The following is a 144,179-nucleotide window of genomic DNA, read 5'->3' as shown; positions in this document are numbered from 1 at the left end:
ACTAAAAACAGTAGAGGAGAGGTGTGGTTGATGATAAGCTTGGTGATGAGTCAAAAGCTTGAATGCTCTAAAAATATCGGGGCTCTTTCTTGTGCTCTTTCTCACGCAAAAACTTGTTAAAAGCTTTGAAATTATGCGGTGATTATGACTTCAGGGATCCAAAAAAACTTTGTAAAAATACTATAGTTGTACGTATTAGAAATGCCCCTCCATCTACACTTTATATTGGTGCTGCATGACTACATCTGATTGGTGAAATAGCCTGACGCAACTTGCTGCAAACGACGCGTATATAAGGTGCCGTAACCAGAAAGAAGTCAAAATGAAGTGCACCAAATGGTAGCGGCCATGCCTCATCTAAGTTTGCAAATTTCCTTAACAAGTATTCACTTGGGGCTGTGACACCTTACATGTAAACAGTGCTATGGTTGACACTTTGGTAAACAGAAAAGCGGGACCTTTGCGAACGTGAGTCGCTCACTTCCCATGCTACGCACTTCTTAGGGTTTTGTTATAAGGGAACTGCCACGCTTTTTTTTCTTTCACATGCACATTGCATGCGGTGATGTCACAAATCTCTCAGTGTGTGCAGCGTTGAGTACCAACAGTGATTTTTGTTTTTGCGAAGCGGTCATAAATGTCGAAACAATTTATTTTTGCTATTTTACTGCATTATGTTATGTATAATACTCTAACAACAATATGAGAACAGCAGTGACATTGATGAGTAGTTTCTCATTTGAGTTTGAGTAGTTTCTTCATTACTTTATATTAACTGCATACCGAAGGCGCTCTAATTTCTAAAAGCCTGTCCCAATGTTCAACGGGCTTTAAACAACTTTGCGTATTCAGGCTCTTAATAAAAAGGGCAATGGCAGTGTTCAATCTTCTCGAAAATGTTCACTGGAGTGTCATATATGGGCACGACATCAAATTATCAGCAGCATCAGCGCCTACGTTGAATCATTTCATAATGCAAACCAATCGTAAGTGATCACATATAAGCCCATACTTGAAACATCTTAAGACCACCTTGAGAAAAATACAGCTGAGTATTTCCAAAGCCCAGGTGAATTATTTAAACGAAGCCAAACATAATGCCCTAAAAATGTCCTGCAGACCAGTGAACAATATATTTAGGCTCAAGGGACTATGAAGAATTTGCATAAAACCTTCCCTTTTTTTATACAAGCGGGATGATACCTTTCCTTAATTTCAGCACTATTGCCCTTTTCGACATCCCTATACATCTGTATTACTAAATGAAGTGACATGCAGCTGTGTGGCTACTAGTATCCGCTCCCAAATAGGCCTTACGAGAATATCGCGCTGAATTGCTATACAGTTGAAGCGAGGCAAAGGTATATCGTTGGCTACCTTAGTGGTGGTGCAGTTGAAAATTTTTCTTCGCTTAAAAGAAAAACTAATCTTTCTAAATTTTCTGTTTATTTTACCAACAAAGCATACTACACAACGCTATAAAACCCACATTTTTACATTAAATGCTTCACTTCATAAATAAAGCTGCAATATTAGTCACAATGCTATCTTTTCTACTTTTGTCACAATATGTCACTTTTCGCACGTCATTCGCTTAAGAAGTACTTCAGTCATTAAATATAGGAATCTATAAAAGACATGGTGTGAACATAGTACTCGGGATAAAATCAGTGATTTTTTTATTAAAAGCGCTATACAAGCAGCATATTGCTATTTTTCGTAAAGGCAAAAAAAACGTTATAAAGAGCTAAAACAAAAAATGAATAATCAATAGTAGGAAAGAATGACCCATGCCTTCAGATTGAGGAAAAAGTGTTTCCCAGTCATGGCTCACAAATTAAATATTATACCAATCACTTATTTCTACTCAGTTTCCCTTTTGGTACCTAAATCTATCTCTCTCTTTCTGAGTGTGTGTTTAAATGGCCGTGATGGTGAAGGGGCCGTAAGCGTCGTAGACAGTAAATGGTGGTGGTACCCTACCATTAACGGTTGCCAAAACTGATGGATGAGAAGAACAAAAAAAGCTAGAAAAGAAGTGAAGGAGCGAGAGGGCAGTGTTTTTCCTAAACAAGGAGGGCTCTTAAAAGATTACGTAATTCGGTCGTAATCATCGCGAGAACTCGGATGAGCACAGTCCTTTACTTTTGAAGTCCTGTAAAGTAAGGTATAGTTGTTAGAAGATATTTAAGTTCTCAACAACTTTCATTAAGAATTATTCAGCCGAAATGTGCACCACTGCAAGCTGTAATCACGGGTGGGTGGAAAATGCGTTATCAGTAAAAGCAAGAACCTTTTTAATACAGAAGAAGCGGCAGATATGAACTAACGGAAAGCCGCTTAGAGGCGCTATCAACGCGATAGCATCAACGAAAACCACCACTATTTAAGAATGTTGACGGCGTTCCAAAATTTGTGCGGTAGGCGTGGCTCTGGCAGCGAGAGCAGTTGGGAACAGCATTAACCATGCCTACTGTTATGTCCGGAGTTGTCGTCCGAAAGAAGAACGGTACCCTACGCCTTTTCGGAGACTACCGGAGCACTGTCAACCTGGCGACAAAAGCATCTTCCTACCCACTGCCGACACCGGAAGAGGTTTTTAGCAAGCTTCGTGGTGGAAAAATCTTCAGCACCTTGGACTTGACACAAGCCTACCAGCAGCTGAAGGTGAGCGAATCAACGTCTGAACTGCTCACAATAAACACTATTAAGGGTCTTTAAAAGTTAAAAGGCTGCCATTCGGAATATCTGCAGCGCCAGCAATCTTCCAGAAATTTACGGAGTCTACACTTAGCGGGATCACAGGTGTTTGCGTCTACTTCGACGATGTTATTGTCGGTGGTGCCTCCAATGAAGAGCACACAGATCGCTTGGAGCTCATTTTTGAAAGGCTAGCGAATGCTAATTTGCGCATCAGTAAAGAAAAATGTGTTTTTGCGGTGCCTGAAGTGATGTTTCTTGGACATCAAATTGACGCGCAGGGTATTCATCCCACTGAAGACAAAGTGCGTGCAATCACCGAAGCACGAGCGCCTACTAACAAGCAAAAACTGCAGTCGTTTTTGGGGCTATTGACGTTCTACGACCGGTTCTTAGAACATCGAGCTACAGTGGCCAACGATCTATATCAGCTCCTGCAGAAAGAAGTTCCATAGACTTGGTCGTCACGCCACCAACAGTCATTTGTTGCCCTTAAGCAACTACTTCGCAAGTCTACTGTTCTACGCACTACGACGAAAGGAGACCCCTACTGCTAGCCTGTGACGCATCACCATACGGAGTGGGAGCAGTCCTCTCCCAAGTTGACGACCAGGGACGGGAAGCCCCGATCGCTTTTGCTTCGCGCACCCTATCGCAGGCAGAGAAGAATAATTCCCAGCTAGATAAAGAGGGACTTGCCATCGTGTACGCAGCAGATCACTTTCGACAGTACATTACCGGCAGGAAAGTGACTTTCATAACAGATTACCGGCCCCTATTGGGTATTATGGGTCCCCAGAAGCCAATGCCACAGACATTGTCGCCGCGAATGACACGACGGTGCATCAAGATGTCGGCGTACGATTACGAACTCGTACATCGCACGGGGAAGAAACACCAGAACGCCGACGCACTAAGCCGCCTGCCGCTAGACACCACAATCGATGAACCACCCCCGCCGGGTGATATACTCATGTTTGAGGCGCTGCCGAACCCTCCGCTAACAGCTGACACGGTAGCAGCATCAATGCAGGAGTGCACTGTCTTGAAGGAAGTCTACGCAGCTATACAAGAAGGCAACGTGCAGAAGCTAAAGGGTGAACACTTCAAGGCTTACCGCAAGCGAGCTGCGGAGTTGAGCACTCATCGCGGTTGCGTTTTCTTGGGATCAAGAGTTGTTATTCCAGCAGCACTTCGCGAACAGGCCATGTCGCTTGTCCACGCAGGTCATCGAGGCATTGTTGCCATGAAAAAGTGCGCCAGAAGTTATATGTGGTGGCCTGGTATCGACCATGATATAGAATTAACAGTTCACTATTGCCAGCCTTACCAATGCAACCACAGAAGCCCGCCAAGAGCCCCTATTCCTGAATGGGAAAGACCAGACACGCCTTGGCACACCCCGCACATTGATTTTGCTGGACCTATCGAAGGGTGTTCGTTCCTGGTGGTTGTAGACGCATACACCAAGTGGCTGGAGTTAAAACAAATGGCTACAACGACATCGGCAGCACTTATCGACACTCTGCGGTCGTTGTTTGCAACGTTCGGCCTCCGCCTCCATCCGAATAGAAATAAACTTGTTTTTAACCGTTCGAGGCTGTCTGAGCTTTTTGGACTACCGCGACCAACGCGTACGTCTATGAGCGACAACAACCACGGACATAACACCTACTTTGGGGCATCGGTACACCTTGGTCAATTTTCCCGACAAGCTGGATCTTTTCTTTGTATCGTGCCTAGACACCGTTTGCACTGCGACGCTTAATTAAAAGCAAGATATTACGAGCGATACGATCAAAAGCGCTTGGCACGCCCACATTAACCACTATTATCACTATACGAAAACTAGAGCAGTGATGGAGATAACGCACTATAGGGGGATCACGCAGTGCTGCCAAACCGGATGTGCTGGCCGGTCAATGATGATGACTGGACGGTGAACACTATACTGTTTCTAATGCTTGAAACATGCGCTCCACTGTTTTCGCGTTTCATTTGATGCCGATAGTACATGAATATACTAGGGTGCAGATATGACATTTTTGCCTGGTTGCTGCTAAATGTATTCGGAACATATATACGCAAGGAAGTGGCTCTCTTGATTGCTCTACGCCAGATGGCGTTAGCCGCATTAACAGAGGATGCTTTCGCGCTGCGTAACATCGGCGAACCATGGTTGGCGCTAACTGCGGTTAAACGTGGGCAACCGTGGTAGGTCGTAATCGCGCTTGCTTTGCCTGTGTAACATGAGCATAAGTGAGCATCACAATAAGGTTCGCGAGGAAACAGATGGGCACCTCGCACATAACTATCGAAATTGCGGGTGCGAACTTTTTTTCAATACCACCTTGGTGTTATATTGGAACTTGGACTTTAAATCTAAACAACATGTTGAGGCCGGTGAGATGAAAACGAGTGATTTAATTGTGGTTAGGTGCTCTTTCGATTTACTTGACAAGAAAGGAACTGCACATTTTGGAGTGTGCGCATGAGATAGTCACTTGTGGCGCACCTTGACACTTTCAGACGCTATTTGCGTGATGTCTAACTATGTATTCACCTAGATCCGGGCCGGCGCGTATGCTTTGGACACGTGTTGGCGCGAATAAGCATAGTGGTACCATGGTCTTCTTCGATTGATCTTTTTTTGTTTTCATGCTTTTTTTCTACAGGCTGCACCTATATATTCGATGTCGCCAATTAATAAAATTTCAGTCGAAAGTAGCATATTTTCTGTGTCCTTCGCACGTCTTTCGTTCGTGCCTTTAGCGATTCAATGAGTTATAGATAACTGCGAGTGGCGTAGGAGTACAGCGAATACTTCTAGTGGCATTATACTACAGCCAATATAATTTACCTTTCCAACTGATCGACTTTTGCGATGCAAAATTTTACATCATATAACTTAAGCTCACTGGCAAGAGCGCGAAAAAATGCTGAACAAAAGCATCGAGTGTCATGCTGCGGCGAGTGCACCAGCTAGTTGGAGAGTTTGTCAGGGGTTAATGTTTTCTGAAGCACCAATTATCGCCACATGCGTGAAGAGTGAAGTACGTTTGATTTACATGATTAAAGACACAGCGCAAACAACGGCAGGAAGAAAGGAAGAGACAGGACAGAGCGCTGACTTACAACTGATCTTTATTAGGAAATGCGAACAAATATATATCATGGCAGGCAAAAAACACGTGTCCACCACAATATCAAAAAATTTCGCACAAGCGTCACCATCACCATATCGCTACTGTCTCACCGCACACGTGTTCATCCTACAGATAAGAAGTCCATCTCTTTTTGAGAGAGGGTTACAGATGCCCTACTTACACATTGATCTTTCAGACGTGCAATTTCAGCCGCTTCCATTATCTCCCTAGTTTTTCTTTCTTTGTGCCTGGCTAGGATTTTAGTGTCGCGAAACTGCGGTGTGCACCCACAATCCCTACAATGGATGCCAAGGTGGCCGCTAATAGTATTTTTCACGTTGTACTCGTGCTCCTTCAATCTTGTGTTTACGCACCTTCCTGTTTGGCCCACGTATATCCTTCCACAGGACAGCGGGATCGAATAAACTACATTTTCCGCGCAAAGTATGTAGCTAAATTTATGATTTACTGCGCAGAGCTGCGGCCCTCTTGCGGGTTTATTCACTTGCGCACATATGGACAACAGCTTTATCGGCGCAGAGAACAGCACTCTGACGTTGGCATGCTTCCCTATCTTTTTCAAATTGTGTGCGATCCCATGCATATACGGCACAACGGTACACTTTTTATTTCTGTTGCACTCCGATAACGATTGCCGGCCCTGGGTATGCTTTAGCTTTTTTAAAATAGATTCTGCGACAGAAATTAACAGATGTGATGGATAAGCTGCTGCCTTAAGGCGTTCAAGTTGTTTACTGAAGCTCTCTGAAATTAAGTGGCGACAAGACTTCTTTAGGGCATTAGTAAAGCACGTAGTGGCAATAGACCTCTTTACCAATTTAGAATGGCAGGAATCAAAAGGTAGCAATGGTTTACTGGCTCGTGGCTCATACTCCCAGCAAATGTGATCTGTTTCAAATTTAAGCTTTAGATCAAGAAACCTAATGACCTGCCCCACTGGTATTCCAGCCACTGGTATTCCTGCCCCACTGGTATTCCGAGCCAGTAAACCATTGCTACCTTTTGATTCCTGCCATTCTAAATTGGTAAAGAGGTCTATTGCCACTACGTGCTTTACTAATGCCCTAAAGAAGTCTTGTCGCCACTTAATTTCAGAGAGCTTCAGTAAACAACTTGAACGCCTTAAGGCAGCAGCTTATCCATCACATCTGTTAATTTCTGTCGCAGAATCTATTTTAAAAAAGCTAAAGCATACCCAGGGCCGGCAATCGTTATCGGAGTGCAACAGAAATAAAAAGTGTACCGTTGTGCCGTATATGCATGGGATCGCACACAATTTGAAAAAGATAGGGAAGCATGCCAACGTCAGAGTGCTGTTCTCTGCGGCGATAAAGCTGTTGTCCATATGTGCGCAAGTGAATAAACCCGCAAGAGGGCCGCAGCTCTGCGCAGTAAATCATAAATTTAGCTACATACTTTGCGCGGAAAATGTAGTTTATTCGATCCCGCTGTCCTGTGGAAGGATATACGTGGGCCAAACAGGAAGGTGCGTAAACACAAGATTGAAGGAGCACGAGTACAACGTGAAAAATACTATTAGCGGCCACCTTGGCATCCATTGTAGGGATTGTGGGTGCACACCGCAGTTTCGCGACACTAAAATCCTAGCCAGGCACAAAGAAAGAAAAACTAGGGAGATAATGGAAGCGGCTGAAATTGCACGTCTGAAAGATCAATGTGTAAGTAGGGCATCTGTAACCCTCTCTCAAAAAGAGATGGACTTCTTATCTGTAGGATGAACACGTGTGCGGTGAGACAGTAGCGATATGGTGATGGTGACGCTTGTGCGAAATTTTTTGATATTGTGGTGGACACGTGTTTTTTGCCTGCCATGATATATATTTGTTCGCATTTCCTAATAAAGATCAGTTGTAAGTCAGCGCTCTGTCCTGTCTCTTCCTTTCTTCCTGCCGTTGTTTGCGCTGTGTCTTTAATCATGTATTTGAACCAACTCGCCCAAGCTTTAACCTTAGCAAGTTTCATTTCTAGTACACAGGGCTCTTTTAACTGTTCCTATGTGGATCCTTACATCCTCATCACCCTCTTCGCCGTCTCTGTCTGCCGAGCACGTACCCTGTCGTTTTATCTAAAGAAGAAGTGGCTGCCGCCAGAAGTTTTGGTGCTTTTTGGTGGCTTCTTTCCATCGCAAGGACATGGAACAAGAATGTGCAAAATTATACGTGCAGAGTGGAATAGGCAGGCAAGGTTTTACAAGGATTGCTTGTTCCTGCGCCTTCATGGCCCAAATATACAACCTCGACCAATTAGAAAATGGAGAGAATTCAGGAGCCTGGCGGATTCAACAGCTGAGTTTATGTGGATGCAAACTTTAGCTGAACTTCGTGCTTCTGAACCTAAGTTTACAAGGGCAAACGTCGACGGTGTCAAGACCCTCGGGGATGTGTCTCTTCCGGACGGCATTCGCAAAGTTCTGAACAAAGGACCGAAGTTCGCCATACAACCTGTAAAGACTGCGCCTGAACTGCTAACCTTGGTGAGACAAGTGTCTGAACTGGCTCCAGAGGCGGACGCTGACAGGTGCGTGTCTGAAGGTGTTGATGTATTGGTGAAGTGCGGTCAGAGGGAGAATGACTTTCGAGTTCGGCAGACGGTGTCCTTCTTGAGAACTAACGCTTTGGCTGTGTTACCGTCCGATAATGAAGGGGGCTTCCTAGTTTTAAAAGAGTGCACGTTTATATCAAAAGCTGAGGTAGCGATATCTTCAGCTTTCACCTTAAAGGAAAATGTTTCCCTTCAGCAGGTTAGGTCAAAAGCCAAGAAGCTATGTAAAAAACTAAATCTTGAGAGCTTGGTGAAATCGATTGACAAAAGCAAAGGTGGGAGCTTGCATATGTTTTTCACTGCAAAAACCCATAAAGTGGACATGCCATTAAGGGTAATAGTATCGGAAAGTGGTACGTGGCAGAAATGCTTGTCTTCGTTTCTGCAAGAAAAGTTAAGGAAATTGGAAGTAAATGACCCCTTTATTGTGCGAAATTCGGACGATGTGATTGCGTTTTTAGATACCTGTAACGACAAAAGCTACATGGCATGCTCATTGGATGTAAAGGACCTTTACTATTCTTTGCCTCATAGTCAACTTATGCTGTGTATTGAAGAGTGTATAGATAAGCATGGTGCAACCGCCTTTCAGAACGACACAGGGTTAGCGGTTGGCAGTTTTTTAGAGCTTTTAACCATGTACCTTAATTCGACTTTTACAACTTGGAATGACAGGGTTTACATCCAGACAAATGGGGTCTGCATTGGATCTAGCATAGCTCCGATATTAAGTGATCTTTTCCTAGCGCATCTAGATAGGCAAGTGCACGACCACATGAATGTTTTAAGGCTGACCAAGGTCTTCCGCTACGTAGATGATTTCTTAGTTATTTTTCAGACGGACGAATCAGGCCTACAACCACTAATGTTAGAAGTGCTAAATGAATTTCGAAAGCATTTCCAGCCACTTGTTTTGACGCATGAATTACCAGTGGGGCAGGTCATTAGGTTTCTTGATCTAAAGCTTAAATTTGAAACAGATCACATTTGCTGGGAGTATGAGCCACGAGCCAGTAAACCATTGCTACCTTTTGATTCCTGCCATTCTAAATTGGTAAAGAGGTCTATTGCCACTACGTGCTTTACTAATGCCCTAAAGAAGTCTTGTCGCCACTTAATTTCAGAGAGCTTCAGTAAACAACTTGAACGCCTTAAGGCAGCAGCTTATCCATCACATCTGTTAATTTCTGTCGCAGAATCTATTTTAAAAAAGCTAAAGCATACCCAGGGCCGGCAATCGTTATCGGAGTGCAACAGAAATAAAAAGTGTACCGTTGTGCCGTATATGCATGGGATCGCACACAATTTGAAAAAGATAGGGAAGCATGCCAACGTCAGAGTGCTGTTCTCTGCGCCGATAAAGCTGTTGTCCATATGTGCGCAAGTGAATAAACCCGCAAGAGGGCCGCAGCTCTGCGCAGTAAATCATAAATTTAGCTACATACTTTGCGCGGAAAATGTAGTTTATTCGATCCCGCTGTCCTGTGGAAGGATATACGTGGGCCAAACAGGAAGGTGCGTAAACACAAGATTGAAGGAGCACGAGTACAACGTGAAAAATACTATTAGCGGCCACCTTGGCATCCATTGTAGGGATTGTGGGTGCACACCGCAGTTTCGCGACACTAAAATCCTAGCCAGGCACAAAGAAAGAAAAACTAGGGAGATAATGGAAGCGGCTGAAATTGCACGTCTGAAAGATCAATGTGTAAGTAGGGCATCTGTAACCCTCTCTCAAAAAGAGATGGACTTCTTATCTGTAGGATGAACACGTGTGCGGTGAGACAGTAGCGATATGGTGATGGTGACGCTTGTGCGAAATTTTTTGATATTGTGGTGGACACGTGTTTTTTGCCTGCCATGATATATATTTGTTCGCATTTCCTAATAAAGATCAGTTGTAAGTCAGCGCTCTGTCCTGTCTCTTCCTTTCTTCCTGCCGTTGTTTGCGCTGTGTCTTTAATCATGTATTTGAACCAACTCGCCCAAGCTTTAACCTTAGCACGTTTGATTTGTTAAATGCGAAGCATTTCTTAGCGAACTTCGGCGACTTTGAGAGTATCTATCTAGCCGCTTCCGTTTGGGTGCTCTCATGCTCACCTTCTTCACTTGGCGTAAACCAAAGTTAGCTGAGAGGGTAAGGTGGCCTGACGAATATGACGCACTGGTCAGGACATGAATAATGTCACAATCCCATCGCGTACATCGTCAAACACTTCCAGCAAGACAGTAACACATACTACTGGTGGGTATGTGTCGCTGGTATGCGGATATGTGCCACAGGCGATTGACTCTTAGTATCTACCCAGTATCTACCCAACACGCATTGCAATTTTTACACGCGAGCGTTAAGAAGTACCCGACATCGGTAGCATTAACCCGACGAACGCAAAGAATAAACGTCAGTGTTAAGCAATACCTGACATAGGTAGCGTTTAGTCCTCGACAAATGCACATAATAAATGTCAGGGTTACAGCAAGAATTCAACCCAAGCATTCTGCTAGCAGCGAAGCATCCTACCACAAAGCTTCATCAGGTCTCGGAACTACTTTTCAAATAGACGCTAATCTTCGTAAAACATGAATAGTGGTTGCAGTGCTGCCTACCTAACTTTATAAACTTTACATATGTTCACCTTTATACAGCCCTCCCTTCGGGTTAATGTCATATGTGGCTAGGGGCCAAGCGCTGAAGTTTATTTATGTAGCATTGTTCAGGGCCAGCATCTTCCCGAGCATCAGCGCTTCATGTCAGCTTCTGGTGTTGCTAACACTGATGTTATAGTTGACATCATTGCGCAAGTGCGAAACACTGGTTATATAAACATCTTTAACTCTTCAATATATGTCGGTGCGTGCAACATTTGTGAATATATTTAGCGTCATTTCATGACGTGTCGCTCAATATAAAAAGTGGCAACACGGTCACCTTCCCTCCGCATGCTTCGCATAACGTCGATTCTCATGTACGTGGGATATGCCAAATTTATTCTTCATACTACCCGCCACAGCGAGTACTCTAGTGGTTATAGTGCTCGAATGCTGACTTGCAGGTCATGAGATCCGAACCCGGCCGTGGCGGTCACATTTCTGATGGAGTTGCGTGCAGCGAAATCATCGTCATTGTTCGTCTTGAACTGATGTATGTTGTGCAACCAAGTGCGCCTCACGATGACAATCAGTATGTCTGAATCACAGTGAAAAAGAACAAACTCATGTCTACTCTCATGGGCGTTTATATATCGCCGTCGAATAATCTTGATATCAGGAGATTAGCGGATATTTTGAGAGTGTGTCCTGCACCGTCGGTCATCATAGGTGATTTCAATGCGCACCATCACGCATGGGGAAGTATGCGGACAAATGCAAGAGGACGCAGGTTAGCAAACATCGCCTACAACTATGGCCTTACTCTACTGAACGACGGTAGCCCCACTTTTTCTGCAGAGGTTGCATACAGTAGCTGGATCGACCTTGCTTTTGTCTCCGATTCCCTCGCGACATACGTCAAGTGGTTTCCAGATGTTTAGACACGAGGAAATGATCCCATTCCAATCTACGTTAACATCAAACGCTTGTCTAGTTGTTGTCTATGGTCGACCATTCGAGGAGTCCAGTGGACGAACTTCAAATTTGACATAGAAGATGCTTGCAGCGATGACTTACAAGCTGGCTTAGAGCAAGCAATTAATAGCACACTGCAACGCACCACTAACACGGTGATAATATCTTGCGCACGAATTGACTTTGACGTGGAGTTGGAGTGACTCCGAACACTTCGAAGCCGGGCGGAGCGTCGGTATGGGCGCACAAAATCAATTCACGATCTTAGGGCAGCCAGGAGGATGCAAAAGAAGATTCGGCGTCGCATAGATAGATTAGCGTCAGATTGATGGACAACGTTTTGCCAGTCACTAGACTCTCGCAAGCCACTCTCACACTTTTGTGAAACGGTGCAAGGTCTGCGTCACCCTACGGAACTGCGTTTCCCATTCAAAGCGCTCGCGCTATTTCAAGAGAGGCAGGACATCAATGTCGCAGAAGATTTCTGTGCGCAGATCACCAACCAAGCCACTCATCCAGATTATCCAGTGAGAGGTGACATTACCCGTTTCCGTGATTATCCCATGGACCTCCCTTTTACATTAGAGGAGCTCGAGGCGGCACTAGCTCTCTGCAGGCGTTCAACTTCTCCGGGCCCAGATGGTATTCCGTACCGAGCATGGTGCAACCTTGGGGAAGGTGCAAGGAGAGAACTGTTGAGCCTTTACAACATCTCGTGGCAAGATGGCGATGTTCCTGTCGACTGAAAAGTAAGCCGCTTCTTACCCATCTTGAAGCAGGGGAAATCCACACTCGAACTTGCCTCATACCACCCAATAGCTCTGGCCAGCTGCGTAGGCAAGATAACAGAACGGATGATACTACGCCGCCTGGAGTAGTATCTTGAATACTGCAAGAATTATCCGAATTCCATGTCTGGTTTCCGATGCGACCGCTCTTCCATTGACAGTGTCGTTGATCTAGTTTAGTACGTTCAGCACGAAAGATCTTGTAAATGACTATTTACAACTTTGTTTCTTGATGTGAAAGGCACGCATGATAATGCACTACATGAAGACATTTTGGGTGCTCTTGTGGTGGTTGGCCTTGGTGGTCGAATCTTTCGGTGGATTTCGATTTACCTGGCAGCAAGGTCAATTGTGTTAACAGAAGATGGCCCAATTACGCGACGCTATACTTACAGCGGTGTTCCTCACGGCAGAGTTCTTAGCCCGACAATATTCAATCTTGCACTAATTGGCCTAGCTGAATACCTGCAAAGTACCATTAAAATCTCAATATACGCAGACGACATATGTATCTAGACTTCGGCAGTCACACGTCCTCACATACGTTCCCGGCTTCAAAGAGCAGCAACTATGATTACTACCTACTTGTTAAAACAAGGTCTCAGCAAATTACCAGAAAAATTCACGCTGGCGGCCTTCACTCGCAAAGCAATGACCCCTTACGTCATCTTAATCTGCGAACGACCCATTTCGTACGCCAGAACCTACCGGTTTATGGCCATGAATATTTACTTATTTATTTTTAATTTATTTATTTAACAATACTGTAGGTCTTCTTCAGAACCATACAAAAAGCGGGCATACATCATCACAGGTAACCAAGTTCAGGAACAAAGTTGAATAAATACAATTTTTTCAGGGACGATACGCACAACAGCGAAACACTTACAATAGCGGAAACAACAATACTACATTGGTGCTCTTCCCATACACAAGAAGACCAGAAAAAAAGAAAAATAATAATAAAAACCACGTACTACGCATGAAAAACAATATACGTGTACAATGATTACGATGCTCCACTGCAAAACACGTTTTTCGTTATCGCAACAACAACAGCAGCAAAATGTAACTATACTGGCTCAGTTAACTGCTCCACAAAAGAACAAAATTCATCAATATTTGTATTATTAACAGATTCACCTAGTAGCGCGTTCCAATCGGTGACAGTGCGAGGGAAACGGAATATTTAAGTACATTTCTGTGGGCACTGAAGGGACGTATACATTTATCATGGTTCGTCCTACTAGAACGGCGGCCAGGCGGATGAATATAGTTGTCTTTACAGATTTTAAGGTGACCGTGAAAAAGGAGATAAAAAAACTTCATGGAAGCAACATGACGCCTGCTAGAGAGAGTTGCTAGGTGCACTTGATGACACATATGCGTTGCACTGTCGCGCCAGGAGTAGTTTGAGTATATAAACCTCAGCGCCCTGTTCTGCGGTTTTTCAAGTTTTTCGCGAAGATAGTTTTGATGAGGGTCCCACACTATACTTCCGTATTCTAGAATGGACCTGACCAGGGTTTCGTAGGTGGCTAGTTTAACTGCTGAAGGTGCTTTGCTCAAATTTCTACACAGAAATTCGAGTTGTTTAAATGCCTTGGCACTTGTGTTGGTAAGGTGGTGTTCCTATTTTAAATCTTGCGAGAATGTGACATCCAAATATTGTACTTTGTCAACTTTGCTAATATTGGAACCAATAAGATTGTACACAAATGACAAAGGTCATTTTTTTTTCTTGGTTAGACTTATAAACGCAGTTTTAGACACACTTATTTCCATTTCCCACATCTCACACCATTGGGAAATGTTTTTTAAAGAAGAATTGAATTTTAAATGGTCATCAATACCGCATATTGTAGTGTAATTGACGCAGTCATCTGCGAAAAGTCGCAATGTTACACCTGGTTCCGCACAAGAAGATATATCATTAACGTAAACAAGAAATAATGTTGGCCCTAAAACAGACCTCTGGGGTACACCGGAAAAAAATACTGAGGCAGTCAGTCTCGTTGTTTAAAGTTACATACTGGGAGCGATTAGTTCAGTAGGCCGAAATCCACGTAATTCCTTTGCTATTTGTCCCAAGAGATTCAAGCTGGCAAATAGTTTGGAATGAGGCACACGGTCGAAGGCATTCGCAAAGTCTAGGAATATTGCATCAGCCTGAAGTTTGGAGTCATTTATGCCAGCAAAGTCATGTGCTATTTCTTCAAGTTGCGTTACCGTGGAGAGACCCCTACGGAATCCGTGTTGCTTCGGGTACAGCATATTGTTAGATTCTAAGTAATTTACAATGGCTTTGTTGAGGATGTGCTCCATTAATTTACAACAGTAGGTCGTCAACGATATGGGTCCATTCGTGTCCACCAGAAGTCTGTTACCATTTTTAAGGATCGGAATTATTCTTGCGCGTAGGCAGTCTCTCGGAAGTGCGCCAGTTTTCAGTGAAAACCTAAATATCCTAAACAAAAAAGGAGCAAGCTGTTCTGCATAACGCCTAAGAAACGCATTTGAAATTTTATCTGACCCCGGTGATTTCTTAACATCAAGTTGTAAAAGCAGGTTCAAGATACCTTGTTCGGCTATCTCGATTTCCGGCATGGCCGAGTCACGTTCAAAAAGCGGCCCTTGGACTGGGCATGCTTGGGTGAATACCGATTGGAAAAAGGAATGGAACAAGTTAACTATTGTGTGCGTATTTTCAGTAACGATTCCGTTGATTTCCATCTTACGGATTGGACTGTCCGGCTTAGCTAAGTAACGTAAAATTTTCTCGGTTGCGTTGTCATAAAGTTGGTTAGGGTGTGTGAAAAAAAAAATAGGTCTTCGCTTCGCGCAACAGGCTTTTAAAGTTTTGGTAGCACTGACTTATTACAGCTGGATCGCATTTATGCTTCCGCATTCTTTTCAGCTTCCGTTTAATAAGAATTATTTCTCGCGTTATCCAAGGAGTCATTCGTTTTGTCCTCTTACGTATCGTAGGAGTGTAGGTTTCATCACAGTAAAAAATTGCTATTTTGAATTTTAACCACAAGTTGTCAACATCATCGGAAATTTCAGTGTCAAAATCGCCTAACTGCATTTCTAGGTAATATATAATACTTTCATCCGCAGCTCTAGAGTAATCTTTGATAAATATATGTGAATTTTCATTGTCACTTTCTGCCGGGCTAAGATTGTGGAATTCAATAAGAACCATTTTATGGTCGGAGATTCCATCTTGCACCATAAATTGAGCATTATTTGAGCTAGAAATCAAAGCAAGATCTAAGATGTTGGAAGCAAGCCCTTGAATGCGTGTCGCTTGCGTTACGCATTAATATAATGAGAAAGTTAGCATATAGTATCCAGAAGTTGCTCGCAGCTATTCGCCTCTCTATTACTGGCGGTTAGGTTTTCCCAGTCTATTCCTGCCAAGTTGAAGTCGCCAACAAGTACTAGCTTCGTCCGATCGTGCATTTTCGCAAAGAGATAGTTGTGCAGTTCCGTAAGATAAGATTCAGGTGCCCCAGGTCATCTGTATATTCCACCTATTAGTAGAGGTGTGGTTTGAAATGTTACAGTGCACCACAGACTCTCGTGGTTTGGTATACCACGTTCTTCCTGGAGCGCTAAATCATCTTTTGAAGCAATAGCCACTCCACCTCCGCGGCTATCATGGTCCTTGCGAAGTAGCCTATAGCCTTCTGAAATTATTTCTGGATCATGAATACTGGGATGAAGCCACGTGTCGGTATTCACTAAAACATCAGGCGCAAAAGCCAGCAAGATCTCCTCTAGTTTGTCCGTTTTGTTCACTACTTCTGGCATTGAAACACAACAAAGAAAACGACGGCATGCTTGCTTGGCTTCATGTACTTGAACTATTGCCTTCGCGGCCAGCAGTTTGGGAACGCGCCGGCTGCAGTGGTATCCTCTTTCTCACGTGCCTATCCCAAACGTAGAGCGTGTCATGTATTTTCAGCTTATCGAATAGAAGCACAACCTTATCACCGCAGTCTCAGTTAGAATTTGAGGACTTCCCTAAATTCCTGCGTGTTTCACGGACTGCAAGTGAAAAATCCTCGGGAACTGATATGTTCGTACCTTTTTAACTTTGAAGAGTTGCGCAGTATTGCCATCTTTTCACCAAAGTCATAAAGCCGCAGTATGATGGGACGATCCTGATCAGTTAATTTTTTCCAACACGATGAACGCGCTCCACAGTCTCCATTTAAACTTTCAGTAGATGGCGGAAGATTTCAATTTCGACATATTTCCTCAAAGATTCGGGGCCTTCATCGTTATTTTCTGGTATGCCGTATATCACGATATTGTTACGGCGGCTTCTGTTTTCTAAGTCGTCTATTTTACTGCACAATTGTGCGACTTGCTTCTCAACCGCATTATCAGTTGCTTAACACTTTTCAACTTTTTCCTTACAGTCGTTGAGCGATGCTAGTGTATTCTCAATGAGAGACAAGCGCTTTTGAACGCCCTGTATTGCGGTCTGAAGTTCAGTGTTGGAAGCCTTAATTTCTGTGACGGCATCTAAAATCTTCTGGAGTACATGAAAATCAGGACCAGCCTATACGTCGGCATTAGGACCTTGGTTTTCATGTACGTCACCACTCAGAATTAGCAGTAACATAACTATACGAGACGCATCCATGCAACATGACCACAAACAGCCGGCCGCTCGGCAACGCCACAAGGCATGCGCAGCTAGTTCTGAAACACTTCGTGAAATGATTTTTTTCACCAACCTGTGCATAGATGAGCACGAAATTTAGCATCGTGCGCCTGACGGTGCCACCGAGCCCACTGAAGCCTGGGCGTAGGCGTTGCCCTATTTTATGCCGTTCCTCATGGGTTGCTGGGGTTGCTGGGTTACCGAAACTTCTATCAAGATGGGCCACGTGACGCGACGTCGAGTCAAACCGGGGAAGCGATATGGCTGTAGCAGGGGCCAGGCCAACTTGATACGGTGCTGTCGATGTCACAGATGCAATGGGTCCCAAAGGCGCCGGAAATGAGGCATTGTCGCGCAAACCCAGTCCCAGGAACACCTGTGCATAGAAGAGCACGAAATTTAGCATCGTGCGCCTGGCGGTGCCACCGAGCCCACTGAAGCCTGGGCGTAGGCATCATTATTGATAGCGACCTCTGTTGGAGTCCGCATTTGGCCTATAAGAAGCGCCTGACGGCTATTTCGCAATTGTTCAAGTTCATGGCAGGAAAGACGGGGGGGGGGGGGGGGTGTCAGTAGACGCAATAATGGAACTCTACAGAGCCCTGTTTCTCGGTTTCCTGAGATATAGCTTGCCCGTGCTTAGTAATACCTGCAAGACCAATGTTCGTGTTCTACCGGCAGTACAAGCCCAAGCGATGAGAGTGTGCCTTCGTCTGCCCCTATGTACGTCAACAGAGGCAACAATTGCAGTTGCTGGTGACTTTTCAATACAAACGCACATTGCTGTAGAAGTTCTGAGAACGCACAGCAGACACTTCGCACGTGCTCCCTGTCATCACCTTGCACTGTTGCCTTCAGAGAGGCGCCAAGCATCGTTGACTAAAATGATTGTGAAGTGCAACGAGAAACTTCCCTCGGGCTTCACTCCTGCATCAAAACCATCGATACCCCCTTGGTGTCTTATTCGATCCACAGTGCATCTTAGTGTACCAGGAATCCGGAGGAAATCTGAGCTTTCATCACCCGTGCTGAAACAACAGTCTCTTCTTCTTTTGCGCGAGTAATATTCAGAGAGTATACATTTATACACCGTAAGCTCCACGAACCGCCAGTGTTCGTCAGGTGCAGTAGTTGTCCAAGCAAGAGGGGTTACCATCAGCTCTAGGACTGACCATTCCACGGCATCTACAGCAGCGGAACTAGCTGCTTTGCGCGCTGCACTTTGTGTGGTAAATCGGGAACCACCGCAACACTGGTCGATTTTCAGCGACTCTATGGCTGCCCTACAATTTGTGCTCTCAGCACTGCGTCGCGGGCCGTACGAACAGCTTGTTTTTGAAATCCGATGCCTTCTCCACACTTCACTCGAGAAAGGGCATCATGTGACCTTTCAGTGGCTGCCAAGTCACTGCGGCGTCATAGGGAAGGAACAAGCCGATACCGCCGTGCGGGCAGCTCTTGAAGAAACACGAAAAGAAGCCATACCACTTTCGCGGACTGATGGAGCCAGTAATCTTCGACGACTTGCGCGTGAAATGACGTTTTCTCTATGGTGCTTACTAAACAACGACACAAATCGTCAACACCACCTGTCCTCTGATGGCTCTCCGCACGCCCACTGGGCTCGACAGAAGAGAAGTCACTCTTTATCGCTTATGGCTAAGAGTGGCATTTACAAAATCTTATTCCATTGTCATAGGAAGGCCGACAATGCTTTCTGCGGTGCATCTCAATGCGAAGAGACGCTACACACAATCATGTGCGACTGTCCGTTGTATGACATCCAGAGACAGTTGAAGGCAAGTTCGAATCGGCATCCTTCTTCGACGAAGGACAACACGCGTGTTTAGCTGCGTTCCTGCGTACCGAATTCCACTGCCGAATTTCGCCACCTGACCAGGTGGCTCAAGTGAGTACCAGACGAGATTAGGTAAACGTCTTACAATAAAAGTGTGGACAACCTAAATTTTGATTGTTACTGTGAGAAGAGGTCATCGGTTTGTGCATACCAGCGTTTACCCCCACGTTGGTAGGACGAATCAAACATTGGCCGTGTATGTCACTTTTCTGTAGGCATTCTCCGCCTTTTGTAACTTATGCGGACCTGTATACGCTGTAGGAAGTGTTCCCGCACGGAGAAGTTCGCGCATGTGTCTTCTTTCTTTGTACGTTATCAGCGTACATGCGATGCGGTGAAAGTAATATTAGCGAGTGTTTCAGCACTGTTTAGGTAAATATCAGGGGCATCGTGTGCAGCCGACAACGAGACACCGCATTGCACCTATCGCACGTTCACCCACAATGGACTGAAATTCTCACGCCCAACCAAAGAAACGCTGGCCAAACGCACAAGATCGCTTGAATTATCTTGTGTACAGCTCACACTGGTACTTCCTGGGTAATTGTACACTGTCTATCAATTGTGGCACATACCCGCATTCCTGTGGCACATACCCGTCCACAGGTAAGTTCCACTGATGAGCGTTTGACGACGACACACGGGATTGGGAAATTATTTAGGTCATGACCAGCGAGCCGTATACATCAAATCATCTTTCCCTCTTATAATAATTAAGGGAGGGGCTAAGAGAGAACCCAGACGTTGGTGACTAGATTATTTATTTATTTAAGGCTACTTTCCAGACCCATGGAGCAATTGAGTAAGTGCAGCATCACAAAAAAAACCCACAGAAAGCTAATACCTGAGCGAAAAAGAGTATACTACAATAGCACGCTGACAATGTGAAGTAAGAGATATAACTTAGTGTCAAAGAATACTAAAGATACTGAAGAAAATAAAGAGTAAACAGCATAACTTTGTAAAAAAGGATCGGTGTAATAGTCACGCGGAACACACACACACACTTAAAACGCATCAAGCATAAGCACACACAAAAGCATCAACGCGTGATGTACTGAAGACTGTCAAACAGTACCAAAATATGAAAAAAAAACAGCAACAATACTGAGAAACACCCAGCAAAAAAGCAAAAAAAAAAGAATTTCATGGGAGCACAGCGCTTGCACTAGAGGAAGAAGAAGAACTGATTCCGCATTACGTTAGATAATGAATGTCAATGCAAAGATAATGATTGTGAATGAATTGATGGTGAGAATTGTACAGAAATTTGTCTTCATTTATTTTTCTTACAGTGTTTTTAGCAAGTGAATTTTATAATCAAATAGCTCGGGGTAAGGCTGATAAAATAGATGTCTCTGTTTCTATAAATGCAATTATAACCGAGGTAATTGTGAAGACGTCGAGATGTTCAAGATGCGCGTACCAACTGCAAGTTTGATGGTTTCATTTGATCAAGATGCCTCTCAAACAGATATGTTTATACGAGAGACAGACAGACAGACAGACAGACAGACAGACAGAACAATGGACGGATGGACGGATGGATAGACGGACAGACAGAGAGACAGTCAGACAGACAGACAGACAGACAGACAGACAGACAGACAGACAGACAGACGGAAGGACGCATGGATGGACGGATGGGCGGACAGGTGGACAGATGGACGGACGGATAGATAGATAGATAGATAGATAGATAGATAGATAGATAGATAGATAGATAGGTTAGAAGTGCATGCAATACGCAACGAAATGCGAACACATAAAATAGAGGATATGTGGGACTGCCAGTATCGTGGGATTGCTGGGTGTACTGGCTACTCAGTAGCAAAGAGACAACAAACCTTATAAAGACGCGTACCTAGGATATCCATGCTTGCTATTTCTATGCTGCCAGGTCAACAGGCGGTCTATGTTCAATTCTATACTCGGCCATGAAGAGGACATACAAATAATCTCTTCTCGACGCAATTAGTGATGCTATGAACAGAACGCAAGCTACTACGAGAAGCATAATACAGCCGCGATCAACAAGTAGTTTGTAATTTGGCAGACTGGAGAGTCCGTTAGTGCAGAACATCAACCCGACAGATTGCCAGCCTTTTCACAAAATTCCTAAGGATGTGCGTGCTTCACTAAAAATGACAGGAACAAGCGGTCCTGCTTTGTCCAATTGAGAGGCCTTCTCTCGCTGTAGCTGCGAGTGCCCACTCAAACGTTGTTTTTAGATTGAACATGGCACTCGGCGTCTTAATGTGCGCCAGATAAGCGTAGGAAAAGGCTGAAAACGTTCACTGAGTAACGGTAACAGCCGGCACAACGAACCTCACTACTCGCATTGCTCTTTGTCTGCTCTTTACCTACATAGCACTAATACATCGCGCGGGGCAGCAGTTGTTTTGTCTGCCGCTTGTGTACACCGAACCAAAATGTGCCCGCATTCTTGCGCTTACGGTGTAAATGCGACTTATACTCGCTGGACACAACTTAAAGACCATGCCTGGAAAGACTTTGCAGCATTTCTTTCTATGTATTACCCCACTTTCAAAGGATTGGCGAAGATTAATTGTGAATTTTCCTGATAGACTGCCGTTATAGGAGATGAAGATCAATTCACGGCACTTACGTACTACAGTTGACACATGTTTAGGCACTGTATTATCTTAGTTGATTGATATATGAGGTTGAACGTCCCAAAACAATCTTATGATTATGAGAGATGCCGTAGTGGAGGGCTCCGAAAATTTCGACCACCTGGGGTTTTTTAACGTGTGCCCAAATCTGAGCACACGGGCCTCCAACATTTTCGCCTCCATCGGAAATGCAGCCGCCGCAGCCGGGATTCGATACCACGACCTGCGGGTTAGCAGCCGAGTAACTTAGCCCCTAGGCCACCGCGGAGGGGCTATTATCTTCGTTGAGCTTTGACTGAGCTTGACTTGAGACGTAGGAATAAAAATGCAGTTACTGCGTCAGCTTCGTCGACAAGGAATAACCAGGCTGACTAGCATAGGCTGCTTGAACGTGGGTACGGAAGTAAATCTGGCAGGCTCCGTGACTTGTAGGATGCGATTTGATGAAAAGCAGTCAGCGAGTAGCTGGATATACTTAAGCAATCTACGTAGTTGTTCTGCATATCCAAGAGCTGCGTTTTGCAATAGTGTGTACCAGCATCACTTAGGTGGCAAGGATAACTTACATTCAACGTGAGCATCCGTTTTATAGAAATCAATTGCACGCTAAGGTGCGATGGCGTGCATTTAAAAGTGAAGCTTGTTGACGTATTTCTCAAGGGTCCATTCCTTCATTGAGTCCACTTCCTTTTAGTGCCGTGTTCGTAAATGTGTCGTGATACCAACCTAATTAACTTATTAGGTTTGTGCTTCTATTGTATTGTTTTATTTTAATGAGTAACCTAAAAACAATAAAACTTTTGTAGTATATCACCTGCATAGCAGGCATAGTGCCTTTTTTCGGTTATCCCTCCAATTCAAGGTTTTTATTCTCTATTTTTTCATTTTTTCCACGTAGTCAAGGATATAATATTTTGCATACAACCAAGCATGAAAATGTTCACATTTCTGGGAAAGAGCTTTTGAAATTAATCGCGTTACTAGCTAATACTACGAAAAAGTCAAGAGCTCTTTATGAAAAAGCAGCCCATAGAACGTGTACAAAAAATGTAAACCGAGGGCAGTCAATGCATAGACAACCGACAAAGAAAATCTTCTAAAATATGACAATATGCTCGAGGAGCTAAGCACGCGATCCCAAGTCAGCCTAGGTAGTCTACAATCGTCTTCGAAACGCAATGTGGAGAAATTGCTGAAGGTGAACTTACTAACGTAAAGAAAGTCCTCAAAGCTGCGCGTTGCGGAATTGCCTAAACTTTTGTTGGAAGGCTGAATCGCGCGATGGACAAACAGCCAGACCTAGCGAAGTTTCTGCATTCAGGTATATCTAGAATGACTATCGTCTTTAAAAATGAAGGCTGCCCCCGTCAACATTCTCTTGAAATTCTTGAGACACGGCACTCCGAATGTGGAGCTGCCGTATTTTTAAAACTCATTGGCCTTAAGTGTATGAAGGCATTGCAATTGTGTAATTCTGTGGCATTTTGTTCGGTGCGTCTGGATGCACACAAGCTTCTGGTCAGTGCACATAGTGCATGTCCTCTACCACTCACCGTTGTCCAGATTTAGCCAATGGTGGCGTTGGTGCATACAGTAAATAATGCGATCACCGAGCAAGCTTTTTATTGTCTTCTTTCTTTATGATGTTTTCGTTTGTATCGTTACAACATTGTCAACACTATTGTATTGACTAATATGTTTCGTCTTGTCACTGCTGCTGTACAAAGGACCTGAGCCTAGTCAAGCTCTGAGCTGCCGCTTTTCTATCTGAACCCCTATTTTCGCAATAACATTGCTTCGTAATGGACTTTCGACTATTCTAAAATGAAATGTTCATTTGGATCTAGTTTTCCGCTTTTTCCTTCGTCCAAATTATTTCCTAACTTCAGCAATTCTGCTGTTTTTATTTTTTGTTTGCACGTCGCAGTAATACCGTGGAGTTCCAGGGAGTATGTTTTGATAAAATAAAATTTGAAGCCTCAGATTTTCTTAACAAATAAAGGACCCACAGTTAGTGGGCCGCAGTTACGCAGTTTCTTTTCTGCAAGTTACAAGAAAACGTAAACGTGGGAGTGGGTTGGGGGTAGGTAGCTGCTCTGGCAATAGGGCATCTGACTCAGAGAAGCCCACAGCTAGGTTGAGGAAGCTTCGAGCATATACGTGGTGACCCGACTGGGCGGGGACTCAGATCAGTTTAATTTGGTGTGGCTTGTCTCGCAGGAAGACCATGTGAAGGGGCCGCAGGTTGGTAAGCGAGACAATGCCTCAGGCGAAGTTAGAGATCGCTGGATTGGAATCGCCGAGCACTACAGAGGCTTCGGTAGTCGTGGCAGTTAAGGCGATGGCAACCTCCTCCACCCCAATGTGACTGGTTGTGTGGACGGTGATGGCTGTGACACTCGATTTCGTGGTCACGCACAAGGAGGGCGAGATGGCGACGATGGCGAATGCCTCGTCGGGTGTGGTGGAACCAGCGCATTCACAGAAACGACGGATGGATGGGTGTTGTATTTGTTACAAACCACGGCCACGAGCTTTAATGGGGGGCGTATGCTTGCGATGAAGCATGCACCTGGGTAGCGGATAGTCGTAAATGTCCACAAGAGGGGCATGCGGTAGTGGGAAATGGTTATGTGGAACACAGAAAAGTTAGTGCTGACGAGAGTATACCTTCCAAGACATCTGCACAACCTGGAATTTTTTCGGAGGCGTGATTGCACTATTTGTTGTTTATAGCACGAAGCTCTAATAGTGTACAGCGGTAGAAAATTTTGTATATTTCGAAGCAACGCTAGCGTGCGGTATTGGGAAAGGGTTGCGTGGATAACAAACATATGTGTGCTGACAAGAGCAGGTATCTTTCAAGACATCTGCACAACCCCAATTTTTATGGGGGGGGGGGGTCGGAATCGCACTACTGGTTAGTCATAGCACGAAGCTCTGCTAGTTTACTGCGGTGGAGAAATTTGTATATTTTGAAGTAACGCTGTCTGTGAGGCAGCCTGTTTGAGCGATTATCGTTACAAAGGTGCAATCAGGACAAAACCCATCTTACAACAACACACGGTGTCAAAAGCAATAAATGGGTATATCTTCTGAATTAACTGCTTTTTTTTGGATATTCCTGTGATAGGAAGAAATCATGTCTTTAAAAGTCCTGGCGCACCGAATATTACGCTGTAGTTAAAATGTATGTTTGGAATATGAGCATCGGCATAGCTGAAAAAAAGTAATTCAGTTTGAATTAATGAAACAACTTTATTTCGACATCCAGCTTGTTGCTGGCGCGGGCTACACCACTCACATGGAGGATAGAAGAGCCTCTCTCTCAATAGACTCCCTGGCCTGCTGGATGGCGCAGGTTTGGTCTTCTAAATTTCAGCTGAGCAGCATTGTACGCCATCACTCTCGGAGAGGTTGTGGGGAGTCTGTTTGCGTCTTGCGACCGCTCCAGATAAAGTGCCTTAGGGAGGCCACTTCTACTTTACTGGATTTACATATAGGCTCTGGGTAAATTGCTGGAAACGTTCTGTGTAGCTGAGTAGGTCTGGGAAAAGAATAAGTTTGTAATTTGTACCAGTCTGTCGCCGTTTTTGATTTAATTTTGCGTGAGGTGGAGGATGGAGAGAAAATCCGCCTCAAGTTACGATGATACTTGGTGTGTTCTGCATAGCTGGAGATTCTGTATATTATTATCCGATCACTTTCCGCAGCACTCTCCCGATAGGGGAACTCCTTGGGCTGGGTGGTAGGTTAAATGTTTCGACAGCGCATGGAGCGTTTCGTTTGAGTTGTGTAGATGATGGTGTTCGTCTGTTCCGGGAACCGAAATAGATGTATACGGTCCTCCGAACTAATGAGTTTCTGGATTTTCGCTAGAATATATAGGGCATTTAGTGATATGCGTCCTCACGTCAAATTCCTAATCGTAACCTGTGAGTCACTCAGAATTAAGCTAGTTTTGTGGAAGTGAGAGCAATGGCGATGGCCACCTCGTAAGCTTCCTCAATTTGTGTCGTAAAGACAGTGCAAGCGTTAACGCAGGGTTCAGTAACGTCTACAGCCACTGCAACGTCCGCTCGCTTCTTGGAGTGCAGGCTCCCTTCTACAAACAGACTTTACTCTAGTGTCATGTGTCTTGAGCAGTGCTTTATCTCAGTGGTGTCTGAGTTCTGCATTCGAGGTGTGGTTCACGTTAAGTGTGAAGCAATTTTTAGCGAACTTCGGCGAGATTCAGCGTATCTATCTATCTATCTATCTATCTATCTATCTATCTATCTATCTATCTATCTATCTATCTATCTATCTATCTATGTATCTATCTATCTATCTATCTATCTATCTATCTATCTATCTATCTATCTATCTATCTATCTATCTATCTATCTGTCTGTCTGTCTGTCTGTCTGTCTGTCTGTCTGTCTGTCTAGCCACCCATGACATTTAGCTCTACTGGCTGTCTTGATAATGGTATCAAAACCAAATTTATTATGATATAACATGACTGTATGGCGAGCATAATTAACTCCTAACAAGATAGCCAATATTTGTATGACACGAATGTCATGAATTACATGTTAAGGTTTTGTCTTTTGCGTTGGTTTCATTCTCATGACATCTTGCAAAGTGAGTATGGTATTACATGACTGCACAGCGAACATGAGTGACATACCCTAACCTAAAAATCAGGACATGCATATCATGATTTTCTTTTTATGACTAGTCATGACTACGCACTACGTTTGCGGTGCGCTCATGATCGTTTCGCCAGCTTAACGTATCCCAAATTCGGTATTACGAGACGTGAGTGGATGACAAAGATAGATGACTGGTGCCAACATGATGGTCATTAGATGCTCGTCATGTGAGAGAGTGACTACATGCCACGCTCCTGATATGCTCGTGGCAATTTCACTAGCTTCACGTATACAAAATTTGGTGATACATGGTATCAATATATGAAAAATGCATATGGCTGGGCAAACATTTTAACCATGACACGCATATCACAAAAAAGCATGACGACATGCTACGCTATTAGTACACTCGCAGCCGTTTTGCTAGCTCTACCTTTACCAAATTTAATATCAGGTGATGGACAACAAAATGAAATGGCACGTCAAAAAATATTAGTAATGATATGTATGTCATGTAAACATGACTACATCCTATGCTCATAGCGTGCTAGCGGCCGTTTTGCTAGCTCCACATATACAAAATTCAGTATTCGGTACGTGACATGACTGAACGAAGGTAAATGACATGTCCAAACATGATAATCTAGACGTACGTGTCTTGCGGAACATGATTACGTGCTACGCTCATAACGTGCTTGGGGCCATGTCGCTAGATCCACATATATGAGATTTGTCATCACGTTACATGAATACACGACGACTGTAAATGACACGCCTAAAAGGAATAATCACGATATGCGTGTCATTTGAAACATGACTATATGCTGCGCTCATAGCGTGCTCGCGGCGGTTTTACTAGCTCCACATATACGAAGTTTGGTATTACGTGACGTGAACAGACGACGAAGGTAACTGACGCATTCAATCATGATAACCACAGCATGGAATTCATGCACGGCATAATTTACGTCCACCTCATAACGTTGTATCATTTTAAAGGGACATATCAACCTTGCTCATTCGTGCTTCGCATGTCATCGATTTCCACAGTACGTGGGATGTGCCATTTGTTTCTTGGCAGCAGGTTTATCTGAGTTTTGGAGCGGATGTAGGTGGGAATTTCACAATGCTCGCCGTGCTGAACGTGGTATGTGATACCAAATTTCGCTAATTTGTTTCTTCCCGCTTTGTTGCTGACAGCCTTTCTAAATACGAGACGCGCTGGGCTCGGCAATCTCTTCTTGCGTTTTGTGAACGCCTAGTTTCAGGAGTAGTTCCGTACTTGAATATTTTGCATTGCATAAGGCTTGTATTTACACTTTTCTAATCGGGACGTTATTGTTGTTTCCGTGGTATACCGATTGCGGACAGCCGCTACGTATGGAACTTGGCTAATTACAAAAGTCTGTGTTAGGCGCATGAGGCTGCCCTTGCCCTTGACTCGGTATCCGTTTCCAACCCTGTGCACGAACCTCATAGCGTTGGCGAACTTAGTTTGTAGCTTTTGGACGGTTTTTTCATTGGTATAAATAATCAATACAAAAACTCGTGTAAGCGTCAAAAACGTTATGCCACGTTGCTCCCCAGGCGTTGTAATCATAGTGAGACCCGGCGTCCTGTCCCTTTGGGCACTCGTACCAATGCACGTGTGTGCACTGGGCTCGGTGAATAAAGTTCAGTTCTCGTTCTGTAAGCTATGCCCTAGATATGAGTATAGGTTTACTATCAACCGTTCTGCCAACTACTTGCGTACGATTTCGGCGGCATGCTTCTAACCCCAGCCTTCAAGGTGTCTCTCCTACGTGGCTAAGGCTTCTTGAAGCCTCTGCTCCATGTAGCCGTCACTAGCACCGGCTGTTCAGATGGTAATATTATCTCCATAGATGGAGTGGTGAAGTCCTGAAATGTTATCAAACTCCTTCGGTAGACCTATCATTAGCAAACTAAAAAGCATCGGCGAAATCACGGAGGCCTGTGGCATTCTGGTGCTGCCGAACACGTACAGGTCTTATTCAAGGTCATTTATGGTGACCATCATATTGCTGGTTGACAGGTAGTTTTTGACATAGTTCTACGCTATCTCACCCTTGTCTAGACTACACAATCGAGCTAGAATAGCCCTATGTGCAGGGTTATGAAAGGCTTTTTAGAGATCCAGTCCAAGAATAGCCTGAGTCCAGCATTGTGCCTGAGTACTTACCTCCATCCTCTAGGTAGTCGTTTACTGAGAAAGGTGTGCTTCATTATGTTTCCCACGCACGACATGGTCGAGATTGGCCTGAGGTTTGTTTTATTGGTTGGTTTGCCTGATTTACAAATTTGGATTACTGCGGCGTCTTTCCATGACGCGGGTATTTCACTGCTAATCCAGAGCTCGTTTATATGCTCGGTTAAGAATTTTGTGGAGTCCTCGTCTAGGTTTTCGAGCATGTGGTTTGTAACACTATCCGGCCCCGGTGCCAATTTCGAATGTGGGCAACACCACTCATATCTCCGCCATGGTGAGTTTGTGGTCTAGTGTTGTGGTCTAGGCGTCTCCCGAGTAATCTTGGTCTCACACAGGTGAGGCCTGTGCAACGTATAGAGCCTTTAGATCCTTGATCAACAGCTCCATGTTTCTCTTGTGATTGTGCGTTATTTCCGTTGTGTGCCTCTGTTGAATTTTGGCTTTTGACGGGTCTAAAGGAAACTGAAGTCGCTTCCAGGTTCCAGAAGCTCCAAGCTGCCTGCCCATGTCTCCACACATCTTTTCATTATTGCTCGTTTAGTTGCCTTGAATAGGCCTCAATGTGCCTGTTACTTGCGAGATCTCTTTTTGTAACCCTCTTTGGAATCTCTGCTTCCTACATGTCGCTTTAAGTTATTCTTTCGCCTGTTATAGGTGCACAAGCTTACTGTCTAGCCTGTCAATGGGATGGTCCGCCTGCACTTTCTGCGTGGCCTGGCGAGCGTTCCTTAGTACATTTTCATACCAGCTATATATATCCAATGTGGGTGGGGAAGACGACTTTGGTCTTATCTCTCTGAGTGTGTCTCAGTCAACAAGTCGTTTTTTTCAAGTTGATGACCGAGTTTCGCTGTTCGCGTGCGGTATGGTCATCAAGAGCACTGTATGGTTCGTACCCAGGTCGTCAAAAAAATTATGCCGCGTTGCTCCCAAGGAGCTTTTAGTCATAGTGAGACCCGGCGTCATGTCCCTTTGGGCACTCGTACATATGCACATGTGTGCACCAGGCTCAGTGATTAACGTTCAGTTCTCGTTTTGTGAGCTATGCCTAGATATTTTCTCTAGGGGGTGTGAAGCCGTAGGTAGCTCAAGCTTCGTGTGGCACATTGTGGTCTCCGCCCACTAAACATGGAGCGTATCCTGCACACACAACCGCTTTGTTGAACAGATTATTTTTGTCACTAATTTGACGAGTTGCTACAATAATTTTGGTATAAAAATACTTCTCACCCGTGAACTTAGAGGGATGAATTCTGTCCTTAGGTGATTGTGTTCTGCAGCAAAGTCATGCGTTTTCACTGTTAGTTCTCTGCTAACTAGTGTCGGGAAAATTCTTTCAATTTCGCCCCATCCGGTGCCTATGAATTGGTGACCTGCCAGTTTGGCAAGGCCATGCATTTTCTGGAGCAAAAGAATGTCCGGTTTACTGCTGTGCCTAATATATTGTTGGAGAAGGTAAGTTTTGGTCCCGTATCCTCTACACTTCCGTTGCCAGATTTTTAATACTTCAAGTGACGTTTGACGGAGGGATAAAACTAGTTTATCACAGAATAGCAATCGGTGTGGCCGCGGTTGGAGTTTTGAGGAGTGCAGTTGTTGTGGCTGCAAAATGGCTTCTGCAGGTACGATAGGTGGTGTTGTCTTTGTGCTATTTTTACGTCGTTCCATTGTTTCGATTCCGGTAACGAGTGCTATAATATCCCTGGAGGCATTCCTCGTAGCCTCGGCTAATGATTGGATCCTGGCTAGTATTTCTTCTACCTTTCTCTAGATAGTATATAACCTTTGCTGTTCGGTGAGATCCTGCCAGGAGACTTGCGATTGCATGATCTTTTAACTTTTGGTCCTCCATTTTAGCGTGAGGTGGGGTCGTTACCTCCATGCAATTCTCACCTATTGAAGTTCGCTATTTGTTACCGTGGTAGGAGTGTACCATTTGAGTTTCTGGTTCTACACTCTCACGAAAGTTTTTCAACTTTGGCATCCAACCGTGCTATCATCTCTCTCATTTGGGTATTTTCTGCTTTGAGCTTACCGAGTTTCTTGTTAGTGTGTTGAACTGCCTTCCCCTTCTCAGGTGGTCGTGACGTGCGTACTTTGTCTGCCCAGGTCACCATGTATGGTAAATCCTAAGGCTATGATCCAAACTAAAACCGCGACTTAGCAAGGGTGGCGCTTCTAGAGGGGAAACCCGTCCCTCATCGTCCCCTTGATCTCGACCTCGAGCGGAATTTTTTTCTTGCTGGAGGAGTCGCCTGTGTCTGGTTTTCTTGTATCTCTGTGCACTGTATTTGCTTCACGACGAAAGGCTGATTATACTTGGTTTTGCAGTTTGTCTGCGGTGGCGTGATCGTTGCCGCGAATCCGGCTTTTGAGTTTGCACGTGTGGTCTCTGTGTGGATTGAAGACACTGCGACCAGGGAACAGTCTATCCGTCGGGTACGAGCGCACATCGCTCCTGCGACCGATCTTGTTACACTGTGTGAATAGAGCACACAGCGTGTGATGACCCCGGCGTAGCACACGGTAATCGGCAACCTGTTTCCGCTCAAGAGCACTTTAACAGTCGTGGTGTTTCCCAGCCTATTTGCAGTGAAGACCATGGGGTTTCTAGCCGTAACAAGATATGATATAATATTCGCTGGCGTTTCCTTCAGATAAATCCCTCTGAAAACTTCCTCAGATGTATCCGCAGGCGCTGTCTCGTACGCAGCCACTTAGTGTACCTTGCCTCTGGTAATAAGGGTTGCAGCGCGAGCACGAATGTGCTAGAAGAAACAGACGAAAGTCGAGGCACGGAAAGCAAAGAGGACAACAGGAGCGCTGTGCCTTTCCGTGCCTCGACTTTCGTCGGTTTCTTCTAGCACATTCGTGCTCGCGCTGCAGCCCTCATTACAATAAATTCAAACCAACTAGCCCAAATAGCCATTCTTCTTCTTGCCTCTGGTGTTGATCTGCTCGTTTTATCTGTACTAGTCAGCCCGATCAGGATCAGGAATGCTCACCACTAAGATGTCCTGAATCTTGTTGGGATAGGTGACGTCGTACTGTCTGTCCTCGAACGATATGCCAGCTGCTTCGTAGATGCAACTGCTGATTTCTGTTGGGCTGATCTGAGCTACCCATAGTCCTCTTCTGAGTCTAAACACCCCTTACAGTCATCAGCAGGTAGCCAAGCAGCCTGTTTCTCTTCTCGATTCGGCCGAGCAGTATATCATGAGTTTTGGTTTGCGTCTTGCCCGTTATCCACGCTTTAGCGTTGGTGCCATCTCCTTTGCCATCAACATCGCATTCCTTGTATTCGCCTCGACTGCGTCGCCTTTTGACAGTGCGCCATTCCTTTTTAACTGCCGATTCATCATGCATTTCGTAATTTTCTTCTTTTAAATTCCTATTGTTCGCCTCGACGTCATCGCAAGGCGCTCCTACTGCCGGCGAGACCAGCTCCATAGAGTCTAGTGCCGCCTTGTGCATTGAGAAGCCCGTTCGCGCCTCTTCGTGCTGCACCACGAGCAAGAAAGAGGCCATAAAATAGTGAAAAAAGGTCGACTCATCTGAATGTTGGTATGCACTGATTCCTGGTAATGAGGTGGTTTTGTTGAGATTCAATTTATGTGGTTGCGTGGTGATTGTCGCTGCCAACGCATTCGTAGACGCAGGAGCCCACTTGAAGTGCGTCCGTACCTTTCGGCTACCACAGGGTCTCTCTAAATCCGTGTGTGCATTCGTATAGGTCCACTGCTACATTTGTATACCGCAACTTTTCGATGCGGCAGCGTTGAAGAACTCGTTTTGCGAAAATTCCTGCGTTGGAATTGGCGTCGTCGGCGTTGTGAGCAAAAAATAATCTTATGCGTTACCGCCAGATTGAGAATAATGCAAACAAAAGAATTGAAAAAATTTCCCGATCAGAATGGGCACCGACCAGGGTTGTTTGAGTCCCAGTGGTGATCGAAGCTGGCATATGCATGGCAAGCGGATGTTCTGCCACACGGCCACACGTCTGCAGTGATCTAGCTTGAATATTTTACGACCACGCGCGTACTGCATACATGCTTCACCATGCTACAAAAATATTGCAGTAATAATGCGTAGTACAAGCGTTCATTGCCAGGGCGTGTCATAACGTGAAATTATCATAATGGCTTAATGATTTTAAGCTGCTAAACTACTACAATAGGCACTCACGCCGCTGCACATATACCCTTAACGCCACAAACATGGGCGCATAGCTTGGAAGAAGTGTTTCATGCACTGATTGAAGTACGCACTAGGAACAACATATCGCGATAGCGCTGAACTCTTAAAGGCGAAGATTTGAGGTTCCCTATTTTTCGCAAATAATTTTAAAGTTATCTTGCCACAATACCCTGTTAAAGCAACGTAAATGTTTCGGTATCCTATCTTAAGCTTCAACACGTGCATTTCAATTTCTGTATTCTGGAGCCCTTTTCCAAGTACCTTGGCCCATCCCCTGATGTGTTACCAGCACAGCAGCGCAGAGACCAAAGAATTTTGTTTGCGGCAGACAGCAGACTTCACATTGCACACCATGACATAAACGTGCCATGGAGAACGCGATTCATTCACAAACATATTTGATCCGTTTTTTTAAAGCTGCAATGGACAAAAATGGTGCAAGAGGCATGAAACATTTACTACTCCATTGAAGAAGGTTTTTTTATTTTTTTATTGCATCCGTGAAGGTTCTGGAATATTCAGCGCTAGCAAATGATATTATTGACTGAATAATTGCTGAATGCAGTCAGCAAGCTATTCGACAACGTCCTCGCATTTAACGTGATGCTATACACGCCGCTATATATTACGGAGCATTTTCCCGGGTACCTCGGCCTATCGCTTGCAGTGTGACCAGCACAGCATCGCCGGGGCAGATGAACACTGTTTGCTGCAGGCAACGAACTGCACTCTGCAACCCAAGAAATAAATACGTCATGCAGGACGCTAGTCATAGACAAAAATATTGAGTGCGTTTTTTTAGTTGCATAGGACAAAAATGATGCAATAAGTATGAAACATTAGTACTCATTTGAAGAAGGTTTTTTTATTTTTTAGTTCATACTTTAAAGACTGAGAATCTGCAGCGCCAGAAAAACTTATCATCGGGCAAAGTAAAGCCGAATTTAGCCAGCAACTTCTTCGACAACGTCTTCGTAAGTCGCGTGAGGGGATACGTGCCGTCAAGAGGAAAGAAACCCAGTTCCGTACATGTTCCCAAAGAGTCGAAATCCACATCATAGGCAGCCAGAACAAAGTTTAGGTCAAAGTTAGACTGCTTTGCAACACATGCCTGAAAAAGAAAGAAAAAGCATGTCTTGTGTCACAAAAACGGGAAAAAGACTTAGAAAAACATTCAAAAAGGAATAAAGAGAACATTGACATGTTCGAAGATTGCGTTGAGCTCTACTCCGAAGCCTAAACTCGCTTGCAACGAAGCGGAAAGCGTAACAACGTATTGTAGAGAGTGTCTATTGCAATATCCTTTACTGGGTAAATTCCACAAGCATTTCACGTTGATACTCACGGTACCTTATTGCAGTAAAACAGATGCCGCGCGGGAATACTCACAAGAAAATATTCAGAAGCTACAAGACCCTAAAATGAACACTTTGTTCATGGGTCGTTCTGTGTTCTTCTGCGTGATGCTGTGCTAAAAGTGCTCGTGTTGTTCGGCTGCGAAGCTCCTTACATGAAGCCCATACAGTCCCAGTGGAGATAAATGCAGAAAGTAAAGACGGCGCACCAGTCTGAGCGCTGGACTGTTGCGCTTGTTTTTCAACTCAGATGATAGCTCAGGCAAATTTGCTTGCGTCCACGTTGTGTGAGGGTGCTGCTACAATAGGACAAAGAGAAGTTCGTGGAACCACAGACAACGAGAAACCCATGTGGCCTATTGGGTTCGTGCTGGGGAAAAATCTCCAAGAAGGAGGCTGGCGCCCACAGCAGAAGCGCGGGTGACAGCAAAAGCGGAACCTTGAGAAGTTGAACAGTCACCCTAAAGTCTCACTTAGGCTAGCGGGCCGCAGCGACGCAGTTTTCGGCCGCATGGTACGGGAAAACATGTGATTGTGGGAGGTGGTTTGGTGTAGGCAGGTGCTCCGGCACTGGTGCGTCCGACTCAAAAAAGCCCTCAGCTAGGTTGGGGAAGCCTTGAGCATAGCATCTCACAGGAAGCTTAAGCAAAGGAGCCGCAGGGTGGTAAGCGAGACAAGGCCTCTCGCGAAACTCCAGATCAAGTGATGAGAACCGCTGAGCACTACTGAGGCTTCGGTACACGTAGAAGTTAGGGCGACGGCAACCTCCTCTACCTCAATGTAGCAGGTTATGTGGACAGTGATGGCTATCACACTCGGCTTCGCGGGCAGCCGCAAGGAGGGCAACGTGATGATGATGCCAAATGCGCTGCCGGGCGAGGTGTAACTAGCCGCGTAGACAAAAATGGCGGATGGGTGGTAATATTTCTTACGAATTAAGGCCACAAGCCTTGACGTTGGCCGTGTGCAAGCCCGGTAGCCTGTACCTGGGTAGCGGATTTACGTAAACAACTGCCACAGGGGCGTGCGGTAGTGAAAATTTGTTCGGTCAATAACAGAGGTGTTATTGTGGTCAATGGAGGACCAATCGACAAACGAAAAAGGCGTTGTCATGAGAGCTGCCATCAGCTTCAACCAAACCGCGCCTTTGTATACCTCTAGGTGAAGAGGCGTTTAGTTGACGCGTTGGAGGATATCCTAAGGGCAGTCTTGTGTGACCAATGGGTATGAGCACGTCGATCATGTCTCGTTCAGATTTTAGATAAGCCTAGGCAAGCTGGAGATGAAACTTCAAATAACTGAAGCGTCAATTTGGCTGAGCAGATCGCGATCACGCATGCCCGCTTACCACGCTCCAACGCAAGCTAACAAGCTAGTCCGCTCAACCCAAACTGAAAGCTCGTCGATGGTGTACGTTCCAACGATTGCATTGGTAGACCAACCCCAACTCATGGAGATGCGAGACGATGGGAACGGGTTCGAGCTGGAGAAGGCCACAAAAGGGGGGTGAGGTTTCTTGTGGCGGGCCCTTTGGTCGATGAAGAGAACGACTGATTATGCCACCGAGCCGGAGACACTGGCCGCCTTCACATGGGGCACACTGGGAGGTCTGCTCAATGGTGCTGTCGCAACCTCACGTGACCAAAAAAGTAGTTATCCGGAAACACAGCTTGTTTTAGACTAGAGATGCTTTCTACCATTTTGGAAAACCAGTAGAGAATGGGTTTCCAAACAAAGAAATTAACAATACTGCACCTTAGGATGCATCACCACAGCCGAGAGAGTATGATGAAGGATCGCCGACAATGAGCTCGGTGGTATCTTCTGTAAGAATGAAGAGACCATATTTTAGGAGTTGAGCCCGGGAATGAGGCCCGCCAGTTAAGTGAGAATAGCCGAATGAGAGCCCTGAAGAAAGGGCTTATGAGATCGTGACTCTGGAGAGCCTTCGCGTCTGAGAAATTGAATGAGTTGTGGTGGTCTTGCATTATGAGGCTAGGGCAGAAAGCGAGCACAGTGTAGGGAAGGAGGCTCATGGTGTCTATGTGAGTTTGCAAGCAAGCAAGAACGACGTGTTGCTTAAGCGTTACGCCGGGGACGAAGTGACGAAGCACTGTCTGCTTGTGTTGTGGTGAAGTTGATAGCAGGTGAAATCACATGCAGGTAAGCGTAGCTTTGGTCACAGCGGCGCGGCGTAATGCCACGTGGTGGTGCTTCCGGTCGCGGAAGCTCGCTGACTGCTACAAATCATCCCATAATTATTTGGTAGACGCTTCCAGTCTCTCCACAGCGTACTTCATTTCAATGGGCAGTCAGGAGACGCACTGCGGTGAAGAGGTGGGGTTCGAAGTCACACTGTAGCTAGGCTTGAGTAGGCTTACCTCAGCACTTGGCACTGTTAAGAATTCTGAAGTCTTTCATTAGCCACCGCCTAAATTGTTAAGCATGAAATCGGTGCCAAAATAGCTTGAAATATTCACTACAGCTCTGCCCACTCCTGAGAAAATAGTCGGGGTATGGCCTCCAGAATCAGCCTGAAAGCTAAAGGTTTCCGTAGTCAAGGTGAGGTGCGGTGACAGTAAGAAACACCTCCTACTGCCCCATAGGGGTCAATAGAAGCGCCGAAGGCCATCCTTAAGAGTTCCCAGTGGAAAATAGAGTGCCAGCCCAGGCTTTGTGCGTTGCAGTTCCTGCGAATGAATGTGTGTACAGTGGGTATTCCTTTGGAAAATATTTTGGTAGTGGTGCATTGCTGGACATTCACTGCGGGAATATTTCAACGCTGGCTGAATGAGGCATCATTTTTCGAAGAAAAATAACAGTGAATTGAAAGCTCGTTCTTGCATATTCTATATAGTGGATCTGTATAGCAGCATTCAGTGCAAAGTTGCCTGGCTGTTTCAATACCTCGCCTCTTTCACAAGGCCGTCAATGTACAACATAGCAAGCGCCGTATGATTAACCATATTCCATATTTTAACTTTTGTAGAGCTCGGTACACGCAATTGCAGTATGTGGTGTTTGCCAAGATAGCTGTGCGAAACTCGCTTGCGAAAATATTTATGACGAGCAAAAGTATCTCCTAGAAAAAAACAAGAGGTTAGTCTACCTGGTTTAGTGTTAGAACAAGACCGATGCATTGACTCGGATAACAGAAAACGTTCGTGATTATTGGTGTCCGTTTTATGTATCTTCACCTTTGCCCCCTTTGTACACCTATTGTTTTAATGGTAAATCTGAATTTGCTACCTTTCATATTTCCTCAGAACAAGAGCCAAAAAAGCACTTCACAAAATTTTGGTGCGCACGTGTTGGTTCGCCAGGTAAATGCACATGTTGAGCGACTGCACACGGGCAGGAGAAACAACTTCACACCTACAATGCGGAATCTGAGGACTTGCGTAGTGTGCTGTTGGCGTGTTTGTGAAATTCCAAACTAATTGCGTAATAATAATAATGCCTAATTGTCGATACCTTCTGCCCATGTACACATCACGCAACCTGTGTGCTCGCAATAATGGAAATGACGTGAATATAATTACCTAGAATCCGAATTGCGTGAAGACAATATCTCTCTTGCACATATGTAGTTGATAAAAACTTGGAGCATTCATTAGTATACGATAGAGTAAAGTAGGAAGAACCCTTACGGAAACGCCATACATGGCCCATATAAAAGTTACATGTGGCCACATATAAGCATATGTGGCAGCATATGCGGCCACATATAAGCATATATGGCAGAATATGTGGACACATATAAGCATATATGGCAGCATATGTGGCCACATTTAAGCACATATGGCAGCATATGTGGCCACATATAAGCATAGATGGATGTATATCTGGTGGAGACAGTTCATGTATGAGGTTATATACGGCCATATATGACGCGGTTGGCCCATATAAGGAGTCAAATTGGGCCAAATAAGGCACAGCCACACCATATATAACATATCAAGTGGATCCTTATATGTTGAAGTGCTCCCTTATTTGGGATGAACTACGTATGTATTTAGCACCGTGATCACACTATTATGCGGATTGTAATATATAACAATTTGTACACAAAGCTGGCCTGCTTATTTTTTATAACAATAGGGGTAATAATTATATTTGTTGTTTCTGCCATGCAAAAAAAACGAAATTTCAGGACAGCTTTGTGTACGTGATAGTTGCGACTCAGTTGAATGCATAAATGCATGCATTTGTGTAATTTAACTTGTACATTTTACATGGCATTTAGGTTTGAAACAATAAGTTGCAATTAATACGACGTAAATAATGTATAAAAGTGCAGACATGTCTTACGAAGAAGGAATCGTGTAAAGTCACAAAACGTATTGAAGCTTCCGAACCTCGCTATTATTATAGAGCAATCCTATATAGTACTATGTAAACACAAAATGCATGCAACTTATATTGTTCACATTAATGCATTGTTTAAAGTGGCACCAAGAAATAGTAATTTTAATGCACTTTCAGCTTCCACATCGGTGGACAAAATTTCTGATTATTTGAAAGTTTTGATGGGTATGTGCTCCCATCATATAAAAGATTTCAATTAATCCTGTTGAGCCCTCATCTGCGATTGCATTCAGCAGCCATTTACTATAATTGCATGTGCAGTGCAATGTTTAAGGGAGTATTTTCAAAAACAAAAAAGAACTTACGTGAATGCAACTTGCAGGCACTATTATGATTACATTCAAGATGGAAGTTGTACTAATTTATTGCAAAAATACATCTTGCGTTTCCTTTGGCTACGTATAATGTTCCTGGCTGTGCACATAGTAAATTTATCGAAAATTTTATGATTGCACTAGTGAACAATTAATTTGGTGTAATGTTTGCAAGCGTGAAATAAATCTCACGTTATAGACATGTACGTTAGGAAAGGTGCAACTGACTCACACGTGATACATAATTAATGGACCATATAATGAAATGCTGAAGCTTTATAGCAACATTTAACGTAGGCTGCCGAATTCACAAAACTTCTAATTTGTGTAGGTGTGTCATTACTTGGTCGAGGTCACTAATGCGCACGTGCCATCATCAGGATTAGCCAAAATATTGCCTTGCGACTACAAGTAGTATGACACATTTTTTGCGGGCTGGCGTGATACCTAAGCCAAACTCTACATTATGTAAACAGCCCCTTGCTGTGCAGGCGCGTAACGATTCAAACAGCTTGCGAACATATATTTTCAACACCAACACGATAGTGCACTTAATTATAAGATATGTATGCCGGCTGGTACATACCCACCAAACTGCGCAATTGCACACTCGCGTATAGAGATTCATGGGCACCCGGACACTAGCATTTCATTCAATGTGGCCAGATATTTTCGGCCATGTCAGAATGATATGAGTGTATTATTATTATTATTATTATTATTATTATTATTATTATTATTATTATTATTGTTGTTGTTGTTGTTGTTGTTGTATCTCGCAAAACATCCAACGTTTCAATTCCATATGCTGTCAATACTGTGTCGTTATGTAAGTTTTATGAGATCAGTTATCTTGGTGTTCTTTTTGATAGCATGCTGAATTTTTTATACTTGCAGTAAATGTGCTGCCATGCGAGGCCTTCATTCTCTTCCTGTTGGCTCAACATCTCTCGAGAATCTGGTTATCCTACAGCCTTCTACAAATTGTACACCGCGATATGTCGTGCTCAACTTGAGTACATATGCATATCTGATTTGGAAAGGCCTTGCTAAATAAAGCAGTAGCGCCACTGAGTGAGTCCAGAAAAATTTCATAAGCATTTTCCCCCATCGTTTCACTAGAATCCTTTCAACACTGCTGGAATATTATATTTGCCATCAGTTAACGGCCGGCAAAATTGCGCTGAGCTGTTATTTCTTTACAAGCTAGTTCAGGGTGAGATATTCTGCCCTTCTCGGTTGTAATCATTTTCAAACTTTGCGTACGTTATCGAGAGAAAATCGACCGTTGGTTGTACGTTCCAGCTTCTTTCAACACTCTATCCTTTACAGAATACCGAGTCTCTCTAAAGTCAACTTTCTTGATTCGTTATGTTTTTCATAGTCTACAGTCATTTTTTGTCAGTGAGGGCTGCCCTGTCCTAACGTAGGTTTGCAAATGCACAGATTCTTCCCTTTTTCGTCTTTCAGGAAGCCTTCGGCACGGTTATGTGTATTCCACATTATTTTGCAGTCCCATTTCATGAATATCTACTCTTTTATTTGTTGTTCTCTTTGTGCGTTGATTTTTTCGACTGCTCATTTTTGCTCTTTTCATTGATTTGCTTTTCTGTGGACAGTCTGTAATGTATTGTTAATTTTTTTTATTTTCGCGCGTGCCGGCACGAAAAACCCAGTTGTTGTTCTTGGATACGTTAAAAATGATTGATTGATTATTGGTGTAATGAATAATATTATTATCATTATAAATCCTTGCATAATAAGATGAAATTGTGGCTGAAACGCGTCTTCGTAGCCAGCGTACACGACGCAGTGATTTCAGCTCCACCATGGAATGCCTGTCTCAAAGGTCCTGCACGTGCAGCTTTTGTGGCCCGCGGGAGGAAGTTGAAGTCCATTGTCCGAAAAAACTCGACTGCCTGCAAGGTTGCAAGGGGTGCGCACAGTAAAAAAAATACAAAAAGGGCGCCTGTCGGATGAGTGGAAAATTCGGAGAAAGTTGTTCGAAGGAGCGCACGTAGGCACCGTGCAGCCCTGCCGTGGCTTACACCAGTCTGTCGACAGAGCAGGAAAGAGAGTGCCGCGGCCCATTTCATGTAACGACGAAGAAAATAGTTTACACAAACATTCAGTCGTATGGTAATAACATTGCGTCAATAATAGTTAAAAAATGAAACGTCGTTCGCCTAAAAGCTCAGGAAAATTTAGTTCTAGTTAAAAGTGCGTAAACCATTGATCTCAAGGAGTAATGTAATGTTTATTGTGATGTTCATTGTCAAGCCTGCATGCACTGTATTCATCCGCGCCATTGTTGCTTTTTTGCTCGCCGGAGTCATGGGTGTCATGCTGATCGAGTTTGTTACTTTTCATTTCTTTTGCTCTTATTTCGTGTTCAACTACTGCTCCAATTTACACAAGATAATCGCGCATCTCTCAGGAATCTACTTCTCTGTACGTGGCGAAATTGTGGACAAACGTTGAAGTGTTTTTACGTGCGAGTGCGTCTATACGCTGCTGGATTGGCGATCGTCAACTTTTCGTGCGAGAAAAAAATGGATACCCATGCTTGCGGGCAAGCGTTCCTTCAAAACTTCTTCCTAAAGCAGTACGAATGGACGTGGTGGCTTTAAGGTGTGAATAGGTTATCAGGATTAACAGGCTCCTTGAAAGACAAGTCTTGGTTAAATGTTAAGGTAAGTTCATCATTTTCATTACCTTCGCACGTTGTTCATAAATATTATGATAACTCGAAATAATAGCACATTGCTTGCTTGCTGAGTAAATAACTTCATGCTAATCGTGGTTACGTCATTAGGCCGTTTTGTTTAAACGATACGAAAACACTTTCTTTTTTTTTCACTTGATCCAGACAGTGCTCTATTTATTCAAAAATTCCACGCCAGGAAAATGTTGGTTTCGTGCCATCCTACTTTTCATAAACGTATTGATGTAAATATACTTGTGTTGTATTTTTCTCATTTTAACGCTTGAGGAAAAACCAAGAATAAATTACAACTTGCGCAATTACAAATAAAAAAGAGTTGCATATCTCCAACTCCAAGTGTGTCATGAGATTTATGAGCCCACGTTTGAATTTGTCTGGCGTTTGAATTTATCTTTCTTCGTCTACGTTCCACTTGTTTTTATATTTACGTGTGTTTTGATAAGGACACGAAGTTAAAATTTTGTTGCTAGTTTGATTCTTCAAAACAGGGTGCTATGTCACGGATATAAATGGAAAAACTTAAGAATAGCCCGTAATTTTGTTTCCACCATCTACAATCAGGGTGATATAAGTGTAAATTTGACTGGAATGCGTACATCACAGGCGACATTATCGTTACTGATGTCGCAACATCGCGTGGTTATCTTGAGGAACTGCGCATACCCGCATACAAAGTTACCCAAAATAATGTGATGTCACGTTTTAATCCGTGAGCACTGTAGATAGTTTTACGCAAGCCGACAAATTAACTGGTTTGATGCATTAGGGCTTGCTACTGTGTGAAAAAAACTGGGGGACCGTTAAGCTCCGTTTTTCAAAGTTGAACGTAATAGCAGTATCGATCCTGTTTCTTGTGCGTAATTCAATCACTTAGTGTGTACTCTTTATTGCATGATGCTACTTGAACAATTTTAATTGTGGAATAGTACTGTGTAATTGAGAAGGTTGAAAGTGTCTCAATGAAGGTTTCGCACACGGCTGCATTTTGTGTAAAAAAGGGGTAACATAGTTTAAAGAACGAAAAATATTATGTAATTACTAAGTTGCGCAAAAAAATTGAATTACAAAAGGAAGACACCTAGACGCATCACACACTGACAACTGAAACATTGTTGGAAAAAACAGACATACGTATATATGCAATTACGAGAACACGTGCAGTGAAAGAAAAGGATTAGCAGACAGATTGTATAAATGATGCGCTTCCAGGAAAGCTACCTCAGTAGCAAGCAACATAAGAGAGAGATTCGTCACACGTGAATCCCCACCTTTGTTTATGAAATACGCCTCTATGATTTCCCGCGCTATACCGTGTCACTGAATCTAGCTTTACCTACCGTATTTCAAACAAGGGCGCGCAGCCACACTCTCTACAATATGATGATTGGTTAGAGAATGGTTGTTCCTTTAGAGAATCTTTGTGATCTACAATTATATAAATGAATTCTAAATAATACTTCCCACACGACAGCGCAGTGCCTTCCACCACACGATGTCCACACTGTGAAAGAAAATGATGAGATGTCTCCTCATCTAATCATTTTTTTTCCACCTCACGTGTTCTCGTAACCGCATACATATGTCTGTTTTCTCCAATAAAGTTTCAGTTGTCAGTGTGCGCTGTGTCCAGGTGTCTTCCTTTCGCACTTCAAATTTTTTCGCGCAACTAAGTTAAGATGAAGTACCAACTCGCCCAGCAGAACGTGCTTTTCAATATAATGTGTGTAAAATGTTTTAAAACTTTATGCATCCACTACGCAGTCGTGAGGGAATACGTGCAGTAACGTGTGTGCCTTTTGTAATGGTTGGCTGTCTTTAGACCGCGAAGTCACGTTGGTAATAACGTGTTGTGATGCCCGATGACGATGCACGCTTGTATCATGCAATATAGCTGCGATAATAAATGTTGTGTTGTGAAACCTGTATGCAGGATACATTTATTTGTTAAGCATGACAGTTATTTTTCTTGCATTTACAACAAGAGGAAGTTATTCATGCTTTATTTCCACGCAGATGCATAGCTGTGTTGTAGAGCACTTGCATGTCATGCAAATTGCCTGCATGATTTCCATCATCACTCAAACCCGAAAATTTATAATATATGTTTTATTTGCATTCTCCCAATTTTCGATCATTGACAAGACGATTTTTCACGGAGAGCCACCGATGCCTACGCCGGAATTTCTGCAGAATAATCTCTTTACCACTGTTACGTTAACGATGCATTATTGGCAGAATGCAAAGTGGATTACGTTTACAAAGTGCATTTTTATTTAGTGTCCCGTTGGCAAGAAGTATTGCTAAATGCCTCCGTTCACACGCGCGCAGAGACCTATAGACACCACTTTTAGCAGTCGTTCTATAGGGCATTATCCGCAATACTTGTACATAACAAGCTTGCATACCAATCCCTTTTGACCGAACTCCTTAGAAGTTGATTATCAACTCATTTAAGTTATTAAATGCACACGCAGTTCATACGGTCAACAGTAAGTCAATCTTTCGTTTTGACTGACTATGGCCGCTCCAATGACACGCGAGAAAAGTTTTAAACAAACACACTGTGAAAAATATCTTTATGAAACTCAAATTGGGTTCTTTTATGCTATTTATTTTTGTCAAGTCGGAATCAATAACGCGGAATATTTACTTCCACCGTACTATGTCTCAGACCGTGTTGACCATAGGTTCAAGATAAGAAAAATCGCATGCAAGACTGACGTGTTTCAAAATGATTTTTTACCAAAAAATTACAAGATGGATTCCACTGCCTTCCAGCATTGCTTCTAAACTCTCAAATGTTTGTTTTATTTCATGTTAGAATTAGTGCGTTGCATTTTTGGGGTGTGTCACATTTTTCGATTTATGTATGAAATTCTCTTGCAGATTGTGATTCAAGTGACTATGATTATTTGTTTGGCTGACTATGTATTTTTTGTATTTTACTTTTTGTAAATGCTGCCCCCCAGTAATGCCAATTAGTGCTGTGGGTAATGAAATAAATGGATAAATAAAAAGTGTCAATAAGTAAGCAATAAATTTAAGCACAAAAAGTGTATCTCTTCAGGAAAAGTGGACAACAGTGACATGTGCCCGCCACAAACTTTAAATATGAAGCCAAGTTACATTTTTAGCAATTACTTATTGAGAATAACTCGAGATATAATGAGGATAACTTAATTAAACAAGAATGTTCAGGAGGTATGTACTGCCTTTATTTTGGAGATGATGGTGACTGCATGCAGACCTTTCAACAAACAGCTATATTTCTAGCTGAAGAGTGATTTGAGCAGCTATATTTTTTGCCTTCGACACAAGCTGAACTAATATAGATTAATCATCTGAACAGCTTTATATAAAGGTATCTATATATGGCTATATATGAAAGCATCCATACAAGACCTTATATGGATGCTTTTATATATAGCCATATATGGCCATATACAGCAACACCCGTATATGGGTATATAAGGCCCATATATGGCTATATCAGGAATAGGGCATATCAGGTTATATAGGGCCCATATATGGGGATTCCATATAAGGCCAGATATGCCCAATTCCTGATGTAGCCATATATGGGGATTTTTATATAAGTCCTTATATAAGATTTTTGTAAGGGAAATTACGAGCACTTGTACATTGTTTTTACGTTGATGCGGCCACGGCGCAACGTTCTTGGCGCAGCTCGTCCAAGTATACCGCCACTAAGACTACAGACTCCCTACATTCGTGTCTAGTAAACAAAAACATACATTCAAATAGAGGTTACGCCGATTAAAACACCACAGGTATGACAATGAAGTGTAGATACTAATGTGAATTTTGATTAAATTCGTGTGTAATCTTCCACGCAGAAGTCTTTCTGATACAGTCTAAGCGAAATTGTGCTATCACATTTAAATTCAAAAGCACGCATATTGAATACACACAACACAATATGATATTCGCTTTCATTGGTTTTCTCATGAAACGCGGTCCAGCCCTGTGCAAAACAAGGCAATGTAATATGGTTAATATTATTGCGCTTGACACGAACCCATATGTGCCTGAGGTACGATTATTGCAAACTGTCGTTCATCTTTTTATGATTACGACGACACATTTGTTCACGGTAAAACATTAGGTGCTATGACGTATATAATTTGGAAAATGAAAATGAGCTCGTTTTTTAAGCACTCGCACAAGTATGACTACAAAGTGTGGATACTATTGCGTATTTTGATCATTTTCATGTGTAATCTTCCACGCAGAAGTCTTTGTTATGCGGTCTCAGCGAGACAGTGCTATCACATATGAATTTATTGAAATGAAATAAGCTCGTACTTTTTAAACGCGAAAACTCATGTATTCAATAGAGTCGACAAGGAATATTTGCTTTCATTTGTGTTTTATCGTGGAATGGAAGCGACCGCCAGATGAACACGGAGTGCAGACACGCATGTTGCATCGGCTCCGCAGGTTTCGAGTGATTCACAGCGTTAAATCTAAGTATTGGCGGACGCCTATTGGCAGAGAAGGAAGTGGACGTTCCAAGAAACCCCGTAATACCGCTTTCAAGTAGGTGGCTGGTTAATTTTCGGCACATCGATCACTTTTGTTAACGCCGCCAAACGCACGACACCGTTGTCTCCTGCTGCTGTGCGAAATGCACTTGGCCTGGCCCACCGACGATGGCGACTTGAGTCCCTCTAAGGCGACGTCTTCTCGGGTGATTGCCACAGTATGGCTACGATGAGCGTGAACGACGAGGATACCACGCAACAAGAGTATGAGAGTGAAGCCCACCGAGTGAAGCCCACCGCGCGTTGTAAACACGAGAGGAGGATCCAACTAATAAACTACAATGCATGAAGCCAAGGACCAACCAATGCACTTCTCAAGCGAGAACGTGGTCAGTAATAGGTGGAGGAAGAGGCAGAGAGCAAGAGAAATTGTGGCTACGAGCAGGATGCCCGTCTGCCAAAAGAAGAGTACAAGATAAGTGTGCGCCCACGTGACAGCTTCAAGGTCACTGACTACGGGATCAATTGTCTAGAATGCTGCATCGCCAACGTCGCCGAAATACCCAGGAAGCAATCGGAAGGAGACGCGGTGTGTGCCGGCTATAAACAGAGCATTCGAGTGATTAGCACGCCATCGAAGGAGCGCACTGAAAAATACAGAAATATCACTTAACTGCAGATTGCGGACAAGGAATGCGAAGCCAACGTGTACGAGTCAGCTCCGGAAGATCTAAGAGGTGATCCGATGAGTAACGCAGGACGTGTCTCCAAGAGAGATAGTGGAAAGTTTAGTAATTCTGAGAAATACGACAGTCCCTATGGCCAAGAAGATGGGAAGCACCACGAACGTCATCGTGCTTTTTTATGGGCATCGCGTTTTATGTTATGTGAGATACGGAAGAGCACTGGCCAAGTGCTCACTGTACCGCAAGAAAATAGATTTGTGCTACCAATGTGGACGCCTTGGTCACGGAGATAACATCTTCCCGAGGCCGAATCGCAGATTATGCAGAAAATGTGAGGCTGAGAACTCACCGCAAGATAACGGGTGTGAAGTGAAGTGTCAGCTGTGCGGCAAAGACAACCCGACAGCGCATCGCTATTGCAAATTCAGATACAAAGTACCATACCTGGTGAAACGACGCTGTTGGGAACGAGCTCCACGAGAGGAAGAAGAAGCGATGTGCTACGAGACGGAAGCGAAGTCACTGCACAGGCAAGGATTGGACGACTCGAGTCAACGTTCGGAACATCGGACGCGGGACTCATCTGGACCGGAAGCCTTCGCCAAGCTTCAAGCACAAGACAAAAGCCGCTCTACGTCCACTACCACCACATCTAAGTCGAGATCCAGATCGAGGTCCAGACCCAGGGCCAGCATTACCACGTCTCTCCCAGAACAGGGTAAAGGAGGATTCAAAGCCCAAAAGGAGCGATCGGCGTACATGGAACCGCGGTATTTTTCCAGGTGAACTTGGCTGGTGTGGCTTCCGGGGTGCGCGTGGAGGCAGAGGCTGCTCTTCGAAGTAGGGTAAAGGCACGAGAACAAATGGGTGCAGATCATGCAGAGAAATGTTACATTTATGAATGACACTAGAAATTTAGGGAAGAAAATGACCTTCTGAAAAGCGGGGGGGAGGGGGGGTTATACGCAACGATTAAACCTTAAAAGTTATAACAGAGAAAAAAGGCACAGCAATGAATGATGAGGTTATAGCCCTCTTTCCCATTAAACGTAAACTTGAATACGTTGCGTTTAAAAGCGGGGCAAAGAAACCAAAAGCAGTGACGACGCCACAAGAAGAACGGGAAAAATTCGCGGACAAGTTGAAAGCCAAAATAGAACATATTTAAAAGCAAACTGCAAACTAAGCTCGAACAACAAGAAGTTAGATTTGAGGTAAACATAGAGGCAGAAATCAAGGCATATTGTAGAAAGTGCAGCAAATGTTGGCGCAAGCTAGCAATATGGAGATCGTAGACAAGTGACAGAGGCCCAGGGAAGACATCTTTTAGACCGTAGGCTAGGACCTCGGTGCCTACAGAGGGGTCGGAGAGCCTGTAAACACCACCATAGACAGACAAAATAGCTAAACGGTTTGGCAATTGATTGTTGAGGATATAATTTCAAACGATACATTTTGCAGCAACACGTTTAAGACACCATCACCTCGGATGTTCTGTTGCTGCATGAAACTCACTGGTGGGCCAATTTCTAGGGATACAAGTCATTCGGCAGTGCCAATGGGAAGACATAACAACGTTGGTTATGCGAAATCACGCGGTGGTGCAACACGACATGAAAATTAAGGCAATAAATCACATTCTCCTCAAATTCATACTCATGCGGAAAACTGAGGTCAGTTTTTCACAATAAATATTTACAGAAGTTCTAAATGCAGACAACACTAATTCTGCACGTTGTTTTCCAAAATTCTTGCTATAACGGGCAACCGAGGGGTAGTGATTAGAGGCAATTCTTACGCCCGCAAGGTGCATTGGGACACAGGATCGAAACTCGGAAAGGCAGGAACTTGCGGTTGGACGCGAAGGAGGAGGGCCAGACGCTTTCGACCAATCCATCGATTTCTACGAGTACAGATACTAGCATTTGCGTGGATATCACGCCAAATTTGACGTTTGCCTAAAACATACTCGACACGCAGTGGCCCAACACGCTACGTGACTTGGGACACGATCATTTATACTTAAAATAATGGTGAAGGCAGGTACACGGAAGAAAAAAGGCAGAAAACTTAGACTTGTCGACTGGGACAAGTTCAGGAACATGAGAGAAGAGCCCGACGAAATGATACAGAGTATTCAGGAAAAGACCGAAAAGTGAAAAGGACACGTGGAGGCAGCTACGCAAACGTTGCCACCAGAAGCGCAGTTAGAGTCTGTAGATAATGAGCTTCTCCACAAGTGGATAGCTAAGAAAGTGTTACAATGGAGGTTGAAAAAAATTGGCAGATCCCACGTATAGTGAGAATCGATGATATGCGAAGAATAAAGGAGAAATGTTGATATGTCACTTTAAAGTCAGCACAACGTTAAGAGGTGGATTTAAATGATGCCGTACATGAGTTCCGTGATGATAGTCAGGTTTGGATGTTTCGTTTACTTCGTCATCTATTCACGTCACGTGATATCAAATGTAGTACAGGTGGAGCCAGCGAAACGAACGCGAGCACGCTATAAACGTGGTATGCTGACATGTTCTTACATAACACGCGTGCCAGAACTATGATGTTTACACCAGTCATACATTTCGTCATCTATTGATGTCACGTAACACCATATTTGGTTTATGTGGAGCTAGCGAACCGGCCGCGAGCGTATCATGAAGTGCCCAATATACTCCTACGTAGCGTCGACGTACGCACCCGCTGGGCACAGCGACGCTACCTTAGCGAAACACGAGTACTCTACAGTCTGACCCCAGGCGCAACCAGCGTCCGTCGACGCGGCCTGTCAGCAACCGGTGCGAAAAGCGACATGCTGAATTTCGTGCGGATGCGTTACCCAGACAACACTGCGTCTCTCTCTTTTTGTGACGTAGGTACGCTGGACACGCTGAAACGCACATGCGTTAAAGCAACGCAGCGTGGCGCGCGCCTGCGAGGAGGAGGAGAAAAACACTATTCATCCCAAGAGGGAAAGGTGCGGTGGTGGAGCGTCAGAGAAGCCTACCCAGCGTAGGTCTCCGCTACCCTCTTGGCTCAATCCAAGATCTGGTCCTGGACCTCGGGCGCCAAGCTGCACATAGCAGCCTGCCAACTGCTCCATACTAATAATATGTAGAGAATTAGGTGGTGGGTTTCGAGTACACCCCCACATGTTATGGACTAGCCCAGGTCACCACATTTTATCGTCTACCCGAATTACCTTAACCTCGCTCACCAATGCTAAATACAAAATTCCCCAAAACATTGACAAACAATTACTCATACCGCCTACGAGTAAATCGCAGGGCCGGCTCCTTGCGGGGCAACGCTAGCATGACGCAACGAAATGAATGCTGGCATACACGCGCACCGCGTCAGGTAGAAATATTATGGCACCTTCACTGTGGCGTGTAGTCATGTTCTCACATGACACGAATCGCAACATTATCTTGTTTGCATCAGCCACATACCTTATTCATTCACTGATGTCACAAAATTCCAAATTTGGCATATGTGAAGCTAGCGAAGCGGCCACGAGCACATTATCAGTGTGGCATGTAGTCATGTTGTGACATAACACTCATGTCATTATTGTCATCTTTTGATATGTCATTTACTTAATTCGTCCATTTGAATCACGTATTAGCGAGTTTGGTACTTCTTAAACTAGCGAAATGGCCGAGAGCGCATCATGAGCTTAGCATGTAGTCAAGTTGTTACATGACACGCATCTCATGATTATCATGTTTGCACCAGTACCATGCTTTCGTCAGCCATTCACGTACAGTATTACCAACTGATGTATATATGACGCAAGCGAAACGGCCGCGAGGGCATCATGAGCGTGGCATGTAGTCGTGTTGTTCCAAGACAGGCATGTCATGATTTTCATGTTAGTTTTTCGCTTGCATTCACCATGCAATCATGTCATACCATAGTAGTTTGGCATTTTATGTGAACGAAACTACCGCAAGAGCAGCAGGACCATGAAATGAAAATCATGACATTCGTGACACATATGTCATGACTTTCATGTTATAACTAGTCAAATACGTTCTCCATACAGTCATGGTATGCCATACCAAGTTTGGTGCCGATACCTTTATTGAAACGGCCAGGAGAGCTAAAAGTCGTTGGCGGCTAGATAGATAGATAGATAGATAGTTAGATAGATAGATAGATATATAGATAGATAGATAGATAGATAGATAGATAGATTAGGTAGATAGATAGATAGATAGATAGATAGATAGATAGATAGATAAGCGTAAAGTCACCGAAGTTCGCTTAGAAATGCTTCACAATTAGAAAAAAACGCAACCTGACTCTTCGTAGAAGAATAGGTAAATTGAATAAAGGGATATAGAGCAATACGCCCAGCAGCTGTGCAGACAACAGTGGTAGGGAAAATGGCATGACATGGACAACTAGATAAGAATCGTGAAAACGTGGGACATCCTTAGACCTTTGTTAAACCCGGACGGGAGCAAGTTGACCGTAAAGCACAATATAATCAGTAATACAAACGTATCAAGGTAAATCACAAGATTTTCTCATGAAATTAAGAAAACATACATCTTTTAAGCGCTTCCCGCTCCAAACCTTGATTACAAGGGATGGTATATGATGGTTTAGACAACGAGATCAGTGAGGGAGAAGTGAGGGACACAACGCAAAAACTCAATACTAAGTCAGCACCTGTACTAGATGGCATAGCTAATAAAACGCTAGGCGATTTGGATGATGAGTCCAAAGCGAAGGTAAATGAATGCATTAAGAAATCATGTAAGGCAGAACAGATTCCACAACACTGAAAGACGGCGAAAATCATGTTTACATCCAAGAAAGGTAAACGACTGCAGGTAGCGAATTTGAGACCCATATCTTTCACATATTTCGTGGGGAAACTCATGGAGCACGTAATTCTGGAGGGGGTAAATACCTATCTCGGGGACCGGGACGCGCTCCAACTCACAATGATAGGATTCAAAAGGAACCTCTCAACGCAGGACGCATTGCTACAGTTAAAATGTCAGATTATAGATGATCTGGGAACAGCGACAAAGGCCATTCTATTGTTAGACCTCAAGAAGTCATTGGATAGTGTAACACAAGCAACGATGCTAAAAAGGGTAAACGATTATAACTGGTACAACAGACGTACAATTACGTGAGTAATTTCCTGACGGGAAGGAAGGCAAAGATTATGATAGGGGGCCTAGTTTCGGAGGAAATTGAGATGGTTAGTGCAGCTACGCCAAAGGCTTGGTATTATTGCCTATGTTATTCAATCTGGCTCTAGTTTGACTGCTGACTAAGCTCAAAGCAATTGAATAACTCAATCATACAAAAATTGGCAGATCGCACGTACAGTTGCAATGCATGATATGCGAAGCACGAAAGAGAAATGCTGATATGTCCCTTTAATATCAGCACAACGTCACGAGGTGGAGTTAAATGATGCCATACATGAATTTCGGTCATGGTTATCATATTTGGATATGTCGTTTACCTTCGCCATCTATTCACGTAACATGATACCAAATTTGGTATAAGTAGAGCTAGCAAAACGGCCGCGAACATGCTATTAGCGTGGTATCACGCGTGTCATGATTATCACGTTTGCACCAGGCATTTATATCATCATCCATAGACGTCACGTAACACCGAGGTAGGTATATGTGGAGCGAGCAAAACTGCCGTGAGCTCATCCTAAATGGCCCAAAATACTTCAATGTAGCGTTGAGGCGCGCGCACGCTGGCCCAGCGACGCTACGTTAGCAATCGATGGTAAAACTTTATTTCGTCAGAAAGCAGCTGCGGATAATTACGTGTTAGATGGCCATCAACCCAAGGTTGGCGGCAACTTGTGTGGTCCACTCCACGACCCTTAACTGGACTGGGTCTGAGCTGGTCAAGACGGCCTCTCAGTGCTCAAGAGAGGAGTCACGCATAATATCCACCGGTGGTGGCATGTGATCATATGTTGCCACAGCCTGACACCATTTGCATTGCGGCTTTATCTCCTCCAGGTACAATTGGTTCAACACGTAAGGGTTGGGGAAAGATCGTGTCTGCTGTTTTCTCCAGACGCATTCCAGCGCCTTAGTCAACCGCTTGTGCGGGGGCGGATAAAACCTCCGCTCTAGTTTATAATGATTCGTTATGTCATGAAAGGACACCAGCCCATCTCTCGCGGACCTCCCCGGAACTCGTGGCTCACCTACCCGGCTGACGAAACCTCGAGCATTGAGGTGAGCCGTCTCGTTCCCAGGGTTCCCAGAGTGTGCTGGTACTTAGACAATTTCTATTTCTCTAATTTCTCGTCCCGTTGCCCCTCGCAGAAATCGTGCGGCAGTCGCCAATATTCTGCCCCTCGCCAGATTTTCGATGGCTGTCTTTGAATCACTGAAAATCAGGTCCGACTGCGAATCAGTTATAGCTAGCGCTATGGCCACTTTTTCTGCAGTTTGTAAAGAGTGGGTTTTGACCGATTCAGAGGCGGCCAAGCGTCCCGCCTGTCCACCGCCACAATCACAAAAGCATCTTTGCTTATATTCAGCAACATCTGTAGAGACTGCCGCTTTGTACTCGCCGTACTCAACGTGTAAAGCTCTGGCTCTTGCCTGCCTGCCTGCGCTGCGTATGGTGAATGAGGTGGATATTTTTGGGAAAGGTTTTATGTACAGGGCCTTATGTAACTCTCGCTGCACCTGAACTTTAGTGTCCCCAGCGGGAGCCTCTGCTCCAATGCCAATCCTTTCCAATATAATCCTGCCCGATTTGGTTGTCGAAAGCCTAGCGTGCTGCATCACCAGATGCGCCTCCCATAATTCATCCAGAGCGTTGTGTACCCCTAGCTCTAACAGCCTTTCTAGAGGCGCGTTGTAAGGCAGCCCAAGCGCTGCCTTGTAAGCTTGCCGATCATAGCCTCGACCTTGCCTTTTAGATGCGGAAGCATCTTATACTCGCGCCTTGTAGTGCGCCGTCCGCGCCGTCCACACCACTTCTCGAACATTCGACAGCTGACGCGCGCGCATGCGCCGTCGCGCCGTCGCCCACCATCTGTGCCGCGCGCGCTTCTCCTTCGAGAACATTCGACAGCTGACAGCGCATGTGCCATCGCGCCGTCGCCATCTGTGCCGCGCGCGCGCTTCTCCTTCGAGAACATTCGACAGCTGACAGCGCATGCGCCGTCGCGCTGTATATATACGTCGACGAGGCCGTGCAAGATTACAGAAAACAACAACCGCAACATCGACCGTTCATGCTAGTTGGAGACTTCAACGTCGACGTCATCAAGGACGATTGGATAGTCGAATACATGGCGCGACACTCGCTGAAACGCGCAACGCACGACGACTGCAAACACCACCAGCCGACCACCATTCGCGGAACCTGCATCGACCACGTCTTTGCAAATTTCGACCTACGACCGATGCAACCCGATCCACTCACTCTTTACTTTACCGACCACAAAGCCATCGTCCTCAAAGTTCGTCGCAATAAATTAAACACCGCCCTTTCGCATACGTGCCGTACGTGTTCACTCATTTAACACCCCATTTCACAACCACGTTAACCAATTTAGCCATCGACCCAAGTAAGTCGCAATTTAACACCCGTTAACCAATTACATGCTTCCGCATCCTCCTCAGTGTTCCCCCGAGGGAAGCTGCGGGCAATTTTTTTCTGCAGCATCCAACTTCATATAAGTTGTCACGAAAGTAATCCTGCTGAGCACAAACGCCTGTACCAGCTTACAGAATTCTTTTTCTTTAACCCCACATTTACGGTTAGCAATTCTTCTGATAAGCCTGACAGTAGCATTAACCGTGCTCTTAAGTTTTTCAAGGGCCACCCTATTCTTCCTGTTAGTTTGCAGATATAGACCAAGAATCCTAATCATTTGAGCTTCAGCTACCGGCCTACCCCCTACCTTTACCTCTAAAGGCGGTGGCGGAATATAGTGTCTTGCATGTAGCCCTCTGGGTTTGTCCCGAACCACAAGAGCTCGGACTTAGGCTGAGAGCATGAAAGTCCCCCCTCCCTGCCAGCTCTTCGACAATGCTAACTGCCTGTTGTAGTGTTTCTTCCAGATGCGCGTCACTACCCCTGGTTACCTATAGAGTAATATCATTTTAATAAAATGTGTGTTTGAGTCCCGCTATCTCCCCCAGCCTCGGCGGTATTTTAAATAAGGCGCGGTTAAACAGAAACGGCGACGAAACTGAACCCTGAGGCGTTCCTTTGCCTCCCAATGCAAAAGAGTCCGATTTGATATCTCCTATTGAAATTTCTGTGGTTCGGCGCTCCAAGAATGATCTGATGTAGCGGAATGTCCTGACCCCTGGGCCAATTTATGACAAGTTATTCAATACTGCCTCATGCAAAACATTGTCGAAAGCTTTATTCAGGTCAAGCCCCAATGCTGCTTTGGTGCCCTTGCCATGCCCGGGATCGACTACAGAATGTTTCAACTGTATCATGGCATCCTGTGTGGACAAATTGGACCTGAAACCTATCATAGTTGGGGGAAAAATGGCCTCGTCCTCTGCATAATTCTTAAACCTGTTGAGAACCACGTGTCCATCAATTCGCCCACGCATGATGTCAGCGATATAAAGCGCAGGTTTTCCAAGCAGAGTTTCTTGCCAGGCTTAGGAATAAATATAATCCTAGCATGCTTCCATTGTGCTGGGATCTCCCCGGCCACCCAATACTAAGTTATCAAGTCAGTGATCGCCCCAACCGATTTTAAATCAGGTTTCTCAGCATTTTATTAGTAACTCCATCCGGACCTGCGGCAGACGTAGTACGCAGCTGCCCCATGGCAAACTTTACCCCCGCAATTGTGAACTCTTCATCTAGTTCTGAGTCTTCCACCCCCGAGTAGTGTGGTAAGCAACCGTCTACTCCCTAAGTTATGTACCGATTCCGGAGTTCCTGTATAAACTCCCCAATTGTGCCTTCATGTTGTTGCATTGACCGACTCATTTGTTCCCGTTGCGCCGATTTTGTTGCTGCCGGGTCCAAAAGATGCCTTAACAGCTGCCATGTCATTTTGCATCCAAACTGTCAATTCATGCGATCTCAAATCTGGCCCCACTACTTTGCTCGCAACTAAATTGAATAATTTTCGATTTTACGCTCTAACTTGGCAGTCCTTCTGCGAAGGACGCCATTACGTTTTTGCTTCTTTCCCCTTCTCCAGAGACGCGCATGCGCTTCCCACATATGTAAAAGTGTAGAGTCAGCGGTAAACTCCTCCTGCTCGACTGGCACTTCTACCGAGGTATTATTTACGTCATCCTTGAACGCCTCTACCTATGCGTCTAGGTAAATAATTTTCCCGTTTGCAGTGTCTGCTCTGTTTTTTCTAAATCTGTCCCAATCTGTAATTCTATGCCCCCTCACTTTGTCTTTATGCTTCACAGCGCTAAACGTCGTGGAAAGGATATAGTGATCACTTTCTAGTGCTTGTCTCGTGTTATCCACTTTGCACTGATGCCTCTAAAAACGTAAGGTCTGGAGAGGTATCCATGTTTATGCTGTTGCCTATGCTCGTATGATCTTGTGGATTGTTTAACAGCGTCCATCGCAGATCCCGGGCAACTTGCCAAAGCCGATTGCTCTTTGGGCTGGCTCGGATATACCACTCCGGTAGAGGCGCACTGAAATCTCCTACCACTATAAGCGGAGCGCGAGCTGCTAACCGTTGAGTTTGAATCAGGAGTTGTGGCAAGTTCAATCCGTTATCTTTTGGAGAACTATACACATTAAGTAAAAAGAGACTCTTCTCCTACTTTCGTTTAGGCAAAATCTCTAGCAGGTCATAGTCTTCTCTGCTGTTATTTACGAAATGCTGTATGGAAGTGATGTTACGATGGACTAGCACGGCTGTGAAGACGCGTGATACACCCCTTGAGTCAATTCCTGGCGCTGTTAATGCCTTAAATCGAGGTAGTTTTACGGAACCACTAGCCTCCTGTAAGGCTATTTTGTCTGGTTTGCAGTCCAGATTTTGTACGTGCAACTGCAGGTTACCTCGCTTTTGACGAAAGCCCCAGCAGCTCCAGTGCCAAACCTCCATTTGCTTTCGAGGCGCCATGATGAGGCACCAGGATATCTAATGACACTTGGCCACCCATGGGAGGCAGGCTTGCCTCCAATAGAGTATGAAGCTGCTGAAACATGCCCATGACCTGGGTTTCATAATCCCTAAATTCACTGGAGAGCATGCCGAGACGCTCCTCTATTGTGTCTAATCTGGCTTCGATCTTTTCGACTGGAGCCTCCAACCTATCCTGTCTTTTTCCTTGTTTGCCTACTTTATCCGCAAGTGTAGTTACATCCGACTTAAGACTAGTGACCTAAAAACAGGCTGTGGCATGTCTACTGGTGATGTTTCGGCTAATCGTTTTCCGTTAGCTTCCTTATCCCCTTGCAGTGGTCTCTTCACTGTCCCCCGATTCTCCACTCCCATAGCTGCACTCTCCTGTACGCGAGCAGACGCCTTTTGCGTCGCTTTCTGTAGGCCTTGCACTGCTGGTGCCTGTGTTCCCTGCCGTTGGTCATTTCTAAGTGCGCGTTCCATCTCTGCAATTTTGTTTTTCATTCTTTCAATCAAATCTCCCTGTCGCTGAACCAACACTGCTAACTCCCTCTCTCGAGCGGTTTCGTTCAGGGAGGCCGTGCCTGACAATCTCGCCTTTTTGTTGGTGTTGCGTGCGTAGCTCTCGACTAAATTTCTATACGGGATCACAGTGTACAGACAGTTCCAGTAAGTATCCTGTCGGGGTATGCGTTTTCCCCCGAACGTAATCTGAATCGCCTCTGACTTTCGCTGAGGTCTCGCGTCCAGAATGTCTATGCCTTCATCCTTCTTCAGGAATACCGCCCGAACTTCTTCCACTGGACATTCTTCATAAGCATTGTAAATCACTCCCCGCACGGAGTTCTCCAACGGCGCCACGAACGCCAAAACCGGCAGGTCACGATCAACCAGCTTGAGCGTCTTTTCTGTCGCATATGCCCCACTGCGATTTATCCACGGTGTGCTCACCGTCAACGTGTTGTTTGTGCCATTAAATCACACAATGTCTTCTTCCGCGGCAATTGCACTCGATAGACGCGCTGCTGCTCTCAGTGCACATCCGACTTTTCTCACTCTCACAACACTCAAGTCCCAGTTCTGGGGCCTGTACACAACCTTGAAATCCGTGGCTGGCAACTTGAGAAATGGTCCACGTTTCTTCCACACCGGCGCTTTCCCCCGCTTGACTTGCTGCGTTCCGTTCGTCTTGCACCCTGCCGGTCTCCGTTTCGCAAGGCTTACTCTTGGCGTTGTCGCCATGCAGAGTCTTCTTAAATCGGTCCTGTGCCTTCAGCACTGGAGCCCACTCTCCCTCTTCAAAATCTTCGGGCGTTATAGTCTCTCCTTCGACGTAATATTCTATCTTCAGCCTAAAAACAGGAGATTGCGAGTTATTTCCATGTTCTTTTGCTTTCTGTGCCCTTGCTCTGTTCATTCTGTATCTTGTGTAGTACTATGAACCACAAATTTGTGCCATATGCTCATGTTTTTGTTTCTACTTGTTATCACCTGATCATTTGTATGTCCACTCCTGCAATAGCCCTAATAGGAGCTGCAGTATGTATAAACAAAATAAAGAAAAAGGCCCACGGTCACCAGGTTCAAGCCAGACGCCCGGCGACGCGGCCCAGGCTTGGCCTAGGAGATAGGCCTAGCCTTTCCGCCACGGCGTTGATAGGAAAATCTCGAAAACTCCGAAAACAGGGACAAATTTGCCTATACGAGGGGCATCCGTAGGTACAGGGCAATTTTCTGCAGAACAGCTCACTGACAGCAAGTCCAAAACAAAGCGCGTCCCACTACGTTAGCAAAACCCGCGCACTCTATAGTCGGAAGCCAGGCGAAACCAGCGTCCGTTAGCGCGGCCCGATGACAAAGGGCGCAAAATGCGGCATGCCGCATTTCACGCAGCTTTGTTACCCAGACAACACTGCGTCTCGCTTTTTTCATGACTCATGACGGAAGGACGCCAGACGCGCTGAAAAGCGCATGCATCAAAGCAACGCAGCGTGGCTTGCGCCTGCGAGTAAATAGAGAGTTTTAGTAATGCGTACGCTGCGTACGTGGCGGCGTTGCGTACGTAAAGACGCCACGTTCTGCGTAGTGCGCACGCGCAGACCGTAACGCGCACGTATCGCATTACGTACGCAGCCGCTACGTACGCACGCATGAGATGGGTGCGTGCGTACGTATCAGGTGATCGCGCCGCTCTCGAACAAGTTCGCCACAGCGCGAGACTTGATTTGGCAAAATGGCGGCACCGAAGGCAAGCACCAACCGGCGCTGTGGCTTAAAATATGGCCATAATCTGGCTATAACACTTGGATTGGCTCACATTGGCTGTCAACGACACGTGCTTCTATTTTGATCTACCAGTTGGCGCAACACGCTTCACGCTCGTTACGTACGCGGGTACTACGGCGTACTAAAAGCCGATTAGTGGCAAGCGACACCACGTAACGCAAGGCGCTTGCGTGATGCGTAGGTAGCACCATTCCGCAGTACTAAACTCTCTAATGGCAAGACCGGCGCCTGGCGTGGCAACGCCAGCGTAACGCGACGAAATGAACGCTGGGAGCACGCGCACCACGTCATGTCGAAATGTTTTAGCGCCTTGACTGTGGCGTGTAGTCATGTTCTCACATTACACGCATCTCACGATTGAACGTAAACATTTTGACAGCAATCTGTCTGGCTGGGTAGAAAGGTTTATAAAATTGAAATTGCTCCAGCCACAGTTCAAATAGAGTCCGACGTTTCGAGATCGACTCGGTCCCTTCCTCAGGGGGTGACTGTCTTGGTCATGGAAGTGTCGTCGCGTCGTGTTCTCTCACCACGGCTCCGGCTTTCCCTTTCCACCACGTTTCGGAGACCGTGAACGTACACCGAAGGCATTGATCCCAGCGAGCGGTTCACGTTGGCAGGCGTATGCTGAATGTGCCAAGACTCGAGCAAGAGCCTCTTTCCCAAATTCCGTTCTGTTTCAATAACAGAACCGCCGTCTAAGTCAATTTTATGGTCGTGCTTCTCGCAGTGCTCCGCCAGAGCGCTACGTTGCACTTCCATCTTCCTGACGTCGTTCTTGTGTTGGCGCATTCTTTCCGGGAAACACTTGCTCTCGCCTATGTAGCAGGCTGGACACCCAGAACACGACACTTTGTAGACAACGCCCGGGTGTAGCTCCCTCGGAGGTCGGTCTTTCGGCCGCGGTAGCAAGCGAGCGAGCGTCGAAACAGGTTTGTGGATTACCGTGACCCCGGCTTTTCCTAGGACTCTCGAGAGCTGTTCACTTATGCCCGGCACATATGGAATGGCGACGCGGTTGTTTGGCGCCTTCGTTTTTCTCGTGTGCGGTGGTGTGGCCAGGGCGGAAAGGGGGTCGGGCGGTGTGTCGCTTGCAGGTGTCTTTCCGCGGTGCGGTGGTTGTCGTCTCGACAAACGGCGTGACGCCCGGCGGATGAACGCTTCTGTGTAGCCATTCCCTCGTAGCTCGGCGACAATCCTCTTTAAGAAAAGAGGATTGTCGCCGGCGGTCAAACTGCTACAACTTGGCCTGCACAATACCATATATGAGCTCATTGCGGCTACCGTACGGCACATTAGGAACGTCTTTCTAAGACACGAGCTTAAATACATATCCTAGAGCGACTAGGCGTAACGTATCACACACAACACGCCGTCAATGTAGACATCCCAAGAGAGACCAGAAAAACATTGATGATAGCCCCCTTGCCAAAAAAAAGTGCACCCCGAACACAATAAGGCCAGACGGGAGACTGTAGTAAAGCAAATGCAAAAAAAGTCTGGTAATGACAAGGACGCAGTTTTCGTTGACAATGCTCGATACAAGTGCAGACGGGGATTTACGGCAGCAATTGACAGCAAGAAACGCTGTACGACGTGCGCGACGATACGGACCACAAGTACCGAGCCAACGATAGAGGTAGCCAAGCGCTTGCAGTAGCTCAGACAGATGCAACCCTGATAGTCAGTGACTCGCAAGCGGCAGTGAAAAACTTTGCCAACGGCCGAATTTCACCAGAGGCACGGCGCAATCTACTTGGAGGGGATCAAACAAGCAACACAAATACATTATATGGACAGGTGCTCACGCCATCACGGGAGACTACAACAACGAGGCTGTACATGTTGCAGCCCGAGGAGTCAACGACCGAGCTACCCTCTCAAGTTCCGCCCCAGCATCCTCCACTGTTGACAGCGTGGCACACGAGTGGGTTCGGGAAGACCGAATTACCAGATACGATGACATAACTAAACATTATAGATTACAGAGGAGCATATTATTACCCCCTCACCCAAAATTAACAAAGATACAGCCTGTCGAATGGCGGCAGTTACAAACTAGGATGGATCCCAACCCTGCACTCGCGCTCATTTACCCCGCACCTCCACCACTTGCGACAGAGTCCTTTACAAGCCCAGAAGATGTGGCCAAAAACAGTCACCTCCGAGGCGCAGAACCGACTCAAGAGCCATATCCACTAGCGATGAAGATGGAGAACACTAGTTTATGATTGTTTTATGCAGGTGATGAAGAAGCGTGCTTTATATGCCCATAATATCCCGATATTTACAAAACGAACAAATGCAAGTGTTGTGACTGCAGAGCCACTTTGGGGCATATATATGTTATGGGAATGTGGAGGGATTAGTGCCCACAACGAGTATGTGGCCTCTGGTGGCAGCCTTCGCGCGCCCTGGGAAGCTTCAATGCTCAGCCCCGTCCTCGAAGATCATATTTTGGCCGGCCGTCCAGGAGGCTGAGGAAGCCCCCAGGGTTCAAGGACTTCTGGCCGCAACCTAGGCGAACCATTGGCCCACCCCACCAACTCACCGGACTCTAAATAAAATTGTTTCCTCCTCCTCATGCAACGGAATTTAGCACTGTGCATAACAAAGGTATTGTAATACCTTGTTTTGGATTCTGGATTCGTAGGTTGTAGCTTTTCGATGACCAACGTCATCTTCTCCACTGGATGTGAGAGGGCCATGGGGCGCCCACCTGCTCGACAACTTTATTGTCGTTTTCATCATAATCACATTCTCTTGCCACTACAGAACAAACGCTCCTGTTCATAATGTTGAATTTCGTCTGCGCTGCGCGACATGGTCCCATTTTATGCATGATAATTTTACGGCTCGCTACATCCCATAGCATATCTTGTCCCCGATAACGATTCCCCTTTCTATGAGAGCTTCGCATTGCTTTAAATGAGACCAATTATTTGATGCTCAACATTGCGATAACTCCTAAAAAGTAATAGAAAGTTGAAAGAAGCTTGAGCTTCGCCTTCAAGAATTGAACACGATAGTGCAGTCGAGACCCGTTTGCGTGGCTCTCTCAAACGCTAACCTAGCTTGGGTTATCAGTCGAAATTTCTACACTAACAAAAAAATAACGTCGGTGTATGCAACATGAGAAGCCTAAACATATCGTTTAGTGAGTTTTGTAAGCGCAGTGGCGATGTGCCCACTTCGCCATCATGTGAATCAGCCAAATACGCACAACCCGTCTGCAAGCCAACAAACCGGACTACTCAACAGCTGCCTCAGCGCTTTGCAATAGTCCGGCTTTCACAGCCGCCACTCATGGCACGATTCAGATGTCAACAGCAGACGCGATTTCAAGCTTCTTTAGCACAACATTACATTAAGTAGGTAGACTCATCGCACTGGATATCAATCGTAAACGGTGTTGCAGCAGGACTTCTTAGCAATGCATTGGCTCGGTCTTAGAGGACCTGCTTGCCACGCAGCATGCATGAGTTCATTAGAGGTTTCGCTGAATGACAACACTCATTTTTCTGTAACCACCGACGTTGTTGACACCGATAACAGGTTATATGCAAAACGCACTATTGTGCCATTGTATGAAAAACAGTGTGGATTACTCACCAATTTTTTCACAATCTGGTCGGTGACGAAGGTGATTGCCCTCTTCTCAACGGAGTTAGAGGCGAATCCCTCCACTGTAGAACGGGCATAAAAAACGTAGCCGCCACAGTACTATAAAATCAAACCAAGCATCATTAGAATGGACACAGAGATGATGACAATACTAAAATGTATGTTAAAATACAAATCGTATAAACGGAAACTTCTCACAAAGTAAACAGCATAACCACAAGACGTGCAGCGTGAACCAACCTTAGAATTGTTGGCCCCGCCTTATTATTGCGGTGTGAACGTGTTGTTAAATCAACCTTATGTTAGGAGCTGCCCTATTGAACCACTCGAACCAGCTGAAAGTGTGTGTATTCGAGTGGGTGGTCAGTCCGACAAGGTGCCGTTGATGTATTTCACGTGACCGTAAAGGCAATGCAGCAGGATACGTCATTAATGTCGCTTAGAATGAGAGACGCTTTATTAGAAGACATTGAGTTCTTTCAAATTTCATTCTGGTGGCTATGGAATCGCAGCAAGTTGGGGGTATTAAAAACTCATCCCGAATGTTCAGAATGGCGAAATCGTCACGCTAGTGGCACTCCTATGTGCATGAAGAAGTACAGTTTTGAAACGTTCATAATGACGTAAATTGAGACACCACAATTAACGTACATACACAACGTCTGCAAACTATCAATGAATGATACAAAAGTGAATGCATGTTTAAACCAATTTAAAAAAAAGTTTACTGCGGAATTCAGAGCAGAACAGATCACTTTGTGACATGATTAAATACCCCGTTTTATAGATAACAAAACACATCTACAACACCTAAACTGGGCTGCCATTCTTACATAGACTCTCTACCACACTTTTCACGGTGGCGTTCAAATGCACGCGGGTCCGTGCGCAGAGCTTACGACACGTGCGTTACTGTTTTGAGTTCTCACGTACATGACTCAGTTTGCAACAACACTTCCATCACTGGTTCCTATGAGTTCCTTGAAACCAAAACCATAACTGACAGCTACAAAAATTTTCAAGTAAAAACCCATCACTCGCCGAAGAGTGAACACACTTTCCTGGACGACCTTGCCGTCATGCAACGACGTGTGTCGGGAATGCATGTTCGTAGTCGTATAATGAAGTCTGAACCTAATTCACGCCACGATGAACTGTACTGCAATGTATTTTATATTAACGTGTACTTTCTTGATCCGTTAGACAAATTAGTATTAGTTACACAATCAGTGCTTAGATTAGGCTGCAGCGTCATCATCATTCATTATCATCATATTTTCTCAGCCACTGCCTCTCGTTGGGGAGGTCAGTCATAGTGGGGCTCCACAATCATCCCCGGAGCCTCTAACGCTGCATGAGAACTACATGACGCGTGTCCATAACGCAGGTCTTGATGGTCACAACAGTGACGATGCCCAATCCTACTGCTTAACTACCAGCTGTTGCACCAAGTCGACGAACTCATCGCACTTGGCATGAAACAGACTGGCCCTTTTTCGGCCGTCCAGCTACGCACCCACGCGTTGCAGTCATGCCTTTCAAGACAGCGTCTACTAGGTTTGGTCGACGCAATTGATTATCACTTACAGGGCACCTGACTACCCACAGTGCACGTGGTGCCGTTAAACGAGCATGTTTCCTCATCCGTCCGCTCGCGTAACCACGCAAGCACACCGGACGCAACTCTGAGATCCGTGCTGCGTGGACACCGACATCTACATCACTGCAGCCGACCCACTGCCAACGTTAGCAGCCAAGCCTCACCACACATGTTCCGCTCTCGATCTATCCGAATAGGTCATTGTGGGACACGCTGATGCATGATCATTTACTTCTTCGTATGTTGCGGTTCTCCCACTGTCGACCATGAGAACATCCATGTAGACCCAGCGCCATATTATGTTGACGACTTGACGACCTGTACTATCCCCATTACCTTTTGTCTCGCGTCACCACCCTTCTTGTATATAAGTCCCCATATAGTTTTTCATTTCGGTTTAATGTCTGCCGGGAGGAGTAATCTGCAGTGTTGTAATCATCGCCATTATTCATTATAATTTCTCAGCCACCCCGCCGTGCCATTCGAGTGAGCAACACAACGACTTCACGCACCTGGCGTGTCTGACGCTGGCAGCCACAGCCACTTCGCTCCATCTCTACGAATAAAGTGGCAACATTGGCACTGCCGCATCAACCACCTTTACAACGCTATCTCTCGTTTCTCTCTCACTACAAAGTTCTTTCGGAAAAGGCCCGCCCTATTGAAAAAACGTCAATCATGGGAATGAAGGATTCCACCATACACCATTTTGGTGGATAATGGTGCCGGAAATCGGAAATGTTGATGGCACACGGTGTATGGTGGCGTATGGTGGAGCGGATGATAAATGGAGTGCTCGAGCTGGCAATGCTGGCGCGCGAAGCAGTGTCAAAACCACCGAGACGAGCTGCCACTATTGAAATAATACAAATAATTGTATAAAGAACAATGTAGAAACCACACGTAAAAAAAGGGTGCGACAGCGCGCAACCGATCCTGCCACCTTCGGATTCCTAAGTTAGACTAACCACTGCGCTACGCCGACAGATGGCAACTTTGTTGTTAAAGAAGTAGTCAGCTCACAAAGTCACTGTTCAACTTCATTTCTGTCTCAGCTTACCTGAGATGGACGGGATGTGCACCTGCTATTAAAATTTTCACATTCTATAAACCCAAACAACTGCTGTTTGTAACAAATGCCACTGCAATTATGGCAACAGCACTATGTTTTTGTTACAATTCACAACCGCAAGAAAAAAACTCAAAGAACTGAAGAGCAGGTAGAGTTTATCGGCAGTTACTGCGAAGTTTCTTGCTCCTTCTAACGGGCGATATCTGTTCAGGCTTTATAACGCTTTTATGCTCATTCGATAGATTTGCCCACACAATTGTTTGTGATGTATTTCGCGGAACGCACAGCTTATTCGTGCCAGCGCACTGCTGTTGCTCTGTCGTTAGGAACAACTACATAACGGCTTGGTCAAAACGAATGCAGTGCGCCAGAAACACTATATATGCTATCATAATGGTTCAGTCAGCATACGTACGAATTGACGAGTCTGTGTTCTCGCATAAGAGGCAGTGAAGTTCCGGTGAATGCGACCTGCGGCTGTCGGTGAAGGGAGAAGTAAATTCGGTGGAAGTGCTGCAAGCGCGTCGCCTCGATGTTTGTCGCTTCTTGCGCGGACATCGTACGCAATAAAAAGTTTACATTTAGAATATATGATGCCACAGCTACGCTGTATTGTCATTTATATTTGTCAAAATCACGTATTCTGAAACCCAGAAGCACCGATAACACTTGTACGGGCTCGGTCGGTATGACTAACCTTAGGTGGAAATCTTGGTGGAAGGGTGGAAGTCAAATTCACTGGAGCTCGTCTCGACGCATGTTGAAAGTGAACGTTTATGCGTATTTGCATGCACTTTGTTAACTTAAAAGTACAGCTCAAGCAATAGAGTGTACAAGAATTGCCAGAGTTGCGTTTATAGCGTGGCGACATCAAGTGACCGCTATGTTTTGCTTTAACATTGAAAGGGGAAATTGCGAACTGGAGCTCATTTATTTGTTGACAACTGCGCGCCTATGTAAAGCATTTATTGCCACTGTTCACAGTGATACCTCTAGTCTTCTAAACACCACAAGAAAAAGACACATCGCGGATGTCAAACTGCTGTTTGTACGTGCGCGAAATGTAAACATATTCATGGCCACATATTCTACGCTCTACAAAAATAGAAGCGTTGTTGACACCACATCAATAAAAAGAATAACGTGCTAGAAAGCGTGATGAACAGGATTGGTTTCTTTTGAGAGTAAACAAATATATCTGCCTATTCAAAAACGGAACACTACAACTGAGTTATTTCACATACTGTCATGTACTTTTTCATTCTCCTACCATAATCCACCAAGCTTCCATCACGCCACTGTCACCCTACTTGCTCACCAAGCCTTCCACAAAACACGTTTTGCCTCGCCATCATCAGCCGGCATTTTCCACTGTCGTCATCAATTGCTCGCCACCACCACGACCACCTGCCACCATGTTTTACACTCTCGCCGTCATCAGCCATTATGCCCTATACAGTTCCCACCATATCCACTAATATTTCCACCATATCCACTAATATTTCCACCATATCCGCTATTCCTTCGAACTGTCGCACCACGATGACAGTCACGGTCACCATTACCCGTCCGTCCACATCAACGCACCGCGCACGACCCGCCTTTGGGTTCCATGTTGTCAGTGGCTTACTCGGTAAAGGGTGCTTTATTAGCCATCCGTTTACCCAAGGTGCTTAGAATGTAGGACGGCCGTCAACTAATTACCACTGGAGGACACCTCGTATCCCCGATAGGAAGATGCACCACCAGGCTTGAGGTTTGTGCGTCGGCTTTTGTAGCGTCATTCCTTGTACTGCCCAAACGTTCTCGGCTGGTCATTTTCGCCATAGATGTTCTGCAAGAGTATGGAACGATAATGAATCTGCGTGATGTGATCGTCCGTTTTGCCAACTGTGTTTCTCGAGATTCCGACATCGAGAACGAACATCGTGGCGCGGCTTTACGCGTAGTTGATTGCGTCAAGTTACACCTCGCAGTAGTATCTTCGTGCTTGTTGAGTGTCCACGGGAGCCGTCAATTACCGGCATCACCGAAAGTAACCTCACATTATAGCATGATCGAGAAGTCACCATTGCTTGAAGTCTCGTTCAAGTCCTAAATGGCTAGACTACGCTTTTAGTAACGAACTTCAGAGGCAAATACAAGCATTGTGCGAAGCGCGCAGCCATAGCTTACTTGGAGGCTTTGGATGATTTGGACGCCTTTCCTTTGATTACCACGATCTCGACTGAGAACAGCTGCTATACTGGCATGACCAGTCGCTACGACACCCATCGTCGGGTAGAACAGCCTTAGAGGGCAACGCTTCTCACTCTCCTCTTATTCTTTATTGACCGTTTTCCCATTACGTCGAAAGTCCGGCAGACCCCTCTAATGAAGCACGGAATTATCACTGAGCCGAACGTCCAACCCGTGCGCCAACACGTTTAGCGCGTGTCGCAGAAGGAGCAGGATGCCATCCGTAATCAAGTGAAATAAAGGCTTGACGATGACGTAATTAAACCATCGGCTAGTCCATGGGCGTCACCAGTTGTTCTGGGTAAAGAGAAATATGATTGACTACAATTCTGCGTCGACTACCACAAACTGAACAAGATAACGAAAAAAAGGCGTTTGTATATCCTCTTCCTCACAGTGATGACTCCTTGGATCACCTGCGGCACGCCCGTTATTTCTCTTCCAGGGATCTGCGTAGCGGATATTGGCAGATTGAAGTAGATTAAGGGGAACGAGAAAAAACAGCGTTTATTACACCTGACGGTCTTTATGAATTTAAAGTTCTCCCTTTTGGCCTGTGCTCCGCTCTAGCCAGACTCCAATGAATTATGGACACAGTTTCATGTGACCTGAACTGGCACTCTTGTTTAGTGTACTCTGGCGACGTAGTTGATTTTCTGCGACTTCTTGACAGCACATTGAGCGGCTTGGGGCAGTACTTCTGACTATTCGCACTGCCGGCCTCTCTCTGAAACCGGAAAAGTGTTATGTTGGAAATGAGGAACTCAAATTCCTTGGCCACATTGTCAGTAGCTGTGGTGTTCGCTCCCACCCTGAGAAGGCTATGGAAGTTGCTTCGTTCCTGATACCGAGAACAAAGCATGATGTATGCCGCATTCTGGACATATGTGGTTATTACCGCCGCTTCTTGGCCAATTTTTTGAACATCACTGACCCTCTACAACAACTCGTCAAGGACAACGTCGCCTTCATCTGTAGGTCCGAGCAGGTGTGTAAGAAAAATGTGCCGTTGACGGCGCAGAGACGCCTAGGGCATCCGCGTAGGAAAGCGTCGGAGGTTCAACTTGCGATGGTGGTGACGAATGAACGAACTGCCTGATTTTGTTACGAACGACGTCCGTAAGAGCAGCAATACTCGAAGGGAACGCTGCATGAGATTTCCGAAGGTCTTCGCGTACAACCTATCGTAAGAGTTCTGTGAGGACCTCCCTGTTATCACCTCCTGGTACAAGCGAGCACGCAGTGGACATGGCCGTTTGACGCTCATACTGCGACAACCACTGCCGAAGCATGCGCTCTAAAATCGTGACCTCACGTATGAACTCCGGCACAGTCCTAGGGGGGTTGCGCAAAAGCCCCGCGAAAAGCTGCTTCTTTGCGGCGCGCATTAGAAGGTGCACTTTTGTCTGCCGGCATGCGGGGGTCAGCTCGTCACAAAAATCGCGACAACTCTTTGACAAACGTGGTGACGCTCTTGTTCGGCATTTGAAACCACGAAGAAAGTGCCTGCTTCGCTCTAACTTTCCGTTCGGGGCTACTGAACGCCTCGTGAAGCTGCCGATTGAATTACTGCCAACTTGAGAATCAAGATTCGTGGTTCTGGTACCACACTCTGGCCGCATCTAAGAAGGAGATGTACACGTTCTTCAAATTACGGCGATTGTCCCAGTCGTTGATGGCAGCGACCCGGTCAAAATGGTCGAGTCAGTCATCGACATCCTCACCGGCGTCGCCGTAGAATGGGTTGGGTGTGCAAGGCGTTTTGATGACACAGGGTACGCTAGCGAATGGGTCATGCTCGGTTTGGGTTGTGAATGTTGCAAACATTGTGCTCATGTAACTTTCCAAGGGGCCGTACTGTGGTGGTAGTCCTTCAAGGCGGCGGCTGGTTCGATGGATATCAGCAGATCCTGGTGCACTGGTGGTGGTTGCTTCTGTTTCAGGACCAGGAGGCATGAAACGTTGTAGTAGAGTACCCAGCACCTCCACTAGTCTGTCACGAGAGGAAACGATAGAGAGAAACTCGAAGTGGACGACTGTTTACTCAGCCACAGCAGCCATTCATTTCTTCGCTCTCTTCTTTCTCCACGTAGGTAACGTGGCATTATCCACCAACCCAGGCTTTCCAATAGGGTGGATGCACTTTCCTATCAACTTTCACGAACATCAACGTTGTAAACCGCGTGCCTTACCCTCATGCTTTCCACTTGCAATAAAGTAAAAAGATATACGAGTGAACCATTGAGATTGACCAGCTGCATTAATGTATTATGGCATCAATCTTCACGAACCCTCTCACCAGTATCAAAGAAGAGAAATTAAAAAGTGCAAATTGCAGGCCGCGAAGGGACCATAAAAAGTGTGGCGAGGTTATCTTTTCGCTCAGCATGTCACGGCTACTATAGATGAAAAAAACCAGAAAGTTGAGCTCAATTCTGGGTGCGGCGTGACCACCTTTTTTGCGCATGCACGCGCTCATCCACTGCTCTCTCTCTGCTCTCCCATGCTCCCTCTTCCCTCGTTCTGCAACGCAGATGCAGTGAGAGTCTGATATCCTGCGCTAGCACCCCCCTCTCCCTCCCCTGCGCTAGCACCCCTTTCTCTCTTACACCCCCCTCTCTCTCGTACAGACGGTGGGGAGGCTTTCCTCCCCGCTGCCTGTACAACCCCGCACTGCGACTGAGCTTCGCGTCTCTTTGCTCTATGCTTTCCTCCCTGCGGTGTTTACACTCCTCCCACTACGCAGGTGCGTCCCCTCCCTCACCTCGCAACGCCGATGCAGGCAGCGTCTGCTAGCGAGTTCCTGGCTTGAAAAAACTTCGCCGGCCACGTTATTCCAAGGGGGAACTCGAGAAAGTACGTCTCAGAGAAGGGGGGGGATATTGCATGAATGCTGCGTAGTTGGGTTTAGTTTGAGAATTCTTATCTCTTATGTCGTCTGTTATTATTATTTATTGAAAAAAGAAGCATTTCTTCAAACGTCAAGCTAAAGTAAAAAAAAGGCAGATCCCACTTACAGTGAGAATCGATGATATGCGAAGTCCGAATGAGGTAGGTTGATATGGTATAACTGTCAGTTCAAGCGCACGAATAAACAGAAAGGAAGAGAGGACAAGTGCTTTTACTCTGTTACTTTCTGTTTATTCGTGCGCTTGAACTGACAGTTATACCATGCATATCCAACTAGCCCAACTTTCGATTCTGTAGGTTGATGTGTCACTTTAATATCAGTACAACGTTACTAGGCGTAAGTAAATTATGTCTTACATGACTTCCATCTCATATTTATCATGTTTGGAGCTGTCATTTACCGTCTTCATGTATTCACGTCACGTGAAAAGAAATTTGGAATATGTGAAGCTAGCGAAACGGCTTCGAGCGCATCATGAAAGGGCCCAATATACTCCAACGTAATGTTGACGGACGCTACGCTAGCAAAACACGAGCACTCACGCCAAGTGCGACCGGTGTCTCTCGAGGCGGCCCGGCGGCAACCGGTGCGAAACGCTACATACTGCATTTGGCGCCGACGACGTTACGCAGAGAGTAGTGCATCTGCCTGTCTTCGTGACGGAGAGACACCAGGCGTGCTCAAACGCGCATGCGTCAAAGCAACGCAGCCCTGCGCGCGCCTACGAGTGTATGGCGGGCGAATCGGTGCCTGGCGTGGCACTGCCAGCGTGACGCGAGAAAACAAACACTGCTGTGCACGCACGCCGGGTCATGTGCATTGTCGCTCAGTGTATTGGCGTCATGAGTATGGCATATAGTCATGTTCTAATATGACACGCATCTCATGATTATCATGGTTGCACCAGTCACATAACTTCGTCATCCACTCACGTGACGTAATCCACATTTGGCATACGTGAAGCTTGCAAAACGGCCGCGAGCGCGTCATGAGTGTGACATTTAGTCATGTTGTTACATAACACGCATGTCATGATTATCACGTTTGGACATGCCATTTACGTATGTCATGCGTTCGTGTCACGTAATACCCAATTTAGTGCATGTGAAGCTAGCGAGATGGCCGTGAGCGCGTCATTGGTATGTTGTCATTTTCTCACATGACAACATACGAGCATGTGCAACTATCTGGGGATTGTTAGGTACTCTGTAGGCACGTCGACCTTTTATTATAAAACTACATGACATGCAACACCGTTTTCAATACTAAATTTCAATTATCGGTTGGTATTCGGTCATATCTGCTCAATGCAGTGAAGCCACTTGAGCCAAAGCCAGAGAGTTGTACTTGACAAGTTCTCACATGATATGCATCTCATGATTATTTTGTTTGCACCAGTCACATATCTTCGTCATCCATTCACGTCCCGTAATACCAAACCTGGTATTGGTGAAGCTATCGAAACGCCCGCGAGCACGTCATGAGCGTGGCATGTAGTCATGCTGTTACATAACACGCATGTCAAGATTTTTATGTTAGGGTCTGCCGCTTGTGTTTGCCATGCAGTCATGTCGTCCCAAACCAATTTTCAACATATCTATAAACGAAACCGCCTCAAGAGTATCAAGACCATCAAATTTATATCATGACATTCATGACATGCATGTCATGCTTTTCATGTTATGACTAGTCACTTATGTTCTTCATATATTAATGATGTGCCATACCGATTTCGGTATAGATAACATTATCGAACCGGCCAGGAGAAATAAAAGTCGTAGGCGGCTAGGTAGATAGATAGATAGATAGATAGATAGATAGATAGATAGATAGATAGATAGATAGATAGATAGATAGATAGATACGCTGAAAGTTGTCGAAGTTTGCTAAAATTGCTTTATAAAAAAACTGCCAGTGAGTTAGCGTAAACTCCCCGTGTGATCACATTGCGATACCCAGGAAACATTAGACCCTCTCGGGAAATCTTGGTGAGTTTACGAGTATATGTGACAATAAATTCGCACCATAACGATGTTTATGTCCGCGGCCCGCTTCGCCCGCTTGCGCTCGGCATCACGGGCCCTTGGCCGCGCTGCCTTTTCTTCAACCGGCGCGACATGTTCAACGACGCGTGCAATGCTCGCATTCAATTGCGTTGTTCTGGTTGTTGGAGGTATCGCAGTCGAGGTTGATGCCTGCGATGGATTCTTACTTATGACAACTTGCCGATCTCGAACAAGTCGTCTCGAGCAAGTCGCTCTCGAGCAAGTCACTCGAGACGACTTGCTCGAGATCGCGCTCCGTGACTGCGCGCGCCCGTGCAGCCACGGAGCGGAGCGGAGCGCGCGCAAGCACGTGGTGTGGGACGTCGTTGCGCCGTTGCCACATATGCTCCTCTCCGCTCGTCGCGCTGTTGCTAGGGGAGAGGAGGAGGTGGTACACAGACGGCAGATTCGGGGTCGCTTATAAAGCGCATTCGCACTTAAAAGACGCTCTTTGCTGAAACCCCAATGCGTGGTGAACGGGTGCGCTGCGCCAGCAGTCGTTTTCCAGCGAACACTTATGAGATCAGAACTCGTGTCACGCACGGCGCCGTAGTATCCACCACCGCCACTGCTGCCGCTGCCGCTGCTGCCACCGGTGTCCGTAACCACATCGCACGAATTAAAAAAAAAAAACCTAATAATACTGACACAGTGGAGCTTGAACCCGTTTTTGCTGGTTGCCAGCCCAACACTTTACCACTGAGCCACGCTGGTAATTTTTTCTTTATTTCCGGTTACACTTCGCACGTGGGGTGATAAAGTATATAAAGATAAACAACAAACCTAACAAAAATAACTACAGCCATCAAGCATCACTACAACACATCACGTCCTAGCATTCGTTCATGGTCAGTAGGGCTTCTACCCTTTCTGACCATAAAAGTACACATTCATCTGTTCTTACTGCCTCGACAAAGCTTGAGGTATTTTGTTTTAAATACTCTTCTGCTGGTGTCCTGTCGGGATGACAATGAAATCCAGCCATTCCTGAGCACCAAATACTGTGCAAGGGATTCATCATGATGAAATCGAAAGGTAATCCATCATCATTCCCTATTGCCAAATACTTAATTCCATGAGAGTCTAACAGAGACTTTTTTTAATTGTCCATTGTAATACGTCCCAAAAGTATACTCCTTCCCATTAGTGCAGGAAAACAATAGTTTCCTGTTTGTTACAGATTAAACAGTGAGATCCCCAAGGTGAGGATAACGAAGCAGCGCGAGTGTCTTTTGTTCTCGGCCAAAGACACTCGCGCTGCTTCGTTGTCCTCACCACTGGCACATACGCGCGTCAATATAAAACCTACGTTCCTCTAGGAAGGTTCTTACAGGAAGTGTTTCGGTGTATAAATAAAAAAAAGAACGTTTCTGCACTTGGAGCTGCCGGCATTTTTTTAACTCGTTTAAGTAAATTTTGACCCTTGCGTGCTGTATATAGAGCTCTGTACAGTGGGATGATGAGCCTAGTGTCACAAATTTCTTTGTACAGTTTTCTCTTTCCAACAGACCACAGGTAGTCAGTTAAAAACCGAACACAGCGTTGCCAAAAACCGCACGCTGGAAACAACTTTCTTCGTGTATTCTTGCACAGCCCCTGTAGTAACATGAGTGCTTACAACAAACTCGGGAAACAGTCTACTTAGTCTTGTTTGACACACTGTTAGTAAGAAAGGATCTGTTGTCTCGCGGAAAATGAAAAACCTATTTATCAACTGTTTGATAAACAAATGTCCTAGCCCAAGACCTCCACACTTCACCCGTCACAACAAATTCGTGCGGCCACACTTTTCCCAGTTAGACCCCCACACAAGTATTGCATACACCTCATGTAATCTTTGCACGTTGAGCGGTGAACAGTACAGCACTTGCATCACATACTGTAGCTTAGACACAAAAAACAGTTGCGTGCAGCAGCCCTTGCAAACTTGGACAGATAAGTTGCATTCCATCTATGCGCTTTCTCTTACATTTCTTTTGTTTGGTGTGTACAATAATCGTCAGTCTATTTGTATGACTCGAGCGAATAACGAGAGATTTAAAAGGCGTTTTCACCGATTGAATGGCAGCAAAAAATTACGGGGTGAAAGCCCCATATCTATGCCAAAAGCTGAGGCATTTACCCCAGTTTATGTGGCTTACTTGAACTTGAGCTGAAGATTTATAAACTGTGATTGATTCTTAAATACCACCTCAGAAAGTACTTCTAAACCCACTATTATTATCTTTCTGCAGTATCGACCGCCATAATGTTTCAATGTGGACGCACAACAACAGGGGACTAACACGGCCAGATTTACGCTCTGGGCGCTCAATTCTTAGGGGGGGGGGGGCGCCCTGTCATGTTAAATATTAGTTTTGTACTACGATTTTGATATGTCATGGCTACAGTGTCGATAAATATTTTACCAACAATGACGTGCTCCATACTGCAAACAAAAAAGCGTTGGCGACGCATTCAAATTCTTTACAGATCCAATTGGAGTGGTGCGACACGAGCCAGATTCATGTTAACACATTTGAGAACAGACCGCATTTTATGAACATTTGTTACTTTGGAACGACCTCTGATTTCACGTGTTTGGGGTGGCCCAACGATATGTTTTATTACTCACTGAAGTCTAGCAGCTAAAATTTTTATTATATTTTGTAGTCTACGATTGTCAGTGCGATTGGCCTGTATGCTGTCACGTGCCTCAGCTTTTCAACCTCATATGTCTCTGGAATCAAAACGGTACGTGATTCATGAAAGGACGGCGGTATTTATTTTATTTATATGCCTTATTGAAAACGCCTGCACGTTTAGGAGACAATTTACTTTAAAGCACTTCTGCCATATGGCACAAAGACATTCTGGTCCCGGAGACTTGCGGGAATTTAACTGATCAATCACCCGTTCAAGTTCAGATGCAGACATGCTTTTTACTTCCTCACTCACTTGTGGCATGCGCCCTAAGTATTCTGCTTTAAATTTTCCTTGGTGTACCTTTCTACCAGCAAAAAGGCTTTCATAATGCCTTCAAAATATGCATGAAATGCTGCCGATATCAATTACTTCGTGACCAACCTTCTTTATTTTTTTTTCATTGTGATTCCGTCGAGAGTTCGTTTTTTCTACCGCCAACGCTCTTTTGAATGGCGTCTTTCCATCAGCTGAAGCCTCAGCTCTACGCACAAATGAGTGCACCGTGGTTAATGCGCAAGAACGATAAATGGCTGTTATTTTTATTCGCTGCTTGAACTGTTCCCATTGTCTTGCAAGTTTACCTTCATCATCCATTTTTATTTCAATGAAGTATTCATAACCTGATCTTAACAAATATTCGTCTGTGATCAAAGTGAAATTCACCACAGCTTCCATGACGAAATTCCACCTTTTGTTTTCTCTCCCATATCGCATTTAACTAAACAGTGGTCGCTAGAGTGTATTGGGTAGGCACCATATGTCTTACGGGGGGTTATTATTTCAAGCGACACGTAAATGCAATCAAGGCGTGCTTGGCTGTTCAAGAGAAAATGTGTGAAACCTGCTTCCCGCATTCCCTCGATACAGCCACTCACGTCTTCTAACTTGAATTCTCTATTGTGTCTGCTAGCGTCTTACTGCTTTTGTCGTACATGACGTGCCCGTTTGATCGATCTCGCCCATTAAGGACGCAGTTAAAATCACCAAGTTATACAGATTTCCTTTTCAAACTTAAGTAAGCTTTGAGCTTTTAAAAATGTCATCGTTCTTCGCAAATGATTGGTGCATAAATAAACACACACTACTGGCATTTATTTAACACAATAACACAGGAAACCAATCTACCAGACAGGCAAGAGAAAATAACTTACACTACCAGGCCCGATAACTTCTTAATGAATGAGACACAGCCTGCAGACGTGCCTACTGCCTTGCGCAGTAACGCGCCGGAAACATCAGCATCATGTGCCGGGTCTCTTCATTACCGTCTACTTTCATTTCTCATACAGCTAATACATCCACAGCATAATCCACGAGCAGCTTATAGACTTGGCTCTGTTTCCGCTTGTTGGCGAGACCTCGAACATTTAACGTTGCCAGTCTAAATTTTGTGGCAAAAGCCATGTATACACAGTGAAGAAGTTAGCCTTGGGCATGATGCTTGCCTTCAGCGCATAGCACGGAGCTAGACATCCTCAGAGCCTCCAGGTGGTCCTGTGCCCCTGGAGGACAATGGTGACCCGTGTTTGTCCGAAATCAGGTTCGGACGCAGCCTTGTGCTACTACATCGGAACGACGTCGCTTTCGCAGATGGCCCGTCTTCATGCTTTCCACTGGGCACCCCACTCCTTCCTGTAGACTGTTCGTAATGTCTTTTGCTCGGTGCCCCACAACTGGTACTCTCGTTCGACACTGAAAGTTGTTCGGTTAATTCCACCGGCTCGAGTTCCTTCAAGGGGTACTTGTGTAGCCTTCCTCGGTTTGGCCAGGTGGCTTTTGAGTAACCTCCTCAGGTGCCTTGTCAGCTTGCACTGTTAAGCCATCACCACCAATCGGTGTAGGTTTACCTGTTTAAGCATGTGGGTTCACCACGTCACTGTCCCTTTCACCACGCCCTCTGCCTTGGTCGCATCCATCACCAACTCTGCTGTGTCTTCACCATCAGCTGGTACGATAGCTAATGCGTACGTGCGCATGCACTCATCTTCGCTGCAGCTGAACCAACGGCAGCGCTACCGTCGGGGAACCTTACACTGTCTTCTAACATGGCAGGTACTTTGGCAGCGCAAACACTGCATTGACTGACCAGGCGCAACCACACGTGCCAGTTCACCAGCCACCCTGATTTGATGCGGGGGTTCTTCAACCTTAACGCCACTCTTGAGCTTAAGAAGCACAGACCACGTAGTTAACCTCTTGTCGCTGACTTCTTAAACGCGAAGTGCGGCAGCTTGGGCTAGTTGGTATGGCATGGCGATAGTTATAGCGCGAGAACAAAGCGACGACAAAGAGGCAAGAATGACACGAACGACACAGAGACAAGAAGATCAAAACGACAACACAGAGACAAGCCAATGTTACGGGGTGACTTGTATGACCTTCCGAAAAGCTGCTGACGCCGTTCGGAAGTCTTAATCGTTGACGCCATAAAACAACCAATGAAGGTGCAGCCGCGCCTGCTATACTAGGGGTATACGGTGATGCAGCGTTGGTCTCTGACTTCCAGCTCCTTCACGACCAGCAAGCGTTTCGTAGCATCCGTGGTGATAGCCCAGACATGATTTATCTGGTAGGCGTCCAGTGCCAACACCTCCGGCAGCAGAACCGTGCAAGTGAGTGCGCCTCGTAAATCTAGTTGATACGGTCTGCCTCGCACATCACCGTGTAAAAACAAGGTGTTTTGTGACATGCGTCTCTAGGGCAGTTGTGGCAAAATATTATGGTAAACTGCGTCTTGATCTTCGGCTATCCTGTTACCGTGGCTATTCTGTGCCGCAAACGCCGCTTCTACGGAGCACAAGATCTTTGCGCCCGACGTGCGTCAGTGCCGACGAAAGAAAGACTGAGCGACGCCAGTGCTTGGGGCTTGTTTGCTAACTTGCCTCAGGCTGGCTTGATGTCGGGAAAACTATAGCGTTAATTATACGACTTATAAAGCAATATGAAACAGCGAACGAACAAACAGTCGTCGCACAATACGAATAGCGTAATGAGTGGGTTCCGTAATGCTTCAACCCATTACGAAATTTTGTTCTTGTCCACTTATTAACTGTGGCGTATACCCACATCAAGCATAATTCTTCATCGTTGTCAACCACTGAATAAACAATTGCTACTAAATTCGTTGCAAGGGCTTAGCGGATACTACGCTTTTCAGAAGAATGACTAAAAATAGCATAGCGAATGCCAGCCTACTACTAAAAATTTATAATAATAATGCCGTAGTAGATATCAAGCAAGTGTGCTTGCAGCAACTACCCATGAGTGTTTGATGATATGTGGGGTTTACCGTCCCAAAACCACCATATGAGCCCAATGAGTGTTTAGAGAAGCGCCATAAAGTCCTCTCTTCGAGCTTTCGCTGTGACTGTGCTGCGCCTTTTACGCAGGCCTGGCGTTTGTTTTTTTTACTAGCAGACGCTGCCTGCGTTGCCTTGAGAGGCTAGAAAGGGGGGGGGGGAGACGCAACAGTTTCACGGGTGTCTTTTTGAGTCAGCCTAAGCGAGCATGCGTAGTGGGGGTGTGAACGGCGCCAGCGCCTACGTTGAAGCGCAACATATCGTGCGACTAAGAAATGTTCCGCATTTACCAAAATTAACTTCCTTCTGGAAAACTGTCAAGTAGCCACTGGATCTAGACCTCCAAGGTAGTGCCGGTGAAGTATTTCTCCAGTGCGTTGTTTCACAATCTAAATTTGCACCGTGCACATTACCTAAAAGTGGACTATCGGGCTCTCTGTTCAATCAGAGTCTTCTGAGTATGATCGCCCATTAACAGCGATTGGCGTGTTCCAGTACGGAAACATTCATCCATCACTGCGTGCTTTGCACTTTCTCTGGTTTTTCTCCTGTGCAACGTCGCGCTGAGTGGGAGCATCGACGTCGCCACCAGTGTAAGCGTTAGCACCCACTGCTTCACATATAAGCAAAGTTTACCTTAGCGGGAGATTACGTATTTTTTAGAGCCAAGCTCCTTAACCCGTACGCTGAGTGCCCCGTCGTACTCATATGTAGCCACCTCTCGTTAGTTCTTGAACCGGCCGTAGAGGGTGGTACTTGTACATATTAGTACGTAAAAATGACACGAGGCGTGTCTATTTAGAATCTATATTGAAAAACGCGTATAGCATCGACTAAGATGGAAGACAGCACGCACAACTGACAGACCTCTTCCTTGTTGTTGTCTTCTGACCATTGATATGTCAGCTACGTTGCATTACACCCCTCCCCTTGGTGGTAAAAGTTCCGCCTCGGGGAGCATTAAATGTGTTCTTCAAGAGTCAGGTGGTAAGGTTTTAGCCTGCTAACGTGCAGAACATCACTGGGTGTGGTTGCAGGCAGGCTTGTGGTCTCAGATGCAGGAATGATCTCACAGGTGACGTCGGTTACCTGGCGGATGATACGGTAAGGACCTATGTAGCAAAACAACAACTTCTTTGATAAGACAACTCGAAGAACTGGGCACGACAGGAGAACGTGAAAACCGGGTGACAAGCGAACATCAGCATGCCGGCTGTCGTAGATGGATTTCTGGGTGGCTTGCGAAGCCGAAAGTCTAGAACAGGTGATCTGACGTGCGTAGTCAGCACGAGCAATAGCGTCGCGTGCATATTCGGTTGACGGCGTTGTAGTGGTTGGAAGTAGGGTGTCGAGTGGTAACGTCGGATCACGGCCATAGAGCAAATAAAAGGGCGAATAACCAGTGGTGTCGTGGCGTGAACAATTGTACCCGAAGGTCACGTGAGGTAGCGCCAGGTTCCAGTCATGATGGTCGGAGGACACATACATCACGAGCATGTCCGTGAGGGTGTGATTTAGTCGTTTGGTAAGGCCAATTGTTTGGGGATGGTAAGAAGTGGTCAATTTGTGCTGCATCGAGGAAAGCGCAGAACATCATCGATTACACGGGACAAAAATGCACAGCCGCGATCCGTGAGTAAATGGCGAGGAGCGCCATGGTGTAGGATGACATCGTGGAGCAAAAAATCTGCAACGTCAGTAGCAGTACTGGTGGGGAGCGCTCGAGTTATGGCATACCTAGTCGCGCGGTGTATAGCAATGGCGACACACTTGTTGCCCGATTTCGACTCGGGAAAAGGACCGAGAAGATCTATACCAACACGGAAGAAAGGTTCGGTTTGGATAGAGATCGGTCGAAGAAGTCCAGCCGGGGGCGCAGTAGGTCGCTTCCTACGTTGGCATTTATCGCAGGAGGACACGTAACGGCGAACGGACCGGGCGAGACCGCGCAAAAAGAAGCGGCGAGATACACCCAGATGACCAGCGGCTTGTTCATCGTGAAGCTCGTGCAGCAGGGTTGAACGCCAATGTTCCGGCACGACAAGAGGGAGCTCAGGGCCGTCTTGCTGGAGGCTACGACGGTACAGCGTGCCATTCAGGAGGACGTACACGCGAAGCGATGCGTCGTTCGGAGCATATTCGAGACGGTCAATAAGTTGTCGCAGAGAAGCATCACGCCGTTGTTCATCACTAATCTGAAGAAACTGGGACACTGACATGACGCTGAGGCTAGGCTCGATGTCTGATTCGTCGGGCTGATCAACAGGGTAGCGGGATAAGCAATCGGCGTCGAGATGGAGACTTCCAGACTTATAAGCAACCGAGTAGGAATACTCTTGCAGGCATCATGCCCAACGGCCAAGTCGTCCAGTGGGGTCCTTCAGAGAAGACAGCCAACACAGCGCGTGATGATCATTGATGACACGGAAAGGCGTTGTTGAACAATAAAAAATTTGCAACGTGCGCGTTACCTGCAAGCCGGATTCTCCTGTCTCTCATTCCTCCTTAGCAGCCATTGGCATGTACATTGAGCACTATCTGACAAAAAAAAGGTTGCTACGTTATACTCGCTGGACATAACCTCCTTGGTTTTAGAAAGGTTTAGCGAGCGTTGGGCCGCAGTGCCATGAATACAGTGAACTAGTATATACGATGAACTCGAGGTGGTTAAAGGTAGGAAGTAGACACGAAGCGCAAGCCGTAAGAAAGTGTGCATGTGCCACCTCTCGTTTAGTCCTTGGAATGTTCACTGGATGGCGGTGCAGATACGGAATATGTGATGACATATGCGAAATTGTGGTACTTGGAGAGTTGAATAGATGGACGAACGGACACACAGACAGATGCATGGACGGACTCACGGGTGGCGGCACCGACGGATGGACGCATGGACGGACGCAGGGACGGATGCATGGACGAACGCAGGAACGGACGCACACATGAACGTGCGGACGCACGAACAGACGCACGCACGTACGGGCGAATGAACGCACGGATGGTCACACAGACAGACGCATGGACGGACGGAAGCAAGAACGAATGGACGGACGGATGCTTCGCCCCACTCTCCATCATTCACTCCGTGAATATGCTGTCATTTTTTTTCTTTTCGTTCTCTATGATATGCATCTAGTTGTAAGAATAAAAATGGCTAGAAAATGTATTTATTTACTATATCAATTTATTTATTTGGTCACACTTACGTCGCCATAAAATTTTCTAGAGACTGATGCACACAGGTGGCCACATAGAACAATTATAGGTGCATAGAAGAATACAAAAGGATACTATAGAGGGAAAAAACACTCCATACATATGAATTTTAGGACTTGCGTAAGGGTGACGTTATGACCATATATTTTGCACATCACTATGCTTTCAGATGATGAACCATTATTATTCAAAGTAATGTTGTGAGCATTCTTCCAGAACAGAAAAAAAAGTCATCCTTAGTTTCAAAGGCGATATAACTTTGGACGCACTGCAAGTGATGTCTTAATTTAAGAAAAGTAATCTTGAAATGAGTAATGTACTAAATGTGCCATATACAGTTAGTCAGTACGCTAGAAAATTTCCATATGCTTCTTCAGCACTTCCACCAGAAAATGGCCAATGTAGGCTAATTCTCGACAAAACGTGGAAAGTCGGAGCACAGGCTGACAAAGCTCCGTAAGCCTCTTGCGAAATATCGCACCGGGAACCTCTGCCGACTCCCAATATTTTCGTTACGATCTGGTTCTATGCCTAGAGCACTGTCTATGTGGCCAGTCACAGTAATTTGAATGGCGGCTGTTCGGAACAGGTGGCGCTGGATGACGCACTCATGTTTAGGTGCACATATTATACTCCATATAATGGACGGGAAGTGACCACCACCGTAACTCGATGGTAGAAAATCGGACGCCTTGTTTGAAGGTTCAAGGTATTGAGCCTGTCGGCGGCAAGTGATCTTTTCTTGGTCTTCTCCTTTTTCAGCTTCTCATTCAAGTTACTTCTATATGTTTGCTGTCAATGGTTTTGTTAGCTTTACCACGGTGTCTCACACAGAAAACGAACCATTAAATTTACTCTCTCCTTAAGAATATCCTAGTGTCTTTAATACCTTCAGTTATTCTCACCAAGGTATAAGTATACGCCAGTATATCAATTTAAAAATTTAGGTTGAATGGAACAGCATTTGTTTTAGCAGCGTTTATAAAAACCGAATTCACCTCATCCCAATTCGTAGTTGTTCTACCGCGCCTGGAAATAGTGTACTTAGATGAAACGAGTCGTCGTATTCAAGGACCAAGCTTCGTCGGAACGAGCAGTTTCGTGATTATCCGCTTATTAATTTATTCGTAAAACACAACTGTTGAGTGCGAAGCATTTATTAGCGAAGTGTGGCGACTTTAAGCGTATCTATCTATCTATCTATCTATCTATCTATCTATCTATCTATCTATCTATCTATCTATCTATCTATCTATCTATCTATCTATCTATCTATCTATCTATCTATCTATCTATCTATCTATCTATCTATCTATCCATCTATCTATCTATCTAGCCACCTGCGACGTTTAGCCCTCCTGGCTCTCTCAACAATGGTATCGATACCAAACTTGGTATGGCATAACGTGCCCGTATGAACAACAAATTTTATTATTCAAAACATGAAAATGATGACATGTATGTCTTGAATATCTTGATTAACCTTTCATGGCCCTGAAGATTTGGCAGTGGTTTCGTTCACATGGCTTGTTGGAAAACTGGTATGGTATGACACGATTGCATGGCGAACACAAGCGACAAACCCTAACATGAAAATCATGACATGCGTGTCATGTAACTTGACTACATGCCACGCACCTGATGCGTTCAGGGCCGTATCGTTAGCGTCACATATACCAAGTTTGATAATACGTTACGTTAAGAAATGACGACAGTATGTGACTTGTGCAAACATGATAATCATGAGATGCTGTGTCATGTTACAACATTACTACATGCCACGCTCATGATGCGCTGGCGGCCGTCTTGCTAGCTTCACATATGCAAAATTTGGTATCACGTGGCGCCAATGGATGACGAAGGCATGTGTCTTGTGCAAACATAATAATCATGAAATACGTGCCATGTGAGAACATGACTACATTCCATTGTCAAGGTGCCAATACATTTCGATGTGACGCGGTGCGCGTGCTTTTTCGTTGCGTCACGCAAGCGTTTCCACGCCAGGCGCCGGTCCTGTCATGTACTCCCAGGCGCGCACTGCGTTGCGTTATCGCATGTGCGTTTCAGTGTGTCCGGCGTCCCTCCGTCACGAAAAGAGGGACACGCATTGTTGTCTGGGTAACGCATCGGCACGAAATGCAGCATGTCGCATTTCGCGCTGGTTGCCGTTGGGCCATGCCGACGGTCACTGGTCACTCCGGTCGCGCCTGGCTTCAGACTATGGAGTGCTCGCGTTTTGCTTACGTATCGTCGGTGTGCCTAGCGTTCGCACGCATCAACGCTGCATTGGAGTGTATTGGGTCCTTCATGATGCGCCCGCGGCCGTTTTGCCAGTCGCACATACCAGATTTGGCGTTACGTGACGTCAATGGATGACACTGGTGCAATCATGATAATCCAGACACGCGTGTCATGTAAGACGATGACAACATACCACGCTCAAAGCGTGCTCACGGGTGTTTCGCTAGCTCCACGTATAGGCACCGCACACTGACCAAAGGGAACTGCGATTCACACTGCCCCATCTCAAAGTTTCTGACATTCACCGCTAGGGGCACGCAGAAAAGAGGTCTGTGGAAGGGTGTAATGGTTCCAGGGCTTACTTTTGGGAACTCAGTGGTGTGCATGAGGGCAGAGGTGCAATCGGGAATGGATGTAAATCAAAGGACTGTGGGACGCTTCGCGTTGGGTGCTCACGGGAAGACGACAAACGAGGCTGTAAAGGGCGATATGGGGTGGGCAGGTTTTGAGGCGAGGGAAGCGCAGAGCAAAATAAGGTTCGAAGAAAGGCTAAGAAATATGAAGGAGAGTAGATGGGCAGAGAAGGTGTTCCGTTATTTGTATAGGAAGAGCGTGGACACACAGTGGAGAAAAAGAACTAGAAGACTCACTAGTAAATATACGGCTGGTATTGTAAGCCATTTGTCAACAAAGAGCGTTAAGGGAAAAGTCAGGGAGGCGGAGAGGATTTACTGGATGGCAGCTATGGAGAAAAAACCGGCTTTGAGTAACTACCGAAAGGGCAAAAATGAAATAAGGAGGGAGGCATTTTACGATAATTCAAGGGGAAGCGCTTTACTGTTTGAAGCGAGATCGGGTTGCCTTAGAACGCGTGGTTATAAAGCAAGATTCAGTAAAGAAGAAGAACGATGCACATGCTGCGGGAAAGATAAGGAAACGGCGGAGCATGTTCTGATTGAATGTGGAGATATCCACCCAGGTGTACGTTTGGGCACGAGCCTACAGGAAGCCTTGGGTTTTAGGGACAACAATGGAAAGCTGAACACACCCGCGATTGAAATAAGTAAGAGACGGTTAGAGTATTGGTGGCAGAAAATTAGAGAGAAAGGACAAAAATAAATATTGGAAAAATAAAATATGGACAGTGTGCCGTAAATGGCAGAGAACTTAAGCTGAAAATTTACCTTTTTTTCCATTAAGATAGAATTTATCGAAGTAGAGGCATTAGGCCAACATAAAAAAAGAAAAAGGGTTTTTTTTTGTCGAGCCTGGTGGCATACTTGTCACCACCCCGTTATAAAGGGGACGCTCATAGCATCCATCCATCCATCGTGCTCGCTTCCCCAGTGTATCCCGAACACAATCCGCCGGCAGAGTCAGGGTGCGAGACACGCGTGTCACTTTCCATTTTTACTGATGCCATCTCAAGGTTTGTTTTTTTATCCGCTAGGTTATGTATTCTGGCGCTGCAGTCAGACTGGAAATCTCGACTGAACGGTGCTATACTAAATTTGGTATCACGTGACGGGAACAGATAACACAGGTAAACGACACATCCATACGTGATAATCATGACACGGAAGTCATTTAGTAACGTTGCGCTGATTTTAAAGAGACATATGAACCTTTCTCATTAGTGCTTCGCATGTCATTGATTTCCTCTGTACATGGGACTGCCAATGCTTTATGGGCTAACTTGTAACGAATCAAATAGATTTTGCATCTATATGAATTGGCGCATTTCATTCCTTTAAGGGCTTATTTTTACTTGGTGATAACCATCTTGCTCCTTTACTTCTTATTTTAGAGACGAGAAAGTTTTATATTGAGTTTCGAAAATGGTCAGTGTATATTTTTATCTGCCTCCTCCTGGAGGCCCATGCTGTTAGCATTGCCATATATAGAAAATATAAATAATAGTTGACTTCTCTCACCTCCTTTGGATCGGCATAGTACGGCGGCGGGTGGTCTGTGCAAGGCATGAAATACTCGTAGTAACTGCTGTCTGTCGGTATTGCATAACTTTGGGGGACGTAGTATATTCCTTTATAGCTGAATGAGACGGCAAGTGGAATTGAGAGATTCAGATTATTGACTTCCCGAACAACCGCCATGGCCTCGTTCTGCAATCATACGTGAAAATAGAGATACACTCTGATTGGCTAACATATGCGTAGGTGATTATGCTGTGTGGAAAAATGAAATAAACCAGTGCACTACTGATCGCTATAAGGCATGCTGTCTAGCAACTGCATCCCATCTTCGGAATCAAAATTCTGGAGCACTCACCCTGTGCGAACATTATGCAGGTCTGTGAGTTCATCACGTTTACTTGTTCCTCTCTTTGTTTCTTTTTTTTCTGTTTCTTTCCTTTTTTTCTTTCATCTATTTAGTTACAAATCACGATGCCAACTCACCCTACCCAGTCGGCATTGTAGGCACCGACTACCTTTTCGCTGCCGTTGTCGTAACGTTAGACGAACCCTTCATATTTAGGGGTCAATGCATTGTTGTAACGTGAAACGGGAAGGTACCTCGATATCACACGGTGTTTCGGTAGCCGGAAACGCTGTTCGCCGAGAAGTGCGCTATTGGAAGAGGGTGAATTATTGGAAAACAACGTCTACAAATTGGCGAGCACAAATAGTACAATAGTTGAAACATATATGTGACCGGCACAACTTCATGGGATGCCATCATGTGCGCTCAGAAAATTGGCTGGTTTTGCCACAGAGCCCGTATTTTCGTGCGAACGACCACGCTGTTCTAGAACGTAGTCCATAAGCCTCGATAGAATGTTCCCCAAGCCTAAATTTACAGCAGCAATAGTGTTGTAGGTTCCAGAGACGGCACGTCTGCGAACTACATTTCGAACTAAATTCCTTCAGCCCCGCAATAAAAATACTGGCAAGCGATTTCTACGCGTGGACACCAATGTCTGTTGGCAGCTGCACTATATTGCATGACGAGTGGAGTCCATACACGTAAATATGAAAACTGTTAGACAGTAATAAAATAGAAGAGCTAATTAATGCAAAATTCCTCGTTAATTGCTCACTCTTTCCTCCCATGGTGAAAGTATGCACTCCATCTCAGAGGGATACCTCCAGAAGATTTGGGGCAGTGCAAAAAGAATCACTTGCATACGCTTGAAGGGGGTATCTCAAGAACAAGGAAAGCGTCATAATACTGAACAATGTCGTTTAGATTGTATGGCTGATTTCGCATGTGCTATAGTGTTTTGTTTCTCAATAGCCTCTGGAGCCTTTCGTTCATAAATATCTGCCGGTATACCTCGTCGCTGGGCCTACGAAGCCGACGCCGATGGCGTAGGCTCTGACCAAAAACTAAATTGCTCTGGCGCACGCAGTGCGTTCATCGCAGAAAGACATCGTTTACTTACAAATAACCCTTCAAGCTTTTCAAAAGTAACGTGCATTATCGTGATTGTATGGTAATTTTAGAAATCATTCATATATCCTGATTTATGCATCATTTAAACAAAGCGTGGTACATTTTCAAAAGAAAGTAAAACGCTATGGTTTGACTCAAGCTGATCTTAGAAATGAAGTGGATGTACTAAACGGTCAAGTAAATACGTACGAACGGTCAAGTACGTACCTATGTATAGCCAAGCACATACAATGCACTAAAATGTCTAGTACACCACAGTGCCCATTCACCATCATCATCATAAGAAGCAGCAGCAGCCTGACTACGCCCGCAACAGGGCAAAATCGTCTCCCTTTATTCACTAATCAACCCTGTCTTGTGCTTACTGCTACCATGGTATGCCTGCGAACTTTGTATTTGCTTCGGCCCACCTAACTTTCTGTCCTTCGTGAGTTCGGCTTCTCTGGGAATCCCTTTATGACCAGTGGTTATCCTGCCTACGTGCTTCCTGGCCGGCCCATATTTATTGCTTCTTCTTGATGTCAACTATGTTATCCTCAAGCCCGGTTTCTTCCCTGGCCCACTCGCTCTTTTCTTGACTCTTAAAGGGGCTTTGGCACAAAATTTCGTGGCCGAGATAGCCTGTGGGGTTCATTCTCAACCACTTTCGTCTATCATCTGCAAAATATCAACAGTGAACATAGCTGGGAATGTATAGTAAAGGCTTCTGAAGTTTGCAAGAGCTGCCGACTCCATCGCGCTATTACCACCCTCGAAGGGCACCCTGAGGTTACCACCTACTTCCATCGAGTTACCGTGCTGCAGTCAACAAAACAAATTATGATGACGCCATAGCCGCCATATTTTTAACCGTGTTTGTTCCCGCAGTCGATACTTTTTGGCGGCTGGTTGCGAGTGCGTGGCCGTGGTGCACACTTACAAAGGTTTGCGTTTGGCGACACTGCAGTCCCATTTCCTATACGAAATTATTTCATGATGCGGATTGTGCGGAAGTGTGTCACAGGTTTGTGTGGTGGCGTGGTCAAGATCTGCACACGCTAGCTGGTGACAGTTGCGCCCAGTTTTTTGAGCTCTCTCAAACCGAATCTGAAACTGATCGATAATGAGGGACCTGTAGTTATTTTCTGTCGCATGCTGTAGCAAAACATTGTGTCATGTCATGACCAACAGGCACCCAGCAACGTATTGCAGCAGAACAACGCGAGGCCAATGCTTTATTGTCGGTGCTCCTTTAAGGTTACACCTATCATATTCTCTTCTATCTCTCGCGGCGCCATCCTCACTGTATTGTGAACCTCTTTTTAAGCCTCCAGGTTTCTGCTCCGTAGGTAAGTACCGGCAAGATGCAGTAGTTATATGCCTTCAACTTCAGGGTTGCTGGCATATTACCATACACGATTTTGGAAAGCTTGCCAAGTTTGATCCACCCAATCCTTATTCTTCTAGTTATTTTATTCTAATAGCCCGGCTCATCAGTTACTACTTGTTCTTAGTACACGTATTTCATTACAACTTGTAGCGTCTCTCTACCTATCGCCGTGTGCTGTTGCACGGTAGCTTAGTGTTGTGCATCATAGGTTCAGACCTACTCTTCTGCTTTCTATGTCCAGTTTAGTAATCATGAGCTGCAATTCGTCCCGTGAAATACTCGTCAAGGCAATGTCATCAATTATTGAAGGTTACTAAGACACCTTCTAATTACTATTATCGCTCACTACTCCCAATATAGGGCCCTGAAAACTTTGTGTAAACACGTGGTGAATAGCATTGGAAAAATCTTGTGTACTGCCTTGCACCCTTCTTTATGGGGATTCTTTCGCTTTTTTATGGAGAGCTATGTCAGCTAAAAATCCACTGTAGATTTCTTTCAGTATGTTTATGAAGAGTTTCCAAATGCCCTGATTGAGTTGTGCTTGCATTACTACTGTTGCCTCGACTGAGTCGAACACCTTCTTGTAATCTGTGAAAGGTATGTATAGATTTGGTTGTATTCTGAGCATTTCACTATTACCTAGTTATTAGTATGATAATGGTGTATTTTTCAGTAGCCAGTACGAAATCTTGCTTGGTACTTTGGTCAATTGAACTGTAATGTCGCCCTCAATTTAGTAGATAATATAGTAGATAATACGTAAGCTGATCGGCCTGTAAATTTTCAAGTCATTGACGTCTCCTTTCTTATGAATTAAAATGATTTTCGTGTTTTTCGGGGATTCCGGTACCCTTTTTGCCAAGCGCCACTTGGTATAGAAGGTGGCGTAGTTTTCTCAAACGATTTCTCCGCCATCTTTCATCAGGTCCAATGTTACCTTATTCTCACCAGCGTATTTGCCGCGCTGCATTTTTTCTAGGCATTTCCTTACTTTCCCTGTCGTCACTGGTAGGAAGTCAAATTCCTCTGGGCTGATTGTCGCTTCTTACGACATTACCCTGGTTGTTTCGGTCTTTGTACAGCTCTCGTTAGAAATCTAGCGCCACTTTAACTACCGTATCAAATTTGGTTATTAGATTGCTTTGCTTGTTTCTGAATGCATACATCTGAATTTTGACTATGCACAAGTTTTCTTTGGCAGCTCTTATACCGGCGTCACTTGGACACTTAATCGCGATAAAGGTGAGCCGGATCGGTTTTCTTCATCGCGATCAACTTTATGACCACTGCTAAAAGGCACAAGCTAATCCTGTTCGAGCTTGGGTCAGACGAAATGCAAGAGGTGGTGCTTGCATTTCGCTAAGCATGTCACTGAGAAACCTTGGCAACCAAGATTGCTATAGAGCCCTTTATCATCAATGTTTTATTCGTGTGAGAACCGCCCAAATGTCAAAAACTTTCCGTGCCACAACAAAATTAGTTTCATAAATGCATTATTCAATAGAAAATTTCTTGCCCTTTCCTGTATAACCGTGCGAGAGTCCTAATATGTTTTTGCTATTTCTGATGGCTCCCACTTGTAGCCGTTTAGTCGCAGCGAATCGTCAACCTCGTTGTACGCGCCAGAGTTTCACTTCTCAAGTCTTCCAGTCACTCCCGCCAGCGGTCAATTACTGTAAAGATGTCTTTATTCGACCACGAAGTGCGCATACGATGCGACGTAGTCGAAAGGCTCGTGACACTCACAATCAGTTTGCTTCGAGGTGCTCAGACTGCTCCGATGGTGCGAGAGTTAAGCCAAGCGCGGAAGGCAATGGTCATCTGCTTATCGTCTGCTTCTCCCATAATTACATGCGGTCAATACGAATCCTAAAATATGTGACATTTCAGGCATAGTTCAAATTTAAAGAGTTTAGAATTGACTTTTTTATTATCATCTTGTTGACTAATTGTTTCTTTATTGAACTAAGCTCAATTTTTTTATTTATTGCACTTTCAACAAGAGTGGCCAGGGGATGCAGATGACAGTGGAACCTCAATCTCCCTGCCAGATTGCGATGCGCGGATCGCGATAGTCTTCATCCTGATCGCACCTAATCGAGATTCAAAGTTACAGTGGAGCAGCACCTAATTCCGATCGTTCTCATTCCGGATCGACATTGATCGCGATAAAAAATGCCCATGTGACACCGGTATTAGGCTTCTGCCTCTTTTGCAGCCTGCTCAATTCAGAAGTCTTTATCTGCCAACCTTGGCTTTTATGTAGAATTGAATATGCGTTGTAGTTTTCCGAAAAGGAGCGAAAATATGAGAAAATACAAGTTTGAAGAGGTGAAAAATTCATGAAGCAAAGTATGAGGAGAGCGGCGTTTCCATAGGCAAGCTTGTCTTGCCCAAGGCTGGGAGCTCCAGAAGAATAAGTCTGCTTGAGCTGATGTTTATTCTAGCAATACCCCATGTTCACAAATATTTCTCTGACAGGTTTTTTTTTCTGTTATGTCATAATGAATGTATCTAGTCTACACTTTAGTTAGTGATGCCAGTGAATACGTACGAATGTGTGTCCATAAGTGTAATCTTTGCCACGGGTGAGGTTCGAAGGTAGACTGTCCACGACCACCGGGAATATTCGACAATCTTTGAACTTCCTCACTGGGTAGCTAAGGTGTGCAATGGCGACGAACATTGATGGAGTGAACACGGTTCTGAAAACAAGCAATCAATAGAGCGACAATCATTGGCTAAACGCAAACTACGTTCTAGATTTATCCACTTAAATCTAGAGTGCGCGCCTTCGGTGGGCATACATACTCACCGGTAAAGCCTGGTGTACTTATACAGGCAAATATTGCTATAGCGAAGTAGCACCCTAATTAGTTCTACTATCAGACAATTTAGACGTGTAGCCTGTCCAAGAATTTAATGAGGTGACTTCACGGTGCGACACATAATTGTTCCTTATAAGTGAATACATGAACGTCGTCTTTGCCTTGATATAATTTACTGATATGGAAGAAAGAAAAGTTTGGAAAGAGTATTGTGCAACACAATGAAATAGAAAGTGACGAAAGTTGTATATGTGACGGAACATGTAATTCCCTTGGGGGTTTCCGTTATTCCGTTAGGTGATGGGCTCCTGAGTTCGTTTGCGTGCTTTTCATAAGTGAGACCGGAGTGACTCTGTCAATTTTATTCCTGCAGCCTTTACTAGAATTATCAATATTCGCAGAAGCAATAAGTGGATGAGAAAATTAGCTGCCATCTTCGGAAATGAATAAATGTTGCGACATGATCAGGTAAACAAATGCCATATATTCTTTCCTCATCTCCGCTAAAGAGAGCTCAAGTGGTTTCTAGCCCAAAGATACAATTTTAATACGCGTGGATTAAGCTGAAGTAAAGCTGCTCAGCGGCACGTGCGTGTCAAATATTCACTCTCGTAATTCTTAACGGCCTTCGGTAAAAGAGGTTTGGTTTGTCAAAATCACACACTCCAGCGTACTTACTCCTGGACCATTATCAACCACATACCATAGAATACTTGCTGTAAAGTGCTAAGATATGCAAATCATATTGTCGAGGACTCACTTCATCAATTTCAGGATCGGGTAGCCGGCTGGATCATCAATAGACATGCCAACAACATAGAATAACGTCCTCGTGCTTGTAAATCTCGGCTTCAGGTAGAGATACAGCGCCTGGAAACAAGAAATATGGTGAGCAAAACTTGTTCTCGTTTCGCCAGTCGTACTGACTTACAGTAACTTATAAATGACGTCTCCACTAGCTTACACTTTGCAAATGTTAGAAGAAAAACACGATGGTGGAACTGGCGCGTGCAACGACCAGCCCGTGACTAGAGCTTGACTGTTTAGGGCTAATAAGAGCGAAATTGAACCTTAATACTTGTGAGACTACTCAATATATGTAACATTGTGTGTGGCTGAAACCAGTCATCTGACAAATTATCTTGTCTTCGAGGCAGCGTGTGCTTCTCCAAAAAACCAGATGGCATGCCATCCTATCTTTAACGCAGCAAAAAGTTACATCTCGTAACAGGTTGTCTGAGGAAGATGCCACTATTGCTGCATTAGAGAAAACGAATTGTCGAAAGGTAGGCTTCAGTAAACGCCGTATTCAATATTTTTTACCTTGGCCTCAAGCTTCAATATTTCTCTTATTCGGTATCTCACATGAGTGAAATGGCACCATGGCATTTTCATGGTGGGAATGGTATTAAAAAAACATTCTTCGTGGTGTGTTATCCGAAGAGAGGAATAAAGAGCGAGCTTGAGGAAACTGGCATGAAGTTGTACGTGACAATAAAATGGAGGTCACAGAAAACGTTCAATTATTAGCAGTTCTCATTTAGCCAGAGCTCCGAGTGTTCATAGAGTCATAAAGTGTGATGAAAAATAAGTCTTATGAAGGAGAAGCACGGAGTTCTTTGTTGTTCTATTAAGGGAGGTGAAGTGGGACATTGAGGTCAACAACTAGGTTGTAGGTGATGTGGAAGATAAATCGCAGAACCATGTAATAGGTTTATTGATAGGCTTGGGATCTACATGGCCACATTAGGTGTCTGAAATAAACCCTTGCACGATAACTAATGCTTCCAAAAAAGCAACGCATACAACAGCCGCTCGAAAAACATCAGAGAGAACAGATATTTTATCTGTTGGTGGAAGTCTTCATGGATCTTTTGGCGTAGCGTCAAACTGTGCCCAGAAAGAATTGTGCTATGATGATATAGATGAATCGCAGGAACTGGAAACGCGCTAACTGAAGTCTCAAGCAGCCACGCAAAACGCGCGATGTACATCGAAACCCCGATATCACTGCATCAACAAACAGATTTTAGTTGAAAAGGCAGTTGGGCCCTGAAAAAAATGTGAAAATATCATAAACGGCATTTGCGTCAAGCGTTTTACGCGTAATATGCGTATCACGCGTATTACCCATGATGCCGCTAGTCGTCGTGGTTTTCAGTTTGGAAGAACTACCAAACAAATACACCTATAGCCGCCGGCTTAACACCAACAGCCCAGCACAGACAAGAAAAACTATGTTTGCGAGGACTGATCAACAAACCACTCCTGTAAAAGCTCTATAAATGTGGTTGTTGAACTCCCTTTTTTCTAAAAACCCAGCAGAGCTGAAATACCTTGTTGTATAAAGAGCATTGCCACCTCATCCTGCTACATTACTCTAGTGACCTTAGCTGGTTTTGACAGTTTAATTGAACCTCAGGTGGTCTGAATTTCTATAGGATTTTGCAGCATGCCTAATAAGCATGACACACTTCCAACATGGGTACTTGTAGAAATAAAATACGGCCTCATCACATAAAAAAATTTCGCTGAAGTGCTTTTAACCCTCGCTCACCTTTCTAAAGTGTTTCACGAGGCAAATGAAGATTCAGAGTGAGACGAACATTTTGGCATAATACAGAAACCGTCGATTCAGAGAGAAGCTAGGTTCGTGATAATTTCAGCCAAAAGCAGTAAACTTTTATTGCATTCTTCTTTATAAGAAAACCAAGTAATGGTGAAAATGTAGAAAAAATCTAAAACGTTTGTCAAGTTAAAAATGAACTCTTTTACGGCGCATATATTGTATAAGAGTAATAAATGCAATACTGATTGAAAAAAGAAAGTCTGATGTTTAGACAGGGTAGGTAAGCTTCAAGTAACAAAAAGTCACTGTCACAAGATAGAACCTTCTATCAAAATACGACAGTTACAAGAAGTTATCTTGGCTTCAGTGTCCACCCTCTGCTCAACTATATCTCGCCGAGCGTTAAAGCTATGAGCTATGATATCTTTGTCAGACCCTGGATGATTTAGATTATGATTCTCCAACATTGGGTAACATTACGTGTGCTATCTTCGTTCATTTTTACTGGAGAGCTAAACAACACTGTTATTGATAACTGCACTGTTGACAAATAATTATAAATTGCATATATTGCAGTTTTCTGAAATTGTAGCGAGACTAGTAACATAATATCTTACGAGAAAACACACGCACATTCTGGCATAGTGGGTGCGCGTAGACAAGCCGTAGCTGCAATTATAATTGATAGTTAGAACACCTTGATAACTCAGAACACCTTTTCTGACTTTATAAACGAAACACGGCAGTCGAACAGGAATACAGGAATACAATGTGTGTTGAGCTACATTAACTTTTAGAAGGAGTTCAAAACGTGAGGCTACAGCAGCTGTATCTTTTACGTATCTTGCTATCTTCAATAACTCCGAGGAATATGGGATGCACTGAAAACAGAAGCAACTACATAAACTAAATAAGCTAAATGACTTGTTGGCCGATAAGCTCTGAATTTATGGGACGTTATGCAATAGACCACAGAAGATGACAACTATATTGTCGCGAGAGGAAACGATAGGCAGAAACTCGAAGTGGAGGACTGTTTACTCAGCCACAGCTGCCATTCACTTCTTCGCTCTCGTCTTCTGCCACCAACACAGCGTGGCATTAGCCTTCCCCCCCCCCCCCCCCCAAAAAAAAAGAAGAGGAAGCATCGCATGAATACCACGGCTCCGAAAAACAACGAAAGGTAGTCAGAAATGTCTGTGTCCTTAGAAAAGAAAAAGGACGAGATAAAAAATAAAGAAGCAAGTAATGCACAATTGTCTTGAAGGCTATTGCCACATCACAAAGTTCTTGACTTGCAGTCAACGCGAATAGTACGGCTTCATCCACCACAACCGAGGAGCGTGGTCTGCAAGAACGGTGTGACGTGTCTGCTGGGAAAACTTCGCAGTTCACTTCGCCGAAGCGATGAAGAACTCGGTAGGGTCCGAAGTACCAACATAACAATTTTTCTGAGCGTCCCCGTTGACGTATAGGAGTCCAAACCCAGACTAGGTCACCGGGTTCGTATATTACTGCTCTGTGGTGGGTGTTGTATCGGCGAGCATCTTGATTTTGCCGTGATAAAATGCGAAAGTACACCAGATGCCGGGCGTCTTCGGCACGATGAACAAATACATCTGCATCCGGGGTACTCGTGTCCGGCAGAGTTGGTTGCAGGATGGTGTCAAGCATTGTGGTGACGTCGCGGCCGTAAACCAGATAAAAAGGAGCAAAGCCGGTGGTTTCCTGCAAAGACGTATTGTAGGCAAATGTTATATACGGGAGGATTTCATCCCAATTCTTCTGATCCTTGGCGGCATACATCGAAAGCATATCTGCAATCGTTTTTTTGAGGCGTTTGGTTAACCCGTTCGTCTGCGGGTAGTAGACAGCTGCTGTTCGGTGCGTCGTGCCGCTCAGCAACATGATCTGTCGGAGCAACTGTGCCGTAAAAGCAGTACCACGATCTGTGATGACGACAGCGGGAGCACCGTGGCGGAGAACGATGTTCTTGATGAAAAAGTCAGCCACCTCGGAAGCAGTTGCTCGCTGGGCGGCTTGTGTTTCGCAGTATCTGGTAAAGTAGTCGGTGGCAACCACAATCCAGCGGTTACCAGCCGTAGACTTCGGAAATGGGCCAAGTAAATCCATCCCGACCTTTTCAAAAGGTGCGTGAGGGGGTCGCAAAGGCTGTTGCAGACGGGCTTGTTTTGTCGTTGGAGTTTTGCGGCGCTGACAGGCTATGCATGTCTTGACGTACTGCCGGACGGTTTTCGTAATTTTCCGCCAGTAGTATTTGTCTTTGATCCGCGCCAAAGTACGCGCGGAGCCAAGATGCCCTGACGCTGGCTCGTCATGACAAGCACGCAAAATATCATCGCGGAGAGCAGCAGGAACGATGAGGAGGTAAACAGTTTTCGTTGAATGAAAGTTGCGCTTGTAGAGGATGCCTTGGCGTAGACAGAAAGATGACAAATCACGCACGAATTGACGTGGGGGTTGTGGGCGACGTCCCTCAAAGTATTCGATCAGTGGTTGTAATTCTAAGTCTTCGCGTTGCTGCTCAGCCACGTTTAATTATGCGTGAATAGCAAGGCAGCTGAAGTCTTCATCTTTGTCTTCTTCAGTGATCTCGACGGGTGCGCGGGAAAGACAGTCAGCGTCGGTGTGTTTCTGACCAGACTAGTAAACCATCGTTATATCGAATTCTTGCAACCGAAGGCTCCATCTTGCGAGACGGCCCAAAGGATCTTTCAGATTCGCTAGCCAGCAGAGAGAGTGGTGGTCACTGAGGATTCGGAAGGGGCGTCCGTACAAGTAGGGCCTGAATTTCGTTATGGCTCATACAACCGCCAGACATTCTTTTTCAGTCGTCAAGTAGTTCTTCTCCGCAGATGACAACGTGCGGCTAGCGTAGGAGATGATGCGTTCCACTCCATCTTGATATTGCACGAGAATAGCTCCGAGGCCAAGGTTGCTCGTGTCAGTGCGGACTTCTGTGTCTGCTTCGGTGTCGAAGTGACCTACGATCGGTGGCGTTTCTAGGCGTTGTTGAAGGTCGCGGAAAGCGCCAGATTGTTTGGGGCCCCAGACGAAGGCGACGTGATCCTTGAAGAGTTGTTGTAAAGGGTCGGCGATTTTCGAAAAGTCGGCACGAAGCGGCGGTAATAAGCACAAAGTCCCAGAGAGCGGCGTACATCATGCTTTGTTTTCGGTATCGGGAACAAAGCAACTGCCATAGCCTTGTCAGGATCGGGGCGAACACCACTGCTGCTGACAATGTGGCCAAAGAATTTGAGTTCCTCATTTCCAACATAACACTTTTCCGGTTTCAGAGAGAGGCCGGCAGTGCGAATAGTCAGAAGTACTGCCCCAAGCCGCTCAATGTGCTGTCAAAAGTCGCAGAAAAAACAACTACGTCGCCAGAGTACACTAAACAAGAGTGCCACTTTAGGTCACATGAAACTGTGCCCACAATTCATTAGAATCTGGCTAGAGTGGAGCACAGGCCAAAAGGGAGAACTTTGAATTCATAAAGACCGCCAGGTGTAATAAACGCTGTTTTTTCTCGGTCCCGTTCATCTACTTCAATCTGCCAATATCCGCTACGGAGATCCATGGAAGAGAAGTAACGGGCATGTCGCAGGCGATCCAAGAAGTCATCAATACGAGGAAGAGAATATACGTCTTTTTATCGTTATGCTGTTCAGTTTGCGGTAGTCGACGCAGAATTGTAATGAACCATCTTTCTTTTTAACCAGAACAACTGGTGACGCCCAAGGACTTGTCGATGGTTGAATTACGTCGTCGTCGAGCATTTGTTTCACTTGATGACGGATAGCATCTTGCTCCTTCTGCGACACGTGGTAAGCATGTTGGCGCACGGGTTGCACGTTGGGCTCAGTGATAATTCTATGCTTCATTAGAGGAGTCTGCCGGACTTTCGAAGTAGTGGCAAAACAGTCACTAAAGGATGAGAGGAGATGGAGGAGCCTTGCCTTCTTAGTGTCTTCCAACTAGCGATTGACGTTGAGGCGACTAGTCACGTCAGTATCGCAGCTGTTCTCAGTCGAGATTGTCGTAATCAAAAGGAAGGCGTCCAAATCATTCAATGCCTCCAAGTAAGCTATGGTTGTGCGTTTCACAAAATGCCTGTATTCGCCACCGAAGTTCGTAACTAAAACGGTAGTCGGGCCATTTCGCTGTTGAACGAGATTTCGAGCAATGGCCACTTCTCCATAAAGCAATAACGTCAGGTTACTTTCGGCGATGCCCATAATAGACTGTTCCCGTGGACACTCAACAAGCACGAAGATACTACTGCGAGGTGCAACGTGACGCAATCATCGACTACGCGTAAGGCCATGCCACGATTTTCGTTCTCGATGTCGGAATCTGGAGAAACAGGGTTAACAGAACTGACGAACAAATCACGCAGATTAATTATCGCTCCTTACTCTTGCAGAAAATAAATGTCCGAAACGACCGGCCGAGAATAATTGTGCAGTACAAGGAATGATGCTACAAAAGCCGACGCAAAAATCTCAAGCCTGGCGGTGCACCTTTATATAGGGGATACGAGGTGTCTTCCAGCGTTTATTAGTTGAGGGCCGTCCCACGTTGTCAGCACCTTGTGTAGATGGGTGGCCAATGACGCACTCATCACCGAGTAATCAGCTCCCGTGTTGACAAGCGCAGTCACCAGATAACATTCGACGGAAACGGTAGTGGCAGCGGGCGTTCTATTGGCGGTTTCACAAACAGGCTTTAACGGCACGTCGTGAGGCAGCGGCGGAGGGTATTGGTCGGTTCGCGTGACACCGGCCTCACCTCCGGAGGTCGCCGTTTTCAGTTTCCCCGGCGTGGGCTTGCGCCACTGACACCAGGGAACCCAAAGGCGGGTCGGGCGTGGTGCGTTGATGTGGATGGACGGGGTGATGGTGACCGTGACTGTCGTCGCGGCGGGACAGAAGCGTGATGACTACCTTCCAAGTCATCCGTAATTTCTTGTGGGCGCTCACCATAGCCTGGACAAAGTGCATCTTGGTGGAATCCGCGTAGGCCTATTCGTCGGTAGTAACAGTCGCGGTACATGTGTCCAACGTCGCCACAATGGTAGCACAAAGGACGATTGTCGGGTGCACGCCAGACGGTGGACTTCCGCGGGCCAGGACGAAAATCGGCCTGTGAAGGCAGGCGATGGGCTGGAGTTGGAAAGCGTCTGGGGATCCCAGTAGGTTGATGAGCAAAATGTCCCGTCGCCGGCGTAGAGGCGCGTAGGGCATCCGCGTAGTAAAAAGTGGGAGGTTCGACTTGCGATGGTGGTGAGGAGTGAACGAACTGCCTGATTTCGTTACGGACGACGTCCGTGAAAACAGCGCTACTGGGAGGGGACGCTGCATGAAATTTTCGAAGTTTTTCGCTTACAAGTTGCCGTATGAGTTCTGTGAGGACTTCCCTGTTATCACCTCCTGGTACAAGCGAGCATGCAGCGGACATGGCCGTCTGACTCTCATACTGCGACACCAGCTGCCGAAGCATGCGCTCCATAATTGTGGCCTCACGTATGAACTCGGACACAGTCGTAGGAGGGTTGCGCACAAGGCCCGCGAAAAGTTGCTCCTTTACGCTTCGCATTAGAAGGCGCACTTTCTTGTCTTCTGTCATGTGGGGGTCATCCCGACAAAACAATCACGACATTTATTCGACAAGCATGGCGACGCTCTCGTTCAGTATTTGAAATCTCGAAAAAAGTGCCTGCTCCGCTCTCTCTTTGCGTTCGGGGTTACTGAACGCGTCGCGAAGCTGCCGATGGGATTCCTGCCAACTTGTGAATGAAGTTTCATGGTTCTCATACCACACTCTTGCCGCGCCTAAGAGGGAGATATACACGTTCTTCAACTAACGGCGATTGTCCCAATCGTTGATGGCAGTGACCCGGTCAAAATGGTCAAGCCAGTCTTCGACATCCTCACTGGTATCACCATGGAATAGGTTGGTTGTGCGAGGCGTGTTGATGAGACAGGGTACGCTAGCGAGTGGGTCATGCTCGGTTTGGGTTGAGGATGTGGCAAACATTGTCCTCACGGAACTTGCCAAGGGGCCGTACTGTGGTGGTAGTCCTTGAAGGCGGCGTCTGCTTCAATAGATGTCAGCAGACCCTGGTGCACTGGCGGTGGTTGCTTCTGGTTCAGGACCAGCAGGCATAAGACGTTGGAGTACAGTACCCAGCACGTCCACCAGTCTGTCGCGAAAGGAAAACATAGGCAGGAACTCGAAGTGAAGGGCTGTTTACTCAGCCACAGCTGCCATTCACTTCTTCGCTCTCGTCTTCTGCCCCCAAGACAGCGTGGGAATATGTTGGCGAATTTAGAGCAATACACGAGAATATGTCTATCAATGATAGCCCACAGACACGATTCACCCCAAGAGACACTAATAACGTCGAAGGGAACTGTCTATATCCAAAAAGTAGAAAGTACTTGTCTTCGTTTAACAGAAGAGCCCCAGAGATGATACACCAACCAATCCCATGCATGGTAGGAGTCGATTTCACTCGATGGCGTTTCTAGCTTTCAGACATTGTTTACGACGTGGCAAATTCTTTTGTGTATTCTGACAAGTTTCGTACAGTCATTCGACACTCGTCAGAAAGAGTGAGGCTTATAGAGTAGCTTATAGTCCACGGATCACTTCACCCACGGCAGCAGCCAGGTTTCAGCACACTGTGATGTTTATGCCAGATAAAATACTATACGAGTCAGCTGGTGGACCTAATTTCTAAAGTATAAAACTTTTCTGCTCTTGCATTTAGCGCCCAGCCCTATCACATGATTGTTTTAAGAGTGACGGCTAGGTAGGCCGACCAAAAGGCAGTTTTCATTTTTAGAGCAAAATAATATTACCAACTCTGAGGGGCAAAACCATCCATGGGCCAGAGCGTTTGTGTGTTCCAAGTCTTTTAAAGGTGCGGCCTGTTACCACAAATTCTGAAAAGTACGCTGCCTTTTTTCCGTCGTCGTTTCAGTGCATATGCTCCTTTTCTACAACTATTCCCTTATCGGTTGAATATACGCACCTGTTATCATTTGCATTGTTTTTCATAAGAAAATTTATCACCAAAATTCCTTTTTGCAATTTCCGAGAAGTAAACTGGCGTTTTTTCTATCATAATTTCGGCACATATGCTCATTTTCAACAAATCTTTCCTGAGGGGTTTATTACACGCTTTTGTTATGATTTACACTCTCTTTCATAGAAAAATTTATCCCCAAAATTAATTTTGTGCAATTTCTAAACAGTACGCTGCCTTTTTCCATCATCGTTTTAGTGCACATGCTCCTTTTTAATAATTATTTCCTTATTGGTTGTTTATACTCACCTGTTCTTATTCCCATTCTTTTTCATAGGAAACTTTATGATCAAAATTCAATTTTGCAATTTCTAAAAAGTGCGCTGGCATTTTTTTCACCATTGTTTTGGTGCATATGTTCATTTTACACAAATGTTTTCTGATTGGTTGAATATACGCAGTTTTTATCATTTTCATTTTTTTCATAGAAACCTTTATTACCAACAACTATTTTAGTGAAATTGTCGCTGTAGGTTGTGAGCAGATTGCACAAGTGTTTTTAACATTGAAGGCGTGGTTTCTTCAAGATCAGTTTTTTTTAACTTTTGGCTACCTGATATAGTTTTTTTTGAAAATTATCCGACCAATCTGACTAAGACTTTTTCAAAATATACCTATAAACACCTTTCAAATAGCCTGAAGGAAATGAAGAGTACAAGTAGGGACTCACTTTTTTTTGTTGTACACAATGATAATAATCAGATTCATCAAACAATCATGCCAAGATTGTTCATGCCATATGACAATGTTATTAGAAAGAGCTGCAATGTAAGCGTGTCCCGCCGTGGTGGTCTAGTGACTAAGGTATTCGGCAACTTGCCTGCAGGTCACGGGATCGAATCCCGGCAGCGGCGGCTGCATTTCCGATGGAGGCGGAAATGTTATAGGCCCGTGTGCTCAGATTTAGGTGCACGTAATGAACCCCAGGTAGTCTAAACTTCCGGAGCCTTCTACTGCGGCGTGTCTCATAATCATATCGTGGTTTCGGTACGTTAAATCCCAGATATCAATCAATAAAGCGATGTAAGCGTAAAGAAGCAAAAGCGGAAGAAAAGGCACCGTGCGATTGGCGGGGACGGAAGCTATAACATTCCAATAGCGCGTACAACGCTTTACTAACTGAACAACCATGGTTACTAAACCGCCGTCCACTTTATCAAGTGTTTATGTGCATCAATTGTGGGAGCATCCGTGGGCTCCACCATGAGCCATGACAACGAGTGTAGACCACGTTTTCCGCCTGTTCGACGTCATGCAGCATGCGGGCTTTTTACGAGATGGCAGCTGAATAAGTTTTTCTCGCATACTACCCCAAGGCAGAAAGTTTGCTAGGAGACCCTCGATTTGAAGGGAAAAGAAAGAAGAGTGCGGTTAAAAGTACATTTGCTTTGTTGGAATCACCATAATGAGATCTTGCATACAATCGTGCCAAGGAAAGTGTAAGCGATGTTGTTAGAAGTGATTACAACGCAAGTGTAAAGGAAAAAAAAGTCTCACAAACGGGAAATACGAACTTCAGCAATGAATATTGACACCTCAGCCAGGCCACCATGGCCGCTTACATTAAAGAAATCATGGTCATCCGCAATTCCTGTGGCGTGTAAAATTCTGACGAAGCCGCAACGATGACAAAGTTACCTCAACCACCTAACTACGTCAGGTAGTCTTTCGGCTCACACGCTGCAGCAGCTCTGATGTCATTTTCAGCAAAAAAGGACTTTGTATTTGGGCGTTTTATAAACGCCACTTGCCATGCACCGGATCTTTACGGAAGCAAACGCTCGACCATTCCGTGAGAGTTTCTGCACGGTCGCGACGCGAGAACGGTGAACTTTAAGGTGACAAGCCTGTTGACGGCGACCACATGATATATTACAAGCTTTATTAAGCGTGCGGTACCTCCAGCAGTCTTGCTGAAGGAAGAAGGATTTCCTGTTAACTACCATGGCCTGAACAAAACCACTCAGAAGGACGTATATGCATGCCTACTAAAAACAATGGTGTGGATAGACTTTGGAACCTGAAGGATATTTTTGATAAAAGTCTGCACTACTAGTGATTAGCTAAGAAGCTTCGTCTTTGACGTGCTCTTGGCCGACATTCTTCTACATCTTGGCCACGTGCCAATATGTTCCAAAATTAGTAAGATGAAACATTTTTGCACGTGGTTGAGTGGCTGACATAAAAATAGTGACATGCATGGCATATACAGCATGACCTACAATCCCCACTTACAGCGCGCTTGCGATAATTTCGCTAATTTAACCTGGGGCAATTTAGATAGGTGGTAACACGAAAAGCATTAAAAGAGTATCGAAAGGTGGCCGAGTTGAAACTTATTTGTAGTGGGCAGCGCAAAAAATGACAACACACGAGGAGGTGCGAGGACAGCGACTGGTTCAGCGCTTGTACCGCTTCATTCTTTTGTATGGCTTCATTCAGTGTCTTGCTCAGTATACATGAAAATTATAACACACACATCATGTATGGCTTGAGTCGCATGCCGTGCTCATGGTAAAATGGCGGCCGTTTCACTAGTTTAATACCTTAACGCTATAATTACGCGACTTGACCGAATGACGAGTCTTAAGAACAAGCGGTGTTATGAAAATCATCATATGCATCGGATTTAGAGTGTGACTTACATGCATGGCTCGTGACGTGCTCCCGGCAGTTTTGCAATAGCTCAATATATACCGTAACAGGTTACGTACGACAGGAATTTAATGAACGACAGGTAGCACATAAAGATCAATGTACGCATGCAAAGTATGACATAATTTTTACGCCACGCTCACTATGTGCTATCAGCTGTTAAGATAGCCTGACATATTTTCCGAATGTTATATCACAGCGTGCTTCCAAACGATCATACATGAAACGTTGGAGCATGCAAATGGTATATGCAGATTAAGCACAGCACAATTCACACGCTATGCTCCTGATCTGATCGTGGACATTATGGTAGCTTGACACACAGAAAACCTCGTCTGGCGTGATATAACAATGATGAACAAATGACAGGTGCCAACATGAATGTCACTATAAGTATTTAACGTGCGGCATCTTTTTCGTGTCCCGCTCATGATTTGCGGGTGACCGTTATGGGCCCTTGCCCAATATCAAAATTGCTATGTGACACGGTTATGACGAAGACAAATGAGAAATAGGAACACCAGAACTCAGAAATTCGTGTCTTGCATGATGAACATAAAAAAAATTGCCCGCAGCTTCCCTCGGGGGAACACTGAGGAGGATGCGGAGCATATAATTGGTTAACGGGGTGTTAAAGTGCGACTTACTTGGGTCGATGGCTACATTGGTTAACGTGGTTGTGAAATGGGGTGTTAAATTGCGACTTACTTGGGTCGATGGCTAAATTGGTTAACGTGGTTGTAGGAGGGGGTGTTAAATGAGTGAACACGTACACACGTATGCGAAAGGGCGGCGCTGGTCGAAGGGACGTCGATCATTGTGTTTGTGGATTCGTTGGAATTCATTTCACCGCGACCTTGGACGTCGACGCGCCGTACAAACCAACCGACGAGCGGCAACTGAGCGAGCGAGCGCCGACCTTGAGTATATATACAGCGCGACGGCGCATGCGCTGTCAGCTGTCGAATGTTCTCGAAGGAGAAGCGTGCGCGCGGCACAGATGGCGACGGCGCGACGGCGCATGCGCTGTCAGCTGTCGAATGTTCTCGAAGGAGAAGCGTGCGCGGCACAGATGGTGGGCGACGGCGCGACGGCGCATGCGCGCGCGTCAGCTGTCGAATGTTCGAGAAGCGGTGCGGATGGCGCGGACGGCGCACTACAAGGCGCGAGTATAAGATGCTTCCGCATCTAAAAGCATGTCGTTACGCCAAGAATTATGGCAGGCATGTCATGTGCAGAACGTGTCCCGCGAATGTGCTATGAGCAGTTCCGCTTTCTTGACATGCAGCGAAAGGCGCATGGAGCGACGTGAATCTAAGATGAAAATAAACGACAAGTATTAGCTTGAAAAACATAACACGCATTTCTTGCGTGGCATATTTCACACGCCACGTTGTTTATCTGTTAGTGGTAGTTTTATAGCCGATGCAATACGAAACTTCTACAATGAGCGCTAACCCATTCACCTGATATGACATGCCGTAGCATATTAATCGAGAAATTGATGTCATGTACGAAATTACATACATTACAAGTCGTTTTGCTAGTGCGATATATAGCAAAATCGGTATGGCTTGGCACAGCTGCATGGTGAACATATGTGAAGTTCGCAGAACGAAAATAGTGGCATGCATGTCATGTTCGCAATAACTTACACACCACGTTCAATCATAGTACTTTCATGGTGATTTCATGCACTTGTTAAACATCAAACTGTTTATCGAGCGAAATAAGTCCAATACCGAACCTGTGCAAGTAGCAGCATGAAAATCATGACATCCGTGTCATGTGGAACACCATTTACATGCTGCGTTCACGGTGTGCTCGTGGTCATACTGTAAATGTGGTATCACAACATATCAATATTTTTTGTGTTATGTAAAATCTCTGCAAAACAGCAATTGGGGTGGATAATATTAAAATCCCGATATTAATGTCGCCTAGAGCATAAGTTCAGCGAGTAATTTGTTGTTCTCTTGGTTATATTGTTAGTTTTATACATACCCAAATGCATGGGGATTGTCAAAAGTGTTTCAATAATATGAGCGACAAGTAGTAGGATAATAACAACTACATTTATGGGATGTACGACTTTAGTTGCCGCGAAAATTGTAGGAGAATTTGCAGTCATTTCTTAACAGCAGATATCTAGAATTGAAATAGCGTGGAATAACAGTCTGATGAACACAAACTGAAGGTCTAGCATGACATCCGTAAAAAGCATGGGATGTACGCCATTTTTCACGTGTAATCTTAGTGACGTTCTCATAAGTAGGATGTCTTGCTTTGGTCAGAATAAGAACCCATGTGGTATATGCAGTTCCTCCCTGACTGTTCTGCATTGCATTGGTTATCGAAATACGCAGGCTGCTCCGATCTCTTGTGGGCTTTATTGCATTATGAAAATTCACTTTGTTTCCAATTGCCTAGTGCACAAATAAAATATACTGCGAAAAAAAGTCACCTTTAGTACGTTGAAGACTTGAGTCATCACGGCAACATCCGTGTACTCTCTGTAGATGTTCAGCAACCCAAAGTGGGTGATATTATCATTCCAAAAGGTGACTATACGTCCGAAGAATGCAGGGTACTTGGACTCTCGCAGGAAGTTGGGCCTGTACAGAGGATGGTCACAACAAATTTGTTCGCAGAGACAGAAGGCACGATTACACGCTGCAGTGTACAATACTAGCACAGGAAGTCGTCACCACTATTTCTTTTTCGCCAATGTGCGAGACTGCTCAGAAGGCGAAAATCTCGGATGCCTAATCTAACGAGAAAAGTAACCGCCAGCTTCAGTGCCGATACACGCAGTCCGAATGTTCATAACATAATGACGTAAATAACTTGACTGAACAGATCGCCTAAATTAGCGCCGTCCTGATGACATCGCCTACGCTGGCTTCACATCTTATTAGTCACGCATGAAACCGGCGGATGCTCAGTGGTTAGGTGGTCACGGATGCAGTGCCAAAACATGTGACGCATCGAAGGCTTGCTAATACATGTGCTCCCAGAGGTGGTAGGTAATCATATCATGTTTGAAAAGCTTTCACCGGTGCACTGAGTAAAGGGTGGGGGGCTGATGGCATCGAATGACGCGTTCACAGTAAAAAAAATCTCTTGATGGTCCAAAATTTAAATAACAACTTGAAATATGCGCACACATTAGAACGCGAAACCAGGAATTAATGAAATGACTGTAGGGCTTGGGTTGATTATTGTCAGGTTGAGCGCACAGAGCAGTGCGCAGGGTTTGCTTCGCGTTATGATAGTGTAAGAACCCATCTCGCTATCGAACCGCTATGGTGATCTAGTGCTTATGCTACTCAACTGCTGGCCCGCAAGGTCTGGGCACTAATACCGGCGGTGGCGGCTGCAAGCTAGAGACCAGAGACAGCTGGATACCTGTGTACTTGTTAAAGCAATACTTCTTTGCATATTAGTTGGTTCATACTTGAAAAAAAATTGCCCGCAGCTTCCCTCGGGGGAACACTGAGGAGGATGCGGAGCATATAATTGGTTAACGGGGTGTTAAAGTGCGACTTACTTGGGTCGATGGCTAAATTGGTTAACGTGGTTGTGAAATGGGGTGTTAAATTGCGACTTACTTGGGTCGATGGCTAAATTGGTTAACGTGGCTGTAGGAGGGGGTGTTAAATGAGTGAACACGTACACACGTATGCGAAAGGACGGCGCTGGTCGAAGGGACGTCGATCATTGTGTTTGTGGATTCGTTGAAATTCATTTCACCGCGACCTTGGACGTCGACGCGCCGTACAAACCAACCGACGAGCGGCAACTGAGCGAGCGAGCGCCGACCTTGAGTATATATACAGCGCGACGGCGCATGCACTGTCAGCTGTTGAATGTTCTCGAAGGAGAAGCGCGCGCGCGGCACAGATGGCGACGGCGCGACGGCGCATGCGCTGTCAGCTTTCGAATGTTCTCGAAGGAGAAGCGCGCGCGGCACAGATGGTGGGCGACGGCGCGACGGCGCATGCGCGCGCGTCAGCTGTCGAATGTTCGAGAAGCGGTGCGGACGGCGCGGACGGCGCACTACAAGGCGCGAGTATAAGATGCTTCCGTATCTAAAAAAGTATTTGCTGCACAAACTTGAAGGAAAGCGAGAAGGGAGACAGTTGGTAGCCCGCGCTCTTTCCTGTCTCCCTTCTTGTTTTCCTTTAGGCTGCGCAGCAAGTCGATTTTGCTGTATACATAGTTCACTTTCTTTTCTGCTTTCCCTTGAAATCTATTTTTGTCATGGCCAAGTGTACCATGCACATGGCTTTACGCAGACGCTACATGGTCCTTGGGGATCATATTTTCTACATGCCTTCACTACTATGGCTCTCCTAATTGTATCGTGCTTTTCGGAACTGTTACAATGGTATCTGCTTCCTGCGTTTCATTGTCCGAAATGTGTAACATGTACATTATATATTATAAGTCACTCGCAGAAGTGCTCTTTAGAGGGCTGTTAAGTTCCTTGAAATAATAAGACCTTACCCAAGAAGAACAGGAGAACTTGAAAATATTGGGATCTATATATATATATATATATATATATATATATATATATATATATATATATATATATATATATATATATATATATATATTTATATATATATATATGCTCACGGCTGGTTATTTTTTCACCCACTTTTCTTTCTTTTTATTTACATTCTATTGCTTCTAATAACTTCCCCTATACATTCCTTTGCATTACTGTCTGTTAGATCTCATCATTATTGTGTCAAAACACGGAAAAACGAGCCCTTAGGTATACTTCTTTCCCATATTGATTAATGAAGGTCTCGTACTAGCAGACTTGTTGTAATTAGGTTGTATACGAGGGACTATCGATCAGCTGCCCACTCGTAATAAGTTCACGTGCTACGTGACGCCAAACATGCGAATAAAAGAGTGTTTCACACCCGTCGCTTGGCTTATTGATGGCGCTGACTGGCACTTCTACTTCTAAATTCACATATAATCCCCCAAAAAAAGTGGATGGAGGGAAGGCCGCTGTGATAGCTCAGTGGTTAGAGCATCGAACGCGTTATTCGAAGGTCATAGGTTCGATTCCTGCTCACGGCTGATTATATTTTCACCCATTTTCTTTCTTCTTATTTACATTCTATTGGTTCAAATAAGTTCCCCTATACATTCCTTGGCATTACTGTCTGTTAGATCTCATTAATATTGTGTCAAAACACGAAAAAACGAGCCCTTAGGTAAACTTCTTTCCCTTATATATATATATATATATATATATATATATTCACGCATTAAAAGCCGTAGAGACAAGACAGGGACAGTGGCGCAAAAAGACACGAGCGTGTATCTTCAAACGAAGCGCTAACACACACTTCTTCATTCTCTTTGCCCTTTTCGGCTGGCTAGTACTTGCCGGCTCAGAACTCTAGGTGACGTTATTACCCCTCCCATTAGATTATTGACTCGATGCTGATACACATTAGGACAGCAGGGGTCATAAGGAAAACAAATGGAAGAAACTATACTTATGGTGCAGAGGGCATATGGAGGGTGAAAAAATTTCTGTGGTTGGTCATAAGAAAAAAAAAAACATTAACACAGTTCACAGTTCGTTGAAGACCCAATGGACAACATAAAAAAAGAAAATGTTTGCTGCCAGGGCACAATCAGGCGATTTTCACCATGTAGAGTAAGGTTTTAGGCGGACGACATGCACAATCTCTGTTTGTGATGAGTGGCGCTGGGTAGTTGCCGAGACTCCGTCTGGAATAGCTTCATAGTTGGCCTCGTTCAACCACCGAAATACTTTGTAGGGTCCGAAGTACTTGCTCAGGTGTTTCTCGCTGAAACCTCGCCGTCTAACAGGAGGTAAACCCACACTTGGTCGCCAGGTGGATAGGTGACTCGTCGATGGTAAATATTGCACCTTCGGGCGCCTTCACATTGCTGCGATCTTATTGGCACATGAGCTAGATTACGTGCTTTTTCTGCACGATGAATGTAATCCATGACGTCAGTAGTTAGCAGCTCGTGTTGGTCGATGTCAGAAGGAATCATGGCAGCTAGCATGGTTTGCACGTCTCGAACGTAAACGAGGCGGAAGGGTGCGAAGCATGTTGTTTCCTGGGTTGCGGTGTTGTGCACAAACGTTACGTACGGGAAGATCTCGTCACGCGTTTTATGCTGCACATCCACGTACATGGAAATCATGTCCACCAGCGTTTTGGTTAGCCTTTCTGTCAGACCGTTACTCTGGGGGTGGTATGCGGTTGTCTTACGGTGGTTCATGTAATTGAGCTTGAAAAAGTCGTCCAGCAGTTGGGCCGCAAACGCTGTCTCTCGGTCAATGATGATACATGATGGGGCGCTATGACGAAGCACAATGTGGTGCACGAAAACTGGGTGACTTCAGATGCTTTACCGCGTGGTAGTGGCTTCGTCTCAGCGTACCGCGTCAAGTAATCAGTTGCGATGATAATACACTTGTTTCCGGAGTGAGACAAAAGAAACGGTCCAAAAAAGTCTATCTCAACTTGGTTAAACGGCGTATACGGTGGGTGGATCGGTTGTAGGAGGCCTGCAGGCTTCAGAGGCGGTGACATGCAATGCTGACATTCGCGGCTTTCTTTCACGTAGCGTTTGACACAAGCTGCGAGTTTAGGACAGAAATATAGCTGTCGGACCCGGTCAAGCGTCTGTGACTATCCCAGATGGCCGGAGGTCGGCTCATTGTGGCAGGCTAATATGATGTTATCACGAAGGTCTTGAGGAACGACTAGAAGATAGGATCTGCTGCCGACACCAGCATTTCTCTTGTATAATATGCCGTGTCACAGGTGAAATGACGGCAACGTACGGGGAAGTGCAAGATACATGTGGTGCTGCCTTCTAAACGAACGATGATGGGTCTTAACTCGGGGTCCGCTTGTTGCTTACTGAGTAGGTAGGCGCGCATAGAGATAAAGCCTGAACTTTGTAATCGCGATATTACCGTGAGACATTCCTTATTTGACGTTGAATAGCTGGTCTCGGCACGTGATAAGGTGCGGCTCGCGTAGGTAATCACACGTTTGGTCCCATCTTGTGCTTGCACCAAGATAGCTTCGAAAACAATGTTGCTTGCATCAGTGCGCACCTCTGAGTCGGCGTCTTAACCAAAATGGCCAAGTACAGGGGGAAAGACGATCGATGCTGCAGTTCTACAAAGGGAGTCGCTTGTTTCTCAGTCCAAAGGAACAGGGTGTCGACACGCGTAAGCCTGATGAGCGACTCCACAATCTTCAGAAATTTTCAATAAAGCGGCGATAGTATGCGCAGAGCCCCAGAAATTGTCGAAGACTTTTCTTTTCTGTCGGAGCCTTAAAGTGGCCACAGCAGCAGTCTTCTCGAAAACGGACGGAATACCTGAAGCGCTCACAACGTGACCCAGAAACGTCAGTTCTTTGTAGCCCAAATGACACTTCTCACGTTCGAGCGCAAGGTCAGCGGATCGTATAGTTTCAGGAACACTCAGAAGGCGACCAAGGTGCTCGTCAAACGTTTTTGAAAACGCAACGACATCAGCTAGATAGATGACGCAACTTTTTCACTTGAGGTCAGCGAGAACGGTATCCATCATTCGTTGGAATGTGGCTGGAGCGGAACAGAGGCCGAATGGGAGCACACTGAATTCATGCAGACCGTGAGGAGTCACAAAAGCCGTGTTCTCGCAGTCACGTTCATCGACTTCCATTTGTCAATAACCTCTGTTGAAGTCGATTGAGGAAAAGTACTTTGCTTGGCTCAGCTCGTCAACAGAATTGTCCACTCGAGGCAACGGGTACACGTCTTTTTTGAGATGTTATTCAGTTTCCTATAATCGACACAAAAAGCGAAGTGAGTGTACTATCCTGCTTCTTTAAAAGGATCACTGGCGATGACCCTGGGCTGCTTGATGGCTGTAATACACCGTCTTGAAGCATTTCCTTCACTTCCTTTGAATCGCGCGTCGTTCGGTTGATAAAACGGGGTAAGGCTGTTCCGTATACGACGCGCGTCGATGTAGGTGATATTACGGTGTTTGGTAATCGATGACTGACAGATTCTCGATAAACGAGCAAAACAAGCGTGGAATTATATATCAGCCTTCGTTTGCTTTCGCCAGAAAGCGTTGGATTTATGTCGACGTCCTGGAGAGGTGCTTTGGCAATATCGGTTGCCTTGGAAGCAAAACGCTCAGTCACATTTGTTACTCGGTAGGCATAGACAATGACAGTACCAGGAAAAAAGTGTAAGCGCTCAAAGCTGAAGTTTGTAACAAGAACCTCGGAGTGGCCAGCCTGGAGGTGTAATAGGCTTCGTGCTACACAGACACCTTGGAAAAAACAGTAGGGATCGATTGGTCTCCGCCACCATTTCACCATGTGATGATTTGTTACAGGCCACTTGAAACATAACACTTGAGCGCGGTGGTATCGTCGCAGCATCGTCAACTGCACACAGACAGACTCGGTTGTGTCTGGGATCATGCTCTGGTGTGGCGCTTTTTGTCGAGAACGTGACAAGCCGTTGTCAAATGTCGATGATAGCGCCGTGCTCCCTCAGGAAGTCCATGCCAATGATCAGGTCAAGAGAACACCGACGAAGAACGCTCAAGCTGACAACAAAGGTAGAACCGCGATGCTGCACTCGTGCTGTGCAAACGCCGAATGGCATGACGATGCGCCCGCCATCAGTACGAATTGGCCTGAGGTTCCAAAGCGTCATCACTTTCTTCAGAAAAGCAGCCTGTTTTCAGTTATTATAGACAAATTCGCACCAGCGTCAACTAAAGCACTGGCTTTGCGACCGTCGAGCAGCAGTGACATGTCTAATGAAATCTTAGCGAAACCAGCTGGTGTCGTCGTCGTCGGGGAATCGTCAATTTGCGGAAGCATCGGTAGGAGGCCTTGAGTTTGTCTAGTATAAGCGGCCACGCCCTCGAAGGTTACTGTGGTTAGTTTTCTCGGCATGGTCTGAGTGACCGACTCTGCGCCGCACTCGAATAGGTACGGGGACTAGGAGAAAATCAGCGATGTGACGGAGAGCGTGACTTTGCAATGATGAAGTTCCGCACTGCTGAGCCACATACTCTTCACTTTCAGGGGGCAGCTGACCGAACCTGGGTGGTGGTGAGTTCGTAAAAAATCCGCGTTGTCAAAGTTGTCAATAAGAACACTGTCGGTACAGATGCCCAGCTTCGCCACAATGGAAGCAGATATGACGTCGATACGGCTGTCACAAAACAAGGGCTCAAAAAAAAGGCGCGCCGCCAAATTCTCGCGACGAAGTACCGAGAGGTCAACGATAAAAAAAAGAAAACAAGCATCCAAAGACTCTACGGGCACGCGTCCCTCTCCCCTCGGAAGCGTAGGTTCGCCGACGAACCTCCTCGCATCGGCGGCCGAGCAAGCCCTAGAACGTTCTCGATGAAAAGGGGCGTGGCGATGAAGGGTTGCGTCATCCGTCGCGGACGGAACTCGTACCGTCTCGCCCTTTCTCCCAGCCTTCGCAGCGCATCGCGCCGACGAAATGATGAGAGTTTCCTGGAATCTCGCGCGGAAGGTATTTAACTGAGCAGCAGAGATGGGAGATCAGGAGAAGAAGGAAGTTAGCGCCAGTGTGCGTGGGGTATTCCGCAGCGTCTTTCGGCGAAGGTTTTGTCCTTAGTGACAAAGCAGGAGAAGAAGGAAGTTAGCGCCAGTGTGCGTGGGGTATTCCGCCACGTCTGTCGGTGAAGGTTTTGTCCTTAGTGACAAAGCAGGAGACGAAGAAAGTATGCGCCAGAGTGCGTAGGGTGTTCGGCCTTGTGGGCGAAGCCTTTTGTCTTCCGTGACAAAGGAGGAGAAGAAGAGGATTTCCACCTGATGGGTGAAGACTGGAGCTACAGGCAAGAGTGTGTGTCTACTGCTATCGAGCGAAGACGCGTGGCAACAGCTGCGTGTGTGAAGCCGACGTGTTTCCGGCGAAGAAGTTTGGAGCCTGGAGAGCGGCCAAGTGAAGACGCGAGGTTTCCTGGAAGAGAAACTTCGGGGGAAGCGGAACGATAACAACGCTGGACTTTGAGTGAGTTATTCTCGGAAAAGTATCATCCAGACTTTTGTTCCAAGAACTTTGGACTGAATAAGTTTTCTAACTCCTTAGTCTTTAAGTGTCTTGGTTGTTCGATACATGCGACTGCATTGTAGTACGTATTGTTGTCTGTGTCCGTTGTTTCGAGTGCGGCTGATTGTACTGTGTAGTACATTGTTTGATTGGTGACCCATTGTATTCAACTATTGTCGAGTGTGCATACTTGTGTATCCGCTATAACTGAGAATATAATTTTGTTTTGTTTATCAACTCTCGGCTCTGACTTGTTCTTTGGGCCACAGCCGGCGTCCGCTGGCGCGCCAAATAGGACCACTTCTAAATTGTCCACACTTTCGTGGTGCAGTTCGGGGGGCCGATACTTCGGCCCTCGGAATTAGCCCGGCGATCGCCTCCCGAATTAACGGGACCTGTGACAACGGCGCACGCTAGATGTCCGATTCCCGGGAGATCAGGCGAGGTGCGCTGTAATATGGCACCGCTTGGACCGTCTGCAGCATGGCTGGGGCCACGGTGGGATGCGGAATTGCCGGTGTAAAAGGTTGCCGCAAAGCTTGAGCATTGGACATTAGGGGTAAGTCACTGGGTGGTTGATAATTCCGCATGAAAGACGGTTCTCCTAAGGCAAGCTGAGCTTCATCTCGAACAACACTGGAGAACAAGGAGATAGGGGGCTGTGAGGGCATTGACAGCTTTTGGAGTTCTTCACGGATGACTGAACGTAAGAGCTCTCGGAAGAAATTCATTTGGCCACTGAGACCTTCCAAGTAGTCCATAGTTGAAGCGTTGACGTGCCGTTCGTATGACGGGGCCTGGTGCCTAATAGTGCTTTCGATGGTGACGGCTTCTGTGAGAAATTCTGACATAGTCTCGAATGAACTGCACACAAGCCTACCGAAAATATGCTCTTTCACCGCGCGCTTGCAGTGCCGTACCTTCTTTTCTTCTAGCAGGCCGGAGTCAGCTCGATAGAAAAGACGCGTCATGTCTTCAACATACATCGCAACCCCTTCCTTTGGCGTTTGTATGCGGGACTGCAGGTTGCACTCAGCTCTGTTCCGACGGTGAAGGCTGACATATGTCCCAAGAAGTCGGCCTTTCAAGCTTTCGCATGAAGTAAGAATGCCTGCCTGGTTCTCATGCCATACACATGCGCTGTCCAAAAGACTGAAATTGACGTGCCGCAGTTTGTCTGCGTCATCCCACTGATTGTGCACGGCAACAAACTCATATGCAACAAGCCAATCTTTGACATCCTCAAGTGCAGTGCCGTGAAAGAGATTTGGCGTTCGTAGTGTGAATAAGGTTGAAGTAAGGTTGAATAAGGCATTGAAGTAGCGTTGTGCCGTTCGTACCAATTGGTTTGGTGTCGGTAGGGCTGGTCGTAGCTGCCATGTTGTTTGCGAGCAGTCCAAACTCAGGGAATCGCCCTCGAATTCTTCTGCTGTTGCGGTGCACAGGAGTGACCACTGGTACGACGCTTGAGCTCTTGCTATGTGGAAGGGTACGGTGCATAGATTACTTTGCACCTCCACCTGCTTGTCACACAGCAACAGCCATGGAGGCTAGGCAGGAACAGTGGGGCTGAAAGACACGAGCGTGTATCTTCAAACGAAGTGCTAACACACACTTCTTCTTCGTTCTCTTCGCCTTAGTCTTTGTGAAGGTATGGCATATGGCGCAATGGGAGCGTTGTCAACAGGATAAATATATTTATCCTTGTTGACAACGCTCCTGTTGTGCCATATATATATATATATATATATATATATATATATATATATATATATATATATATATATATATATATATATATCATAAATATATTATAAATATATTTATCCTTGTTGATGAATATATTATAATATATTTATACTTATAATATATTTATCCTTGTTGACAACGCTCCCGTGGTGCCATATATATATATATATATATATATATATATATATATATATACATGAAAGTGGATATGCGAAATTCAAACAAGCACCCATCCCGTTTTGGGGTGGTTGGGGCTTCGAAACATGCCACGCGTGGCAGGAACACAAGCAGTAACCATGGTGACAGTTGTGAGTTTGCGCTAGCTATATGTTTACCTGTGCGTTCTTTTTGTTTGTGTTTAATGGCACCCCACCAGGGGTGTCGAGTTGCGGAGGTTTTCACTAGTGGTGTGTGTGTTCTTTCTGCGCGTCCTTCAGGAATCACCAGCGTTTGCCGTTCTTCGTGAAGCATTGCAATGGCTGCAATAACTATCATTATTTCTCCCTTACAATGAATCAGACATTTTTTTCTACAAGAGCTCTCACAAATCAACGTGACACGTTGAGGCGTTCGTAGTATTTTTACATCAGAATGGCTAGGTCATGCGTGTACTATATAAAAAATGTTATTTTCTTCTTTTTAATGACTTCAAGAAAGGAGACAAAGTCTCACAATGCCGCATCAACAATACGTTCCAGCCTTGTAGTCAAATTCAGAGCTGAAGAATAACGTTATTGCCTCTGCGTACACTTCTACTTTGCCATATATAGCGCAAACTTTCACTACGCCAAAATGTGCGTGATGTGCAAAAGAACATCTCGTGCAAGTTCGTTCGGGCGGAAAAAAATCCTAATGGGGCTTCTAAACACGGTGCATTCGTTGTAAATGTTTACTCACTCTGGCGCAAAGGAAAAACCGATCGCGGTCTGGCTGAACTTGGACGCCTCATCAAGGAAGGTCCTCGGAGCCAGGTCCCAGCTGCTGGGACCACCACTAATGGTGTTCCTACCGTCCTTGTAGAGAGATTCGTAAAACATGACGTCACATAGGCCATCTGGAGGCAGGTAGAGCATACTTTTGCCTTTCGTATTGCGGACCGGCTCGCTCACAGTGCACATGAACGTGGAGTTGGACATAACCGGGAGCTCTGAAAAGAAGATCCAGATGATGAAGCGAACATTACAATTCACATCCCACACGCCTGAAGGCAAACTTTTTTTTGAGGTGGGGATAAGGGAGCAGGGTGCCTAATGCACACTTTGCTGTGCCTGTAGAAATGGAAACAGTTGAATTTGTACTAACGCGTATGCCATCTTCTGCAAATTGAGCAGGCCGAGCTGAACACGTTCGCCCCGCGAAACTGGCCGTGCTCTCTATACGCATACGTTTTTCGTCGTGATATTTTAGAGAGCGGGAGGACACGAGGAATGTAGTCACTTTACGAAATTCTACTTTCCCCATTTTGTGTTTCAAAACACACGTATATAATATTCACCATCCATTGCGCCATGTATATTATGCAAGCTTGACGTTAAAAGCATTAGCACGAGTGTTCAAGCGCTGGTACTGGTGTTTGCTATTTGTGGATTCGCAAGATAACTTGCTCGCGCTACTTTTTACGAAAAAGGGTTGCCCGAGGTACGGTTCGAGGTCGATGCACGTACTATTTCTGTTGATTGCTTCCTGATTCGTTCTTTTCAAAACTACCGGAACTCTATCGCGCGCCATGGGCGGTAAGCTAGGATGGTGATTGGTGGAGTAGAGAGCTTAGTCCATTCGCACTTCTATACACTGCAGGAAAAAAGGGGTCATTGGTATTTCATTTTTCACAAGTAATACGCAAAAACTTCTGGGAATATTTGAACACGACGTGATTTGGAATGTCTTCTCACCGAATGAACCATTATCTTGGAAGTAGAAGGAACATCAATTTTCGCTCGCATCGATGTGACATCGCGGTATTCATTATCACTAATAAAACCCTGCCTATTTTAGCATATTGCTTTTTAAAGTGATACTTGCTTGCTATCTAGGAAGTCTTGCTTCAGTAGGCTAAAAAGGTCGTGAGACAAAGTGAGAAATAAATCGCCGAAAGCTGCCACCGAGAATTCATTACAGCAGGACACTGCATCCTCAAGCCAAAGCTGCGCATTGTTAGAATGTTCGGTCCTCGAGGCAAGAAAAGCACTGGAGGCTTCTGCCTATCGAAAATGTTACGAATATTCGGATAACAGAGAAATTTCCAATATAGTTTTAGGATGCAAGCGATGTGGTAAATAGACAACGAAAGTCAGAAACTGCACTGCTGTTTCATGACTCTACGGAATCCCACACAGCGTCGACCTTTCGGAGGCAAACCAAAACCCCTGCAAAACAGCACCGCTCCCTCTCTTCGGACAGCGTAGCTGCTGCAGCTTGAGGTAGGGTTGTATCTGTTGGCAGCGCAACACTCTTCCTAACTCTGCACTGTGGACCGGGTGCATCGCACAGCCAAGTATAGTAGAATACAGCGAGACATAAAGAAAAAGTGAGGTTGAGGATGATGAAAAAAAGTTCAGAAAGTAAAGCATGGCATAGTTTTGTATAATGTATTAAAACAGAGGGGTGATCACAGGCTTTGTGTGTCGGTAGGTGACAAAAGGAAGAGGAGACGGCGAAGCATAGGACGCCCTCGCATAACACTGTATACTATAGCAAGGCGGTGAAAAGTAGTGATGCGCAGGTACGGATGACGGAAAAAAAGAACCGATGCGGTTTTATTTAAGGTCTCATATTTGCAATTGACTAGCACATTTAGGTACCGCGCCGTGTCCTAATATCCCGCACTAATATATTTTTTTGTTCTTGGTCTACCCGCCTCTTGCACTGCAGTGAATGGAATTTGGTCTGTGATCTCTACAAACGCATGGGGCACAAATATATTCAATGCGTTGAAGAAGGGAAGGCCACTTGTCGAAACATTGGTTTCAGCAGCAGGCGCTGTGCGACAACTTTTCATTTATTCCTGGAATACCTAATACTCTCGACATCATTTAGACGCTCCCAATTTCATACTCCTTACACTGCAGCTCCTGATTGACATTGCAGTCTTGCACTCGGAGGAATTTGGAGTAGAAACCAAGCTATAAAAATTTCAGGTCCTATATAACATTTGAGACAAAACAGCATTCTTTTGAAATTCCTTACGCAGACGTTTCAATGTGTGACAGCATAAATTTGAAAAACTGGCTAGGGATGGTGCTGACTTACGTAAAAATGGCGGCAGTGTGGTTGTCTTCCGGGTTCCTGTAAACAAACAAAAAACAAATTTAACGACTTGCAGAAACAAAAGGCTGCTGCAAACTTTTTTCTAGCCCTCATTGAATGACCTTAATACGTGTGTTTATTGTTCCGGCAATCTATTCCCGCAAAATGTTTTTCTCTGATGCTCTGAGCTCATTCCGTTTAGTGTCAACGACAGCGCTGAAACCTACACAGCGGTCATCATGAAGGGCAATTATCTCAATCAGTGTAAGCCACTATCTTGAACACATTGCGTTTTTCTTTGCAATCATTACTTCAATTTTGTTGTGAGCCAATGTATCCCTTATTCTATCGAAACATAACCCCACGCACCGCAGAGTGACTGTCACACAGGTCCCGTTAATTAGGGTGGCGATCGCCGGGCTAATTCCAAGGGCCGAAGTATCGGCCCCCCGAACCGCACCGCGAAAGCGTGGACAATTTAGAAGTGGTCCTTTTTGGCGCGCCAGCGGACGCCGGCTGGGGCCCAAAGAACAAGTCAGAGCCGAGAGTTGATAAACCAACAAGATTATATTCTCAATAATGGCAGATCAAAAAAACAATACACAAATATGCTCACTCCACAATAGTTGCAGACAATAGGTCACCAATCAAACAACGTACTTCACAGTACAATCAGCCACACTCAAAACATTGGACACTGACAACAATTCACACTACAATGCAGTCGCATGCATTGAACAACCAAGACACTTAAAGACTAAAGAGATAGAAAACCTATTCAGTCCAAAGTCCTTGAAACAAAAGTCTGAATGATACTCTTCCGAGAATCACTCACTCAAAGTCCAGCGTTGTTGCCGTTCCGCTGCCCCGAAGTTTCTCTTCCAGGAAACCTCGCGTCTTCAATTGGCCACTCTCCAAGCTTCAAACTTCTTCGCCGGAAACACGTCGGCTTCACACACGCAGCTGTTGCCACGCGTCTTCGCTCAATAGCGGTAAACACACACTCTTGCCTGTAGCTCGAGTCGTCACACCTCAGGTGGAAATCATCTTCTTCTCCTGCTTTGTCTCCACGGACAAAACCTTCGCCGACTACACGTCGGAACCCCTACGCGCTCTGGCGCTAACTTCCGTCTTCTCCTGCTTTGTCCCTACGGACAAAACCTTCGCCGAATACACGGCGGAATACCTACGCGCTCTGGCGCTAACTTCCGTCTTCTCCTGCTCTCTCGTCTCGGCCGCTCGATTAAATACCTTCCGTGCGAGATTCCAGAAGGTTCTCGTCATTTCGTCGGCGCGATACGCAGCGAAGGCTGGGGAGAGGGCGAGACGGTTGGAATACCCTCCGCGTCAGATGACTCAACTCGGCATGACCACGCCTATTTCCTTCCAGAAATTTCCAGCGCTTGCCCGGCCGCCGCTGTGGGGTGAGGAGTTTCATCGGCGAAGCCACGCTTCCGAGAGGAGATAGTCGCGCGCCCAGGGAGCCTTGGATGTTTGTTTTCTTTTTTTTTCTTTTGACCTCGCGGCCCTCTCCCGCGCGTTATCGCAAGAATTTGGCGGCGCGCCCCTTTCGAGCACTCGTTCTGTGACACTGCCCCCACTTTAAAATATTATCTTATAATATTCAAAACCACACAAACGAGCTTGAACAGTCCCCACACACTCTGTAAGACTGTAACACAAACCGTCGCTCATGACACTTCACATTAACAATAGATCACTCAATAGAATTGGACATTACAATTCAATCTCACACACATGAAATATAACCGCAGGTACATGAGTAAAACGCTTCCTCACACATTCCAAATAATACAAATGTACAAAGTTCTCTCATTACAACAATTTGTACAACACTATACATCACATCACAGCACAAATACTTCGACACTTGTGACACAGGATAACACAACATTAACACAACATATGGCACTCAGCACTGCCAAACACATTCTAATTCGACCTCAGCACTTATCCTGCGTACTTTGAGCGGCGCTTGCGCCCTTTGTTGCAGTGCTCGCTCGATCTCTTCTTGTGTTTCCACGTTTTTTTTCGGCGAGCCCTTTCCAACGACGGTATCTGAGGCGGCGTCTCAGCCATCGTTGTCACTTCCGACACCGTTAACGGGTCATAACGTTGAACGAGTCCTGTCGGTTTATTTACCAGCTTGTTCATGTCACGGCATTGGGCCTGGCTGGCCGACTCCGGCATTTTTACACTGTCGGTCGGTTGGGGTCGTGTCGACGTACGTCCAGCTGCCCAGCACATGAACTCATTCAACACGATCATCTTATCATTCGCTGTCTCTTGCGCCGCGGCTTCACCTTGGGCTCTAGTGAGATCCGTCACGGGATGCTCCTCCACTGTATGTCGCGGTCGCTGGGTTGGCGAGGGCTCTATCTTAGGGTCTTCTCCCAAACATTCCGGATCATTCAGTCCTCGCGTCCCGTCGATGTTTCCGATGACAAGGTCGTAAAGGGGGGTCGTCATACATAGAGCGGTAACCTTCCCGCTGAAGTACGGGGTTTCCACCTCAATCTCTGCTTCGGGAAGCATCCGAACTGTACGGTCAATTAAGCAAACCGGTTTCGTTTTGCCTGTTAACTCACTTTTCCGTACCAAATCTCTCCGCACGATAACAGTGGAGCTGCCGGTATCTCTTAACACCGTAATCTTTTTGTCTGCAACTTTTCCAGGCAGCGTTGGCATTCCCTTCGAAACACCGGTTGACTGTTTTGACATTACGGCACCAACAATAGGAATTTTCTCCCCATTTTTCGATTCTACGAATCCGTCGGTGACGGCATTATTATCGGATTTCGGTGCTGCTTGCACACAGGATACCTGGTGAGTTTGACTCGCTCCGTTTCGACATGCATCTGCCTTTTGCCCAGTCTGACCACATTTAAAACATTTTACTACCGTTGGACTCGCAAAGTTAGTACGACAGTTGCTCGCGCGATGACCCACTCGGTTACACAGAAAACATTGCGGAACACTCTCCGGTGCACGCTTCTTTTGTTCGGGTGCCGAATTTTTCGAATCGTCGGGACACTCCTTCTTGACCTTGGCCAAATTAGTTCCACCCTCCGCTTCCAAGAATTTATCAGCCAATTCAACCATTCCTTCAAGTGACTCAGCCTTCCTCTCTTTCAAGTAAAGCGACAGGCTTGGGTGGCAACTAGTAAGAAATTGTTCTCTAGTTAGGAGCTCCCTAAGCTCATCGAACTCCTGTGCTGTCTCTGAAAGTTCAATCGATCTGTCGAAATAATGTCAAAGTCGGGCGGCATACTGCGTAGCCGTCTCACCATCAGCTGGCTTTCCTGTCTGAAATCTGTCCCGGAATCCTTCCACAGTAAATCTAAATCGCTTCAGCAAAGCAGCTTTCACCTTTGCGTAGTTGGCTGCATCGGTCGGCGTCAGCCTGCCGTACACACTGAGCGCTTCACCACTCAAGGAAGTACTCAAAGCAGTTGCCCATTGATGTTCCGGCCAATTCTGACTCCTTGCAATCGTCTCGAATCTGTGAAGGTACGCGTCAACCTCGTCCTTCCTTTCATCAAATGCTACGAGCAGCTTGCTTGGGTTCAAGCGGAATCCGTGGTCCTCCCATTCGCTGCTTTCAACTCTAGCTTGGACCGGAATTTCACTTCGCTGTTGCAAACAGAGCCGCTCGAGTTCTATCTCGTGCTGTCGCTGCAGTTCTCTTTCCTCTCTTTCTTCTTTCGCCCTCTCAGCTGCCAGTCTTTCTCTCTCCAGCTCCGACTTCAATTGCTGCTCTCTTTCTTCTCTCGCCCTTTTGGCTGCCAGCTTTTTTCTCTCCAACTCCAACTTCAATTGTTGCTCTCTTTCTTCCTTCGCCCTCTCCGCTGCCAACCTCTCTCTCTCCACCGCATCTTTCTTCTTCTGGCTTACCCACTTCTGTAGTTCGGCGCCAGAAAGACCCATCTTCTCACCAAGAGCAACTAACTTTTCGAGATCCATTGTGTCTCGCAAATAAAACCTTGCCGCGTGCAAAAAGTATCTGCCTAGATCATCTATCGGAACACTCCCCTGCACTCGTTACGAGAACACAGAGCAACACACAAAATCGTTCCGATAGCACTATCAACAACTCGAGGCTCTTTCTCACTACTTTGGACACACTGTGCACCAAAAGGTCCTGTGTCGCGGACGCCAGATTAATTGTCACACAAGTACCGTTAATTAGGGAGGCGATCGCCGGGCTAATTCCAAGGGCCGAAGTATCGGCCCCCCGAACAGCCCCACGAAAGCGTGGACAATTTAGAAGTGGTCCTTTTTGGCGCGCCAGCGGACGTCGGCTGTGGCCCAAAGAACAAGTCAGAGCCGAGAGTTGATAAACCAACAAGATTATATTCTCAATAATGGCACATCAGAAAAACAATACACAAATATGCTCACTCCACAATAGTTGCAGACAATAGGTCACCAATCAAACAACGTACTTCACAGTACAATCAGCCACACTCAAAACAACGGACACTGACAACAATACACACTACAATGCAGTCGCATGCATTGAACAACCAAGGCACTTAAAGACTAAAGAGATAGAAAACCTATTCAGTCCAAAGTCCTTGGAACAAAAGTCTGAATGATACTCTTCCGAGAATCACTCAAAGTCCAGCGTTGTTGCCGTTCCGCTGCCCCGAAGTTTCTCTTCCAGGAAACCTCGCGTCTTCAATTGGCCACTCTCCAAGCTTCAAACTTCTTCGCCGGAAACACGCCGGCTTTACACACGCAGCTGTTGCCACGCGTCTTCGCTCAATAGCGGTAAACACACACTGTGGCCTGTAGCTCGAGTCGTCACCCCTCAGGTGGAAATCATCTTCTTCTCCTGCTTTGTCTCCACGGACAAAACCTTCGCCGACTACACGGCGGAATCCCTACGCGCTCTGGCGCTAACTTCTGTCTTCTCCTGCTTTGTCCCTACGGACAAAACCTTCGCCGACTACACGGCGGAATACCTACGCGCTCTGGGGCTAACTTCCGTCTTCTCCTGCTCTCTCGTCTCGGCCGCTCGATTAAACACCTTCCGTGCGAGATTCCAGAAGGTTCTCGTCATTTCGTCGGCGCGATACGCAGCGATGCTGGGGAGAGGGCGAGACGGTTCGAATACCCTCCACGTCAGATGACTCAACTCGGCATAACCACGCCTATTTCCTTCCAGAAATTTCCAGCGCTTGCCCAGCCGCCGCTGTGGGGTGAGGAGGTTCATCGGCGAAGCCACGCTTCCGAGGGGAGAGAGTCGCGCGCTGGGGGGGGGGAGCCTTGGATGTTTGTTTTCTTTTTTTTCTTTTGACCTCGCGGCGCTCTCCCGCGCGTTATCGCAAGAATTTGGCGGCGCGCCCCTTTTGAGCGCTTGTTCTGTGACAGTGACTCTGTGTTGATTGATTTCTGCATAACCCAGTTAGGCGTGGGTGCATTGATGCACTCTTACTGCGGTCTCACTTGAAGCCATGAAAAAACTGAAAAAAATGTTTCATCTGGTTTTCTGTATTTAGCCACACATAACCATGCCCTCATTAGGAGTTTATGAAGTATTTTTCTTTCCTGAAATAAATAGGTCGCCAGAAATGCAACCGTCATGTCGTTTTTGTCTTCTTTGTTATCGTACAAAGTGCTTCACTTCACTATACTGTATATTTCTCATTTCTAGATTATACAAAAGCTTCTACAGAGGCTTTATCTTTCAATCTAGTCTCACTAAAAGTATCCCGATGTTTGCTTTCGCAATGCATGTCATACAGAAAGAAGGTGTCGGTTAGGTTGAGCAATGCCGCAGCTGTGCCGCATAGTCATTCATAGCAGTCGGGATTCTGCTTCCTGAAACCAAAAAGTGCCAATGATAGTGTAGGTGGATTCGCGCTTTATGACAGACCTAACCTTCACCAAAAGCCATACAAGGTGGGTCCTATCTCGGTGCAGACTACTACTCAATCTTGATGGTAATGCGTTCAGGCTTTGTCTATTCGCTGCTCAATTAAAATGCCACGGAGGTAAAAAGAGTGTGCGGGAATTGCGAGACAAGTTTCTAGGGAGGCCTTAAATTGTGGCGGCTGTTTTCTTTGCGTTACATCACCAAAATTTGGAGAACTGCGTTGTGGTCTAGCAAATTTACTGTCGGTGTGGACGCCAACTTCTAAGCCTCATAATGTAGCAAACATCGCGGGCGTCAGTGTTCCGTAGGTACGAGCTTCACGCCTTTGAGATTCACTAGTAGTAAGAGATTATTTGACAGCAGATGGATAGAAAACAAAGTGTTCTGGACAGCGCTCTAATCGCCGCTGACTTCGTAGAGGTGCAAACAACTTTCTGCACTCTTGGCAAAAAAAACAATAAAAATGTCACTATTTTCGAATACGGTAATTTTGCCACAGCAGTACCGCATACCGTACTGCAGCTCAATACACCCAACATGTTAAGGTAATTCGAGTTTTTCAACAAGCTTGTGATGGAAAACTTCTTGCAGTCACCACCAAGAGGCTGCACTTTATATTTTCGTATTAAATGGTCGTTTTGAACAACAAATAAAGCACGCAAACAGAGGCGCCTCTTCCACCGAATTCACTCCTTTCGCCTGCTTAAGGCATTCCGACAACCGCAGTTTCCAGGTTACTAATATTTACACCACAGGAAGAGCCAGGAAAACCCCATCACAGGCGCGCTTCCAGCGTAAAGCCAGCGTTGTGTGTGTGTGTGCGCGCGCACACATGTTCTACTTGTCCGCGTTCAATCGCTCTGTTCAGACTTAACAGAGAAGAAGCAAGGATGGAGTTAGTACGAGGCACCAGTTACCAGCATGTTGAGTGTAGCGCAATCAATGCGGCTGATGTAGAGCGCGTAGCCAGTTCCCGACCAGTCAACTAGCGACGCCGATCGGTTCCGCGAAGGCGAACGCGGAAGACCCCGAGCATGGGAAAGAAAGGAGCCTCCTTCGTTCGCACGGTTCACGAGCGGAGCCGTCAAAGTCATCCCCGTTCAGGACTAGAAGGAGAAGGCTTACTCGGAAAAGCGTCTGGCGAGAGGCAGGTCAGGCGCCACCGTCTGATTTTAAGCCACTGTTGGCATGCACGCGTGCCATTGACAATGACGCGGGGACGCGACCACTTGGCTGACCGAGACATAGTGGCGGCAGGGAGACGAGCATAACCTCCCCTGCTGTATGTCATTACCGAGTGCTGCTAATAGGGAGTTTTCGTACTGGGTACGCATTCCCTTGGGGCCTTGCGGGCTTGGGAGCGCGTGGCGTTGCGTGCCGAACCCATAGCCAACCGGAATGCCTTTTAGTTGGCGCCACGGTGGCACGCACGCAAACACAAGCCGCACGAAGTTCACACGCGCTCGCAGAGCCATAGCGTCTTGTCGCGTAAGTATTATTTAAGTCTTTTTATGATTTAAAATGTTAAATTAAACATACATAGTGACCAGGACACTTTTCTTATTGTGTACAGTAATCTGGTATACGCAAAAAAGTGAAAAATACAAGGTTACTGTAACGACAGTGTCGACAGCTTGTAACACTTCGAGCAACTGCAGTCATGAACATGTTAGCTTACGCGTAATGTTTTTGAGGTGAAAATGAATAAAAAGGTTACTCATCTGTAATATTGTCGCTGCGCAGTTTTTGCACCAAATGTACAATGCACAATGTTTCTGCAATAACAAATTCGTGGTTGTCTGTTTCACTATGGCCGCGCTAGATGGCGGCACCTATTCAGCTGGTCGGGGGCTGGCATGCGCCTTTTAGTTTCTATGTTCCACGCCATTCTAGCTTTGGAAATCTGACTGAAACCGTGTAATCACTATAAGTGCTTGCACTTTGGCTTATTTTAACTCGACGGCTAGAGTATCCGCAGTGCGGATACCATGAGTTCTTGTGAAGGTGAACCGCGCGAACGCATGGCCTCATCGCCCCAGCGGTCTTGCGACGCATCTGTTTGGGGTTTCGCGCATGCGCAATGCCGCCGCCACAACGTCCTGCGTACGCAAGCCGCTTGGGTACCCAGCACTAAAACTCCCTAATATGTCGGGGCGCCTCGCTGTCGCATGCACACCTGTTAAGCGCACGGAGCCCAAAGGTGTACCCACCGCTCTTAGGGAGGGTTCTACGAAGCAACAACAATGAGAGCTGACGGGGCTCGAGCGTGAGAACGGCTGCCGACAGAAGTCGGCCGACGGAGGCAGCATGGCCTGGCATGGGAGAGAGTGTCACACGCGCAGGACCTATCCCTTTGCGTGTTTTATTTTGTAACGTGGTTTTTACCAATCTAGTACCTGTTATGAAGGTGTTTCTGCGATTGGTTGTGATGATGCGAGTCCCAACATGTGATTGGTGTTTGTAAAGACTCTTTGTTCAACCAAGGGCGGGCTGAAAAGAGGTTGTTTGAATCTGAAATGAGAGCGGATGTTCGGGCTTAGACTCGGGCAGTAGCCTGGGGCTGCAATAAAGCTTCTCTTCACCGGACTACGGCTCTTCCTTCGCGCTGCCACTGTGCACTCGAGTCATCGAGGGGAGCCATTCCGAACCTGAAACATCTTCCCTCCTTAGCTAGTGTCGAAGCTAGTCGAGGAGGAGGAAATTAACTGATGGGATCTTACATAAAGAGTGGCTCAGTAGGATTCGCCAGCAGATAAGGAACGTGAGTTGCCTAAACTGAGAAAAAGTCAGGCTTCATCGTGAGAAGGAAATCGAGAAATGGCAGTGAGCCGAGTAGACAGAGGAACAACGAGACGTACGCCTCGAGAAGCGTATGCATGCACTAACCTTAAAACTGATTTATTTGGGACGGAGCAAAGGCTTTGCGGACGCATCCGGCCATACGTTGGCTGCTGCCATGCAAAGCATGCCATACGCAAGACGCTGGCTAAGTCTGGAAAGCGGGTTGTGGAAGCTCATTTAAACCTGCCCAATACGATTAACCGTACCATAGGTTATAGACCTAGGCAAAACTGAGTTACGTGAAAGCCAAATGTTTTCCGTCCATGTTGTTTCCTGTTGTATCCAAAAAGAAGCTACTTTGTGACGTTGTCCAATAATTTTTGTCGCAATCACCAATCCGAAATTTTCAGAAGAGTTAAGCCCAAAAATTCTTAATGTTAGGCTTAATTTCAATTTCAATATAATTCTGCAGCTGTCTGCCTAGTAAATGAGTTAACCAGGAAGCTATTGTTAGACAGCGCAAGTAAAAAATTTCCGACTGGTGAGAGACACAAAAATTCGAAAATGAGTTCTGTGTAATGCCACTTGGTGACCCACTGATTAAAAAAAATGTGGTCTTGTGCCACAAAATATTGACGTTTAATTCTTTTCCCTACAACACCGGTTGCCATTTTCGATTCTAAAAAAACCTAATTAGGAATAAATTCTGACGATTATGATGGAATTGTCAATAATTTTGCTTCACTTCACAATAACTCGCTTCCTGGTTTGTTAAGTGGATAAAACCTGTAACCGCGCCAACTGGCATGACGTCAGAGGAGGAGCCTGTAAAACCGTTTTGCAGCCTTGTTGCCACTGAAGAGTCGACGCTCTGTGTGTGGGGGCATGGGGGCGTGCTAGTGTGGGCGTACGTGTGCGGGCGTGCGTGGGCGTACGTGCGTACATGTGATCTGTTCTGTCCACTCTCAATCGCGCTGTTCAATCTTATGTAAGGCGGACACAGCAGTACATCTTAAGTACGAAAAGGCGGCTCAGTGGGATTCATTGGAAAATATGTAAAGTGAGTAGGACAACCTGAAAGAAACTAGGCTTCGTCGTCGGAAGGAAATAAAGAGAAGGCGGCGATCGAGGAGAGGGAGGAAGGAGGAGACTCACGCCTCACGAAGCGCGGCCCTACAGAGAAACCAAGCTAAATAATAGATACATGTTCTCAGGTGTCTACAGATGCTCTTCAGACGCAGCCTGCCAGCCTTTCCAAGGCTGCGTCCACAAAGCTGTTGCCGACGCTCAACTAAGTTTGTTCAATAAAATTAACTTTACAGCTGACTAGACACACTCAGGCTAAACGAGTTAAGCCAGAGTAATTCTTTTCCTGTCACTTTATTCACTCTTGATCTAGCATACGTGTTAATATTGTGATGTTATCCACTAATGATTACGGAATCCACCAACCCAGCATTTTAATAGAGTTTAGAGTGTGACAGAGAGAAAAATGAAAAGTAAGGCAGGAAGGTGAACCAGAATTGAAGCATACGGTATGCTACCCTGCATTTAGGGAAGACGCAATGCTGAATAAAGATGGGAAAAAAACAGAGCGAGAAGTACACAAGCAAAAAAGAAAGCTGGTATTGGGGGTGCACAAATTTTTGCTTATTCTCGGATCTACACCGAGGACAGTGCCATTGCACGGTGGTCTACCTAGTTGATTAGTTCACCAGGAAGCTACCGTTTGACAGTGTGAGAAAGGAATAGTCGGCCAGTCGTAGAACGTGGACATAAAATTTTGCGAAAGAGCTCTACGTAATCTGGAAAGGTGGCAGAATTATTACGAAACAAAAATTAGCTTCGTGCCGCAAAATACGGTGGTTCGAAACATACCGGTCACCTTGTGCGATTCTAAAGAACGTCATTTGCAATATTCTGTGACCATGTTTGTGGAGTTGTTGATGATTCAGCGTTTCTTTGAACTAACTGATTCCTGGATAACTGAGTTGGTACAACGACCAGAGCGTCAGCGTGCCGGTCCTGTGTTCATTGTCCCGACAAGGCCCTACCTTTCTACAACAGCATAGAAGCATTTTTTTTTCCGACAAGTGCATCCTGAGTTTCTCCTGCCCTTGTCCTACAAATACGCAGCCGCGTATTTATCTTGCGCAACCTTTGCGCCACCTACGGAATTCCTCAGAGATAATTTGAAAGAACCTATTTTAGGTTTCTGTGAAATAATGTGATCGTAGCAAATGGGATACAGAATTAACAAGGGGAGGGAATGAATGAGAAAAATTTGGTTGAATGCATACGCAAAATGTACAAAATATCATGGGCAAATACAAACTCAAACTTATTTAAAATGAATCCTGATTGCTTGATGGTGTGAAATACAGCGCATAAAAATGACACACATAAAAAAGTGAAGGCATAGCCCTAACGCTTTGTCTTCTTTTTTTGTGCATTGTCTTTAGGTGCTGCGTTTTGCACCGTGAAGCTAAACGAACTCGTCTAATTTTCTACGCTGCTGCAACCTTACACGAATACCACGCGTGTGACCATACCTTCATCCTTCACAAGCCCTCAACCACGTAGCGGGAATGAACAGAACTAATTTCAAAAGACCTCCTTTAGAACTTCTCGAATTTATGTGAATGAAGAGCACTGATACAAAAATTGAAAGGCAACATAGGTAATGAGTGAGTTCGGAGCCCCTCGCTCTGCTGATGTCGACGTGGCGGTATTGTTAACTAACCCTACCTCCCGAGTTTGTGTTTGCTTGTTTCGGACAAACTCTTTGCGCCCACGCGTCCCGCAATTTCTTCATCTGTGACGGCGGCTTTGCGTGGGCTGTGTATTAGTGCGGCGCCTGCTGGTGCATGCTTTATCGCGCGTTGCCGCGTCACAGTTACGTGCTCACATGGGTAGTTGTGTTCTCCTTCCTGCTTGAACAGCGACTACCTATCGCTGAGTGCTTTATGAAACCAAAATTGCGACTAGGTGCTCTCAAAACTCCTGTACATAACAAACTGTCCCGCGTGCAAACGAGGGTTCCAGTTGTGATAACTGGGTCATCATCTATACATGTCAGCAAAAAAAATGAATGTGTCTGTGCTCTTTTAACGCTAGGAGACTTCCGTACACCTACCAATATTTCAAACAGTCGCACAAGATATATCCAAAAAGCATAATAGTGAACATATGATTAGCTGTGTAAGTGAGTCTTAAGATATATCCAAAAAGCATAATAGTGAACATATGATTAGCTATGTAAGTGATTCTTAGTATAATCCTGAAAACACTTTCACTTGGTGCAATTGCACATAACGCAGCTGCGTGATCGATGGGCGTCATGGTTTTCAAGCTTGCTGTCTTGGATTTATGGGGCTCATTAGTATGCTCTTTCTGCTTGCAGTCACCGTATTTCTAGCACAGTGTTTTTCCCACTGTTTAAACGTAAGACTCTGGAGATTTGTAGACAAGTAGCGGCACCCGTTGGTGCAGTTTAGTGCATTACAAAGCCCGACAACCTTGCGTAGCTTGCTGTGCAACCAGGTGCAACTAGCACGGACGACAGTACGATTGAGCAAAATAGTAGCGGTGTTTGCACATTGTACACTCCGAAGAAGAGCTACGAATTTCTTTCCGCTTTTCGGACGCGGCATCAAACAGCCACGACGTGCTTGTCAGTCCACTTGCCAGAACTACGACAAAAACAAGAGCAGACCCAACAGCTCCACGCACTACGAAGAAAGATCGCGGTCGACAGTACTGCTGCATTGTGAATTGCCACGAACGTAAAAAAATTCAGGTTTACCGATTTCCGTAGCTGCCGCGAAGCAGAACGTCGACAGCGCTGGCCCCGGACCATTGGAAACGTGTAGGGTGAGCGAAATACTCGCCTTCTCTACAACAGGTGGTCACAAGAGAACGTGTGATAACGTTAGCCTTCGATTATTGTTTTGAGTAGCCTTGACATAACACGGTGGTAACATTGATTATAAAGCTCACCACAGCCCCTGACCATGGTGCGGGTGGTGGTGTGCGATAACTATAGCACAGCTTGCCAGATCAAGGATTTTCGAAAAACCATGCTTCAACATCAATGAATGTGAAGTGCTTATGCGCGTTCGCTGTGGATGGCTCTGATTGTAGTGCCCAGTTATGGCCAGCGCGGCAACGAGGTCTTACGATTGGCCTGCATGCCTGGCTTGACGCCGCTTTGACGCATTAGACACTGGGGCTGAGCGTACCCTGATTTCTTCCGAGTCTGTGCTCCCAGAGATGCACCAAATGCGGCGACAACAGAGAATACAGTGGGCACGGCGGACCATCGAAGAACATGTGGCTCAAACCGCTTTGCTACTTCGTGCAGGTTCTTGTTCATGGTCTGCCCGGATCAACGTTTCTGCAACTACCGAAGACTAAAGCAATCGACCAGGCATATCTGCCTGACTTCGCCACGTGCGCTTGGTCTCCAACTGCGTCACTCATGTCGCGTCACTGCTCGTTCCACGCCTCACCTACTCGTGGCGCCACTTATGTTCCACGTGACGTCGACACACCAGTTAAAAAGACACCAGCTCCAGACCTACGCCTTTTGTGGGCACGGCGGACCATCGAAGAACATGTGGCTCAAACCGTTTTGCTACCTCGTGCAGGTTAGTAACTGCTATAGCACGATTAGGAGTGATTGTCGCGGTCTTTTGGTCTTGCCGTGCCCCCAACGCTGTGCTTCTATTGCTTATGATGTTTACTGTGTATGTTTGCTGCTGTTGTGCGGTGACGTCGAGTCAAATTCCGGCCCCACTAATAGTGGTGGGGCTTCTGTTGAGTCGATGTTGAGGGAGCTGCTGTCTGGCCAGAAAAAGTTGACAGCGGATGTAACTGCACTCAGAGAACAACAGAATAACGTTGAAAAGGTTATAGCTGACTGGGGAGCCAGATTCGTCGAATTGGAAAGACGAGCCTCACGCGTGGATGACCTTGAACGTACTGTAAAATTGCTAGAGGCGAAGTTGACTGATCTCGAGGATAGGAGTAGGCGATGCAATTTAGTAGTCTTTGGGGATATGGGTGAAACTGAAGCTATTCTTAAAAATAAGATTCTTGAACAAGTTTTCTCCAAGAGGCTTTCGGTTAATTGTAAATCTGTCGGCCGAATTTATCGCCTCGGTAACGCGGGTAGTAGACGACCAGTCATTATTCACTTCCAGGATGTCACTGAAAAACAGCATATCTTAAAAAATGCTCATAAACTAAAGGGTACTCGAATATCAGTTCAGAACGATTATTCGCGCAATACGCTAAGCAAACGTAAACTGCTGTGCGATAGCGCTAGAACTGATAGAGAGCAAGGCAAGAAAGTTAGCCTGCGTAACAATAAGCTGCGCATTAACCATGAACTTTTCACATGGGATGAGAGCAACAACTTGATGATCAAAATCGACGGTCGTCAAAACAGTACCAGAAATACTTGACTTTCCTCCGTGGAGGCCTCCCCTGAATTTAAAGAACTTCGAGTTTTAAACATTAATGCCCGCAGTGTCGTTAATAAATCGGAAAGCCTCGAGGCTACTATTTTAGGTTACAACACTCATGTAGTTGTCATAACGGAAACTTGGCTGCATGATAATATTGAAGATGCTGTTGTGTTTCCTCCGTCGTACAGGGCGTATCGCCGTGACAGAAGTACTAGGGGGGGGGCGGTGTGGCTATTTTGTTAAAAAACACTATAGCCGCTACACCATTACGACAGGCTGATAACTTAGAAACCTTGTCACTAAAGTTGTCTTGCTGGGGTAAATCATTCTTATTTTTTGCTGCTTATCGAGCACCTGACTCTCCCCTTGAATTCTTTCGCGATCTTTTTACACACATGGCGTATTTTGCAAACGATAAGGTGTTTCTTATAGGTGATTTTAATCTGCCAGATGTCGATTGGGAAAACGGATTTTTTTGCACCGCGAATAATTCACATTTACAATATTTGCATGACATCATCCTATCTCACAATCTGGATCAGATAGTTAAATAGCCAACGCGCACCTGTGGTATGTCAGCATTAATACTGGACCTTGTGTTTATTAGTCGTTCATTAGAAAACTTTTCTGTATCGGTTGATCCCGGAATTTCTGATCACAACCTGGTATACTGTTCTTTTTCTTTGAAGGTACCTAACAGCAGCAAATGTAAAACGATAACGGTTAAAGATTTCTCTCGTGCCAGAGAAGAAAGTGTTTTGGATTATCTGGAACTATGCCATGAAAATTTTCAAAGTAACAATACTGCTGTACTTTGGGATGAGTTGAAACAAATTATTGCTTGCTGTCTTAGCAACTTTATTCCCAACAAAACTAAAAAAGCATCGAAAACTACTCCTTGGATAACGAGAGAAATCTCTCACCTCAAAAGGAAAGTAAAGCGCCTAAGGCGACGGCGGGCCTCCCGTGTGATTATTCACCAAATGCAACATAAATTAAACCTTGAAGTACAGCTAGCTAAGCGCTGGTATTTCCAGCACACGTTGCCAAACTTCATTCGCACGGCACCCCAAAACGTTTGGTCTTTTATAAGCAGGAAAACTAACTCAATTGACCAAATCGTTCACGAAGGCCTCGTCGTTGTCGATAAGCAATGTATCGCAGAGCGCTTTAATCATTATTTTCACAGTGTATTTTCTAGTTCTAATACCATTGTAAACCCTAATCGCTTGCCATGCGACTCGAACACTGATGTTGTATCACAACCAGGTGTGGTATCAATGTTACTGAACCTTGAAACTAAATCATCTCCAAGACCAGACAACATACCGAATGCCTTTCTGCGCAGATATGCTGAAGTGTTAGCCCCCTTTTTGGTAATCATTTTTCGTTCTTCGTTGTCGTCAGCTATTCTCCCTGCAGATTGGCTAACTGCGCGTGTCGTTCCCATTCCGAAAAAGGGCGACGCAGCACAAGTAGCCAATTAAAAAACCATTTCAATAACGTCCACGTGCAGCAAATTAGTTGAACATATTATTGCTAAAGAAAGAACAAAGTTTCTAAATGATAACAATATACTTTCTTCTCCTCATCAGCATGGTTTTCGCAAAGGGTTATCGACTGCAACACAATTAACGACAATTATTCACTACTTTGCTAGTACACTTGACAAGTCGAGCCAAATCGACGTGATATTTCTGGACTTTAAGAAAGCGTTTGACCTTGTTCCTCACAGTAAACTTATTGAAAAACTGCAGTCAATTAACCTTCCTGCATATATAGTTAACTGGGTAGCAGATTGTCTGTATAATCGAAACAGTTTGTATCAATCGGTAATTACTCTTCTAATGAACGTTCAGTAACGTCTGGAGTACCCCAGGGTAGTGTTTTGGGACCTTTACTATTTCTAATATATATAAATGACATCGTTAACGAAATTTTCCCCCTATTCAAATTAGGCTTTTCGCAGACGATTGTATAGTGTTTAACGAAGTTTGTTCTCTTAATGATCAATTAATGCTTAATTCTAATCTTCAAAACATCTTGTCGTGGTGCGGGCGATGGGGTATGGAATTGAACAAGGAAAAAACAGTCTACATGTCTATAAAAAAATCAATATGATGTCGTTTGCTTATAACCTAGGATATACACCGCTCACCAAAGTAAACAAATACAAGTAGTATCTTGGAATCACGATAACCAGTGTCCTAAGTTGGAATAACCACATTTCCAACATATGTAACTCCTCCTTCAAAAAACTGTGTATCCTCAGGCACAAACTAAAGCACACTCCTCATTCTACTAAAATGCTAGCCTACACTTCACTTATTCGCCCGAAACTCGAATCTGCAAGCATCGTATGGGATCCCTACACAAAAGTTAACATAAACGCTCTAGCGATGATTCAACGCAGAGCAGTTAGGTTCATTTTTTCTAAATACAGAATAACTGACTCTCCCACTAGCCTAATGAAACAACATAATATCAAGACACTTCAGCTTCGAAGGAAAATACACAGGCTAAAATTTCTCCACCAACTGAAAAACAACTCTCTCTAAACCCACACGCGTATGTGACACCACCTGCAGCACGTCGAACACGGCATCGTCACGAATTTTTTTTACCACCATATAAGACCAGAACTAACCTTTTCAATTATTCTTTCTTTCCGCGCACTATAAACGATTGGAATAATCTGCATTTATCATAACTAGTAAGCATAGACTCCATTGAACATATATCTACTTGGTGTTCGCCATTGTCATGTTGAATAATCTTTCATTTTTTATTTTTAGTGCTCCTTTTTCTGTATTTCAATTCTTTTTTTGTGTATTTCAAGTGTCTTGCGGGGGTATGGGCAAATGTTTATGCGCATATTATGTATTCTTACTTCTGTTCTCTCTTTCTGACGTTGTTTTCATTTTTTATGTTTTTCGTATTTCTTCAGTGTACATCTTCTTTAGTTGTGATTTTCTCTTTTAATTTTTTTGTGATTGCTGTTCACGGATATATACATATGCGTATATTTATATATATATGTATATATATATGTGTGTGTGTATGTGTATATTTATATTCATGTATTTGCCCTCCTGCTTGGACCCAAATAGGGTCTGCAGTATTGTATAAATAAAAATAAATAAAATACGTTCTTCTAGTTATCTCATGTCGTCGGCACCCCTCGTAAAACCCTTTGGACACGCCTGACCAACTGACGGATTAGGAAGAGTTGTTGGCCGTGGAGGCGGCTTGCATTGTCGTCAAGGGCCCAGCGTCTCGGAACTATCTGCGTATGCATTTCTCACGTTCTCCGTGGCGCCTTGATGCCGCTGTTTCTACAATTTGTGGTCTGCCTGGTGCCACATACCTATCAATGCAATAGACAACAAAGTTGAGTTCTACGTAGGACTCAATGACTTCGTGCTGTGCTGTGTCGTGCGCGGTGTGCAGTGTTTTTCCCCTCGCCATGGGCTGAACTGGGCATCCCTCTTCCCCCTTCAGTGGGTTGGGAAGGAGGTGGCGTTTCACCTTCCCCTTTCGGGGGCAAAAGTGAAGATGTCATAATTTATTGTACAGTCCTCGCCTCCATTGGTTTTTCCTGCAGGGAATTTGGGAAGGCCAGGTAATAAAATGCGAACGCCGAGGTGCTCCCTAGAAGCTCTCATAAGCTCCCAGAAGCTCCCGTCATGCTTCCATCGAGAGCTTCCATGATGCTACCACCATCATGTAACACGCTACCTGTAAATATTGTAATTAAAAGTAGCTCTTAACAGATCCGTCCTCCTCTCCTCGACATCTCGCCGAGACTCTGGCTGGCTCAGGTCCTCTGGGCAGAACACCGGCTACATCAAAGGGTAATGGTATAGCAGCGTTTTTCGCAGCACCACCTGTTCGCAGCACCACCTGCGAAAAACGCAGGCGGTGCTGCGAAGTGACGCCTATGGCACTTGTGTCGGCTGTTATATTGTAGCACATTTGACAGCCCTTTTAAAGACCACGCACCTAAAATTACGTGATCTTCTCGTCAAAGCCACCAAACGCTCAAAACTATTCCATACGAATTGTTACGGTAGTCCAGGTAGTATTTATATTTCAAATAACAAAGCCATCATCTGAAGGCAATTATGTTAACTTACTTCGTGTACTTTTTGCAGGTCGAGGTCGTCTTGTGGTCACTGGTGCTTGAGTAGTTGTGCTTGCAGTTGTCCGTGTGGTAGTGGGTCGTGGTGCGGGAGTAGTTGGGCTTGCAGTTGTCCGTGTGGTAGTGGGTCGTGGTGTGGGAGTAGTTGGGCTTGCAGTTGTCCGTGTGGTAGTGGGTCGTGGCGTGGGAGTAGTTGGGCTTGCAGTTGTCCGTGTGGTAGAGGGTCGTGGCGCGGGAGTAGTTGGGCTTGCAGTTGTCCGTGTGGTAGAGGGTCGTGGTGCGGGAGTCGGTCTCAGAGTCGGCCTTGAAGTAGTCAGCCTTGGAGGGAAAGTCAGTCTTGTAGTCGCTGGTTTGGTGGCCGTCTGCTGTGTCGGAGTTGGTGTACTCAAAGTCGGAAGTGTCGGGAAAGATAGTCCACTCGGAGTCGCACGTGTGGTAAACGCATGCGAGCTTGGTGTTGCTGTTGTAGGAATAGGGCGTCTGGTAGGCCTACTTTGAGTTGGAGCCGGTACCCTTGGAGTGGGACGAGGGACAGGCGGACGTGGTGGCCTGGTAGACGCATCAGTTGGAGCGAAATTGGTGGTAGCCGGAGCAGTAGTAAACAGCAAAGAGAAGGGAGTTTCTCTTGCCGTTGAAGGCGGTGTACTCGGAGTAGCAGCATGCGTATGAGTGATATCCGTGCTCAGCTGGTGAGGATCACTTGACGGGTAGATTACAGGCATGGTTGTATCTCCAGCCTTAGTTACTGGGGTGTGCGGAGTTGGGAAAGAAGGCACTGGGCCACCACCTCCACCACTTCCTCCACTTTCACCAAGAAAGTTGTCGTTTTTATCGGTGGTCAGTTCATCGCCTGATAAAAAATTGTACAGGAAGTGTTATGTGTAACCCGGTGATGTCGAAAAATGGGAAAAAACACAACCGGTTTTCTTCTAAAACGCTTTCGGCGTTCCGAACAATTTCCATATTCCTGCTATTGAAAAGTTACAAGTACAAAGGTCAACGCTGCTGTTTTTTTTTACTGTATAATATTGTGTATATTGCAGCATAGGAGCCGAGTGCATAACACAAAGTTTAAAGAAATCAATTTGGTGGTTTTCGTATGTTGTGACAATCCTTGAACAATTGCCACTGAATGATGACCGGTTTAGGTACTGCATGGCATTAACTAGGATGTCACTGACTTTAGCAATGTTAGAGGACCAGGTGATCATGTACGTTAAATAATGAGTGCGTCTTCGCCCGAGATGGCACCTTGAAAAGAATGCAGTAAAGCGTGGAGTTTTTTTTCACATGGACATAGCAGATATTAGTTTCATTGATGTAGAATAAATGAAAGCCTGAGCCACTTTCTGACAGTTCTTCTTCATATTGAACTGGTGCGCCGAAAGAAAGATCGACAACTCGCAAAGCCGACCCACAGTGGCATTAATATGGAAGTCATAAGACACAGACAACTACCGATAGCCGCACAGCCATTGCATATCTATCAAGAAAAAATAATGGCGAAGCAGCCTGCATAATGAATACGATAATACTACGCAAAAAAAAACAACACGTGCACACTCCAATACAAGTAATCACATGTTTCTTTACTCTCTAGAAAAATGCAAACCACAACCATGCAGGGCCATGCTGATACAATGTTTATCCCTTTTGCTGCTGATGTATTCCCTAATTATTTCTTTTATTGAACGTATTTTTTTATCGAAGTACAACACCACACCAACAGCAAACTAAACGCTTAGAGGTGCTTTTGATTGTTCGTATAATCAATATTTGTGAAGCACGGACTGGTGGCCCAGTTTGTAATTCATCTTTACTGAAGTGCGCGAAAAAATTAGAACACAAAAACTAAAAAAAGACACCTAGACACAGTGCACTTTACAGGTGCCCTTCTGTTGTGCTTTAATTTTTTTTTCTTTCACCTCAGTTAGAACAACACATGTTGCCTTCACAGTTTATAACATAAATATAAAAAGTTAAATTGAAAACAAATAAAAACAGTGCTTTAATCAAAAGCCTGCAACGTTAATCACGCAACTTATTAAAACGCAATAAAGTAAATAATTATTAAATTAAGTAAACGATAATTAAATTAAAAATGCAAAAGGTAAAAATGCAGTGCTTTAATAAGCAGGTTATTCCCATCTATTCACCTGTGCAGAACGGCTTCATTCAAGTAGGTCCTTTTAGGCAATGTCTAGCCAAAACAACCTATTCGAACTGACCGATTTCGTGACGTTGGCGAGTAGGTTTCGTCTAAAGTTGTCTCATGTTACATCATCTTCGAGCAGTACTGTTTGACAAATCAGAAAGTAATTGGAAAAGATTCTTTCGACGCGCTGGAAGTGTTGCAATAATGTTTGCCCTCATTAGATCAGTCGGCTGTTTGAGCGTAAAAGATTTATTAGAAGCGAACGATATAGCCATCATTCAAACCAGTCTTTGAATTCTCGCAAGTTTTGTTATGTTACATACCGTGCAAAGTTAGCAACACTGCTGGCCTACTCGAGATCCAATCGAATTTGGTAGGAAACAGAGGCAGTCAAAATACAGTTCTCTTTATTCATTGCACACTTTTCTTTAGCTTTGAATAATAAATAATTTACAAAAGTGCTTCTGGTCATGTTCAATGTTACTTTCGTATTGCTATCAAAAAGAAACTGCCATCATAAAACGCTCGTTTCCAAGTATAACACGGAAAAAATTCTTACTTGTGCCACTCATTACCGTGATGATCGCAAAGCCGAGGAACATAGATACGCAGAAACAAACAGCGATAGATATGCAGTGCAACGACTTCGATGATTCTCTGAAATGGGAAAGATGGAAAGCATAAAAAAATCTGGCAGATCCAACGTACAACGGGAATCGGTGAAATAGGAAGCACGAATGATGACGGTCGATATTGACGCCTGTGCTGGTGTGGACAGACTATCTTTGCCACATGCTGCCTGTGTTGGTGGTGAGTGCTTCCATTTTGGGAGATGCTTATTTCTTAGATAAGCCGGGCGCACGAGAATAAGTACTGCGCAGGCGCCAATGTCGAAACAAGTGGGCGAGGAGAGTGCACGAGAGTTGTATTATTTTGGAAAAAGAATAGAACCTGGGCAGTTGTTACGAGGCGGTGTTCCCTTTCCGCTGGCTATCCGCGGCCGTGTGATTTCCGAGAAGCTGCTTCTGTGCTACTTTAGACCCTACAGGGTCACTACACCGCTAGGTTCTCTTGTATACGAGGTTGTTCTTGACGGAACGGCACAACTTCAAGGACGTCGTGTGCGTTCAGAAGCAGTTCATATCGTGCTTCTTAAGACGTTCTACGGCCATTAGCAGCCAGAGGTGAATTACCCGTGAATTGTAACGCCTAGCCCTCCCCCCGCCCCCTGCTGGCCGAAAAAAATTCTCTTAGAAACAATTCTGCGGTGATCACTTTTCCTCAGCATGGGCTTCAATTTGCGAGAAGCGTGAGACGTTGGCACATACACCCAGGCAAGGCTTAGTAGATCCAATTTTGAATGCTGCTCGTAACAATGTAAGACACTAGAGTTTGAGCTGGGAGCATTAAGTGTGCAATGCGTGTGAAGCGCACCAACTTCACTGAATAATCATCATAGAAAGTAATTGTTATGGATCAAAACTGCCGTATGTTGGGTCGCTGATTTGAGACAAACTGACACAGGTTTAATAAACTGGAGTGAATATAATAAACTCGACGAAAAGCTGCAATGTGATTCTCCTCAACATGTAGTTTCACAGCATCTTTTACAGCGCACTCCCCCGCGGTGGTCTAGTGGCAAAGGTACTCGGCTGCTGACCCGCAGGTCGCGGGATCAAATCCCGGCTGCGGCAGCTGCATTTCCGATAAAGGCGGAAATGTTGCAGGCCCGTGTGCTCAGATTTAATTGGGTGCATGTTTAGGAACCCCAGGTGGTCGAAATTTCCGGAGCCCTCCACTACGGCGTCTCTCATATTCATATGGTGGTTTTGCGTACCAGCCTAGTGTTCTAACACAGAGCCAAGACTGCGCTTGAAAGTCCGTCACAAGCTGACTTGAGGTAGGCTTGTGTTCAGCAAAAGAATCACGTTATTGTAATAAATCATTTTAGAAAAACTGAGACCGAACGTGGCGTCACACAATGCGAATCGCGTAACAAGTGGGTCATCGAATGTTCGATCCCTATTATTGAAGATTCGGGCGTAATTCGTCACCGTCGTCAGAAACAGCATCAAACAATTGCAATAATATTTCTCGCAAGTGCGCAGCGGCTACAATGCTTATCGGAATAACGAAGGACGACACAGTGAATGCCTGCTCACTACGTAAAATAATGTAATGTTTTATAGTGTGGTGGGTGCCTTGCAAAGTCGCTTGGAGCGATTAACCAAGTAGTGTTGAAAAAAGGTTTTGAAAGGTTGCTTTTCCAGCTTTCGCTGTGACTGTGCAGCACGTTCCGCACAGGCCTGGCCGTTTTTCATTTCCGCAATGAAGGAGTTTTCTTCATGCGAGCGGATAACAGTGTGAACACGAGTGTGCCGGGCATTTACTAGCGAGCGTTCACACCACTCGCTATCTAAATTTTGGGCAGAAAAGTACTTTTCCACGAGAAATGACAAACTCCTGTGTAGAAAAATGAACCTCTCGAGTAGTGCTGTGTATTACGACGTTCGATGTATCAGGTGTTGCCATTATTTTTGTTTTTCGTAGCCACAGGCTTTACTAGGAATTCACTGTATGAAATTGTCATGTTTTAAAATAGTTTGAAACAAAGTGTAGTTTTAATTACCTGATTTTGATATACGAGGGTTTGACAGCATCGCGTCACTTCAACAGTGTTTGGCCTGTCATAGGTTAGCACATGGACAAACTAGGCCACGAATGATATTGGATTCCTTAGCTTCGAAGAAAGCTAATATTTGTAAGAAGCATACTTACTCAGAAGCATCTGAAACAAAATGTTGTTCCGTAAAATATTGCAGTAGAAGCCGACATAGCTCAAAAGTGGCAGCAGCTTTTGTATACTTACATGGTGAGCTCATTTGCGACTGGCTTCCTGAATTTGATGCAAAAAAAATGTTTGTAGGTAATATTATGTCCGCAGTGTAGTGGCCAAGCTCTTTTCATATACATGCAACAGCAACACATTTGCATGTACGTGGAGTTTCTCTCAATAGTTCAAACGTGTCTTCGTGAGAATTCACTCAGTAATAAAGAGAAAGGTGTCTAACTGACGATCGCACAAAGATTGTACTCCTCACTTCTAACGGATTTCAAAGCAACATACTCATCAGCTGGAGCTCTTATGTAAATCAGAGACACTTTGTACATGAACGAAAATTCGCATGGTCCTTGTGAGGATTGCGAACTTGGAAACGTGATTGAGATTGTTCATAAACATGTGGTGTTTTAGTCAATTTATGCTACACACAAATGAATTGGGCTCGTAGCAGCCCCGTAGCTCGAACGTGTTTTCTCTATTGACTTTAAAGGGGTGGTGCCACCAAATTTGTGGCATGCGTGTTCTTTGCTGTAAGCGTTTCCTTCGGTTCCAGGAAGCATGATACACGCCCCAAAATTCGTGTATTTTCGCTAAATAATTTAATAGTGTGCTACTTATGTGGACCATTTTCGGTTTTGGTTTCGTAACGCCGAGTTGGGAAGTGACGTCATGCATAGGTGGCTTGGTCCCGTGACCACACAATGCTGTGACGTACATCGTGCTGAGTTTCGTCTGCTCTCACGGACGTGCCACACAAACACCAGCAAAAGAAACGCGCTGACAGTCGTCCTGCCCACCTGCAGTAGCATCTAGGCACTGGCAAAGCAAAAGGCAGCTAGAAGGAAACAAAGCGTCTATATTTACAACGTATGTATAGTACGCAGAAGGAGGAGGGGGCAGCCCAGCTGTTGGACGCGATTGGCGTCTCTGACGGATGCCTTTGTTGTCAGTAAAGGACGCGTAGAGTGTCTCTTCGAAAGCACCCAGTGTCCTCGAGCGACGCGCACAGCCTATTGCAAGCGACGCCAGCACGCTCCTAAAGCCTGTTTCACATGCGAGCGATTTTGGTCCAAGAGCGGAGCGACAGCCGCCGCGCAAGGCTAAAACAGGTTTCTACCGCGGCGACTAGACGCCCTTGTGAAATTCGCCCAAGTTGGAAAAATTCGCTAATGGCACAAGCGGCAGAGCGACCAGTGACGTCGTTTGACACGTGATGACGGGGGTGGAGTCGAGAAATTGACGCGCGCGCTGCGAGGAACTGGTTCCACAGAACAGCTCACTCCGACTGAGTAGCAGACGACATCCGTCCTCTCCCAAGCCCACAAATGTCTCGCGCTACTTTCAATGAGTTGTTGATTGCTGAAGTTGCTAAACGACCTATTCTTTGGGACGTAAAGAGTAAACATTTCCGGAATAAGCAGAAGAAGATGATCCTCTGGGAAGAAGTTTCCGAAATTCTTAAAGAAGTCGATGAATCTGGTAAGTAAACAATGTCTTTTTGCGTGTATACGACCATGTGTGCGTGTGTGCAT

At 45.4% G+C, this 144,179-nt stretch overlaps 2 protein-coding genes across 2 annotated transcripts; both read right to left on the bottom strand.

The window, feature by feature from the left end:
• Window positions 1-33,860: 33,860 nt before the first annotated feature.
• LOC142769307 (uncharacterized) lies at window positions 33,861-106,844 on the bottom strand. Its single transcript, XM_075872443.1, has 6 exons — window positions 106,700-106,844; window positions 92,658-92,767; window positions 91,624-91,774; window positions 86,218-86,406; window positions 62,965-63,075; window positions 33,861-34,128 (listed from the first exon to the last, which is right to left on the bottom strand). Exons 1-6 carry the CDS (start codon window positions 106,724-106,726, stop codon window positions 33,895-33,897), a joined length of 822 nt encoding a protein of 273 aa, XP_075728558.1. The 5' UTR covers window positions 106,727-106,844; the 3' UTR covers window positions 33,861-33,894.
• A 10,158-nt stretch (window positions 106,845-117,002) lies between these two features.
• Window positions 117,003-138,566, bottom strand: LOC142768708 (uncharacterized). The gene is made up of 3 exons (XM_075870717.1): window positions 137,646-138,566; window positions 119,359-119,394; window positions 117,003-117,256 (listed from the first exon to the last, which is right to left on the bottom strand). Exons 1-3 carry the CDS (start codon window positions 138,370-138,372, stop codon window positions 117,003-117,005), a joined length of 1,017 nt encoding a protein of 338 aa, XP_075726832.1. The 5' UTR covers window positions 138,373-138,566.
• Window positions 138,567-144,179: the final 5,613 nt, after the last annotated feature.

Source organism: Rhipicephalus microplus, chromosome 8 (assembly GCF_043290135.1).
Source record: "Rhipicephalus microplus isolate Deutch F79 chromosome 8, USDA_Rmic, whole genome shotgun sequence".
Taxonomy (NCBI): Eukaryota; Metazoa; Arthropoda; class Arachnida; order Ixodida; family Ixodidae; genus Rhipicephalus; species Rhipicephalus microplus.
The sequence above is the reverse complement of the archived record's forward strand: the minus strand, read 5'-3'. Positions and strand labels throughout refer to the sequence as shown.

What these genes read in the sequence shown, in the direction of transcription:
- LOC142769307 (XM_075872443.1), bottom strand. Translation starts at nt 106,726, where the DNA reads ATGACTCAAGTCTTCAACGTACTAAAG. An exon ending in ACTATGCCGATCCAAAGGAG is followed by an intron (nt 63,076 to 86,217) that starts GTGAGAGAAGTC and finishes TTGATTTTATAG; the next exon opens with TACTGTGGCGGCTACGTTTT. An exon ending in ACCAGATTGTGAAAAAATTG is followed by an intron (nt 34,129 to 62,964) that starts GTGAGTAATCCA and finishes TTTCTTTTTCAG; the next exon opens with GCATGTGTTGCAAAGCAGTC.
- LOC142768708 (XM_075870717.1), bottom strand. Translation starts at nt 138,372, where the DNA reads ATGCCTGTAATCTACCCGTCAAGTGATCCTCACCAGCTGAGCACGGAT. An exon ending in ACCTGCAAAAAGTACACGAA is followed by an intron (nt 119,395 to 137,645) that starts GTAAGTTAACAT and finishes GTTTGTTTACAG; the next exon opens with GAACCCGGAAGACAACCACA. An exon ending in CACACTGCCGCCATTTTTAC is followed by an intron (nt 117,257 to 119,358) that starts GTAAGTCAGCAC and finishes TCTTCTTTTCAG; the next exon opens with AGCTCCCGGTTATGTCCAAC.